Source organism: Carassius auratus, chromosome 30 (genome assembly GCF_003368295.1).
Source record: "Carassius auratus strain Wakin chromosome 30, ASM336829v1, whole genome shotgun sequence".
NCBI classification, from domain to species: Eukaryota; Metazoa; Chordata; class Actinopteri; order Cypriniformes; family Cyprinidae; genus Carassius; species Carassius auratus.
This window is the reverse complement of record NC_039272.1, coordinates 4,822,445-4,966,623: the sequence shown is the minus strand read 5'-3', so window position 1 is coordinate 4,966,623 and position 144,179 is coordinate 4,822,445. Positions and strand designations below refer to the sequence as shown.

Genomic DNA, 144,179 nt, shown 5'->3' with positions numbered 1-144,179 from the left:
TACACACTCTTTTCGGAAAAGAGACAGTAGGCAGCATCTAGTGCACACTATGCAGTAAGCAGTACACAAGTGTTTAATTCTGAATAAAAAACCAGCTACAATAATAATTACTGGGGAGTATAGACCTACACTATGATTATCATATCTATAATTGATGGAAACAGACAAACCCATCTTGCACTATTAATCTTACAGTGCACAAACTGAAACAAATGAAACAGGAAACAATTAAAGTAACACCAAATCTTGAGTACGTATTTTCCGGAATATAAGTCGCACTTTTTTTCATAGTTTGGCTTGTCCTGCGACTTATAGTCAGGTGCGACTTATTTATCAAAATTAATTTGACATGAACCAAGAGAAATGAACCAAGAGAAAACATTACCGTCTCCAGCCACGAGAGGGCGCTCTATACTGCTCAGTGCTCCTGTAGTCTACACTGAAGACATAGAGCGCCCTCTTGTGGCTGTAGACGGTAATGTTTTCTCTTGGTTCTAAATAAATGCGACTAATAGTCCAGTGCGACTTATATATGTTTTTTTCCTCATCATTATGTATTTTTGGACTGATGCGACTTATACTCAGGTGCGACTTATAGTCTGAAAAATACGGTATTAATAATAATAAGATGATATTGTTTTGAAACAACATGAGGATGATAAAAAATGTAATTAATGACTTTAGAATAGAAGGTAATTTTCCCCATAGAAGAAGAAGAAGAAAATGATGAAGAAGAAGAACAATTTATAAATACAACATAAAAGTTATTATCTACAAATCATGATTATGGGTTAAAAAGTTGATTTTATGTCATAATTTATCTGATAAAGATTTATCATCATAAATCATAATCATAAAAAAATTAATGCCTATTATAACTAATTTAATTTTTATTTAAACTTTAGTTAGACTTTGCTGTAATTTTACAGTAAATTACCACAAAAAGCCCAGTAAACTACCATATATATGTTTTATGGTTAACTTTTGTAATATCCACTGCATTATGGGTATTTTATTTTATACTGTAAAAGTAATTTACAGTAGGGATATTAGGATATAGTACTGTAAAATGACATTGTGGTAAGGATATTTTACTGTAAAATTAAATTGCGGTAAGGCCATCATACTCTCTCAAATTTTTAAATAATTTTATTTATTTAGATTCAATTTTAGTTTAGTGTCTGTATAACTTCTGCTATTTTTTTTTTTTCTTTTGGAGCTTTAAAATGTTTTTTCATACTTGGTTACTTTTGAGCCATTAACCCACGACATGAAACATTTTAGTAAACATTTTAACTGGAACAGTACAGAAACGATGCAGATGAACAGTTCTCAGTCCATGAAGCAAGTTTGCATGTACGTGTGTAAAGAATAAGTCCTTCAAATACACCTAATGAATCCAATGAATGGAAAAGTCATAGTAGTATTGTCTATGGTGCAATAAGGCAACAAACAGTTCAGTGCATTACTCAGTGTCGCGGTATGCACTGATATGAGGTAAATGGGCTTCCATACATGACAGACATAATTTTGGGTGAAATATTCCTGTAAGATGCTTTCCAGGCGGCCTGCGTTGTTTTTGTCATTAAAAAGACATGCAAAAAACAGTAACAGTAGTATAGTATTGCAAATTAGCTCAAAGGGGAAATATGAATAATCAATCATATCTAGTTATGAGTAATTATAAATATTTAGAGCATGCATTTATGAATTCAGAGATGGTCTTTAAATGTGATAATTACAAGCTCAGGTAGTGATACTGTCACCTCTGGGTCTGTGGTCTGTTATTTTCCACCAGGAGGTGCTTCGGAGAAAAAAAACACCTTTGACTGTGAAGCTTTAGTGAATCGAGTGAACAAACACTTCAGCTCCAGTTAATGAACAGAAGAGCACAAACACAGGGCAGTTAGGTGCATGACACAAACCAGGCGAAACTCACAAACAACCCTCACAAGAAATGCATATTCAACGACATGCAACCACGGTGACTTTCACAGCGTGTGTAGCCCAGTGACGATGCAGACACATTTCTAGACACGGTTTCTCTCGAGGCCTGTCTGGGGTTATATAGTTGTTGTTGTTGTTGTTTTTTGAGGCAGACGGAGCAAATGGCTGAGACACAAAGACCCTGCACTGTCAGCTATTTCACAAACAGAGCCAGCTCATCCTGCACAAACACAACTACAGCACACTCACAATCAGCAAGACCACACCAATAATCATTTATTTATATATTTTTTTATTCACATTGCTTTTTCTCTCATTAAAATGCTTAGTTTTGCATTGGATGCAGTCCAGCGTGGAGGACATTGATTTGCTAAGTGTAGATATTTTACTCCTAAAAAAATATATTTTGAATAATGTTGGTAACCAAATGGTTTTCAGGCCCCACAGACAAAAATAAATTAATAATAATAATAAAATAAAATGAAAACGCCAGTAAGTCAATTGGACCCAAAACATTAAAAATAAAAAAATATATATCTTTATTTTTTTTTTCTAAAAACATTTTTTTTTTAGGTTTGGAAGGACATGAGGGTGAATAAATCATGACTTTTTTTTATTTATTTTTTTTGGGTGGACTGTCCCTTTAAGGGCTTTGCAACAGCAGGCAAAATATGCATTTTCCTTGTAAGAATAATTTATTATTAGGGAATTTACAATTGCTATATTTACTTTTTACAGGTGTTTTACCTATATTTAGACTTTTATACTGCATTGTGTTGTTTTAGAGTTCACAAAAATGTCTGTAAAACTAATGGGTGATCTCCTGTTTTTCAGTTCTTTTACAGATTTATTTCTTATTTCTTTCTTTTTTCCAAATACAGTTTAGCGCTCGGCAAAAGAAGTGTTCTTCTAAGAGATTAATCCATTGCCAGTATTTAAAGCACATGCAAATGCTGATAATCTCATGCCCAGATAAAACATAAGAAAGTCATCCACTACCCGACCGTCTGATATGAGAGAACTTCATGGCTGTGTCACTTTTGAAGTTTCACAACCGGTTACACAATCAGACGTGAAATGTGCACGGTACACGGTATGTGTTATGATACACACCATCGTTCATTAATCTTTTTTAAATTAATACTTTTGTTCAGCATTAAATGAAATGCATTAAATTCATTAAAAAGTGACAGGGAAGAACTTTATTATATTACAAAAGCTTAATAAATGCTATTCTTTTGAACTTTATAATTATCAGAAAGATGCATTACGGTTTCCAAAAAATATTGAATGTTTTCAACATGGATAAATATCTGAAATGAACAGCAAATAAGCATATTATTCTGATTTCTGAAGGATCATGTGACACTGATGCTTTGCCATCACAGGAATAAACTACATTTTAAAACACATTAAAATACAAAAAAAAGCATAAAAAAATTGTACAGTGTTACTGTTTTTTTTACTGTATTTTGACTGTTCCTAAACTTTTAAACAGTATGGCAAATGTAAGAGGGTGTTTGCACAGCAAAGTCACAAACTTTAATGGGACAAATGCTCAAGAAATATTTAAAGAAAGCATAAATTCAAGTTTGCCAGTATTCTTTTCATGAAATGGATGGGAAAGCAGCAGGCGGGTTGCATACACACAGGGGATAGAGATCTGGGATTGGGTAAACATCCTACAAACCTTGAGAGTAAACCACCTGTGTGTGTGTGTGTGTGTGTGTGTGTGTGTGTGTGTGTGTGTGTGTGAACGGGTGTGACGCTTCAACGCCCCATTATCCCTACAACACACACACCAAAAGGAAAAACGCCGGAGTGTCACTGTGGGTTCTGCAGAAGTCAACAAGTGATCATGCAAGAAAACATCAGCCAAAAACACTGTAAATCATGCACACCATCATAACAATCTGACCCCTTAATCCTTAGACTTGATTCAGTAAATCCTGTGCAAAAACAACCCAGAAAAATTTCAATTCATGTTGAATCGCTTTACTGTTTGTTCCGTAAAAGCTTGACAAATAAAGCAATCTCTCTCATGTTGCAATGGGAACCATTGTTCTGGTGAATAGCTCTATTACATAACTCTATAGTGCTATTTAAGTACGTTTTTGTTAATATTTTATATTAAATTAGTTACTTTTTTATTGTTCTAGTTCTAAGCTTTATTGAATTGAAGTGAATTATCATTATTACTTTGTTGTTGCTGTTTGGTACGTCAGCTTTATCTTCTAAACTGAAAATGAGAAATGTAAGTTTCATTGGTACGTTTTTAATGACTATTTAGTTTAGGGATGGAGCTCCATCCTTTTTCTAAAAATACTTAAAATACATTTTATTGAGATACGTTTTCTCATGAGATCTGCCGTCTTGAGTCAAGTCGTATTTTTAGACTTTAAACTGCAGACATGAACACAACTAGGATGTTAATAATGCCAATTATATTAGCACCACTGATTCTACATTGCACTCTTTAACGGTCAGTTTAACCCCCGGTATATCTGAACGGTCAGTTTAACCTACAGTGTGTTGGCAAACTTTGTAGCACAATGTCACAACAACTTTGTCAAGAGTGACTTATAACGGGAATTGCTGGTAAGTTTCATCATCCTCCAGTCAGTTTGGCAACACACATATTTTTTTCCTCATTCAAAAACATGCTCTGCATGTTCCAACATAGTTCCTGTTTCACAGGAAGTAGACCCAAACTAATACTAACACATAAGTGCAGTGAGAAAGAAAACCAGGTGCAATTTAAGCACTCCCTTTGAGATTTCAGGAGAAATGCACAGTGACTTAATGTGACATTTTTGTTCACTTAGTACTTTTTTGAAGATGTCCCTGCGAAAGAGCAGCTAGAGGAACAGAGAATGGGGGATGTACCTACTGTGTTTCTACAAAAAGGGAAGGAATGTTGATTAAAAATTACTATTCCACGTTCCAGTGCTGTGTGTATATTCTTCATCTAAGTTGACGATGTTGATTGAACGGCTATAGTGTGTAAAGCAAACAGCCGCTGTTTGTTCTCCACACACAGAAGTTGAGGTGATAGACTTCTCATTCAATGGGCTCACAGCTACACCTTTTATATACAATCCCTGCACTGTTACAGGATGCTTACAGAGGACCTCCCGTAGATCATACGATATTTAATCCTTTTGCAAATTTATTTTCAAATTCCTAATAATCTGTGGTAATGGAAAACAAAACATACAGTCTTTACTACGAGGGTTTCCATTTTCAGAATCGCATGCAGATTTAATGCAAAAGTATTTTCTAAACATCGAGTCCATGCAAATGAATGCTGTCTGAACAGGGAAACCCACTTTGCATACTCTTTTACTCTCAGGAGGGTTTTTTTAGGACATGAAAGTCCCCTTAGAAGTTTCTCCTTTGCTCAGCTGTTCATTTGATAAACCTGCATCTTCACTCAAGTCAGAGTTTCCTAATGAGCTTGTGTTCAATATGCACATGCATTTGAATGGGTCTTAACCTCTTGATCTTGTTTCCTAAATAAATGAGAGGATAAAAAAAAAAGATTTTCTGATGCAATTGCATGCAATAGTTAAAATGCAAAATGCAAAAAAAAAAATGAAGCATTGAATTGAAGCTTTTTAAAACAAGGTTCAAAGTGTCCCTGACCATTTTATGTAATTTCTCAATTAATGGAAATGCAATCCTCTTCAAAAGTCAAAGACGGTCAATACTGACATGATGCACATGTAGTTTCAGAAACATAAAAACTTAAAACATAACAGTACATTTCATTAGTTGAATAAGCTTTTCTTGTCAGTGAGCAAAATAAATTCACAATTCAAATGGGAAAAGAAGAAAATGGCAAAAGAAAAATCTAATGCATGATATTAAATCATGAGTCATTTAAGTTTCACATAGAGAATAAACCCCCACATGATGCTTTATTTATTCATAAAAATAATAACGTCATTATCTCCAAATTTCCTGTGGAATTTACTCATAATTATATCTAATCATGGCTAAGAGAAGAATTTCTGAAAAAGTTTCCATATCAGTAAAGTCATAAGTGTGAACGAATGCGACAATTACATCAGCTATTTAAACCCAAGGGAAGTCTGACGTACACATACGTCATTGATCGCGGCAGCCAATCACAGCGCACCACGAAGCTAGAAAAAGAACGCGAGCGTCTCCACGCCTTCAATTTCAAGACATCGAAGGGGAAAGATATAACTTACAGGGAATTAAGACGATTTTCGGACGTTTTCCCACCCCTAAACAAATACCGAAAAGGGTCTTCACGCAGACCCTAAACCAGAAAACATGGTCGTAGTCACAGCAGGGACCGGAGGAGCCCATAAAGTGCTCCTAATATCAGGGAAACATGTGATGATCCCGAGCCACGCATCGTCAGACTCGGACTCCACCGTCTCCGGAGCTCCGATGCGAAAGAGACAGAGACTCACACACCTGAGTCCGGAGGAGAAAGCGCTCCGAAGGTGAGAAGAGCTGCGATTTAACCTTCATCTCATCGGCTTTTTTATCCGCTCGGTCGAGATAATTCACGAGGGGTGCTGTGTTTGGTTTTAGATATGTTATATGTCGACGTTATGGTATGTAAACGTGAAAAATTGAAGAATTTGAATCTGAGCCAGGATGAGTGGGTTTTGCCGGTCAGTCCCTCCCCCTCTGAAGCAACAAGCTGCCTGCGTGGCAGGAACTCGACTGCGCATGCGCCGCTTCCTCAAACCCGTCTGACCTTCCGAAATGGTTTTGCCTTATAATGGAAATGATTTAGAAGTTCATTTCCAAAAGCAGATTTTTTTTTTTCATTGTGCATTACAATGAATCTCTATCAAACTGCATTTGGGTTATTTTGCTTGGGTTAAAAACAACAACAACAAAAAAAACTAAAGTACAGTTAACATCATTAAATAACAAACAAACCAAAAAAACATGGTTTAAAAAAGTTTTTACAAATATAAAAATGTTAACTGTTTTTGCACACACACACGTCTATATAAGGAAATAATTTTATAAACGCAAAAAAAGTTTCCCACTTTTTTGTTTGTTTAGAAAATTATAAACAATATAAGTATATTGGATTTATGCTTATTTATTTATTTTAGCCAAAACATTCATGTTTAATGGTGATGATTTAATTTTTAAGGAAACTGAAGAACAGAGTTGCTGCACAGACGGCAAGAGACAGAAAAAAGGCCAAAATGGGTGAATTGGAGCAGCAAGTCTTGGAGCTGGAGCTCGAGGTACTTGTTTCTCTCCTCTATTTTTTCTCTCTATCTCTCGGTTTAGAGGAAAAACCTTAATTTCAGCATGTTTTCCACAGAATCAGAAACTTCACTTTGAAAACCGGCTTTTGCGAGACAAGACGAGCGATCTGCTTGTCGAGAACGAGGAACTAAGACAGAGACTGGGGTTGGATACTTTGGAAGAGAAAGAAAGGGTAACACAAAAAAATTGGTTGTGACCCGTGCTCATGTTATTTAAACAGGGTATTAGTTTTCTAATGCCTCTTGTTCTCTCTTAGGTCCAGGTTCTGGAGTCCGTGGTGAGCGATTTGGGTTTGGTGACCGGGTCTTCTGAGTCCGCAGCACTCAGGCTACGTGTGCCTCCGCAGCAGGTGCAGACCCAGCAGTCCCCAAATCTGAAGACTTCTCCATGGATTCTCACAGCCCTGGTGCTTCAGACTCTGAGGTGAACATCCTGAAGTTTTGGGGTTTCAAGATCATAACATATGTGACCCTGGAGCACAAAACCAGTCATAAGGGGCGATGTTTGGAAAATGTGGTTTATTCATTGCTTTCCATTGATGTATGGTTTGTTCTGACCATATTTGGCTGAGATGCAACTATTAGAAAACCTGGAATCTGGAATCAAAATATTGAGAAAACCGCCTTTTAAAGTTGTCTGAATGATGTTCTTTGCAATGCATCTTACTAATCAGAAATGACGTTTAAATATCTTCATGGAACATCATCTTTGCCTAATATCCCAATTTTTGCATGAAAGAAAAATATGTAATTTTGACCCATGCAATGTATGATTGGCTATTGCTACTAGTAAACCTGTGGTGCTTGCAAATGGTTTTGTGCTCCTCGTTCACACATCACATTGACCATTTGGTCTTGTGTTTGCATGACAAGATCTCACTCTCAATCATCTTTTCGCAGTCTGATCTCTTGCTTGGTATTCTGGACATCCTTGACCCAGAGCTCTTCCTCAAGCCCGAGCTCCCAGAAGCACAGGAGCCCCAGCCAGAGCTTGTTCTGGATGAAGATGCAGGAGAGCAAGTACCTTCCTCCCCACCTGCATCTTTGGGGCCCGCACCAGTTAAGCTGGAGGCCCTTAATGAACTGATCCACTTTGACCACATCTACACCAAACCCGCCGAGGGGGCGAGCGAGGAGAGCGTCTGCGAAGTCAAAAGCGAGGATTCCGTCGCCTTCTACGACGTCGATGAGGAAATGCAAACCGTGCCGGTCAAAGACGAACCGGAGGAAGTGTTTGTCCCTGCGGACGACGCGGTTGATGACTTCCTCTCTGACGCCTCTTCCTTCAGCGACTACGAGAAGGCTTCGAATCTGACGGATGCGTACAGTGACTCTGGATACGAGAGATCTCCTTCCCCATTCAGTAACATTTCATCCCCCCTCTGCTCCGAGGGCTCTTGGGAAGACATGTTTGCGACTGAACTCTTCCCCCAATTGATCAGTGTCTGAAGGTTGCGTATATTTGGCCTGCCTTTGCTCTTTTATTGTAAGCGATTGATTGCCATGCCTTTATTAGTGATCGTACATCAGTAGCATGTAACTCTTGCGGTTTAGACCAAAGGCATTGCTTTAAGGACTCAAGTGCAACTCAGTATTTTTGTAGGGGAAGGGGTTGGGGGGGGGATTGTTTTAGAAGTCAAATCTATTTATTTGTGTATATCTCTCTTTTCCAGAGTATTCTGTAATGTAATCCGTCTGCTTTGATGAACTTTAATTTTATTGTAAATGCTCTCCTTAATCATATTGCATTAAAAAAAATCTGCATTGCATCACATGCGTTGAAGTCTGACTTTTGGTGTGAAAATACAAAATACTACAGATGGCCGACAGAAGCAATCCAAGCAAATTTGGAACAACAGAATGATTTTTTTTTTTTTGCATGTTCAATAGATTCAGAAGGACCACGATCAAGACCCAAAATTAGTAGTGGAATAGGTGTAATCTAATCTGGATAACTGAACCATTAACTTGAACACACCACATGCTTTGCATGTAGAATGCTTGTGCATACGGCGAGAACCACAATCTAGTATTTTTAGTTCCAGTAGCATGTCAAATTGCCCTTGGGACTTTGCCATCTGCTTTCTGTACTTTTCTAAATCAAGAGCTGATAAGATATGCTTTTAGAGTAAATGATTGCACAACTGCCATGGTGTCAACCCCATTACTCAGAGGAATGTCAATGCGTAAGATTGCAACAGAGTTTCCGTTCTTTTTGCAAGGAGTCTAAATAAACCTGTTGAAACGTTACCCGAGTTTCAGTCAAGAATGTGGGCAGACCGGGGTTTAATGTGGTGTATTATGACTGTGTAGGATGGTTTACACCTTTTTATCTTCAGGCTAATTCAATCAGCCTGGTTTCCAAATCTCCAAAACCCCCCGGGGGCTTAAATTCCAGAGGAGGCCTCTTTATTAAAACTACTTTTTGACGACCTGATTTTCCTTTTTTGCAAGGCCAACATTTTGACTGATGTAGATCATCACAATACGTGACCCTGGACCACAAAACCAGTCACAAGGGTTATTTTTTTCTGAAAGCTAAATCATCTTTTCCATCCATGTCTGGTTTGTTAGGAGGACAATATTTGGCCGAGATACAACTATTTGAAAATCTGGAATCTGAGGGTGATAAATAAAAAATAAAATCTACATATTGAGAAAATCACCTTTAAAGTTGTTCTTAGCAATGCATATTACTAATTAAAAATTAAGTTTTGATATATTTACAGTAGGAAATTTACAAAATATCTTCATGCAACATGACCTTTAGTTAATATCCTAATGATTTTTGGCATAAAAGAAAAATCTATAATTTTGACCCATACAATGTATTATTGGCTATTGATAAATACACCCCAGAGTCTTAAAACTGCTTTTTGTGATCCATGGACACTTATTTAATATCATCATTCTTCGATTCTGTGAAGAGTTCGAAACCGAAATCTTTTGCATCTTAATAAATGTCACTTTTAATACATTTAATGCATCCTCACTGAAGAAAAAGCATTGGTTTCTGTAACGGTTTCTTACTAAGCACAACTTATTGCGTTAACGTTAAATACAACGTTTTAAAAAATGTAAGTCAGGTCGCTATATAGTTTTTTCTTAAAACACAACATTTCACCAGTCTTCCTTCTTTGCGAGAGGAAATCTCCCATCATGCACTTGGCCATTTTTGTAACAGCACATTGTGGTACATCGGGTCTCAACACATCGGGTGAAGTTCCTGCTTAGTGTAGATTGTGGGTTTTTGTTTCATCTAACATAGATATTTTAGAAACATAGATGAACACAGATTATAGGCGTATACTGTATAAATGTCATGCACATGATGCCATCTGTAATTTAAAAAAACATGTATTTATAGACCTGTATATTTTGCTAAGTGCTAAAACACAGGCTCAAATTAGAAGGTCTTTAAATGACACTATCCTCACACTGGGTGACTGAGATAAATCCTACACTAACTCTCATCTTACAGACACGGTTACAGCCGTTATGGAGACCAGCAGGGAAATACCCCACTAGTCTCATTATTAGGGACTATCCGCCATCTGACTTAAAGAACATGGAAAATAACAGACTACCTCATTATATTTCTCTGTCGTTTTGCTTGTATTTTGGAAAACACCACCAGGATGGGCGCTGAGAGCGATTGTTAATGTGTTTTTAGCTCATTGATATGCATTGCTTCTATTGTCCATATCTTGGGAAAGTAATTAATCGTCAACACAAACAACATTTTATTTCTCAGCCCTGAAACATGCATCAGATCGGAAGGAGAATGCACGCTGAGATCAAAGTCGGCTGTGGAAAAGCTGTTTCTCAGCTCAAGAGAAAGATGAAAAAGACATGTGATGTGTAAAGCAACAGCTTTCACAGGCATTAACGTCTTTACTATGAGTTTGTGAGTGTTTTCACGGTTAAAAATGCTATTATATTTACCGAAACACACCAAACTTTAACAAACAGCATTACAAGTATTAACTTGATACCTAATCTCACACTAGGATTTATTATTTATTTTTTAACCAATGCACAATTAGAATAAATTAAGTTAATTTTCTCAATCCTAAGTGAATAACTCGAAACACATGATGCTTTAGTTCCTGCCAAACGAAACATGTAAGCCGCAGAAGAGAATAAGCACCAGTCTTTCCTGAACAGGTGTGTGAATAGTGCCTGCTTTCAAACTGACCGTGTCAACATAACAAGAAATACAAGCTTACAATGACATTTACAAAACAAGAAAAGGTTGGGTTTTCCTTATCCTAAAGATTCATGAAGTCTAGAGAGTTACATTCATCGTCTAGAAGTTTACTATTTTCATGTTTCCGGTCTTTAATACCCCTCGCTTTACTGCTCTAATGTACACATGTGCCCATCCATCTCTTAAACAGTCCTGGTGTAAATTTAGCATGTGTGTGTGTGTGTGTGTGTGTGTGTGTGAGTAAGTGTGAATGAGGGGGAGGGTGTTAACACCGTCCACGACAGCAAGTTCAACAAGATGACCAAAACGGGAAGCATAACCGAGACAAGAGAGCTTTGTCTGACTCTCCATTCACTGGAAATCTACACTCATTTCCTATATTTCTTAACTCATGCTTTGTGTGCTCAGAAACAAAGATTATAATAGAAATATATTTTCAGAGTGTCTTAGTAAAGTTTTGCAACAATGCAAAACGAAGAGCAACCATACCTACACTGCTATTTAGCTAATACTCATTTAGGAGACACTTAAAAAACAGCAACACAGTCTATGGTTAGGCCCACAGAGATATAAGAGCTACTCGTTAACATCTCCATTCATCTGCTTGACCGGCACACGAAACCTTCTGCCATCCTGCATTCAAGTGCCTTCTTAGTTTTTTTTTTTTTTTTTTTTTTTTTTTTTTTTTTTTTTTTAATGCAGAACACAAAAGAGCATACAAAAGTATAAACATACATCACATAATATCAACCATAAAAAATAATAAATAAAAAACACAGTAAAGAATAAAATAGAACTAAAGAAGAAAAAAAAAAAAAAAAAAAAAAAGAAAGATAAAGAGGGCCAAAATGTAAACAAAATTACACAAGGAGATCAAAAGTAGAGCAAATTCTAACAGTCCTTATAGCTTTCTTATTAGGTGATACTGAGATTAAATTCAGATAGTTTTCCATTTCTTTTAGGAAAACAGAGAAGACAGGTTTACATTTGGAGAATTTGCATTTATGAATGTGAAATTTGGTAAGGAAAAAAATTAAATTGATAACAAAACTGACATTTTCGTTTGTGGGGTTGGAGTCATAATACCCAAATATAATGTTTTTAATATGTAATGAGAAACCTGGAAAAATCTTACGCTTGATAAACACACTGATATCAACCCACAGTTTCTGAGTGTAATGACATGACCAAAATAAGTGTACCATAGTTTCTTCATAACACAAACAAAAAGAGCATGTAAGTTCAATGTCAAATTTAAATCTTTGTAAAAACTTCTTTACAGGGTAGAACCTGTGTATGAGCTTAAAAGAAATTTCTTTCAATTTGTTAGTGAGAAAGAATTTTTGTGGTAGAGACCAGATTTTCTTCCAATTAAGGTTACCATACAAATTATTCCAAAAGGAGATCACAGGTGGAATAGAAATCAGATTCTTAAGAAATAGAGACCGTATTTTATAATTTTTGGCTTTCGACTCAGAGAAACAAATTTGACCAACAGGAGTATCACAAGGTTTGGGCAAGGATGCAGTAGATACTGAGGAACCATTACAGTTTTTAAAAAGCATGCATAAACCAGAGGGGATGGCTCCCAAAACTGTAGCAAATTCTTTTGGGGTTACTGGTATTTGGTATTTGGAAAGAAATTCAGAGTACCTGAACAAAAGACCTTGCTCATTAAACAATTGCTCCACCAAAATTAAACCGTTACTGAACCAACTATCATAAAACAAAGACTTATTCTTGAATAAAATGTTCTTATTGTTCCAAATAAAACATCTTTGTGGTGAAAAGTTATGCTTATAAATTAGTGCCCAAGCTAAGAGAACCTGTCGATGAAAGTTGGAAAGTTTGATCGGGAGTTTGGATACATCATAATCACACATTAAGAGAAAATTAAGGCCACCAAGTTGTGAAAACACTAATTGAGAAAAAACATTCCAAATAGAAGATGGTTGGGCTAGATATTGGTTAAGCCAATTAATTTTGAAAGTATTGTTGAGAGAATCAAAATCAATAAAGTTCAGACCACCATTATTATATCCATTTAATATGACTGATTTTCTCAAGTAATGAGATTTATTTTTCCATAGGAATTTTATTAGAACCTCATTAATTACTTTAGATGTGGACTTATCCACAAAAAGAGATTGAGCTGCATAGGCCAAACGAGACAAACCTTCTGCCTTAGCGAGCAGTGTTCTTCCTTTTAGTGACAGATCCCTTTGTAACCAACAATTAAATTTTTTTTGTGTTTTAGTAATAATAGGTTTGAAATTTGCTGAGCACCTACATTCATCTTTAGTAATTAATATACCAAGATATGTTACCCTATTTTTGACAGCAATATCCTCAATAGAAGTAAGAGAGCAATCTTTAATTGGAAGCAAGTCGCATTTATTAAGGTTTAAAGTTAATCCCGAAGCTTTAGAAAAAGTCTGAAGAATACTCAAAGCCAATTTAATTTCTGATGAATCATTCAAGAATAAAGCTGTATCATCTGCTAATTGACTAATTTTAATTTTAGTGTTACCAAATGTGATACCCTTTAATTGACTATTGTTTATATGTGTGCTAAGGAACTGTGTTGCAATAAGAAACAGGTAAGGGGACACTGGACATCCTTGCCGAACTCCACGTTTTAAAAAAAATCTAGGTGAAGTACCATTACTAAGTTTGATAGAACTGTTTCCGTTTATGTAAAGCATTTGGACCATCCTGCAAAAAGCATCACCAAAGCCAATTTTTTGTAGAGCCTGAAATAAAAATTCATGTTCCAATGTGTCAAAAGCTTTGTAATAATCTAAAAAGAAAATGAAACCATCACTGTCTATTAAATCTGAATAATCTAACACATCTAAAACTAACCGTATATTATTAGAAATGTGCCTTTTCTGCATAAATCCCGATTGTGTTTCGTCAATTATGGAGTGCAAAACAGATTTCAATCTTTTTGCTAAAACTAAAGCTATAATTTTATAATCATTATTTAATAATGTAATTGGACGCCAGTTATCTATTAATAGAGGATCTTTATTTAATTTTGGGATAAGTGTTATTAAACCTTGACATAATGTGGCTGGAAGCAGTGTTTTCTCTATGCTTTCCTCATAAACCTTTAATAAGAATGGTGCTATACTACAACTAAACAGCTTGTAAAATTCTGAGCTGAGACCATCTGTTCCGGGAGATTTGTTAGCTTTTAAAGTATTAATAGCTTCCTCTATCTCTTTCAGTGTAATAGAGGCATCACAAATTTTTTTATCTAAGTCACTTAGCTGGTTTATATTAGGTATAGATTTAAAGAAGTCATTCATATGTTGTTGGGATAATTTAGAAGTATACAAATCACTATAAAATTTGGCACAAAACTTTGCAATATTTTTTGGGTCATCACTAATATTACCATTAATCATTAATTTTTGAATTTGATTGTTTTTAGCTTGCTGCCTTTCCAGTCTGAAAAAGTATGCAGAGTTCTGTTCACCCTCTTCAATCCATTTTCTACGCGATCTAATAAATGCCCCTTCTGCTTTCTGTTTATATATGTTGTCTAATTTGCACTGTAATTCAGCCAAAGTGCCTTCTTAGTTCTGGAAACATTTTTGTGCCAATTACCCGAGCCATGCGTGTCACGTGTCTGGTCTTTCTACAATATTTAGAGTTTATTTTACAAAATAAAAGCATGTGACACATAAAATTTAAAATGAATGTTCTGATTTTGTGATTTTTGGCGGTCAGAGTTATTTTAGTAAAGTTTTTGTTCATATTTTGAATTAATTTTTGTCTTCATTTTAGTCAAAAAAAAAAAATTATATATATATATATATATATATATATATATATATATATATATATATATATATATATATATATATATATATATATATATTAAACATACCTTTTAGGGATTTTTCTTTCAGTAATATTTCTTTTATTATATCAATTTAAACTTAAAAAAATGTCAAGAGTTAGCTTATTTATTATTATTATTTTATTTATTTTTTTCCATTTATATAGTTTTATTTTCAGTTGACTGTAATAATCCTGAATAAAAAAAATAAAAACAAAATTGCTTACAAAATAGAATTTTGGTATTTCTGAGAAAAGCCACTGAGAAAGTACTATAGAGTACAAAAATAAAAAATAAAATAAAATCAAAAATAGTACTATGGATCTCATTGGCGGTTTGGTTACAAACATTCTTCAAAGTATCTTCTTTTGTGTTCAAAAGAAGGACGACAGGTTTGGAACAACTTCAGGGTGAGTAAAAGATTACAATCTATTTATTTATTTATTTAGGGTGAACTGTCCCTTTAAGACACTTACCTGCGAACTCCTGCACTTACAGAATTGCTTTAAAATACTACAGACTTCCACAGAATTCAAAAACATGTCATTTCTGTACAAATCCCAACACAGTCCCTGTGTTTCACATCTTTGTTTGCTAAGAGTAAAGCTCTGTAAAAAGCTGCCCTACAATCAACACATAAAATGCAGTTTAAAATGCAATTTATTCCGCCCAATAGTGTACAAAGGACTGAACTGAGAGGATTTGAACTGAGAGAGGAAGACAGACTGATCTGCTCTTGCCATCGTTTCACTTCCTGAACATGTTTCAGCTGATATCATCAGATCACACATTTATGGAACAATCAACCACTACATCCCTGTAGAAAGTACACGAGATTGCATCATGCTGAGACAACAATGGCAAGTTTTGCTAATGTCATTAATCAGATAGATGTGTAGTATCTTCACCATTAAAACCCTTGAGAGGAGGTCAAAGTTCACTCTTTATCAAGCTGTAGTGCTCACTAGACAATGAGCAAGGGTTGCCAAGTCCATGGATTTTCCTCCTGAATTCAGCTGCTTTTAAACTGATTTTGTTTCATGGTTGAACTTGAGGACACTTTTTGACATGTTTATGTCAGCAGATGTGGTTATGATAACAGTACAGTGAAATTGCATGTGAATTATCTGTCATGTCATGTTAGATCTAAAGTGACAGTAAAGACTTTCACTTTGTTTGCAAGAAAAGTATTTGAAGTACAGTAAATGTGTAAATCATTAGATACTTTTCTTTCAAAAACACAAAAATATGCCTTGTTGAAACATTAACAAGGTGTCTGATATTTGCATTTCATTTGAAGGAAAAGTTTAATGCTGCTATTCGTGAAAGAGACTGTAAATGTTTTATTGGTCATAACTATTTTTTATGACCTGGCAACCTTTGACACCACGTTGAAATCAGATTCAGTTTGCTCTCTTTTTTACTGATCTCATTTGTTGAAAGAACAGACTCGATGCAGTTGTTTATTCAGCTGAAGATTAAATGAACTTTAGTGAAGGTTACTGCAACACTAGAGAACTGAAGGAAGCAGGAAGAATTATTACACAACTTTTCCTGTAAAGATTAAAAACCAGGTTTTCTAGTTGGGGCATGAGTGAATGAACTTTCCTAAACTATCAGGAACAACTGTTTGAAATGAACTCGAAATGTAAAATCAAATCAGTTTTAGTGCGCTCGTGTTCATACTGAAACAAAACACATTGCATCTTGTGTGGACTTGAAATGGACTTTGAAATCACATGCTAACACCTGATGGCCATAAAAAGGCCATTAAAAATGTGATATAATTTGTTAATGTAAGCTATATATATATATGCAGTCACTTATTACATTTAATAAGCAAACACAATGTACACAGAACACACTCATGCAGTGTAATAACGATTTTTGCAGGAATGTTGCCTGACAGGCTTTTCCAATAACGTATATGGATTTATAAAACTTTTTTGTTTGTGTATATATATATATATATATATATATATATATATATATATATATATATATATATATATATATATATATATATATATATATATATATATATATATATATATATACATACACATATATACAAATGAGTCGTTAAAATGAATAAACAAATGATAAATGGTACTATGTTTATATATATATATATATATATATATATATATATATATATATATATATATATATATATATATATATATATATATATATATATATATATATTCATATACACCGTATATATGCACACATACACACCCATATCATTAACTAAAATTACAATATATAGTTATTTCAAATAACATAAATAAAAGTAAATATAAAAATATCTTAAACTTTTATGATGATAGCAAAGTCATTTCTCATTTTTGCATAGCTTTAGGTTGAAGAACTAAATTAATTGTTTTCATTAAGTCTCTTGTACTCACAAATACTGCATTTATTTAATCAAAATAAAGTAAAAATATAATAAATAATATTTTAATATATGTAAAATAGCCATTTTCTATTTTAACATATTCTAAAATGTAATTTATTCCTGTGATGACAAAGCTGAATTTCAATTTATGCTGATTTGGAAACATGTTTTACTATTAGAATTTTCTGATGAAAACTCAAAAGCATTTATTTGAAATAGTTCAGAAATCATATATAATGAGAACATGTTTCTTTATAGATTAAGATTTGCTTTTTAAATAAACAAAGTTCTCTAACGTTCATTATGTCATTTGACTGAAGATAATGTCAGGTCAACTTTCCATCCGGTGTATCTCTGTCTGCTGGGAACTGAAGAGTAAATATTGAGCTTTCCTTCAAAAGAAACAAGACTGTGGTGAAGTGCAAGGACACACACACACACACACACACACACACACACACACACACACACACACAAATGCTCTCCTTGTTCCTAGAAAAAAATCCCACTTGGCACAACAGATAAATGAAGTTTTAACTCTTCTGCGTTTTCCTCAAAGATGCCTTCTTCTCACCCAACACGACTTCCTTCTTCTGGAGGAGTTGGACAGTGGCAGAGCTTCTGGCAGGGAACTAGTAAAACACAAGAGAGCTATGAAAAGAAACACATTAATCATTTCTTTCCACACACAACAAAGCTGCCTTTACATGAGCAGTAGACATGTGAGGGACGGAGAGCATGCACTGAACACTGAACCAAGCTGTTTCCTTCCCACAAGCTGTCTGTAATCTATAGCTTACTGTGTTCGGTGGACTTTATGATGAAAGTAAAGGTCAATGCAGAAGGCCTACAGCTCAACTAGTGCTTGACATGTGAATGCGACAAAAATTAACCAGTAAAACTAGTTCCTTAAAGAGAACAACTTGTTGCGGTGTAATGCATTTTTCTGTATTGTTACCTGTATTAGCATATCAGTAAAGTGAACACCTTTCTTCAGCAACGCTGCAATCAGTCGATCAAAAGTGAGAGTAGAGACAAATATTTATTTCTAATGTCAACATATTAGTATGATGTGACACTGAAAACTGCTGAACATTCAGCTTTGCCATCACAGGAATAACTAAAACTACAGTACATTCAACTGTAAAAAGATTTTACAGCACTCGTTTCCTTGCTTTTTAACCAATTAATGACCTAAAATGGTCATTACAGTAATTGATATCATGGGATTTCATGGGAAACAATTCATTTTGTACTTTATTATGCAGAAGGTACACTTTAGCTGTCTTGTATTTAAATCCTAATCATTACGGACATTAAAACACATTTTAGGCTTAACATTAAGAAATGTGCATTATATTTAAAAAGCACTCAAAAATAAATAAATAAATACATACATACATGCATTAATAAATAAATAACACACACACACACACACATATACATTTTTTTTTTTACATTTTATAAATATTAACTGTTAAAAAATTGTGAGAACATTGTTAGTACAGTCTTCTATATTAATAATAATAATAATAATAATAATAATAATAATAATATAATTATTTTTTTTGTCTCTTGTGCTTTTACCTGTCTGAAGCGGTTGTGAGTTGTTTATTACAATTACAGCAGGTTTTAAAAACACTCTGGAAAACTTCTTGAAGGAACTTCTGGAGACCTGAAAGATATCAACAGATATAGAAGCCGCGTGCACGTGTAAATGATCCGCGCGCGCCCTCTGCTGGATGAACACTATTTCTACACACAGTACAAACTCGCACATCTACATAAACAGAAGATGACAGCAGAAATTACCATTCAGCCCGTATATTCATCCAATAACTATTCAAACAGATTTATCACCATGAAAATACCATCTCCCTCAAATACAACACTTGATTAACTGAGACAAAACACATGCATCTGGAGTAAAAATGAAGTTTTCATTACAGAAAATAAACCGTTGGAGACAGATGCAAAAGGAAGACATAACTCTTAAATAAATTGGTTGGCTTCATGCCTCATAAACACAAACTATAGCAATGTCATTTTCAGATTTATTATCTATTAATAATATATAGACTTAATAAATTGGGAGACTATTCATGTCTATAAGATGGCATAATAAATAATGAATGTTCACGGCTGATTCTTCCCATCAGTGATTATTCTCAAATACATTCTCATGCTGCAGGTTTTCTCCCAAACCTAATTAAACCGGCAACAATAAAACTGAGTAAAGAGGGATATCTTCAGAGTCCAGCTCTTGGGTTTCACCCTTAAATCGTTTGGATTAGTCCCTCGCTCGATTAGTCAGAAAAGGCTTTATTAAGCCTTTTGATTTCTCTTATAGGAAATGAAATAGACGGTAAAGACTGAGTGAAAACAAAGGAGGCATTGCCAAGCTCCCAAGCTTTCATCTCTGGTCTGATCTGTGGGGTCTAGAGAATTTCAGTGAATTATCTTCAGGCAAAAATGCAGGATACCTATAGTGTGCATTAGGCCCCTGTCACACGAAGGGCCCTAGCCGCCACAGAAAACAGCAGAGCATCCGTGCATTTAAAACCCAGGGAGGGATTCTTCAAAGATTCACCGAGAGGAAAGATTTGCACCAAAACGCTTTCCTGAAAGTGATGCTTATTTTAGTCTTTCTTTGTCCTGAGAGGCAAACAGCACAGCGCTGAAGTGCATGATGATGATGGGATGCACTGTTGCCATGACGATGTGCTACATGGCAGTGAGACGGGAAACACATAACACTCGTTTTGTGCTCCATCCATCAAGAAACGAGTGTGTCTCTCTGAGTCAGTTTCACAGCAGCCGTGCTGTGTTGTAAACTGCCACAGAATATATTCTTGACTTGTTGCTCAGTTAGTGAAAAAGCAAAACCAAGTAAAAAAAAAAAAAAAAAAAAGGAAACAAGTGTGTAGATGTTGTTTAATCAAAAATGTTGCATTGTGAAAATGATTAGATTTTAAACCATCGGAAATCTTATTTATTCCTGTGATGCAAAGCTGCATACTCTTCAGAAATCATTCTAATAAGTGTCCAGAAATATTTCCGATCATCAGTTAAAAACAGTCCTGCTTAATATTTTCGTGTTAAACAGTGCCACTTCATTTTTTCCTGACTCTTTGGTAAATATAAAGGTCATTTAAAGACCTGATTTGAAACGGAAATCCTTTGTAACATTATAAATGTCTTTACTCTCACTATTTCATGAGTTCTCGCTGAATAAACATATTCACGAACCTTTGATTTCTGTGTAGTGTATAAAAAGCCTAATTGGAATTTTGACCCGTAATTATCCATTGAATTAATTATAAATAGACTATATGAGAGTGTAATGTATTAAATGAACTGTTTGAGTGTGTGGTTTGTGATTCACATCCATGTTTGAGTTTTCATTATAGGCTTCTAAACTGATGCACGAGTTGAAATCATCAGTGGCAATCAACATTTCACCACAGACTGCAATCCTAGAGATCATCTTGAACCCGTCTCAAATATTATTCTCATCTTCTCACATGCCTAACACACTTATAAAATCAGAGAGCTTTAAAGAGCTCATGTAAATCATACAGAAGCATGATTGAAGCTGAAGGTTAACCGGTGTAACCTATACTGTGATGATGAAGGGTGATCTGGAGCCAGAGATGACCCGGTTATTCTCTTATTCTCCCTGAAGAAACACCTGATGGCCTGGATGTGAGATGCTGCGTCTGTTAGAGAGGAAAAACAGTGTTGAGGTTATATTGCAACCCAAAATAAAGAGAAGAAAGTGAAGCCACTTCAGGATCATTCTAATTATTTTTGCATTATGACATTATTTTCAAGGCAATTCAAAATCATTCTAAAGAAACACACCAGATCCTCTTTACTAATTAGTATATTTAAGATTTTAAATAATACTATACATATTAAACACACACACACACACACACACACATATAGTTTATATGTGTGAGTGTATGTGTCAAAAATAACATATTTAATTTCTTAGTCCTTTCTTTTAATTTTAAAGCAGAAACTGACCTGGATATTTCAATACATTCATTAAAAAAAAACAAAAAAAAAAACAAGACCTACATTATACCGGAAGAAACATTTGAAAGAATATATATGAAAAAGCATATAACTAAAAAATGTATTCATAGTACCTCCCAAATCATACATTTTATAAGACGAGACAAATAAATAAGACAAATTTACACAATTACAATCAGATTACAAAGGAAAAATAACTATTTTTATTTCATAGATAAAAATGTGGCACTTTGAACTTGTCCTAAATAAAGGGAGAATCAGTGTGCAGATTCATTTTTGTATTATATGATGCATTTATTTCTTTTTTGATCTGGCACATGGCCAAGATGCTTTATACGTGCGTACTTTGACTTTATTTATTGAGATGAATGTTTGAATGAATGATAATGAATGTGTGAATGCAATCACAAACACTATATGTGCACTACAGAGTATCTAGCGTGCAGTACTCTAGTATTGCATTGCAAACACCCGAAATGTTTTGGGATCGATGCCACAGTGGTGATGATCAGTCGGTTACCAGCTCAGATGTTTGGCCATCAAGCCACCTCTCATGTGCAAGTTTCCTCCTACAGACGGAGTAATTAGCTTTTTGCTCATTAACTGTGTCTTCCAGAAAGCGTCTAAACCCAGTGGCGTGCTTAAAGAGAACACATCGCTTCACAGAGCCACAGCAACACAAACATTACAGCGTGAAAGAGCCGATTTGGAGGAGCAAACCTTCGGCGGGCGATAAACTGCTCCCACTTGGCCTCTATTGCCTTTTTCTCATTCAGCCTCTTTATCGTGGTTCTGCTCGTTCCAGGGTCCCTGAGAGATACAGAGAGAGAAGGACAGACGCAGACTGATAAAGAGACATACCGAAATTTCTTGACATATTAATTATTCGTGTGATCTCTCTATAATGCGCTGAATATTATCAAACCTGTAAAAGTCACCTTGAGAGGACAGGAGGAGGAAAACAAGCGCACACATCTCTCTCTCTCTCTCCTCCTGGCTTGGGTCTTAACGGCGGCTGATAAAGTTTCATTATTTTTTTGTAATATCTGCTCTCTGCCGTGCTGTACCGGTTTCCCATAAAGCTTCACTTTACTGGAAATTGGATTCGGGGATGGCAGAAGCCCCTCCAGACTCTTCTGGAAGACACTTCTTACAATCTCTCCTCCTCTTTTCCCATTTGTTTTGGCCTCGCTCTCTCCGTCCGTCACCTGTAGCTCCAGGAGATGAAGGATTGTATTCTCCTCTCGCTCTTTTTCCTCTTGTATCTCTCTATTTAACACCACCTAAATTTCACGGTTTCATCATTTCTCCATTAACTCTGATCCGTGTTGTTCTAGTTCACTGTTGTTCCTGTAGGAACTCATTAGTGCTGATGGCTAAGACAAGCATTGCTTTTAGTGATTTGAACAAAGCCCTGAACCCAAGCATTAAACTTTGGCACAGAGATGAATAATACCTCATTTTTAGGTAAACTAATTTTTTATGCATGAAAAGATGTGTTAGCAATCACTACATGTGCATGAAACCAATTAAACTGAACCAGCAGGGACTTGTGAAAGAGGTTATACCTTCTTTAAATACAGAGGAAAAGTGCTAATAAGTGAAACACAGAAAGAGTAAAAGCCTGTTCAAAATTGTATTATTGCACTACTCTGCACAAAATACTACCATCCAAAAGTTTGGGATCGGTAAGGTTTTTAAAATATTTTTGAAAGAAATCTCCTATGCTCATCAATTTAATCAAATATGCATTTATTTTATAAAAGAGAAAACTAGTTAAAAACAGTTACACTTTACTTAAAGCCTTTATATACAGTATAATGCATTATAAAAGTAGTTTTGATGCATTATTTAATTATGCCTTGCAATGCACCTTATAATATAATCTCATAAATAATTGTATGCATTAAACCACTCATCAATTCACTGTCACACTATGCATTTCAGATTTGGTTATAATTATTTACAACAAAATATAATGTATTATGAATAATTTCAATGCATCATATTGTTTAATATCCCTTTATAATGCATTATGCATGATAACTCACTACTTAATATTTTATTACTCTTTTCTATTTGAATACATTATATCATATGATAGAATTTATTTATTTGATCAAAGCATCATTACTCCAGTCTTCAGTGTCACTTAATTCTTCAGAAATGATTCTAAAATTCTGATTTGCATCTCAGAAAACATTTCTGATTATTATATATGTTTGAAACAATTGTGCAGCTTCATATTTCCTTTTTTTTTGATGAATGGAACATAAAAAAAAATTGCATTTTTAAGAATTGAAAATCCTTTGTAGCATTATTTCACTTTTGATCATTGCATCGCAATGCATCTTTTTCTAAATGTCTGTTTTAACTTTAAAAAGGTGACAAAAAAAGGACAATTGACCAACAAAACCAGATTCTGCAATGCTGTAGATCCTAAGCGACATGGTCTATAATGTATGGGAATGTCTCAACACACAAAAATCCTCTGAACCACTGGTGGCCTAGTAAAGAATGCTCCGGGCTCGTCAATTAAGGATTACAGGTTCAAACTCTGGAACATCCAGTTCAAGCACAAGAACACAGTTGTGCCCTTGAGCAAGGCAGTTAACTTTAGGTTATTCCAATGGGGATGCTCAATGCAGAAAGGATTCTGGAAGATGTGCGGCTGCTAAATGACAGACCAATCCACTAAAACAGATTGACTGAACAGATCAGTTCTCATCCACAGTCCAAAACATTTAGTGTCCACAAGCTGCTTTTTCATGCAAATCACATCAGCTTCCTGTCAGGCCATGTGAAAAGTGAGAAGTGATCTAAACATGTTCTTTGTTAAGATTGTTGGGTCATGGTTTTTTATTCTTCACTGAAAGCACAACTTGCAAAAGGCTTATGGTTTTGGTCAAAACAGTACTGGAATTTAATAAGGATTAGTACTTGCTATAAATAACACAAAGTTAATAATTAATTTTTGAATCTCAAAATCTCTAATTTTGAACCCAAGGCACAAGTCCTTACTCAAAGACCCATGTTTCTTTTTCACTGAAATGAACTGAAATGCTGCATGTTATTCAGTGACTAAAAAAACATTTAGAGAGAATTTGTATTAATTATAATGGCAAGAAAAACATGTTTGAGGTCCATGTTGATGATATAAAACAGATAATTTATACTTTTATTTGGTAATGATACATGCAATGTTCAAAAGTAGCAGTAAATGCATTTAAAATGTTACAAAATAATTCTATTTCAAATGAAAGCTGTTCTTTTGAACGTATTCATCAAAGGAACCTCAAAATGTTTCACTATTTTAAGGAAGGAAGGAAGGAAGAAAGGAAGAAAGGAAGGAAGGAAGGATGGATAGATGGAGGTAGAGAGATAGATTTATATTAACTATATATTAAAACAAACAACAACAACCAAAAAACACCCATAAATATGCCAATGCAATTTTCTTGCAGGGCGCAACGTGCAACCTTGAGTCAGCAACAACGCACAGCTTTGAAATCCTGTGTAATTGCTTAGTTTTTATAAGATGATGCACAACAGAAAGCCTAAAACTAGAGCCTGACAGCTTGCTTTTCATAATTATAAAAAAAAAACACGATGTACGAATCACATCAGATGCAGAATCAAAAGCTTTGTAAAGCTTGAAAGCCCCCTTGACGGCAAAACAGAAACAGAACTTTGCTATTGAGGCTGTCTAGCAATAATTATATATCTAAATCTATATATATATATATATATATATATATATATGAGCCATGAGTAAAAAAATAAAAAGCATTGTGCTTCTGTAAGAGACAGTTCCTTTTAGTTAGACACTTGGATTTTATTTGTGTCTTCACAACTATAGTAACACTTTGGGGGCATTGTCTGCAAAAACTGTGAGAATCAAATCTATTGTTAATAGATTCAGTGTTTAATCTCCTGTTTAAAGATGAAAGAAAACTCTAATGGAAAAAAGGAACAGATTGAGAAAGAGAGAGAGAGAGTTACCCTGACTGTGCTTTGGCTCATTTGTTACAAGCTAACATCTCAAGGCCATCTCCGTGTCTAAATTAATTCCTCTCACTTTCTTTTCAGCATGGAGTAGAGTCATCACTTTGCTCTCTGCTTTCTGTTCAAACATCAAGGTTAAGATGTTCAATCAGGCCTTCAACCAAAGACATCCACCGACTCACTGTTGGCAGACAACAAGCTTCTTGACATCACGCCACATACACAGGATAGTTAGCCACAGTGTGAAACGTGGGTTAAATATCCGGCTCAAAAGACACAAAGGTGATGGAACAGGACTCCTATAAATGCCACATTCAAGCGGAGGCGACCAGACACTCAGGGAAACTGTTAATCATAAGATCTTCATTCAAAAGACCCTAAACGGTAATTTTATTATCATAGCTATTGGCTAAATAAGAGAACATATTATAATGATACTGAGATGCAGATGTGGTGTAAGATGTCATTATTTTTTAACTATTTAATCAAAAATTATTTTTATTTCTCAAAAGTTTTTTACTGAGACAACTTGCCCCATTTAGAATATATTTTTGTAAAATTAATTTTGAATGGATTTAAAAGATCCAGTCACATTGTAACTTGTAGTTAATACATTAGTTGAATTATAAGGAGCCTTTAAAAGACTCAAAATTTCCGGGTGATTACGATTTGTAATGTTTCTGAAAGAAGTTTCTAAGGCTACAATAAAATATAGAAATAGTAATGTTATTATAAAATTAAAATGCTGCTGAATACTCAAGTCTTCAGTTTCACATGATCCTTCAGAAAATATTTTAATAATTTTATGGAAAGCTTGATTTATTTATTTGTTTATTTGGATTCCATAATGAACGGAAAGTATAGAAAAGCATTTATTTATTACGGCCTCTTTCATTATTGTTCTCAGTGATTTTTATAAAGCTAATCTCACCCGTGAACTGTCTAAATATAGACAGAACACCACATGCCCCACCAGAGACAGCAATATAATGGACCACTGCTACACTGTTTTAAAAAATGCATACCACTTTGTCCCCAGAGCAACTCCGGCTCTCTCTGATCACTGTTTGGTTCCTTCTACCATCCTACAGGCAGAAACTAAAATCTGCTAAACCTGTAGTTAAAACTGTAAAGATATGGACCACTGAAGCAGAGTAAGATTTACAAACCTGCATTGAACTGACTGACTGGAGTGTTTTTTTAGGCTGCAGCATCTGATCTCGAGGAGCTTACTGACACTGTGACATCCTACATCAGTTTCTGTAAAGACACGTATTTTCCCACCAGGACTTATTTATCTTTTAACAATAGCATGGTTCAGTGCTACACTCAGGCCCCGTCCACACGGAGAAGGAGCTTACCCCAATCCAATCTTTTTTTTCATCGTCTCAAGAAATTTCCGCGTCCACACGAAGCCGCAAAACGATGTAGTATACATGCCAGACCAGTATGTGGCGCTGTTATTCTGCCACAGAGATACACTAAAAACAGAGAAGAAGACTTGGAATATGCTCAAAAACCTTGCGCGTGGTACACAAACGAACATGGAACAATACATTTATTAATCAGTGTTAATGTTAGTTAATAAAAAGACAATTGTTCAGTGTTTGTTTATGTTTTTTTTGGTGTTACGTGAAGTAGAGGTGTCTGACTAGGGGGGAGACGTGGGCTGATGATGTCATCGTTTCAGAAAATATACGGATTAGCCGTCCAGACGAAAACGCAAAAGGCGGCGTTTTCAAATTTATCCACTCTGGGACCCGGTTTAAAAAAATAGCGGTTTCAACTTACAAAAACGCCGGATGCGTGTGGACGAAACGCCTATCCGATAAAAAATTTGTGCGTATTCACAGAAACGCGTCTCCGTGTGGACGGGGCCTCAGTCTGTACTCAAGGTCTTCGATGAGGATGTGTGCAAAGTCTTCAGAAGCAGAAGATACGGAAATCAAAATGCCCAGATGGGTTCTCTAAGCCTGTGGTGTCCAGCTATCACCCATCTTCACATTGATCTTCAACAGATCCCCCCCTGCTTCAAATGCTCAGCCATCAGTCACTTACCCAAGAAACCAAAAATGACAAGACTTAATGATTACAGACCTGTTGCTTTAACATCTGTGGTCATGAAGTCATTCGAGAGACTGGTGCTGGGCTACTTGATGAGTTAGTCAACATGAGATTGCACTATATCCTCCAAACCAGGGACTTATGCAAGAATCTTGTTTGTGGACTCTGCTTTCAACACAATCATCGCGGACACCTTTCAGAATAAACTCACACAGCTCTCTGTGCCCACCTCTATCTGTCAGTACATCACCAGCTTTCTGACAGAAAGGCAGCAGCTAGTGAGGATGGATAAACTCACATCCAACACCTGCAAAATCAGCACCGGAGTTCCTCAGGGCTACGTTCTCTCCCCGCTGCACTTCTCCCTGTACACCAACGACTGCACCTCTAAGCACCCTTCTGTCAAACTCCTAAAGTTTGCAGATGACACCACAGTCATCAGCCTCATCCAGGATGGAGACAAAATATCCTTCCTGAGAAATACCTCCATATGCAATGCATCACTGTAGATACAGGTCAGGAGTGTGTATGTGTACAGTGCCCTCCAAAACGTATTTGTGCACTTTTATATACATGTAAAGAATATCAAAGCAAGTGCATTGGATAACAAAATATCAAACCTATAAGCCTACAGGCCACCAGAGGTAACTATAGTATAATCCACATCAGAACCAAAAATTTATTTCAAGTGCTGGCAGAAAATGCAAATAGGTCATCAAAGGAGTAATGGTGCATCGAAGATGTACTTTGACTCCAGCATGACGTTACATTCCATCAAGAGACACTGTAAATGAGCCATGTTTATTTTTTCTTTTCATTTTGCTGCATTAGATCCTTCTAGTCAGAGGGTAATCGCTCTATCCTGCTGGGTGAGACTGATGGTTGAATGGATTTTGTTTTTCTGGAAGCTGAGACCCTCACGGTGAAAACTCGCACAGATTGCTGTGGCTCATTCCAGCAGAGAAAGGCATTATTTTCTTGTTTTTCGATTTGGTTTAATGCATTTTCATGTCTGTGTGAACTAAATGTTAATGTCAGGAAAAACATGAGAGTTTATCTGATGTGATTTGTCAGTATCCTAACCATCCGTGTGAAAATGTGACACTCAGGAACTCTTTAACCACATGTACAAATCATTGAATTATGACTTAGAAAACTGAAGTTAATTCAAAGGGAAAACATATTCATATACTGTACATCAATGACAGATTTGTTCTCGTTTTAAATGTAAACTCACTTTAGTTTTAATTGACCAGAAAACAAGACTTTAACTACTGTATCTCAATTTTGCATCTTAAGTAAATGCATCTTGATTCAATTATGTTAATAATATATTTATATTACAAAACAAGATGAGGAATGAGGAAGATATTAATTTTCCGAATGCATGCAGCATTTAATGCAATGACTTTATAAATGATTTTAAGGCTTTAATGCGAGGAATGACAAAATAAGACCTTTTTTTAATATCGGCAGAAACACTGGCAAGTGATATCATGATTAAAAAAACCTTCAACTGATATCTATGGCAATAGTTATTGGCAATTAGAGTAAATTCATGTAAATACGTTTTTTATTCATCTCAGTGGAAAGAAGCTGCACAATTTCCTTTTTGCATTCATTTAATTGTTGTGAAGAAATTATAACCATACCAGATCAAATTTAATAAAAAAGTATGTTTCAAGTACATGATGCCCAGAGATTTAATCAATGATTTTGACCAAGCATGAAGTAATTGAGAAAAATTGTAGAAAAAGCAAAGACTGATACAGAGTAAACATATATAACTTGAATGCAATGTTAATTGCTTTGTATTAAAGTGTCTGCCAAATGCTTAAATGTAAATCCACTCTCCTGAAGCCCCGATTTACAAAAATTCACTCACCCTTAAGTTGCTCCAAACCTGTTTTCTGCTGTTGAACACAAAAAAAAAAAAAAAAAAAAAAATCACAAACTTCTACTGATTGTATTTAGGCATCACAATTCATAAAGATTTAGTTCAGTTGTGAAGATTATGAACATGCAAGAATCGTAAGCATTTGTTGGTCACAAAGCTAATTTTCTGCAATAATAATCTTTGTGGGTTTTTGTCGAGGGAACCAGTATTATTCTCACTTCCAGGTTGGACTACAAAAATATGTTATTTGTGCATCATGGCATTTTTTTATTACTAGTACATCAGCTACATATTTCATTAAGGCCAAAAGTAAAATTAACTAAATAACTGAAGCAATATTGAACAAAAAACTCTTATATGCACAAGAATGGAGACCTTATCCTTTCTGTGTTTCATTGAAAGCAGCCACAACAATTGCATTTTTCCCTTCAACAATGCCAGTCTTCATGAGAATGAGTATGAATATTTCAGCACGCTTGGCTACGGTTGTGTCTGTCATAAATGTCAACCATTTTGCGATGCGCAGAAAGAGAAGCAGAGGAAGAGGGTGACAGAGGGACACAGCGCTCTTGCCTGTCGTGAGAATGTGTTAAAATCCCTCACAAACAAAATGCCATCGGTGATGCCTGCCAGGTTGAAAGCATAGCCGCTGGGCAGGGGCGATTCTAAGATTTTGATTTTAGGGGGGCTCAGCCCCCAATAAGGGTATGATTAAAAAATATTATTTTACTATTAGGGTAGGGTTGTATACTACTAACCTTATTGCAATCCACTATTCCATTGTATTCCCTGTATTTCATATATGGGAGTAGGAGTACTGACTGAGCCATATATAACACTGTAAAAAAAAACTAATACAGTTTTTTTTACATGTGACCAGTCACTGGAAAATTTTGAATTGGGAATGTAGATTTTTTTATTTATTTTTTTTTTTTTTTTTACAATAAAGACTTCCTGATTCAGTATTAGGACATTCATGTTTATCCTTTGATGATACCACTGCTTTTTCTTATGAAATGTACGTGGAAATTGGCAGAAAATTAAAACAACATAAGGGTTCAATGACTGCAATGAATCTTGGGAACACAGTGGTATTGTGTGTGTGTGTGTGAGGCTGTCTGTTCTATTCTCACCTGACTGTTGCTCATTTGCAGACCTACTCCCGCACAACAAAAAAAATGTTGTATATCCATCTACAATGAAATATAAATTATTATATTTTATTTTTATTATTATTATTATTATTATTATTAATTTTTAGCTTTTTAGCCTTTATAATCAACAATACGGTTGGTTATACATCAAGTCAGCCCCTGAACATTTATTTCATTTCAAATCATTTAACTAACCGGCTAATATTCATTAAGAATATAGACAAAACATGTATTAATGTAATTGTCTATTGGCAATATGTTTAATCTGTTCTATATTTATTTATATTTATTAAAAATAACATCATTATCAATTTGCCACTTCTATAAATCAATTACTTAAAAAAAAAAAAAAATCACAGATCCCTTTAGCCTACTCTTACTCTAATATATGTATCATGATACACTAATGATTAATTATTACTTAATACAAAATTATGTTTAATAATAGAAAACAAAATAACTCCACATGATGTTTCTCTCTCTGTGCCATTTAGTACTTTCAGACAATGATGTGTGTCGTTAATTTATTTTGCATGGCTGCATAATGTAATGCCGAAATACACAATAATATGTTTTCAATTTCAAAAAGTAAATTAAAATAAATCATGATCGTTTTCTAAAGTATGTTTTCATGGGTGTTAATCGCTTCATTTTTGTTGGAAGAAAAAAAAAATCTGTCACACTGTGATAAAGGCTGAAAGTGAACGCAGCGAAGACGTACTGGTATTGGATGCGAGAACACACGCACCACACGCACACACGCACGCGCACACACACACACACACACCTTGTACTCTCTGATGTTCGCTCTGCTCGGCGCCCCTGTGGATTGAAAAACGCGCTGAATCCATGCAGACTCAGATAAGGGGAGGAGCCGGAACTTGATGCAGCTTGCCACCGTCTCAAATGAGATTTTAAAGGGGACTGAAGCGATCACTAATTAATTAATCAAATAATTTTTAGGGGGGCTGGGCATAAGTTTAGGGGGGCTGAAGCCCCCCTAAAAAGGGCCTAGCGACGCCCCTGCCGCTGGGCAAGACACAGTGGGGTGAAGAGGAGGAACAGATAATAATAGGTCTTGATGCTAGAACACACAGTTTATCATTTAAATTACTGGCTACATATGAATTTCTTATTGTGCTTTAAACTTAATCAGAGCTGTTCTGGTGTCTACTGGGGGCAGAAAACAGAAAACATTATGCTAAAATGTCAGTACTTCTCAATATGATTTAAAGGGATACTCCACCCCAAAATGAAAATTTTGTCATTAATCATTTGATAACAAGGATGTGTTGTTTCTAGCTTTGATTTGAAAGAAAACAGTGCATCCTTGTATGTGGCGGACACAGAAGAGCATAGACAGCATATGTTGACTGTTGACAAAGAAAATATTTTTTTTTTTTCACACAAAAAGTGTTCCCGTTGCTTCATATAACCCAGATTACATGTCTGATGGCAGATGGAGCATTCTTTCATAAGTTTTCTGGACCTTGACACTGTTATTTATTTTTCATTAAAAGATCTTAAATTGTGTTCCGAAGATGAACAAAGCTTTTACGGGTTTGGAACGACATGGGGGTAAGTGATTAATGACACAATGTTCATTTTGGGGTGGAGTATCCCTTTAAGAATTTCATTATCTGAAGACTTTTGTGTTCTCTTGTGCATGTCTTCTTTTTAACTCTTCCCTCATTATGATTTAATTAACTGATCAATGCAGTAGAGGTGTGACAACTAGCCCCGGCATGATTGTTCTGTCATGTTATTCTAAATCTGTATGACTTTCCTTAATCTGTGAAACCTGAAAAAAAAAAAAAAAAAAAACATGAGGGTGATCATGTTATTTATGAATTTTATTTTATTTTTTACCTATTTTTTTTTTTTTTACTGCATTCTGTTTAATACAGTTATTTGTAAATTAAATTCTACTTATATAACTTCATGACAGCCATCAATAAATATATACACTTTTGCTATATATTTTTTACCTTGGTGACATATTCAATAAGCAAAAGTGCAAAACTGGCATCAATTATTTCCTACATTTTAAAATTCATAATCTTCTGATGTTCTGTGCATATAAATGCATGTAAATGATCATCACATAATTTTTAATGACAACACAGCAATGTTGGAATAGTGTGTAGAGTTATAATCATAGGGAAAGTGTTAGAGCATTGCAGTTAAAGCCTCAAACCTAGTTTTCCTGTGAAGAATGTGGTTTTGTGAACGAGATCTTCATCAACTTCAGAGATCTTCTCATTTGGTGCCAAGTAGAAGAACACAAGGCATTTCAGGAAGATTTTACTGGCAGCACAGAATTAAAGTACAGCCCACAGAATCCAGAGAAGATGTGACATTACATCATAAAAGAAGTTAATTACAGACAAAGTGCTTAAAGTTTTTCTCCACTTGTGATAATGAATTTCAAAAAAGAATTCTGGCTTCATCAAAGATGTTTCACAGCAGCTAGCTCATTACATATACTGTTTTATTTTCTCATATATTTTCTCATTTAAAAAAAAGCAAAGTAAATAAATTGCTACTCATTCTGTTCTAAACCTCATGGCCCTAACTGAGACTTGGATCACATCCGCGGACACTGACAGTCCTCTCCACTAGTTTAAGTTTTTCCCACACCCCTCACGTGATTGGGATGGGTGGAGGTGCTGGTCTACTTATATTAAATGAATGGAAATTTGATCTTCTACCATCTATTACAGGCAACAGTTTATTTAAATCACATGCAATTACTATTACTCACCTGGTATAATCCACTTTGTAGTTGTTTATCATCCTCCAGGTCAACTGGGTAACTTCTTGGAGGAGTTGGATGTGTTACTATCCAACTTTTCTTAGGACGGTTTCTCATCTGGTACTGCTTGGTGACTTCAACATCCTCCTAGAAAAACCCCAGGCTGCTGACTTCAACACATTTGATCTCAAGCGAGTGTTTACTACGGCTACTCACAAATCATGTAACCAACTGGATCTTATCTACACACTCACAGATTAGCAACTCCACTGCACACCTCAGACCACTTCTTTATCACTTCTAACCTCACATAGAGCACACACTTCTATGCAGGTAACATTTCGATGTAACCTACACTCACTCTCTTCCTCTCGCCCATCCTCTATAATCGCATCCTCACTTCCTTCACCCTCTCATTTTCAGCACTGGACATGAACAGTACTACTGACACTCCTGTCACTCCACTCTTCCTTCTCTGCAAATGTCTCCACTGCTAAACACTACCACAACAAAATCATCAACTCTTGCAAACTTTACAAAACTTTCTCTCCTCTGTCCTCCTTCCCCTCCCCTTCATCAACTCTTATGGCTGATGATATTTGCAACATTCTTCATAAATAAAACAAGAAACATCAATGAGCAATTCTCCACACCACAAACAGGTGATAACTTCATAATGACAAATACACACTCTCCTCCTTTCTCTCCGCTCTCGGAGATGGACGTTTCCTAACTTATCCTTTCCAATCATCCTACTACCTGTCCACTTGATCCTATCCCCACTCACATACTTCAGGTAATTTCTTCAGTCATACCTGAACTTACTCACATGATCAACACCTCACTTCACACTGGTACATTTCTAATTGCATTTAAGCAGGCTCTGCTAAGCCCACATCTTAAAAAACCCTCTCAGGTATGTCTTTCAGGGTGTCACAACTTCTTGCTACTGGGGTTCCTCAAGGCTCGGTGCTTGGACCTCTACTCTTCTTCATCTACATGATGTTATTAGCATCTGTCATTCCCACTGGATCATGCCACAGTAGCTGTTAACATTGCAGCTTGTCTGAGAGACATTTCTAGCTGGATGATGGACCATCACATTCAATTCAACCTTGCTAAGACAGAACTGCTCGCAGTCTCAGCCAACCCAGCATTTCATCACAACAGCTGGGTTCGTCAACCATAACTCCTTCCAGGACAGCCAGAAACCTTGGAGTTATAATCGATGATCAGTTAAACTTCACAGACCATTTTGCTACAATGGCCCGGTCCTGCAGATTTGCCTTATAAAACATTAGGAAGACAACACACTTCCTATCAGAGCAACTTCTTGGCCAAGCTCTTGTTCTCTCCAGACTGGACTATTGTAATGCTCTCCTGGCGGTCCATCCTGCATGTACTATCAAGCCTCTGCAGCTGAAACAGAATGTAGCAGTGAGTGAGAGTGGTCTTCTACGAGCTGAAAATGCTCATGTTACACCTCTCTTCATCAGTTTACACTGGGTAACAGTTGCCAATCACATCAAATTCAAGGTACTGATGTTTGCCTACAAGACAACAACTGGCGCTGTACCAATATACCTAAACTCGCTAGTTCAAACTTCTGCGCACCCCAGAAGCCTGGGTTCTGTAAGTGAATGATGCCTTGTGGTGGACCTGGACTGTGCCCAGCTGGTGGAAGGAGTCTTTTGCCATGTTTTTTTTATCTGCACCTGATGAACTAATACTTGCACTTACCTATTCTATTCTATTCTGATTCTATTCCATTCTATAAAAAAAGTCCTAGCTATGTGTGATTTGCATGACTAACTGAGACTTGTCATTGTCAGTGTGTGTGTGTCAGTGTGTGTGTGTGTGTGTGTATATATATATATATATATTACTGCTGTCAGTAAATTAAAAAATAAAAAAGTAAACATTTATATTTAATTAATCACAATTAATTGCACTGAAATTTTTTGTTTGTAATAAAATCTATATTTTCCACCTTAAATCCTCAAATAATGTAAAAACTCATAAAGACAGCTTATTTAAAATATTGGATGAATAACTTATTTTTAGTTAATAAGAATTAAAGTCAGTATCACTTGTACCAATACTAATACTGATGCCTGTTAAATAGATGATTTAATCAATTTCTCAGGATAACTGTAGAGCTTCTGTCACTAAAACAAAGTCCTTGTACGTGTAAACATATCTTGTAATAAAGCTCATTCTGATTATGATTATGACCAAAGAAGTACATATAGCCATTCAAAATGAAAGTAAAATTTGTACCATAATTTTAAACATTCAATAGGCCTAAACTTTTACAAAACATTGAAGAAAATAACTTTTAATTTAAATTAAACAAAAACAATTTTCCCATAAAACCATTATAATAAATGTCACATTTAGCTGTGCCTTTAATATAGCGTGTTATATATAGTGATGTTCAACAAAATATATAAAGCAGAAATTTTCATTATGCATTATTTTCAATTTCTGTTATTCTTTCAAAAAAAAAAAAAAGGTAAATGCCCGGGATAAAATCAAAAACAGTGCTTCGGTTCACTGTAAAAGTGCATGCATCTCTGAATGCCAGCTCCCTCCTCTATGAAATACCACAGGTCAGATGCATCTCATAATTCTGGAAAAGATGTAGAAAAAGAGACAGAGGCTGAAAGAATGTGTCCTTTCTTGGGCAGAGGTCTCTGCTCCGGCCGCTCCCTCACTCATGTCCTCCATGCCCTTGTCCACATCTTTGCTCTCCCCTGCTGATAGATGATCTCATTTGCAGTAAATCTGCTTGTGTCTGAGCCAGACCTGCCAGAAAGCTCTGCCTCCACTGCTCTACCCCTGCTGGGCCTAAAGCCACAACATATGAGCCGCATTTAAACACAGTTTAAAGAACCGTTACCTTAAAGAGTGCATCGACTTCACACTGACCATGCTTGGTTACTAAAAATGGCATATTATGTTCAACAGGACCATAATCAGTGAGGTTTATGGATTATGTTGACGCGATTACAGCCATTCAGAATGCATTTGATTTTTAATGCATAGCTTAATGGAGCAGGATTTTGAACCAGTGAAACCGAACTGTGAGCAGCGCTTTAGATGTGATCAAAATAATGTAGAAAAAGCTTTTTATGGCTTTTATTTATCATTTTATAATTAGAAGTTGAATTTTTCCAACAACACTTAATTTGTCCTTCCACAATGAAAGCCAAGGAGCTGTCAAATTTTTACATATTTTATATTTAATATACAACAGAGGTGGGTTGCAGGTTTTATAGGTTTAACTTCTAAAAGAGAGGTTGGATCAAGGAAAGATTGTAGACCACGGGACCAGAGCTGATAAACTTGATTTAGTTGAATCAGTGTGTTTTTATAAATTAGTGATTAATCGATCAAATAAATGAGACTCTACAATGTGACTGTGATAAAAAAAAAAAAAAATGGACGGAGTTTAAAATATATTTGGAAGCTCACAAATAGTTGTATAACACAAGAATCAAAGTAAAAACTAAAAATCCTAAATTAATCTACATCGGGTTACAATTTTGCATTTATGTCACATTTTATGTAATGTAGTTTCGCAAATGTGATATTGGCTTTATGCTTTAATATCAAGTGACACACATTTTAGGCACAGTGTGGTCACTCTTTAATAATTTAACCACTAATTAAAGTGTCTTTTTTTAAAGTTTTTTAAACATTTAATTATTTTTTTATTCAAGATCTTATAATTAAAACATTAATTATATAACATAGAAGAAGATTATATAACATTATGCATTATATCATTGTACAATTTTTGTGTGTATGTAAGATTGCATACATTAAAAGAATCGAAAAATACCCGTAAAAACGTTTAAATAAATAAATAAAAACAAAAACAAATTTGAAGGAGGCAAAAGCTCCTCATTTTTTTTCATTTTGCAAAATAAGTAAGTGCACGGCTTTGGATTTATAGATTGATTCATTAACTAATATAATTTGTAAATAGTTTTATAGCTATAGTTGTTTTGAGCCAGATAAACATTTTTCAGATTGATAAATTTGGCAATATCTGAAAGCTAAACAATAAAGATAGTGCCTCATTATCTCTACTATTTGCAAACTACTTTCAAGAGGGCAGCTTTACTTAATTACTTTTAATTATGAGTATCCTATTATAACTAAAGCAGCTTCCCTCACACCACACTATTAAAGTAATACTTTAAAAGGTTCATGCTTTAAACAACAACAACAACAGAATACATCGAAATCCTCCTTAGGCAAATACAAACGTGCATATGTTCGCTTCATTGCTTCAGAGAAGTGAGCACACAGGTGGCAAATAAAAGCACACCGCAGGAGCACAAAGGACATTTGTTTAGTCTATCCTTGGAGAAGCCTCACGCTATCCTGTTTCGACGCAAAAGGAATGTGTACAACAACCGATAATGCGACTAGAATGTTAAACAGACCATCTGGGAGAATAGTTTTAAGAGCACTGAAATAGTTTCAAAAAGCATGGTGTAAATATCAAATCGTACTTACAATTGCATAACAGCATTCCTTACGTTACTGTTGGCATGCTACCTAATAACAATTCTCTCCCTGTCACTTTAAACACTGAGAACACATAAAAGCCACCTGCCCGTGCATGCCTGAACATATAATGATAATAAATGGAAAGCTCATAGCTCTGGCACTCATTTAATATTGTAAATTCGCATTGAGCGCTAGGTTCTCATTCATTCTGTTCTCAGAATGTTAGCTCAAAGACTTAATGTATATGTTTTGTTGGACGTTACCTTCAGAAAACATTCCCATTATATTCTCTAAATGATAAAATAGAACGTCCTCTTAATTTTTTCTCCAATGTTCACATACGCAATAATAATTAGATGTTTTAATCATCACTTTTTTACATTGCATTATATGTTTTGCCCTACACATGCAACACAACTACTACAGATATCTCATCATAAAACTAAGCATTTAAATATTAAATATTGTATATAGAGTAACAACTGTTATCTATATGCACTTTCTGTAATTAGTCTGCTATTCTGTAATTAAGATCTTACGGATTGACATTTAAAAAAAAATATCTGACTTTCAAATGGAATATTTTTGCTTAGTTTGGACTACTGAAGAAAACATATGAACGAGAAAAAAAAAATAATAATAATATATATATATATATATATATATATATATATATATATATATATATATATATATATATATATAAGGTTAGTATGATTAAAAAAAAAAAGAAAGAAATTATGTGCATTACATTTATCTAAAGTGACAGTAAAGACATCCGTCATTTCACAAATAAATAAATACATTTATTTCAAATTAATGCTATTAATGTTTTAAAAATTAAAATGCTATTAAGGCTTTTAAACGTTCTATTTATCAATGCAAAAATGCATTAATCGAATATATGTAGCCTTTGTGAGCTTCACAAATATTAATAAAATCGTACCAACCTCAAACCGTTTAACAGCAGTTCAGAAATATTCAGGCCTATAAAAGCAGCAGCAGTCTCACAGTGCAAACTCAGCCTAATGTTAGCCGCTTGTTCTCTCTGGTCGTAACAAGATGATTAAAAAACAGTCTGAACCTGTCCAGCCCACGGTTTTTGAAGCCATGCTGGATGGATTATTAGCACAGTTGTGCATCAGATATTACACGTTTAAAATAACAAGCATCTTTATAGCAACACTAAGTGAAATAATATTCAGTGACATAGATTTTTAATCAAACTGCACACCAGGTACAGACTCCTGAAATACAGCATATTAAATAAAACCTGAACACAACAATAAAGTGTTGAGCAAACACAATAGTGCAGCAGCTGAGATTAATAATGTTGAGTTGGGTGCACTAGTCCCATTAAAGAAACTCCCCTCCGCACTCTTTCATTTCTTATTCCAGGAAATAAAGTTAACAAGCACTTAGACGCCTTCACAACCTCTATATAGACACCTGAGCACTTTAATAGTTTCTACATGACCATTAACGATCAGTTCAATACAAATCTTGTTGCCTGTCAAAGGCTTAGCAGGATTTCACTCAGGCTGTTCGTTCTCATCAAATAGCCATTTGTTGCTTCCCTTTTAGATCTATAAATATCCTTAATTAGCATCTCCCACAGAGCCCCTCCACCCTTCCAGCAGCAGACTGAACCTAGCCATCACTTCGTTCCTACATTCTCCTCTGGAAACATCATGGTTAGTGCTTAGTAAGTGTTAAAACACAAGGACGCTATATAAACAGCGATATTAGAATTTAAATAAATAAATAAATAAATAAATAAATAAATAAATAAATATCTCTCGACTCTCACGTCCACAGTGTCTTAGTAAGTTACGCGTTGTCATTCACACCCTACGAAAACCGCCCACTGATTCTAGTGCTTATGACTGACATGTAAACTGGCCAACCATCGATGAGCGTCTGTACGATCCAGCCAATGAAATTAGATCTTTTTGAGGCAGGCGGTTTGTTGGCATGTAGTATTTTACTAGATTTATTTGAAAATTAAAATGGATATTGCAAAATTCATCTTCTTCTTCTTCAAAAAAGGAAGTAAAACCCCCCCAGCCAAAACACTTGAACGCCAAGATACAACAGCTTCAAATATCTGTAACTTTTAATCTTAGTATTAGGCTATATTTCTTTTTCGGTTTTAAATTGTGTCTGATTTAACCTTACATTGGGTACATCTAACAGTTAACGGTTGCGCAGCACAGTCTTTAGGACACTCACACACACACACACACACACACACACCGCTCTGAACTGACTCTGCTCCCGAACTGACTCAAATGATTCGCGATCCCGCTACGAACTCCCGAACTGCTTCAAATGATTCGCGATCCCCAAATTGACTCAAATGATTCGCGATTCCGCTACGAACTCCCGAACTGCTTCAAATGATTCGCGATCCCCAAATTGACTCAAATGATTCGCGATCCCGCTACGAACTCCCGAACTGATTCAAATGATTCACGATCCTCAAACAGACTCAAATGATTCGCGATCCCGCTATGAACTCCCGAACTGCTTCAAATGATTCACGATCCTCAAACAGACTCAAATGATTCGCGATCCCTCTCCAACTCCCAAACTGGAGTCAGATGACTCAAATGATTCGCGATCCCGCTACGAACTCCAGAACTGCCTTAAATGATTTGCGATCCCCAAACTTACTCAAGTGATTCGCGATCCCGCTACGAACTCCCGAACTCACTCAAATGATTCGCGATCCCGCTACGAAATCCCAAACTGATTCAAATGATTCACGATCCTCAAACAGACTCAAATGATTCGCGATCCCGCTCCAACTCCCAAACTGGAGTCAGATGACTCAAATGATTCGCGATCCCGCTACGAACTCCCGAACTGCTTCAAATGATTTGTGATCCCCAAACTTACTCAAGTGATTCGCGATCCCGCTACGAACTCCCGAACTCACTCAAATGATTCGCGATCCCGCTACGAACTCCCAAACTGACTCAAATGATTCGCGATCCCCAAATTGACTCAAATGATTCGCGAACCCGCTACGAACTCCCGAACTGACTCAAATGATTTGCGATCCCAATACACATAATGCTATAAAAGTGTGCACATCGAGAGAAATAAACAGCAGATGTTCATGTTAACAACTTTTTAAACTTGAGCAAATGCTTCTAATACATATACATTTGTTAATAAAGTAAATAAAACGAAAACATGAATGTTTTAATGCTACTGAATAAAAATATATGATCCACTCGAAAGTCTCTGCTCATCATGACAGGACCTGGATCAGTGAGCTGCGTCTAGGGACGATGACGTCACTTCCATGGAGGGATGTTGTACACGCCCCCGTCCATTGACTCCGCCCCCACGTCAAAACAGTGCCACAAAGAGAGACGTGCAGAAAAGTGAAGCGCAAAGGAAAAATGGCATCGCAAGCTCAAACTAGACTGACACGCAAAATAAAAGCAGCGTTGCAAATAAATTAATAAATATGACCATGGAAAATATGTATTGCAAAATCATTGCTTTGGGCTGTTTCATTTGTTTTGCAATTCTTAATTTTTGTTCGCATAAAGCAAATGTATTTTCCTCAATACTTTAAATAAAATGTTTTAAATTTGTTTTTGTTTTTATTTTTTTTGTATATTTTAAACAAGGTAAATCTTTCTGATTTATTAAAATAAAAAAGTCACATACATAGATTTTTCTGGGCAAAGCCCCAGATCTCCACTCACCCTAGAACCACCCCTGGTGATAAATACTACATAAGATGATTACATTGATGTTTTGTTTGTAAGGAGGACAATATTTGTCTGAGATGCAACTATTTGAAAATCTGGAATCTGAGGGTGCAAAAAATCGAAATATTGAGAAAATATTCATGAAAAATGAAGTTCTTAGCAATGCATGTTCCTAATCAAAAATTAAGTTTTGATATATTTATGGAAGGAAATTTACAAAATATCTAACAAAATCTTTACTTAATATCTTAATGATTTTTGGCATAAAAAAGAAAAATCGATAATTGCGACCCATGCAATGTTTTTTTTTTTTTTTTTGGCTATTGATAAAAATATACCTGTGCTACTTATAACTGTTTTTGTGCTCCAGGAACATATATAAATTGATCTAAATTGATCACTTTTTATCAGGTTCCTATGTTTAGTTTCAGTGATTTTACTAATAGGTTCATTTCTATGTAATTAAAGTGAAAGAACTGAACCTAATTATAGGAGCCTGATAAAAATGCTCATTTCAAATGGCCCTTAGAGGCTTTTGCATCTGAACTCTTCATATGTAATTTTGTATTTAATATCAGCTACCAAATGACACCATTTATTTATTGAAAGTTCCATTGTTGATATTTTTAAAAATCTCAAAAATATAAAATGCTCTTCTTTGAGCTAAAGTTATTAATCGCTCAATTTTTGATCTATAGGTAAGCATGACGAAAGACGAGATGAACATGGCTTCATTGCTAGATGTTTCATAAGTGTGTTCTTGTTGAATAAAAGTAATAATTTATGTTTTAAAAATCCTTTGAATGGTAGACTAAATGCCTATTTTATTCTGTTTAGCACAGTGTGTGTGAAATTTTCACAAAGCTGTTCATCATGAAAAAAAAATTAACAGATTTTTTATTTATTTATTTTTTTTACCTAAGACTTCCAGGTGGTGTTGAAGCTGAAAGTCATCTGATGTCAATATCCCCATCCAGGTATTGATTAGTTCTGACAGCTGTTTAATCTGTAATCATACAGTCTGAACATTTTCATTTATTGAAGCTCAAATCAGGCACTGAGTGTTCTGGGTGGCATGCATTGCACTTGTTTATAATACATCCTCAGTGGTGCTTTCTGTCATTCACTGTGAAATGGCCCCATTATTATCATTACTGAAAACTTTTCTTGGTAAATCCAAGGGGAAAACACTACCCATCCATCCACTGGTGCCTAATTGGATTTGTATAAAAGCTAGACATCGCAGGTAAGTAACTGTCTACCAGAAGCTAAAATATTGGCAAAAAGCTGACAGCAATTTAAGTTTCCAGGAGAAACTATAGTGTAATGACTTGAGTGACTTCTCAAAACCTATTATTTAAATTATTTTGTTGTTATATTATTGCATAGGATCTGGCCACTCAAATGAACTTCTCTTGCTTTAGAAATGCCAGATATTGTTTACCCGTTGCATGTATTTTTCAGCCAATTTATTAAGGCATTCAAAACAAAATGTTTTTTTATTTTTTATTTTTTGCATCAAAGCCAAAAGGATTTCAGAAATAATTAGAGGTATACGATTCTACAATGCCCCATAAACGTCAAATGCCAAATTTAAAGTCAGTTCATAAATTAATTACCCAGCAATTCCAATTACCAGGCTCATCACTGTTCTAATAACCAACAAAGAGATTCAATGCAAGCTTATTTTCCCGCAGGGGACATATGGCCTTTCTTCACAACCCAGAAAATTAATCATTTTTGTGTACACCGACCCTGGCATTTTAGGGTCTTGATGTGGCATTTAAGCTCTTGACTTCATTTAAAGACTGTTTTGCGTTTGGCACAGGTGGAGGAAACCATTGGAGGAAAACAAAAAGTTGAGTCTCAGACCTGCGTTGAAGCCAAAGCCAAACCAGAAACATTTGAAGGAGAAACTCTTGTCCCAAACTGAGCATCCTGAAGGTGTACAGCTCACCGAACCCGTATCTGATGTAAATCCATCTAGAGACATACAAACCCAGTCCAACTCAGAAGCTGCGATGGTTACCATTGAGTCCGGAAGAGAGCGGGTCGGTGATCCCACAGAGGAGGACAAAGAAGCTGCTTTTCAAGAGGCAACAGTGGACACCAAATGAGACAGAGAGGAGTCTGCAGACAAGCCTCAGGCTCCAGAGACTCCAGACAACATCACCTCCGAACAAAGAGAGCAGGCAGAGGTCACGCCACATCGAAAACTGGAGGGTGAAGAGGAATATACAGACCCTGCTGTGACAGAAGATAAGCAATCAACTTTCAGGGCAAACCTTCAGCATGTGCTCCAAAAGAAGATGGATGTAGACTACATCAACATCCCAACTCTTTCCTTAGCCTTCAAATTTACTCTAACATGCATCTTCTTTGTGTAACCCCTCTCTCCCTGGTCCTCTCTGACGCTCCTCGCACTCGCTCCAAGTGGGGCTTGAACCCGGGTCTTCGGCATGGGAGGCGGACGCACTAACAAGGAGGCTAAATGGCTACAGCCACTAGCATCTGTCGCTAGTGCGTCTCTTGAGATCAGGGAGTGAGGTTTACCTGCACAGCACTACTCGCTGGCCTCCGTTACACTCATCCCCCTAAACCTCACTCCCATCCGGGTCACGGCACCAATGTAACCCCTCTCTCCCGGATACTCTCTGACGCTCCTCTCACTTGCTTCAAGCGGGGCTCGAACCCGGGTCTCCGGCGTGGGAGGCGGACGCACTAACAAGGAGGCTAAATGTGAGGTTTTACCTGCACAGCACTACTCGCTGGACTCCGTTACATTTGCACTAATAAAGACCTGAGCAAGAATGTGTGAAGCTTCTTGTTGGGCTTTACAATAGCACGAGTAATTAATCAGTAAAAGCTGAGAAATGTTTCTAAATGAATGTGACAGATTGTGGCACCTAGTTGAGCTTGTACAGAATTGTATATGAATTTTTTTATGCAGTGAATAATGTTGCACATTACATCCCTCGAGTTCTAGGAAATATTGTGTAATCCTCATCTAACTCTGATGGTTGTGATGCCAGCGCCTCATGAGCATGGTTATATTTGTGATTCATTAACCCCAATCCCTGAAAATTATACAGTGCGAGGAAGCAGATCGATTTGAGGGAGAAAAATCCAATGGGCAGAGACGTCAGTTAATCAGCAGTGGAGTACCGTTTTCTTCAATATTTTCTCTTGTCGAGGAGATTGAAAGCGAGCCAAAGCGTTCGGAATAATCTCCACACTAATCTGTCACCCAATTACAGCCACCGTGCAAAGACAGCTCCCATGGAGTCGCTCCCATAAGCACAATCTGCCGAGCCAACACCCAGATGTGATGAGGATTGTGAGACAGAGAGAAACCAAGGAAAGCGTGATGCTTGATGTATTACTCGATGGCATAAGGAGGTTATATAAGTGGGATAAGCAAACAGGTGTAAAACTGTAGGAGAAATAACATCCGTAATGCAGCTCATTTATTAACTTTAGAGATTTGCAGAGAGGAGTAATAAATAAAAGACTTGCTTTCGTAAATGTCATTTATTATAAAAATGCATGGCATACATCCCTACACAAAAAGATAAAAACAACACACACATACACACACACACACACACACACATAAGAAAAGAAGAAGAGAACATACCAGAACATACTCTACACAATCTGTAGCTCCACAAGCTTGATTTTGCGTCTCATAGTAGTTTATGTAGAGTAACATTTGATTTATGGACTAGTCACTAGCAGATTAAGGACTTTTGATTTAAGTACATTTCTGAAACTGATAAAACTAGATTTTGGCACTGGCTTGGAACAAACACCAAGGGCTTGTCAGCTTTTGTGTTCACTCCCTGGACGCATAGACTTCGGCTGAAGCCATGCTGGGTTCCTGAGGTCTGGCCTCGTGTTCTTCCATGGGTTCTGTGGGCATTTCGTTGCTGTAGAGGTAGTACGGAGGGGTCTGCCGCGCTTCAATGATGAGAACCCCTTCTGGAGACAGAGAGGCGAACACAGTGATTGGGTCCACATCGGATGGGATTCTGTGAAAGAAGAAAGAGGGTTTTCACATCAATGCCATAAACCACTGTAAAAGGACCACTGTGGGTTCCTCAGAGATCTTTCAGTAAGCAGTTCTTAAAAGAACATTTATCTTAGGGTGAAGAACCTTTAAATAATCTATAGAACCTTTGTGGAATTAAATGCTTCAATGGATGTTAAAGTTTCTACACATAACCATCGATGCCAATGAAGATGCACCACTGAACCAGAGGCCATTATAAATTGTCATTGGACTGAAAGCTAATATGCCCACAAAAGCAATAGGAAACAAATACACTGTATGGGTCAAAATTATATTTATTTTTCTTTTATGCAAAAAATCATTAGGATATTAAGATCATGTTCCGTTAACATATTTTGTAAATTTCCTCCCGTAAATATATCAAAATTAAATTTTCTGATTAGTAATATGCATTGCTAAGAACTTAATTTGGACAACTTTAAAGGCGAATATATTTATATATTTTTTTTTATTTTTTTTTGCACCCTCAGTTTCCAGATTTTCAAATAGTTGTATCTCAGTCAAATATAAAAATATATTTATTCAGCTTTTATATTACTTAAAAGAATCTGACCTTTATGACTGGTTTTGTGGTCCAAATCTACTGTAATTGCATACCATAATTTTTCACATTAAAAAGCACTTTTGTTTTACACTCTGCAGTTGCACTAAAGCTTTAAATCAAATGTTACTATCTGACAAAGATAGGTTAAATATTAACAACTACCCAGTATTGCCTGAACATAACAAACCAAGACTATTCGAGTTTTAACTCGAGTCTAATGTTGATATTAACCCAGAAATTGAGCAAGTTGCTCAAACTATCCCCAATGTGTACTCAGTGTATTCTCATTTTGGTTTAATTTCCAACAAACTTCATTTTCTTGTGTGGCAGCTTGTGGCTAGAAGATAATTCCCAGTGCATTTCGTGGTTTTCATTTAAATGTTCTGCCTGCCATCACTTGCAATGAGAGAAAGAGAGAGAGAAAGTGAGCGAGTCCTGCTCCCTCCAGGTGCTGGGCTCAGAAATAGAGTCTGTTGCCAATTATTACAAATCGCCTCCTGATGCAAAGTTTATCAGCAGAAATTTCCATCTACACACTTGTCTAATCATCCGGCAGGCAGACTGACTGCAGCGGTTTTAATGAGAGGAGTTCTTACTGTCTGTTTGCATTGTGATGCCTTTAAGCCTGGATTGCCATAAATTCATATCTGCTCTACAGAGAAAGGGTGGAACTTGTTTTGAACATGAATGGGTGGTGATGTCATATAAAGTCACTTCCTGCTGGTGGGGGAACTTTTAGGGCCACTTTAGAGATTTAAGGGGCGGATGCAGGGTTTGGGTAATGCTAGATAAAATAATTGTACTTAATGCAATGTATGGAAATAAATGCATTTCCATGGTAAGCAATACATTACTAAATGCACAGCAAAAGTCAACTTCCAAACCTTCCTTGTAATGCTTTGCATAGGCAGAATTAGTTATAGAGTTTGAAAAAAATGAAGTTTCAAAACTGATGATGAGATGCAATACTCTTAACAAGCATAAAAATATACAAAGCACACAAAACCGGACCATTTTTAAGTAGATTGACTTTTTCAACATATACTTTCAATATATTATCATTGTCAAAAAACTGTTTTCACTGAATACCGTCGTTCAAAGGTTTGGTGTCTAAGAATTTTAATTTTAGTGCAAATAATTTTTTGTGCACCAAAGATTTATTTGCACCAAGAAAATATAAAATATTTTTTATAAATGTAATTTATTCCAGTGATGGTACAGCTAATTTTTCAGCATCATTACTCCAGTTCTCAATGTCTCATGATCCTTCAGAAATCATTGTAATAGGCTGATTAGCTTACAAAAAAAACAAAAAAAAAAACACAATTGCTGCTTAATATTTTTGAGCAAACCACAATACATTTTTTCTTTTCAGAATTTCTTGATGAATTTAGAAAAAAACAAACATTTATTTGAAAATTCAATCTTTTGATCAATTGTTTGTGTCCTTACTGAATAAAAGTATTAATCCCAAAATATTTTGCATTACACCTATTCTGCCTAGTTAGTGCTCACTAGAGTTTAGTTTAGAACAGAGCTACTGTCATGTTTCATTGTTGTTTCTTAATCTCTGCCTTTAGAAAGATACAGAGACAAAGCGAGAGAGACAGAGAGACTCTGAGCTGTGTCTGTCATCATGACCAAATAAGGATGGAAGGTTCCATGCTTGTTGCCAAGCTTCTGTGGAGTTTATATAAACCTTATCATGAAGCTGCCTTCAGTGACCTGACTCTGTGCAATGCTACAGCCATCCTGCGCTGTGACTCCAACACAAAGACTGAAATAGTTCTCAATACTGACAGCTATCAGTTAAAATGATTTATTATTCTACCCAATACTTATGCATAACTGTATCTTCTATCAGAGTCTTGTGTTCTTAGCTCAGCAGAATACTAACGTTAAAACACTGTTTCTAACATTTAGCATCACTAACATGGTCTGTCAACATCAGATAAAACAATCAGTTTAGACTGTATTTAGACTTGATAAAAAAAACAGTAAAAACAGTTATATTGTGAAATATTATTACAATGTAAAATAACTGTTTTTTAATTTTAATATGTTTTAAAATGTAATTTATTCCTGCGATGCAAAGCAGATTTTTCTGCATCATTACTCCAGTCTTCAGTATCACATGATCACATTTTTCTAAAGCGGATCACATTTCCATTTATTATTTTTATATTTTTGTGTAGCTGTGATATATTTAAGATTCTTGGTAAACAGAAATACAGAGATGAACATCTTCTGAAACAGAAATCTTTCAAAGCATTAAAAATATCTTTACTGTCACTTTTGATCAATTTAATGCATCCAAGTCAAACTTGAACAAAGTGAATAAAACAAACTTTCTGTTCCCCAAACTTTTGAATGACAGTGTGTTAGAATCCTAGAATAGTGCTGCATTTGTTCATTATTTTAATTCTTTTTCTTTCTTAGAGTCTCGTTCTTGGTCTCTGACAGAGAAACAGCATGGTGACAAAAAAGAACAACGTCAAATCGCTGTGTCGCTTAATTACCGCAGACATCAGAGCCACATGATATGTTGTCTGACTCTAACAAGAGTTTTCCCTTTTCTATTTTATCTCCTAACTTTGATTCTTTTCCTCTGTCTCTACCATCCAATTCGACTCTGAAGAGCGAGAAGAAAGCAGAGAGGTTGATTTGGCTGGAGGAGTGGGAATGCTCTGTGTTGCTTTAATAACTCAGAGTGACGCTTCATCGTTCTAGAAGATTCCAAATCAGAAGCCTCCGGAAACTTTTGATACAATCATGATGATACTTACTGAATCTTCTTTGTGAAGTTTTTGGTAACAATCCCGCCCTCGTCTTGCTTTTCCTCATGCTTCCCTGGTGAAAAGACATAAGGGCATGTGTTAAAGCAGCGAGAGGATCACTTATGACATTCTGCAGTGTTTAAATAAGAGGTGTAGAGAACTGCTTTTGCTTTAAATACAACATCAACACACACAGGTATCTTGAAGTCGATCCCAGCACTGGTTGCTCATGAAAAGCTATAATGTTTGGCACAGAAGTGTAACCTTTACCACACTGACATTAAATTAGACTCAGACAGTTTTGTCCATATGAGGATGTTTTTGTGTTGCTGTTGAAGTCTCTTCCCGTTTTACAGTCATTGTGAAGGCAACACTATATTTTGTGCTTCTTCTAATCGAGACGGTCTGTTTAAAAGCCTCTTGGCCTCATTCTCTGCAGCTGTCGGTCACTAAATGCCAGTCATGCCACACTGTGTCTCGCCACGGCCTACATATCTACAATAACTGGCTCTTTAGAGAACACTATGAGCACAAACATGTTTGATTGATTGTCCTCCTGTCAATGTGCTCATGCTCTGTAGCTAACATCATTTTAGCTAACAGTTTAACATGTGTATGTCTGAAAAGCTACATTTCTCAATGTAAATATATATATATTTTTCAATTCTCATAATTGCAAGTTTATATATTATATATGCAAGTTGTCACAATTCAGACTTTTTCCCTCATAATTCTGATTTCACATTTCACAGTTTTTAAATCTTTTACAAAATTCCGAGTTTAAATCGCAGTTCTGACTTTTTTTCTCACAATTGTGACTTTCTTCTTGGAATTCTATCTTACATCTTACTCTGGATTTTAGAGTTTATCTCATAATTCCGACTTTTTTTCCTCAAAAAATGTGTTTATATTTTAGAACTGCAAGTTATAAACTCGTAATTGCAAGTTGCCGCAATTCTGTCTTAATTCTGTTGACATCTAACAGTTGTGTTAGAAGATTCTGGAAGAAACAAAATCAGATTTGCAAGATGTAAACTATGTTTCAATTATGAAAAATAAGCTCTGAATTGCTGGTTTATAAATTGCAATCGCAATTTTGAATAATAATAATAATAATAATAATCTGAACTATGGGATGTAAACTCCCAACTGTAAGAATAAAACTCAATTGTGAAATAAAAATGTTTCACGAAAAGATGTTTCAACATGTCTGTGGGATTTGTTTGACAATGCTTTCCTTCAGGATAAAGTTGATCATCAGAATCTGAGTCTGTGAAAAGGCCTTAGGCAAAACAGAGCATATGTTAGTTCACTTTGATATCTGTGTGTGACGCTTTTAGATTGAGGTTGTGTGACGTTGAGTCGTCCTCACACTGTGACTGAGAGACCCAGCTGGAATACCAGTTTATACAAATCCGGCTCTCTCCTGAACTCTGTACTTCTGTCCTGCCGTCACAGTCAACAAATATATAGTATTTCCCCAAAGAGAAATACAAGGTATGCCAAAGGACTTCCATTCTCAAACCGTGATGTATGGAATAAACATATGGAGCCCAAAAGGGCATTTCTGAAAACCTGGTGGGGTTTTCTTTTTCTTTTTATATTTGATTAATGGTCGGGGAAAGAAAAAGAAAAGTTGCATATAAAAATGAAGTCAAATAAAATGTCATTTTATTGTTATATTTAATTGTTGTGTTGATGAAATCATTTAAAGTGATAATTTGTATTAAATTAGAAAAACAAATCAGAAAAGTAAAACTCGTACTAAAGGAGTTGTGTGCTCTGTGCAAACAAACAAATGAGGAAATAAATACTTTTCTAAATTACGGAAAAAAAACTCATACTAAACGAGTCGTATGCTTTGCAAATAAATAAATAAACAAAAATCTAAGAGAACATAGAAAAATAAATAAAAAACATACTAAAGGAGTTATGCTATGCTTTATGCAAATAAATAAATAAATACCTGGCCAAATGTATTTATTTGTTTTGTTTGGTGAAAAGAGGTATGTAGATAATATTTGTGGCAATAAACGTTTCAAATCATCTCATAATCTGCTTTTTTGGTTGTACATATTGTATATAACATTCCATGATTTATTATTTTAGGCTGTAAAATATGTGACCCTTCACCACAAAACCAGTCACAAGGGTCAAACTGAGACATCTTATCCTTTCCATTTCCATTAAATGGCTTTCCATTGATGTGTGGTTTGTTAGGAGGACAATATTAGGCCGAGATACAGCTATTTGAAAATCTGAAGGTGCAATAAATAAATAAATAAAACATTTAAACTATTGAAAGAACTGCCTTTAAAGTTGTCCAAATTAAGTTCTTAGCCATGCATGCCACTGATAAAATTTAGCAGTAAAGATAACTTAATAACTTTGACCCATAGATTGTATTGTTGGCTAATGCAACCAATAAACTCATGGTACTAATGACTGCTTTTGTGCTCCAGGGTCACATTTATTCTCAATTCCCCATCCTTGCGTTTTCTCACCTGACACCTCTACAAAACCGTCTTTAGTTTTGACATTGAGCTCCTCGGGTCTGAAGCTGTGCACGTTCACGCACACTTTCCACGGCTGGTCAGGGTCGGTCAGAGGAGCGCTGGATCTGCGTGGACCCTCGCTGTATCTGGTGCTGAAGCCACGCGGGAAGCTCGAGCTCACCGGGCCCGTCCACGGCGCGTCGAGGCGCGCGCTCAGTCGAGGTCGTGCCCAGCCGGGCCAGTCCATAGATAACTCGTCGTGAAACGGTGGCAGTCCAAAGTCATCGTCCATAAACCGAGATGCGAGCGACTGTTCACCAAACGGATCCCTAGGAATCCTCTGTCGATTGCCCATAGTGTAGTAATCCCCTTCTGCCATGGTGAAACTCGGAAAAAGTGACTTTAAAGAACTTTTTTTTTTTTTTTGGTTAAAAAAAAAAAACGCGTTCCTGTGAGAAATCCGGAATTAATCAATTATCAAAAAGAGCGTAGTTTGGAAAAAGTCTCCAGGCGCGTAATGACGCAGCAAAGTTAACGCGTAACACTGCGCTCACGCACGAGTTCTAGAACTTTACTGACGATGTTAGCACTTTCCACTGGTTTATATGTGATTTACCAGTCAACAAAGTCCAGAAAGTGCACACGACAGCTGACCGAAGACCCTCCCCTTCCAAGTTTAGACCCCAGGCTGTGACTGGCTCCACCGGACAGAGACTGCTCCAATCTCATCCTCCCCCAGATGACTCATTCACTTCATAATAGAAAACTACTCACTGCTCAAGGCCGGAGAGCAATCACACACTCGTATGAAGAACGCTAATAATGTTCTAAACACGAGATGTGACGAAATGCATCAGAGGCATGCGGTATCTGCTTCTCCTTCTTCAGATGAGTCATTGCATATGAAGAGTAAAGCTGAAAGATGAGCAAGAAAAACATGCAACAAGATATAGCTATTTCAGGATGTATGAAGTGTGCACTGGCCAAAAACTTGATACTTGATAATAAATGCTCGGAATCTTGAATCTTAAATAGCACAATTATTTTATCCACTCTGGGGTGCGTTTCCCAAAACCATAGTTGCTAGCTAAGTTAGCAACTTTGTTGGTTGCAATGCAATTTCCCATTGCCAACTAACAGGTTAGCAACTATGGTTTTGGGAAACGCAACCCTGGCTGACTCATCTTACCCCAATCTGCCTTTTTTTTTCACTAAACCAATCACGAATACAACTTCAGTGTGAATAAAGAAGCAAAACACTGGGAGAAATTATAAGATGAATAATTTATTTAGAAATCTTTGAATATCATTACATAATCAGACCACAGAGAACTAGTCATTAATTTACTTTAGCGAGGGAGACACTGATATTCTTGTGCACATAGACAACAGTGTATATACATTGGGGAATAATTGAAATTTGGGAATGTTCTTGACACAGTCATCCAGCCCTAGCATCCTGCATTGAGAAATTTGCGCTAAAACACAGACTTGCTCGTTTATTTTTTATTCTGTGCAAAAATAAATAAATAACTCATATTACAGGGGTTTGCAATATTTTTTGCAGTCACAGAAGCCAGATTTGGTGAAATCGGTTGGATTCATGGCAACATTTCAGCATGTTTTTTTGGGGGGGGAACGCAAATTTAGTAAATTAGAAAGCCAGCCTTGTCGACAGTCAGCATCGCTACTCCATCTCAATAAATAAAGCCCATGCCTAATATTGCCGCACTAAACGTTGGCATATTTACACAACGGATTTACATAATCATTTACTAAACTCATTTACGGTTTGAGAACAAGATGAATTCAGGAACATAAAACATTTGCAATACACTTTCACGTTTTTCATCTTTCGTCTACGACTTATTATCTGTACAAGAGTCAGAATTCACAACAGTCAGACATCTAATAATGTACAGTGCATAGAGATCACCATGCCTTCGTTAGACTTTATGACACAGAAACAAAGAAGCTGCCATCATCTGTCATGATGAAGGTGATGATTTTTACACGCCGCTTCATCAAGCGTTATGGCACAGCAAATATATATATATCTTTGATCCTTCGAGAAAAGTCCTTGATCTAGTCACTCGGACTGATTTCTTATGACAGCCATTTTCATTTTCCCGGTCTGTAATCGTTTCAACCAATATGCAACCAATAAATATGCTTTATAAATCATTCATATTTATAAACATCATTGTGTGTGCTTTAATTAATGCAGGACTGGATCTTTAAACAGAGGAAAACAAACGGAAACAAGTCAGAAATGATACGATACGATACGATAAATGATACGAACAAAACACTTTTTCTATGTGAATATTAAAGGTCTCACCTTATAAATAATTCAAGCGGTCTAAATAATAAATATCCGAACTGCACTAAGAAATTATCTTGGATTAAAAAATAATAATATTATTTGAAAATAACATACAATTTAACACATCTCAAGTGTAGTGCATCTCGAAATTGACATAATAATAATCCTAATTATTGATTATAGCAGTGCTTTGTACCTCATAAACTACAGGACATTGAACATGTACCTTTTCTAGGTTCGTTCAGACGCAGCCTTGAATCCTACGGATAAAAATATGTCTGTGAGATTAATATGTATGTTTATGCATTTGGTAAAAACCCGGAAAACGTTTCCCGCCAGTGGAGCACATCCGCTGCATTTTGATTGTCCACCATCTCCATCACAGACAATGACATTTGAATTGTTTTCCAGTTCAACAGAAGATAAATAAAGCTGGCATTTGAGCCGATGGGGCGTGCGTTTGCCAATGGGGCCGATTCGGATGGCACATATTTCAAAGCGAAGGTGTGGGCAACACAGAAGCAGCTGTTATGGAAGCAATAAATCTGTCTCCTCAAGCGCTTCTGACATCTCCTATGAAACAAATACATTAGATTCATACATGGGCTTTTACGGTGACCCTGCACTTCCTTTGATAAACGACTAGCAGTATTCTCACACCTATGAGCAAAACTAGGTATGGCAGAACTCACAGATTGAATTTCCCGGTCCGGTCTTTTCTACAACAGCAGGCTTTGTGATTGATAGACAAGTTTTCCTTTGAGCGGGATGGATGAAAGCACACAGTTTAGTACACAACAATATGGAAAGCTTCAGTCTTATCTGACACTGAACAGATGATCCTGTCACTGCCTGGTGTTCCACATCTAAGCACAGCATGTTCTTCTCAGCGCCGCTCCATTTCACTTCCAGTTACAGTGAGATGTGGTCCTGGGATTGTGCTGTAGCTCAGTTCTTCTGTGAATTAGCGCCGGGCTCTGCTGTAGCTCACTATTGACTCATAGCTTCTGCTCCGACTGCGACTGCGTCTGCTGTACATAGAGTTCCACGACGAGCTGCGACTGTAGCTCCTGTACGACGAGTAAGTGTGACTGCGACTCCGTGAACGGCTGCGACTGAGAGAAAACAGACGCCAGGACAAGATGCTGGAGGATCGGCTGCTGACGGAGGGACTGGGACGGTAATATGGGATCGGACGCTTTCTGGCACTGTGCAGGAAAGAGATACAAACAATGGCATGTTCATACATCATTCCGAATGGGGAATAAAAGTCACAAAGAAGCTGGAGTGGTCCACACATTGAGAACATATAATCAGACCAACTATCTTAGGACTATTGAAAATATATTTTATTTTCCATGTGCAAAAGTGCAAAGTATTTTAGTCAGTAAAAACCAGTCATAAGTGTCCATTTTTCAAAATTGAGATTAATGCATCATCTGAAAACCGAATATATAAACATTTCATTGATGTAAGGTTTGTTAGGAGGACAATATTTGGCTGAGATATGACTATTTGAAAATCTGGAATCAGGTGCAAAAATTCTAAATGTTAAGAGTTTAAAGCCTTTTTTTTCTAATCAAAAATTTAGTTTTAATATATTTATGTTAGGAAATTTACCAAATATCTCCATGGGACATGATATTTACTTATTTAACCTAATGATTTTTGGCATAAAAGAAAAATGAAAAATTTTGACACATGCAAGGTTATTTTTTATTTTATTTTTTTGGCTATTGCTACAAATATATTCCAGATACTTACAGTAAGACTGTGCTCCAGGGTCACATATTTCATGGGCACTGAAGAAAGCATGGGCTGAAATGTCTTGTCTTTGGCCTGTTTTTAAGATACTTTGCACTTTTGTCGCTTTTTTACTTTTGCATTTGGAAAATGTATATATATATATATTTTAATATACCTTATTTGGTCAGTGTGATTCTCCACTCCAGCTACTCGAGTGACTAAACTTATTTTTTTGTTTAGACATTATTAATAATAATGATGATAATACAGAAATTACATAAGGGATATAAAATACCAACTTAAATACCTAATATTGTTCTCCTTTAGCAAAATAATAATTAGATATAAAATTAGTTAATTAGATTTTTTTGAAGCAATGAATACATATGTTCAAAAAAGATGCATAAAATGTATCAAAAGTGAAAGAAAGGACTATTTTATGAAAGATAAAAAATTCTAAGATTTCTATATCTATTATTTGTAATAATATTAAGAAATATCACTCGATTTTACTATTGTAATGACATTTTCCCTCTTTTTTTTTGCGACTTTGTTGTATAGTTGTATTTCGTTATATTTTGTAATGTTTTTTATTCCTTTCCAATGCATGCTAATGTTTTTTTTGTCTAATAAAAAATGTTATCACTAAAAAGAGAAATGTTTCTTGAGCAGCAAATCAGCACATTAGAAAGATTTCTGAAGGATCATGTGACACTGAAGACTGGAGCAATTACTGATATACTGATATATACTGTATACGTACATTAATTTGAAGAATTAATTTGTTTCTCTTGAGGATGCAAGCAGAAAGAATTGGAATGCTGACATTCCTGCAACTTGCATTTTAATTTGTTAAATATTTTTGCTTGTTTGATGATGCCTTCAGCTTCCAATCAGAATTCTACCAGTATATTATTAGCTCAGTTTAAACATTTAAATCCATTCTGCAGTTTTCCCGCTCAATCAGTAAACCCATCTCCAAAGAAAGATCAGCAGAGCAGTTTTCATTTGTGATTCATACAGTAGGTTGTTAGCTTGCATTGTAACACCAGTAGCTCTGTAAGAACAGACCTTGTAATTCGCCGGGCTTCCAGGTGACTGGGGGAATCTCTTCTTCTCTTTCTCATTGGAGAGCGAGGTCTTCTTCTGCTGTGCTTTCTACTCTTGCAGGAACTGCAGTCTCTTTTCCGCTCTCGAAACCTTTTCATCCACACATGAAAGAGATGTGAGCATGTATGTGTTAATTAATGTCGCGGTCATCGCCAAACCATTATTTTAGATAAAACACTTCTTCTTTTAGCTGAAATTCACCTGTCTAGCGTGCACCGTGAGTGATTTAAACTGCGCAGACTGCTCGCACTAGACTGACTGTCTCTCCTAGAATCCAGGGAATAACTTGATGAACGGGAATATGATCTATAAATGAGCCGAGGGAGATGATATTGTAAGATTGTCAGTTTGCAACTAAATCGAAATCGTCAAACCAAAGAGTTGTGTTTTCTATAATGAATAATAAATGTGTGACCCACCTCCTCCCGAGAGACAGGGATCGGCTTCTGGAATAGCGTCCTGAGTATCTGCTTTGGGATGATATGCTTCTGCTGCGAGACCTCGCTCGATCCTGATATCTATCATAAGTCGGACTCCGATTCCTATCAGTGACGACACCCAGGGGCTGTGTCTTCTCCAAATCAGAGCACCGGCCCGCTTCTTCACTGCAATTATAAGAGGGAATTATTAATTACACTGGAAAGATATCGTTAATGTTTATGGCATATTTTAATGGTATTTTAGACAGTAGGTGCATTTAAATGGACACTTTTTGCTTCCATCGAAATTAATTAATTCTGATTGACGAATCCGAACGTAGTGTTTACATGAACGATAAATAAAGTGAATAGAAATAAAGCTTCTGATCGGATTTACTCTTTTGACATGCGCACACTGCATGAATATACAGAGTTTCTGCTGCTGTTTTAAAAAGCACACGTTATATTTATCTACTTCAGGTCCTAATTAGGCCACGGCCAGCACAAGAACTGTTGTGCTGCTTAACTTTACTTTAGCAAAAAAAAAAAGTAGTAAGAGTGCCTCTTCCAGCACTCAAAACTAGTCATCTGTTGACTAGAGAGTCTAATAAATTAATATTACCAAAATAATTGATAATTTATCCACCTCAGAAATAATGACAGACCTAGTATCGTATCGTATTGGTATCGGTATCGGCGATACTGACCCTATATGTATTTGGTATTGGATCGATACCAAATTTTGCAGTATCGCCCACCTCTAAGATTTATAATTACAGGACACTTATTTATGACACTTTATTCACCAGGAAGAACAGCTCGTTCCGCGCGTCATACGTCATTACGCTATTTCTAAGTCACAGCGCATGCGCAGTACTTTCCAGTTTCGGTTTTAATTCCGATTGTGTTTACATGTCCTCTTGCTCGGATAACAAAAGGGATAAAACACCCCTTACAATCCGATCGAAATTTTAGTCGGATCGAGCCAATTCAAACTGATTGACGTGTTTATATATGACATTTTTATTCTGATTGTGCTTCTAGTCCTATTACGATCGGATTAGAAGGGTCCATGTAAACGCAGCTAGTGATACATATATGACCATGGAGCACAAAATCAGTCTTAAGTCTCTGGGGTATATTTGTAGAAACAGCCAACAACACATTGTGTGGGTTAAAATGATTGATTTTTCTTTTATCCCCCAAATCATTAGGACATCAAGAAAAGATCATGTTCCATGAACATATTTATTCAATTGTCTACTGTAAATATATAAAAACCTATTTTTTGATTAGTAATATGCATTTCTAAGAACTTTAAAGGTGATTTACTCAATATTTAGATTTTTTTTGCAATCCAGATTTTCAAATAGTTGTGTCTCAGCCAAATATTGTCCTAACAAGCCATACATCAATGGAAATCTTGTTTATTCAGATTTCAGATCTATTGAAAAATTTACCCTTATGTCCAGGGACACATATATTCTGTTTACTTACTCTTACTGTAACTGTAATAGAATGAATTCAGACAGATGTAAAGCTGATGTAAAATGCATTTGAAGCAGTCTCACCCTTTGAACTTGTTGAAGACGGAGCTGTGAAGTGTGTTTTCTTTAAGCACTGGTTTACCCAAAGAGTCATAGCTGGTTAGAGAGTTGCCTGAATCTGAAGCATTGTCCCCGTCGTTCAGCCTAAGCTTCTCAGGAGATGTCAGATCCTGACATCTGAACTTTCCGTTAATGGACACCTTTGACTTTGGGATGCCCGTTTTACTTGACAATGGAGAGGACGTGTCATTTCCTGAATCGTAATCTGCATGTCCTTTTCCCTTATTGGACATCGAGTCCTGGACGATCACCATTTTGTGTAAACCCTCAACCCCAGGACGCGATGGCGAGACCTGTGAGCAGACAAAGCAAAGTTGTTGTTATTTTTCCAAAGAAAATCAAGGCAGCGTTAATAATCTGCAACCTGCATGATGCAGTTTGAGTACGTCCCTACATACGTCCCTACAGAGCACAGAGAGGATGAATCAAGTTTGTTTTCAGGGGGGACAGAAACTAAAAGATTAAAAACGCCATGCAGATCTGTCACATGCGAGAAATTTGAAAAGAAAGGAGAAGAACAAAGCAAGAACTCTTACAAAAGAAACTAATGAAATAGAGACTGAAGAGAGAAAATAAACAATGAACCGATGCTAATGAGAGAGACGGATCAGAAAAGAGAGAAAATAACCTACAAGAAGAAACTTCAAGCTACTTTTATGTTAGAAGAAAGAGAGTTAAAGGAAAAAAAAAAAGAAAAACAGAAATCCCCAATTTGAAAGCACTTTTCCTTTAAGGAACACTGAACAGACATCACAGAATGGGCTTAAGTAAAAAATAATATATGTAATTATATGAAAAGGGTTGCAGACAAAAGAAATATCTCCATCAGTCTAACTAGGTTAAATCCTTGAGAAAAACAAAAGAACATGGTTCTGCTTTAGTCCCCTGTCGGAAGAGATTTTACAGTCCACCAGCGGCCTACAATAAGTCCCTAAATCTGCGGATAGCATCGACTTACCAATCAAGACTTCCTCCTTAAGTAGGTAAGGTGTAAGAAAAAGGGAAGAGCGGGTGACATAAGTGCATCATTAGAGTGATAAAGTGCAAGAAAAAGACAATAACCCTCTCTTCTTTAAATCCAACTCCGCTCTGCCACATACCGGGGCATGAGCCTTTTCTTTACTTTTGTTGTGCACCTGTTTTTTTGTGTTACATGAGTTCTCATTTTCTGTTGTGGGACTGATGGAACAAATTCAAACAGACTCTGCATCCTTCGTGGAAAATGGAAAGAAGCTGCTAAACTTCAATCAAGTTTGCTACAGTGACGCAAAAAGCAATCAAACTCTGGTTTGTGGTAGAATTTGCACGACTCTGACAGAGCCCTGTGGTTGTTTGTAAGGATCTAGCTGTGAAGTGAGACTGAAACAATTATGTGCAGGTTATGTATAGATCATCAGCTTTTTACAAGCTTCAATATATGAAACAAACCGCACCAGAGCAAAGCATGCTTTATACAAACAGAAAAAGGCCACTGCTAACCAACAGTGCAATAAAATGCATCAAGACAAAAAACATTAGCAGTGATTAAAATATTATAGAATGCATTAAGTGTAACTATAATGATCATGTCAGGAAAAGTGATTTATCTTCTGTGCATACTGACCATCACCATGGGCTGCAAAGCTATGATACGAAAGCTTATCTAAAACCTTAATGCAATTAATGCACAATACAGGTTTACGTTAATTATTAACATTAAATAAGGACATTATATGACTACTCCCCTGGACCATGTTCGTTAGTGACAGTGAAATTTTCTTTATTGAATGATTTTAGATGTTTGTCTAGGAGTGGATGCAGTTAGAGTGTAGCAGTAGGTTGCATGTCGCTTTTTAAAAAGTGTAATTACTGAGAGCGGAAAACACTCGAAAAGCACTCTCATTCAAAAGTTAATTAACTGAAGTTTAAATTGTGTGTCAAGCATGTGTGCAATATGCAAATCTCACGTTGGTTAAAAATTACACCCACAAAAATAACCTCACTCAAAGGCATTGCTACAATAGTGATTACTGTTCCCATTAAAAAAGGAAATGGCAATGCAATATTTGCTAATTTTCAAAACAAAAAGGACTGTAGAAAAACTTCATCAGTGAGAATTAAAAATGCTATACTTTTAGCTAGCTTCAATCCAAATCCTACCCACTTTTATTGTAAAAGAACTAAAAAACATGCATAAATCACAAAAAATAAAATACTTTTCCATTGACACCTTGACACCTATTAAGCAAAAAGAATCAATGGTTTCACGAGTGCCTTAAACGGAGCAAGAGTTTGTCGCTGAAAGTGCATCAGGTATAGCCATCAGAAACACTTACGGTGCTTTCAGAAAAGTGGCAGCAGCACTTAGAGGAGATTTTACTGGTCAGCTTGATTGCCGACCTGCATGAGTTGCCTCCACGGACAGCTGATGAATGGCCACCGTCTTGCAAACCAGATTTTCCACAATCTTCATATCTACACAAACAATGCAATTGATATCATTGTTAATGGCCCCTTCACGTCAAGGAGGAATTTAAATGTTCATATTCACATTAAATATACATAATACTGGAAGTAGAACCATTTCACCATTTCATAAAGTGGGACAGCGAAGGTATAACAGTCATTCATCAGTTTCTACAGTATCTGGGCAGAGAGGTGGAAAGGTGAATCCTCCACAGGTTAACATATGGAAAATATCATTGCAAAGAAAATGTCAAAAAGTATAAAAAAGGAAGCACTTTGTCAAAGGAATCCATTATGCAAACCAATATTATATTTCTGCTGAAATAGCAATTGAAGAGAGATCCAGCTAATGTCCATTTACTTAAACAATTGGTGACATGCAGACTTCTATTTCATTGTCTTTCATGATCGGCTAGTTCCTCTGATCTGCACGCGCTTAAGGTGGAATAAAATGGTTTCCTATGAAAGGACGTGCCAATTATACCAGCTCAGGACATAGATTATCTGTAATAGGTCTTTGTGAAGTGAATGAGGATTCACCGGAATGGGAACTGACGGCCATTGTTCCTGTTGTGTGGCGTGAGTGGGCTCTCTGTGCCTTTTCAACTCCTGAAACCATGTAAAGCTTCACTGTGCTCGCTTTCTATAATGATTTCGTCTTTTGAATATCCCTACGAAATTCAAAATAATGGAGAGATCAGTTAGGGATTTAAAAGCAATCATCTCCAGCTCAAGATTATTTCAATTTTGAAAGCTGAGCGCGTTTTTCTCTGGTCTTGAAAATGGCAGATATTCTGTGATGAATGAATGAAAGCAGCTTTTGTATGAAGGACTGATGAAGTAATCAGAGGGGTGACACCTGGGAGAGATTTTGAAGCCAATTTAATGCATGAAAAACTGTGTCTGTGATTACTCTGATGCGTTCATCTAATTCAAAAAGTGTTTTAAAAAAAATACACCTTTGACCCAGTACAGAATGGTCTTATTTTACATCTAATAAACTACTCTAGTTAGTGCAATAATGAAGCATGTACTTCAACATCCTAACTTGTTTGAGCATTTAACATAATCTCTGTACATGGGCAATGAGCGAGATTGACATTTATATGCTTTACTGATCTTCACTGACACCTTCTATCAAAGGAAACAGATTTAAACTTGAAACTTTATTTCAACACTATTCCCTGTAGTGCTTCATCTCTACAGTACCTGAACCCCATCACCCCACAACCCACTCCAAAGAGGTGCAACCGTCCATGGGGGTGAGATCTCAAATTTCATTCCCTTTCCCGTTTCGATTGATCTACACGCCAAATGTTGGACATCAACTGTGAGAGGCAGATAAAAGAGTTTCCTCTGTGTCACCTCTACCTTTATCAGTCATCGCCACAGTGCCACTGGATGCTCACTGATAAGATAAAAACCTGACTGGCCAGCGTTAAGCTTAAATATCTCTGGCCGCCCAAAAAACCCTGAAAAAGTTTTAAAATGTTTGGAACGTTCATTTAAAATGTTCTGAATATGAAAGTTCTAATCTGTATGAATGTGGGCATGTGCAGGTGAATGAGTGTGCTTAGAAACTTCTATTCTATTCTATTCTATTCTTACTTGAATTTGACTTAGATCATTAAATGTGATATTATAATGCAACTTATAGACTGGAAAACAAAGCAGCTAACTTCGGTTTTAGAATCTATTCTATTCTGCTCTATTCTATTCTATTCTATTCTATTCTATTCTATTCTATTCTATTCTTACTTAAATCTGTTTTAAATCATTAAATGTGATGTTATGATGCCACTGATAGACAGGACAACATAGCAGTTGTCCTCAGTTTAAGACACTCTATTCTATTCTATTCTATTCTATTCTATTCTATTCTATTCTATTCTATTCTATTCTTACTTAAATTTGTTTTAAATCATTAAATGTGATGTTATAATGCCACTGATAGACTGGACAACATAGCAGCTAACTTAAGTTTTAGACTCTTTATTCTATTCTGCTCTCTATTATATTCTATACTATTCTTACTAGAATTTTTTACACAATTAAATGTGATGTTATAATGCCACTGATAGACTGGACAGCATAGCAGCTGCTTTCAGTTTTAGACTTTCTGTTCTATTCTATTCTTACTTGAACTTGTTTTAGATCATTAAATGTGATATTATAGACAGGACACTGATAGACAGGACAACACAGCAGTTGTCCTCAGATTTAGACTCTCTATTCTATTCTATTCTACTCTATTTTATTCTTACTTAAATTTGTTTAAATTCATTAAATTTGATGTTATAACGCCACTGATAGACTGGACAACATACCAACTAACTTCAGTTAACTTCTATTCTATTCTATTCTATTCTATTCTATTCTATTCTATTCTATTCTATTCTATTCTTACTTAAATATGTTTTAGGTTGTTAAATGTGATGTTATAATGCCACTGATAGACTGGACAACATTGCAGATGTCCTCAGATTTAGACTCTCTATTCTATTCAATTCTATTCTACTCTACTCTACTCTACTCTATTCTATTCTTACTTAAATTTGTTTTAAATCATTAAATGTGATGTTATAATGCCACTGATAGACTGGACAACATAGCAGATGTCCTCAGTTTTAGACTATTCTATTCTCTTCTTTTCTATTCTATTCTATTCTATTCTATTCTATTCTATTCTATTCTATTCTTACTTAAATTTGTTTTAAATCATTAAATGTGATGTTATAATGCCACTGATAGACTCGACAACATAGCAGCTGCCTTCAGTTTTAGTTTTAGACTCTCTATTCTATTCTATTCTATTGTAACTTGAATTTGTTTAAGATCATTAAATGTGATATTATAATGTCACTGATAGACAGGACAACGTAGCAGCTGCTTTTGTTTTAAACTGTCGTAAGATCACCACTGTACCTGTTTTCCTTGCAGGAAGAACTCCTAATTTCAGCTTTCCGGCGCCGGTGTCTGCGATGAGAGTGGCTCCTTGCCCTGAAGGGTAACCAACAGAGACATGCATGCAGGGAATTAACTATCTTACCCACATATTCTACTATTTCGTACAGGGAAAGCAACATCAAGACTCAAATTTACATTACATTCCCATTACACCTCTTATCGTATTATTGCAGTGATAGAGAGAGGAAAAGAGAGAGCAATCAGTGAGTGTAAGATTAATTAAAATGCCAACAGACAATAAAAAAACGACACATGAATTCTCTAAAGTGATATAATTTAATGTAGCACACGTAAAACAGTGTTAATTGAGTCTGAAATTGAGACAGTTTAGTCGCACATTCAGTAGTTGAGTGCAGAATGACACGAGATTGCTGAGTGATTTCAATTAAAGTTTTAAATTGAATTCAGCTGCCCAACAAACTTTACATTATGAAAGAGCAGAACGTGTTTAATAGATTGATGTAAAATGATTACACATTAAACAGCAGATTTTACAGCTAATATATTCGATTAAGAGATAAACATTAAGGTGTTGTTTTGAGTACTCTATTTTAAATATATATTTATATGGTCATCCTGAATTAATGTTATTACTTATTCTATGTTTTGAGGACAGAGATAAGGATCTTAATATGCAGCTTTCACAACTTTCTGGGTTATCTCTTTTTTTACGTTAAAGTCAATCAAAGGGCTATTTTTTCTATCGGTCGGGTTACCAAATTTATCACCACCCTATATCTTAATTACAGGGTTCCCACAGGGCCTTAAAAAGTCTTAAATTTAGTGCAATTAAATTAATTCCATATAAGACTTAGATACGGTAAATTGTATAAGAAATTTTTAATTATAATTTCAAGAGGTCTTACATTTGATACTGTAGACAAGAATTGAAATACAGCTTAATGTGATGAATAAAATTCAAAAGGCTCGGATTTCATTGAGTATAATGTGGTCTAAAAGTCAAAATGCGGTATGGGTCGTTTTATATCAATGAATCTCTGAGGAGTTTTGATGGCATTTCTTTCCGGCATTTATTTAATCTTTCTTATAATAGCTGATAAACCAGCATTTATGAGCATAAAACTGCATTGTGTGCTGGCATTTATTTATTATTTTTTTTATTGTGGAAACCACTATATTTCTGTCATTCCAAAAGTGCCACCTGCTGGCAGAGAATGAATGTGCATCATTGATAATTATACAGATCAGTGATTTGCATTGTCAGTAAGCCTATCTGCAATTTACGTTCAGGCTAGTTAAATTAATTTCCGGCTATCAAAATCTGAAGAGTGCCTGGACGAAGGGCTACCAGAGATTCAGAAATTTAGCGAGCCCTGATTTCTTAGTGTATAAGGATACTTTATGAAAAAAAAAACATTAATAAACATAATATTTTCTTCTGGGGTGGAATATGAATATCAAATGGAATAAATCCATTTGTGCAGAAAAGATTCTCATGCCCTGACTATTTCCTAAATCATCCTCAGCATCAGAAAATCAAAAAATGTCACATAAATCAAGAAAACACATAAATGAATATACCTGAAAATGAATGAAATAAACAGTTTCCGTACATGTGCAATTCAGTTGCAAAGGACAAAGAATTTAGAGTCCTGGGTCGTAAAGCAAAACCACTTGAGATCCACTGATTTAACTCACTCGTTTTGAGCATCAGAAGCCCAGCGAGGCACTTCTTCTCTTGCTGTGTGTGCAGCAGACTAGCGCCGTGAAATTGGTTCATGTTTCTGTCTCTGTGACTGCACTGGTCTCCTTCAGTTTGAGAGCCAGTAACAGCAGTCTCTGAGAGGAGCTGAGGTGCACTACAGTGCGGCTGTCAATACATCGTAATCTAATCTAGAGTATGTGATTCTCCTGCATTAGAGCTCATGCAGGTGCCTTATTCTCTGGAATGCATTAAGCTTTTGACACTAAATGATAAACCACAGAGGAACTTGAATATAACTCAATGAACGGTCAGTGCTTGAATACATTCAACAGAAGTGCGAGCTAATGGATTTTAAATTATTAATTTTAAATTCACCAACCTCTTTTTATGCTTTTTGTCCTCCTTTCTTTTACCTCTGGGACTCGAGCCACTGTAAAATGGGAGAAAAACTATTGATTAGGTTTACATTAAAGATCCCACAGGAGAGAAAGCGAACAAATGAGATCTCTTTGCGGTTTCTGCTAGAAAACATTAAAATTAAATGGATTCTGTTTGTACAGATCCCTATAGTCTTACAGTGTGTGAGTAATTGCACCTTTTTTATCTCTTAAAGAATTTTAGGAGAAACATCTGGATACTTAAATGATACATTATTTCAATCTCCTGAGCTATGAAAGAGGAACTCTGAGCAATAAAATCTTCCTCCGGGGAGCCATAAACTACTTAAGGGCACAATAATCACAATAATCATCAGGTATTATCTGTACTCTGTGAAAATCACTGTGCCCTTTATTCTAGGAACGAACACTAAAAAACTAACATTAAATAAATATAAAATTTACCTGTGACGTCCCTTCCTTGAGGCAGACCTGGAGGCAGAGAGGAGCTGACTTTAAAGGCAGTCGTGACAAACACACACACACACACACACACACACACACACTCAAAGCAAACCTCTAAACATGATCTGATCTGAAAATCAATCACTACCTATGTCGCTTCCTTTTCTTTGAGCTCTTCTTTTTCTTCTTCTTCCTCACAGGTGATGGACTGCAGGAGGGAGATCTGGAAGATCAAATATGGTCACATGTAGCAAAAACACATATAGCATTCTGTTTTTATAGTAACGCTTAAGGGAATATTTAGCCCATATATGAAAATCTTGGAATGTGGCTTTTATATAACTGAATATACTTTAAAATAATTTTACATATAATTCAAAAGATGAGTAAATTTTTGTTGTTGTTGTTGTTTCAAATAAATTATTTTCAAATAGAAACAATGTACACAACTTTAACGGATTACAACTGTTTTCAACATTTATAAAAAAAGAAAAAAAAAAGAAAAAAAAAAAAAGAAAAATCCTGAAGGACCAAGTGGATAAGGCTGCCAGAATTTCAGCTTTGTCACCATAGGAATATAAATCACATTTGAATATGCATTAAAATAGAAAGCTATTAAAATTTTTTACAATATTATTTCACTGTATTTTTGATCAATTAAATAAGCTTTGGATAAATCCTCTTAACTGACACTCATGTTTTCCAACACGGACTTTATAGAGCACGATTCAAACTTAATTTTTTATAATTTATGACTGAAAACATTTTGTAACATGATATTGATGTGCCATTTACATGGTAATGCAGTGTCTGATTTTAAAATGGGCTTTAAAGGATGAATTTTGAGATTTTAAGTTTGCAGTTGATATATAATTTCTGATGATTTCTAAAATGTGATAGAGAAAAAGGCAACAAAGAAGTCTTTTTTTTTTAAACAAAGGTCAAAACTCCTGTTATGATGTAGATTTTTGAGGGTGCACTCTTGTTATAAATTAATCTATTACTTTTCCTACATGATTTTTAACAAAAAACATTGGTAAAATATATATTTCGGAGTCTTAGACCTTTCCAGCGATATATAGTTTGACAAGATTAGATTAGATTTGATTGTAATATAGTGAAGTAGGTGTCCTGTATACTGGACGGGGTGACAGTTAAAGGGTTAAAATAATAGACCTAAACTTCTTAACAGTAATGATATATGATACAGTTACAGTAGCATGTGATAAGGAAGTAAATAATAAGGAATTGAAGACAAATGCTTTGAAGATATACAGTATGTTTTGCTTTGGATATTGATTAAATACAGCATGAAATTGCTCTGTCTGTCTGAACTGTATCACGTTGTCAGTTTTGTTGATTGCTATATAAAAGATTATTGTTGTCATATGATTTCATTCTTTCTTTCTTTTGGCTGACCTGTGTCTCCTCCTCTTTCTCTGTGACTTCTTCTTCTTTTTCTTTGCTTTAGGCACCGGCCGAGGTGAAAGATCAGAATCAAAAGAGACACTGGAAAAGCAAAAACACAAGAGAGAACACATTTTTCACAATCTGTTTCTGCTATTTTATTTTATACAGTAGGTCATGCAAAGACAATTATTCAATAGTAAGAGTTTGATGAATGACCGGTCAACCACTCTAAGAGAAGGTCAGGGTTAAGTTAATCAAAATCTGATTCATTTCTAACCACTATAAAAGACAGAACATTTCTGAAATGGAAGAATCCAATGCTTTAGCAAAACAAGCTTATTGAAAAAAAAAAGCATTGCTTTTTACACACTTTTCTTCCAAACCTAAGTGATACAGATGTTAACTAAGCAAATGCAAACCTCAAAATGCATTTGTTTACAAATCATGCACTATTGGAAAAAAGTGTTCTACTGTCATAACATAGTATTGTGCAAGGAATTGCATCTTTATTAATCAATAATTAGTGTTTTAGTGCCACTAGTGTTCATTTCAGCATCTAACTGCAGTGAATTTATGGGAGTTTTACAAAAATGTTGGTAGAGGCACATTTTTTTCAATCAACCTATATGCTGGCAATCCATTACCCAAAACTTCTAAATTCTTAAGAGCAGAAAAAGCTCTTGTTAAAATAGAGGTTAAATAGGAAGGAGGCGTCAAAGGAGAGATAGAAATAGAAAGCTGCATGCCCGGACAGGTAGCTTTTAAAATCAAATTACTTTAAGCAGCAACACTTCTGCAACAACAAAGCAGAAGATCAGAGACAACGGACGGCGAGTCCTGATTGAGCGGGACATGTGTGCCGTTTCAAAAGCACCGAGGTGTCACCTCAAAAGCATCTTTTAAAGGCAATAACATCGAGTGCACGGAAGGATTTGAAGCTTAACAGAGAGATGCCACACTGCATCTTCTACTGAGAGTCTCGATTCCTCGGGAAAGCAATTCAAGTGCAATCATCAACAGAGAGACTTTTCACAGACGGCAGACATTTATATCACACGTTTGCAATGTTTACTAAAGCACGGGGCGCAACTGTTATTATTTTGATTGCAGCGATTGCACACCACTCTCATTCCATCAGGAACGGCAGAAGATTCAATCAAAGGTGGGCGTGAAACGCTTTACCCAAACCACCAATAATGCAGATTCAAACCCAAGCTGAATGAGTTACACACATTTTTCACGCTAATTGCAAAGGTTACATTTCCGACTCCCGAAACAAAGGGGATTTATCAAATACAAAAACCAGAATTCTGGAATGAGCAAACTCTATTCCCACTGCCCTTATCTTATTCAGCCACATCAAATAATGTCCTTCCATTTCTTTTAATCCTTTTGAAAAAAATAAAAAATCCATTAGAAGCTCAAAAATCCCCAATCTGTAGCATTCAAACACTGATAAGGCCCATGAAACGGAAAAGCTGACCTCTATAATATTTTCAAAGGCTGATTTTCTGATACTGACCCTATTTATATCAAAGAGATTCATTTTAGCTCGTTATTTTTATCTTAAAAATGCTCTGTGACCGAAAGAGCTTGTCTCGCTAGAATTAGCAGTGTGGAGGTAGGAGGGATTGAACACTGAAAATGTAATGCTTTTTCCTCTATGGAGGTATGTGTGCACTAAATAGCTCTTTATACTATACACATACATATCAAAACATCACAATGACATGCATCTGACAGGCAGCTATGAACATATAAAGCGTGGGAGAAGGTATACAGGATATCCATGACAAATACACATGACTCGGTGCAGGTTACAGGAACGGTGGCAGCAGCAATGAGATTTCCTTCTCGCGGCACATCGCTACAGCAGGATAATGATATTTCATAGACACAGGGGAGTGCTGTCTGTGACAGTCGATGAATTACAGACAGACTGCTTTGCCCAGCCAGTCAGTGATTCAATATGAGCACTGAGAGGAAACCATTTAGATGCATCAAAACACAGACGGAGAGCCAGTGATGTGCTTGCGGGGGATCGGGCTGCTGAAAGGTGGTTTGGTCTGATATAGGAATAGTTCATCCAGCCGTTGTTGCATAAGCAAGTCTGAAATGCATTAAAAGCTGATAAAAGCAAGTGGCATTTCTGCTAAATTAGAAACCTTTGTCTCACATTACACCGTCGACACAAAGGCACACACTCACTCACAAACACACAAACACTGCAATAGTTCAGGATTTGTGCGGTTAGTTTTTGGTCCTGCCCTTTTTCTGACAGAATAAATGAGATTTGGTTAGTTGCAAAATATAGAAAAGTAGCTTAATCTACACTACAGTAATCACATCATTGAAATACACTATTCATTTTTTAGTCATTGTTTTGGTCCTGCTTTACATTAATTATATATATATATATATATATATATATATATATATATATATATATATATATATATATATACTGCTGCTGAGGTGGGATAAGCAATGTAAAAACATTTAGATTCATTTAAATGTAAGTACATAGTAGTTATGACCACTTAATATTATATTTTTTATATATATAAAATTTATAAAAATTTATAAAATTGTATTTGGGTTTTAGTTTGCTATAGTTCAAACTGATTAAAAACCAAATACATATTTTAGTATTGTATTTTATTAATAAAGTTTGTTTTATTTCAAATAACAAAGTATAATAAATCACAATGGATAGAGATATTTTTTTTAACAATATTTGGCTCACTCACATATCAAACAGACTTATGGGTGGGGTGATGTTGGATGGGGGATCTGGTTAACAGGTTAAACATAAATTCGACCGATCTAATTTTTTTTTACCCATTTTGTTATAGTTATGGGTCTAATATCGTTTTCGTAAACTCTTTTGGTCATGATAATCTTGATATCATGATAGCCCTAGTTCCAATCAGCTCTGAAATCGACCACACAACCTTTTCTGCAACTCTGTTTCATCCACTGCCTAATGTTTTTAATGCTATGCTTTTTATTCAGCTTGTTGGTTTTCTCTCCAGCTTTTAAAGTCTTTCCGTCAGTTTCAGTTGACCTTGAATGCGCACAGGTAACGAACACACCCCTAATGGCCACCATCACTTCAGCTGTCAGAAGGAACGGCGCGGAGAGGGTCGTCTTGTGAGTTAGACCGAACACTGACACACTCAGGAGAATAGACAAGGTTAGAGAGCTAAAAGGCTGTCAACATTGATAACTGACATTTTACTGAGGGTTTCAGCACTGTTTACATTGCCAGCACTGCTGTACGTACCTTTCTGCTTTGGCAAAAAAACACAAACATTACTCTCAAAACTAAAATACAGAGGATTAAGCTTGTTGCCAATGCAATGAAAGGAAAAGTGTGCAAGCATTAGACAGCACAGAGAGCTTTTGACTACTGACACACTCCAAAGGATGTCAAACCTGCAATGCCAAAGCACTGTCAGAACTAGTAAAAGACATTAAACAGAAGGGTCTTCGCAGAAGGACAGAGGGCTTCTATTTAAATGCAATTTTACTGACACTAAAATTGACACTACACAATAAGACTTTCCACATTTGAGATGTTTCTTTTATTTGCATAAGAAAACAACGGTTTATGTACAGCGGTTTAGGATTCTTCAGGTGTTGTGATGAAGGAAAGAAAGCTGTTTGTGGATTTCGGAGCTTTAGATTGATCTGACTTAATCGCTCTTTGATCTCGCATTGTTGCATGCTTGATTATAAAATCTCAATAAAAATAAAAACACCTTTGCATCTGCCGTTCTCTGGCAGAAAACACAGCATGAACTCTCCTAGAGATTAGCATGTTTAAGATAGCGTCCTCCCTGTTTTACATACTGATGCATTGCTTGTGCTCTGCGTTATCACCAACACTTTGAAGGTATCAGAGGAATTACGGCGTTAAGAATCAAATGCTGAATCGATTTCATTCACCAGCTGAGTTTGAATTTTGGTGGATGGGAAGTAAGAGGACGCCATAAAAGACACCCGTGTTAAAATTTCCAGCAACACCTGAGTGCTTACACTGTGGCGAGGAGATAAGAGTGTTTGTGCCTGCCTCGCTTTAAAGTTTGGGGTTTCTAATTCATGCTTATAGAGTGTGGATGTGGCTTCGAAGTGGATTCGGTGCTTCATATTTTCACGTGTTTGATCTTCTCTGGGGTCAGAAATGAAAATAAAATTCACATTTGAATAGATTTATCTATACAAAGGTTCTGTGGTTGAATTGTACATTTTTAAATGCACATGCTGTTTTCAAGTGCTTCAAAAGCAGCGGAGAGCAGCTATTTCACCTTCAGAGACTCTACAAATAGGTTCTTTTCTAGAACGGCGAATGCATTCTTTACATTGAAGTGTTCACTCCTAAGCACCGAGACATCTTTGATGAAGATGTGTGTATGAGGCACAGCTTTAGAAGATACAGACCTGCGAGCTCGACGGTGACTGTGCCGTTTACGTCCTCTGCGCTTCACGTGTCCACTTTTCTCATGAGTTTTTGCAACTGCTTCTTTCGTTTTGGCTTTCTCCTCATCGTCTTTAGGTGCTAGGCTGACTGCTGTCTCCAATCTGGAAGAACAGAATGACATGAATTAGTCAACAGGTTGTTAAATAATATGTGTCAGGACCACAAAAGCAGTCTGAAATCGCTGGGGTTTATTTGTAGCAATAGTCAAAATTATATATTTTTTTCTTTTATGCCAATAATCATTAGGATATTAAGTAAAGATGACGTTTCATGGAGATATTTTGTGAATTTCCTGCTGTATATATATATATATATGGTTTAATAATATGCATTGCTAAGAACTTCAAGCTAAGACAACATTAAAGGCAATTTCTCAATATTTAGATAATTTAATTTAATTTTAATTTTAATTTTAATTTTAATTTTAATTTTAATTTTAAATTTAATTTTAAATTTAATTTTAAATTTAATTTTAAATTTAATTTTAAATTTAATTTTAAATTTAATTTAATTTAATTTAATTTAATTTAATTTAATTTAATTTAATTTAATTTAATTTTATTTTATTTTATTTTATTTTATTTTTGCACCCTCAGATTCCAGATCATTAACCTCTATAGGTAAATAACAACAATAACATTGTGCAATAAGCGGTAAAGCTGATGCACAACAAACAAGTACAAGACAATACATTAAAACAATATGGTAAGAGACATCAATTTTTGCACAGCTGGATGCAGATGAGACCAGAAGCTAGACCCATAGAGTTTACAAATGGCCGTGCCCATTTTTATGAAAAAAAAAATGTGGATAAATGCATTAATGTTTGAGGAAGCAGTTCTCTTCTGAGAGACATTGAGCATATTCATGTTTCTCTCCTAGACCTTCATAAATGCAGAGGTCATCTGCTCAGCATTCAAATGAGGTGTCAACAGAGAAGCCTTTATTTACATGCCTCAGTTGAACCGACATTTCTGAAATTATTTGTGCGTATCCCAAGGTTGTAAGGCGAATAGCTTGAAAACTCAAGACTCGCATGTGCATGTCTTTTTGTCCATGGGGGAGAGTAAAAAGAGTGATATGAGTATCCCTCATGATCTGATATTAAAATTTCACACTAAATTCACAGAAAAATATACTTTTCATGCTGTCTAATAACCAGTCAGGCTGTAAAATGTAACAATTGGTTATCATTTGGTTTGTGTTAGCTATATAGCATAGAACTTACTTACTTTTCTTTTAAATTCATAGGTGTTTCATGTGAAGTGTACATATTTTTCATATACATATTTCATATTTCGAAATCGTATCCGGTTGAGTCTTGTGCACAGATAGACCCTGGTGATTCAGCAAAGACGTGACACTTGAGCCAATCTTTTCCTGTAATTGCCAGGTTTTCTTACAAACAGTTTGGAAATAAATGCATAAATAAAACTGATTGCTAGAGCTGTGTAAGTAGGCCTGACTTGATCTCCGTGGCATAATTACAGATCCACCTCTGGAGTGTGAGAGAAGTGTGTGTTGCATGCGGCCCTGTGTGTTTGTACATGAGTTTGTGAGTCTGAGTGCCTGCATGGTGTGTGTGTGTCTGATTGTAATGAGAAGTTAATCAGTCTTGCAGATTAAATGCTGATTGCCTCTCTCTCTCAGCAGCAGGAGGAGGCCTGCCCTCTGCCACCTCTGGATAAGAGAGGGCAAAGCACAATCACATTATTAATGTCAACCTTCCGGCATCGCAGCCTTACACGGCCCTCCAGTGCGCCAGGACGTGATTGGAAAATACAATAGGGGAGAGGATTACAGACGGTGAAACACTGAAAACATGTTGGTGTGAGGGCAGCTGAATGACCCAGACGTCAAAGTTCAAGGGAAAATCTGTCATTTAGAATTAATATTTGATTTGATTTATTTTTATTTTTTATGGATTATTGCCAGAAGCAATGGTTTATATTTATAATGCATGAAATGAACATGCAGATTTTCACATTTCAAGATGTTAAGGATTAGAGATGCGTGGACTGCTTGTGGATTAGTTTGGACTCTCATTCTGACGGCACCCATTCACTGCAGAGTGGTATAGCAAGTGATGCAATACTCCATTTCTCCAAATATTTTGAAAATGAAAAAAAAAAATACATTTTTATTTTTGGGTGAACCATTACGTTAAAATAATGGTGACCAAAAAGAAGAAACCAACTCTAGCTCAGGAGGCAGCGATCATTACATCCTTCCGCTGTAATAGAATATTTCTCCTCATTTTCCACAGACTTCTTTAAACCCAGACTCATTCTTACTGGCCGTCAGCTAGAGATGAGAGCTTTAAATGAAATTGATTTCCCCATCACTGAATGACTTTTCTCTGATCGGCTTCAGAATTTATGGAAGATCTTCTCCATAGGGAGTCAGATTTATGGCTCGCTGTTTATATCGGTCTCAAAGACACGCATACACACGCACACTTGCTTCGGTTTGGGTTTGCTAACTTTCAAAGCTGTCTTGAGTGCTTGTAATCCATTACTTTGGAAAGTACAGACCATTTGAAGGGTCTAAATGGAACTATTCAAAGTTCACAGCAGGGAAAAGATTTCTAGCAAATAATAAGCTGCAGATTTTAGCTGCTGAACATTTACCGTAGAATTGTTCAGACACGTCAGCCTTTCTGTTTGTTAGCAGCTAGGGAATGGAGACTTCTTTGGTTTAGCTTGATTACAAAAATAACTAGCATTGGGGAAATATGTTTTCATACATACATTTTCAGGTTACAATGTTGCTTTTTGGTTCAAATGAAAAGAGCACACAAAACATATATACGAGTTGTTATAATTTATAATGTTTGCTGTATATTACTGATACAAACACTCTTTGACAATCCAAGCAATTTTAGGTATCAATCATGCCAATCAAATTACAGTAAGCAGTATAAGAAATTATTTGTGAACCTGGAGCACAAAATCAGTCTTAAGTCTCTGGGGTATATTTGTAGCAATAGCCGAAAAAACACTGTATGGGTCAAAATTATAGATTTTTCTTTTATGCCAAAAATCATAAGGATATTAAGTAAAGATCATGTTCCATGAAGATATTTTGTAAATTTCCTACCGTAAATATATCAAACTTGCATCACGGCCAAATATTGTCCTCCTAACAAACCATACATCCTTTGAAAGCTTATTAGACTTTCTGTTGAATAAAGCTGTACAGTTTGCAGTATTAATCGTGTTTGTAGCACAAACAGTGTGGGATGAAAAAAATCTAGTATAGATAACTAAAGTAGAAAAAAACTAAAGTATAGACTTGAAAACGAACTTTGCACACTTTGGATTTCAAGCAAAAACTGTTCACTGCTTCATAGCACTTTCAAGGACAGATGATCAGGCATGTGAAATATCACATCATGTTTTTTTATTAATTCATTGTTTTCAATAATTTATCTTTAGCAGTTTTCATTTTTCTAACACTAAAACTGCAGATTAAACAAATGCTCAAATTTTAAGTATTAAAAACGTACGTAAGAAATCACCAATAAAAAAAAAAATGTGTTTGACAACTATAACTTAGGTCCTATAAAAACACATTGTTCATATTAATAAACAGGTAATGCACAAGGCAATATTAATTGGCAAGCAGGGCCTATTAAGTGTTGAAAATGTCCTATGCATGGAGTGCTGCTTGTGCTGTTATGTGGGTCTCACTCGGTGGCAGTCTAATGGCAGCTCTCCAGGTTGTGTTGATGTGTTTCTGTTGTTGTGAATGAGTCACGGCTCCTAGCTTGGGTCTCCTCACTGCCACTGTCATAAGACACTGATACCGGTGTGATGGGAGAGAAAAGCAGGGGGTGGAAGGGAAGAGAAAGGAGCGTGATCCAGAAGGAGAAGGCAGATGGCTCAGGACGCACACAAACACAAAGGTGGGTGGGAGAAATATCTCTTCTTTGCAAAGATGACAGAACACAGGGCTGCTTCAGAAGTTCGAAGACATGAACACACACACACATGCGCGCACACACACATACACACATTACACTTAGAGGAATCAGACTTCAAGCTAATGCCTCAATTAAACCATGTGATATTTCAAATGGGTTGAAAGAGGTGGCATTGACCTGAAATAATCTGATCAACTGGAAAAATCAAGCATGTAAACACTTGAATCCAACTATTTTCTAAGTTGACTCAAAAATTTCTTCATGTTTCTATAATGTAGAATCTAATGCAGCCCTTTGGGAAATTTCCTAAAAAGCATAAACACTCAGTGTTGGGGAAGCTGCTTTGAAACTGTAGTTTTACCAGCTACAAGCTACTCGTAAATTAAAGTAGTTACGCTACAGTCAAGCTACCCTTCTGAAAAGTAGCTACTGACTGTGAATGGAGTAGCTTTAGGATGTCAGTCAACAGCTGTGCATGTGAATACTGCACTTTGTGTGCAATCCTGCCACAACCATCCTTTGTCAAATGATACTACTATATCACAATTTTATTTTCTGTTCGATTAGTGTTTATTACAAATCTGTGGGGGGACAGGTTACGTAATTGTAAAATATACATTTGATATGGAGTGAAATAAAGCAGGAAAGTTAATCAGTTTAAAAAGGCTATTATTCACCTCCTGTACATGCTTTAAGTCTTCGACGTAGACTGCATTTGAATCTTTGTTATGCATAAAGTGCAGCTGAAATATCCACTCTTGTGCATCCTTTGCAAAATCATCAGACGATCTCATGTTGGTGGACATACTGTAAAACCATAGGATGCATGATACTGTATAAATCAGATGGCAATAATGAACAAATTTGTGTGATTTAGTCAGAAGAAAACACTGTGCTGTTTCAATGCATTACAGGCTCGTGACTCGTCAGAAATTAAAACGAAATGTAGCTTAGAAATGTCCCGCAACATCGCTACTTGCTGGAAAAAAGTAGTTAGCCACTGGGAAGGCTACACTGTTTTAATTTTGTTTGATTGGCCCAATACAGCAAGATTTGTGAGATTGGGACGGGGTCTGTGCGTTCACCCAATAGAGATCTGCTGGGAAAACAGTTATTATTTTTGAAATTCTGTCAGGTGACAGAAACTTCAGCTTTAATTACCACTCAGGAAATACACGGCTGTCCTTCAGTATATAGCACCAATTAGAATGGAACCCTTGTGCATTGTTCTATTTATTCTCAATTTTTTTTGCATAAATCTGTTAATCAACTCTCTCTCTCTCTCTCTCTCTCTCTCTCTCTCACACACACACTATCATTTGCTGTTATACTCCATTATAAAAGCCAGAAACTAAGCCTTTTTTTTCACAGGCCTATCTAAAGGGTTAACAGTCCCACCTAGTGATCAACTGTAAAAATAACAAATTTTACCTCTTCTCAAAAGGGAAAACCTCAAACAATCAAGAATGCATGATTATATGGTGTCATGGCTTTGCAATCAAAAAATGTCGTTATAATGAAAGTCAATGGGGCAAAAACAACCACCAACAACAAATGAGGGAGAAAAAAATAAAATCTAATGCTGCACTAAAACTAACAATGCATCAAAGCCAATCTTGTAACTAATCTTTGACATGCCCAAGACTATGATAAAAGGTAAAAAAAAAAAAAAAAAAAAATACATTCCACAATCACTTTTAAATTGAAAATATGTAATTTTGTGTGTTTTTTTTATAATTTATGAACTTGGTAATTAAAGAGTTAAAATCTTGGATTTTTTTTTTTACATTTGGTAGTTTTGATCAGGACTGAGGTTGATTAATAGATTTATCTATCAGCAGTTTAATTTAGTGGATGTTTTCATCCATGAACATAACGAAAGGGTAGTGAATTTGCCCAGAGTGTACCGTTGAGTTTCTGAAACATTTCAAAGCATTTTCCCAAAATATGGGTCAAAATAAGATTTGTCACGAAAAATAATTCCATTAGCTCAAACACAGAGAAAGTTGAGGCCAAAATAAGTCTCAACTTTTCCCCTAGTGGACGAAAACGTCCCCAACAACACATAAGGGTTAAACATAACCCTTAACCTTCTTATCATAATCTAGTTTGCCTGGATGCACACACAGTTTATGTATGTGAAAGAATATAATTTAAATAATCTCTCGAGTTCTGAACAAATTGCTCATTGTTTCACTTTTCATTATATTGCTCTTAAATCCTAAGGACACTCTGATTCATCAGGGGAAGAAGTATTATTTGAGAGTGCTGCTAGTTACCATGGCAGCCAAATATGAACATGTTTCATGCTAGCTAACGCATGACCCATGATTACATGCTTTAACACTTGGACTAATTAGTGCCATTAACACTCAACAAGAAGACCTGTCAGAGACTGCGACAGAAACGTAAAACATTATTATTCACATGGATACAGACGGAGGATTCTTTTTTAGATCATTTTGACACACACACAAAAAAAGAAGTTTCAGAGCTATGTTTTAGTACTACTAAAAACCTTCAATACTAGTCAATGGGCTCTGGGTCTGCAAAAGGACAACAGACATAAAACGAGACACCGTCCTCCCGCTGCGGACACATCTGATATACGAGGTCCATCATGCAGTTCACTGAGGCTATCCAGTTCTATTAGGCCTGTCATATCCACAGACAAACAACTGATAATCGCTTTCATGAAAAAGGCGGGCGGCAGATCATTTTGAGAGAGAGACATGATTGAGCATGTTAATTAAGGGTGGATACAGATTAACTGACTCCAGAGCTCCATCTATCAAAATGGAAAGCGATTATATTGTTTGTGTAACATTCGGGATAAAAGACAACCTCTTTTCATCGTGATATTGATACTAATGATGGGTATGCTTAGACAGGACATGGCAATTAAACTTGTTTAGGCAAATGGACATGTCTATCAGAATCAAGACTTGATATTAAACATTTTAAAATTGACAGAAATTAGAAGATCCTCTGCATGAAATATAATCTGACCAATGACCAGAAAGCTAAGCACACTGTATTATCTTAAAAAAATATATCCTCTCTAAACCCCTCTATAGCTGACAGCAAGCTAAATCTGTTTACCACTTAACGCTAAAATTATATGGGCATACAAACTTGAGAAACTATATATAAAAAATAAAACATCACCAGCTGCTAAAGAGACACACAGAGCAAGAGACACATGCGTTTTTTTAAAGCACTGTGCATTATAACCAATCACATACGATTCTGTTGAGTTTATGAATGCAAGGACCAATCAGAGGCGTTCAGATGAGTCACAGCTTTTGTCACTGTGCATTAAATCTCTGTGCATTAATTCTCTCATCAGAAACAAGAAAAGTGAATATCTAAAAATGTAAGTAAGACATTCATTTCACAGTGTAAACAGCTTATTATGGGAGTTTTTCCAGAGTGCTTGAACTTACTGGACTGAAGTGAAAATTTTCTTTGATAATGTGTTGGCAATGAAAGTGTTACATGCTAATGAGTAATTTACAATGTTTGTATTAAATTCACATTAAATGCAAAGTCAGCCGTATTAAAAATATTTTGTAGTATGACACCCATATCTGGTACTTAAAGGGTTAGTTGAACCCAAAAATGAAAATAAGGCCTTAAATGACTCACCCTGAAGTCATCCTACAGGAGTTTATGACTTTCTTCTTTCAGGGTAATTCAGCTGGAGTTATTTTAAAAATGGTCTTTGATCTTTCAAACTGTTTGATGTCACTCAGTGAGTGTTGCACTGCATCAGTCCATGAGAAGTTTAATAAAAAGCACATCCATAAAAATAAAACAAAGTCTCACATGGCTCTGGAGTGGTGAACAAAAGCTTTCTGTAGTGAATCGATGTGTTTTTGTAAGAAAATATCCATATTCAAAATGTAAGAATCACTTAATTAACTTGCACTCACAGTTGTGAGAAGCAGCTTCCGGGGAATGACGTATGAGGTCAGCTAATTTTCATTTTTTTGGGTGAACTAACCCTTAAAGTTAAGTTAATAGATTGCTACTTTGCCCATCGCCCATTATAGATCAACTAACATTATCTATAAAAGTGCAAATACTTACACATATTTGAGGATCAAGATATTTCATGATATATTTTGTGAATATTTTGACTAAAAGAAAATATTATATTTATATAATATATTATATTTATATAAATATATTATATTTATAAAATCTGTAATGGTTTTACTGGTAATAATGGCACTTGTATTGTTTTTTACTGGAAACTGTAATGGACCCTGTTGGTCTTTACTGGTAATTGATTCGTCTTCTATTGGTGGCTTGTTTAAACCACTAAATCCTACTGGAATATGTCCCAAAAGGGAATACAGGAAACCATTTTTGATGGTTTTAATGGTTAAAAGTTGATGGTTTGTAATGGTTATTTATAGTGGAAACATTACAATTTTCTGTGATGGTTTTTATTGTTTTGTTTAGTTTTTCCAGTAGGGACATAAGCCTATATCAGGTTTACAGTGGTACTGTTGCTGCTGTGTGTCACATGACACGGATGAGAGAGAACCCCCCCCCCCCTTCACTTGTGCCCCCTCAAAAATAATGAGTGCATGATGTCCCTTACACTACAATACAAAATTATTTGTCAAATACATTAAACATGACGAAACATTCATTTTTAGTTAGAATTGTTATAGATTACTTCTAGAGACCGCACTGATACATGACATGGTGAAAAATGACTGAATGGATAATAATTAAAGTAGGTAAAGATGTACCCCCAAACTCTCCCCCACTCCACTTAACATCTACTCAGTGTAAGGCTGAGCTGTCGCTTCTTATTTGACAATAATACCAGCTTAAATTTCTGCAACATGAGGCCTGCTGCCTCCACTGAGAAAATAACCTGTGTGGCATCATGGGAGAAAGACAATCACAGCACCAGACCTCATTATCTCCCACAGACAATGTCCTCGCTAAATCCCAAACGAGCCAGGGAAGGTAATTGATTTGTAGAGACACTTTTAGAGCGAAGGGGAAAAGGAAAGCGAGTGAGGCAAATAGGGTGGGTGCAGCCAGAAAAAAGAAAATCCACAAACAGCTGAAGCGAATGGAGAATTGGCTGCCCTATTTCCAACTCTGCATGAAGGCTCCGCTGAGCGATACAAGTGGACATGAAGGATTTAAGAACAATCAGACTGATTTAGCAGCTTATTCCAGCCCTCCCATCTCTCCCACATTTGTTCTGCTCAGCGGGAGGTACTCAGGAACGACATAACAACAGAAAGTTACAACCTCGCAGGATTTCTTACTTCGGCTACAGGGTATTTTTTTCACACAGTCTCATGTGATGCTTCTGTAGAACAGATGTAGAGTTAGGTATGACGGCGAACAGAAGGGTTGGCAGATGGAATGATAAAAAGGAACGATTTCAGAATAATTTTCTTGTTTATATAATAAGCAACCAGAAAATCCTTCACCATCCAAACAGATGCAATGTAATATTTCTAACCTTCCGTGCAAAATACAGCCGGCACACGTAGTGAGGAAAGTCATTCGGAAGACAAGTGAAGTTAGTTTATTCAATTATTGCTACCTGATGATAAAACGGAGCAACATAATGGTTTGATTAATTTCCTTATCACACCAGGCACAAAGAGTAATTATGGCCCGGTCCACTACTCTACGAGCCACCAATCAATCAATTTAAGCACTCTTCACTCCCTACCGTCCCCTCTGCTCAAACAAAACAAATTACCCCTCTCTCTCGCTCTCAGTCTCTGGAAGACTTTTGCCCCGGGCCGTGGAAATAATGCCAGGCAAACTCTAGATTTTCACACACACACGCACACACTCAGGCCAAAGTCTCTATACAACAGCCAAACAATTATTCTGCGGAGACGCAGTGTGAGAAAAAGAGCACTGTTCACAATGAGCAATCAACAGCTTGCCTCTTCAACTTCACCGAGAGCAATGGTGGGGAAAACATGTTGAAGCATATGTAAATGACTTAACAGATGCGTTTGGAGCGTGCCTTCATAGTTTTCATATTTTCTCTTGCCTGATCGGCTTCATTTATCCATATATGTCCTTAACTGAGAGGCTTATCTGAGGTCATCAAATATAACCGGGGCGAAACGAGAGTCCTGTGATTTTTGTTCTCATTTTCATATTCGTCGTCTCCACCATGCAATTAGTTTTAAAATGCTGCCTTCAAGTCATGTAGGAATGGTCATATTTATGAGAAGAGGGTACAGCCAATGTTGTCTCATAATTAACAGTGGGGTTTTCTTTGAACTGTGAGGAGTTTCTTACTGTGTCAATTAAAGTAAGGTGTATTTATCATAAGATATATTTATGAATGTCTCACATGAGAAGGCACACATTCTGCATTTGATGTCTCTATCAAACACTGTAATAGAAAATATTACAACACTCTCAGAATAGAAATGGTTTTAGGAATAGCCAAGAGAGAGTGAAACAAGACATTTATGTCATACATACTGCATACCTAATCTAGCATTTAACACAATAGTGATAAACATGTTATACATGATATGATATCAATATTTGAGGAAGGTTGTATAAATGAGCACCTTACTGTCTGGACACCTTTGGCTCTGCTCTATATCACTGCTGCCATGTTTCACAGCCCTCGGGACACAAACCTACACCAATCTCCACCCCATTTCCACATTCCCACTGACACTCTTCAAATTCCATTACCTTTACAGCCTCCCATGCATTACAAGCCAATTTATTTCATTTCATTAACTTCTATCAAAAACCTTTCATGATTGCTGGGAGACAGAAAGAGGAGAATGCATTGTTGGACAATTTGTTTCATCTCCGGGATGAAAATAAAGACGCTAATGGAAGGTATTTTTTTCTTATTACCTAAGGCAAAGCAATATGTCGCAGGTTTGTTTAGGAGTATTATTGCCAGTATAACGAAGAGTGAATATCAAAAAAAAAAAAAAAGAAAAAAAAAGACAAACCATCTGGGTCATATATTACTCCAACTGTCATGGTCTTGTCATGATCCTGTCTCTATCTCTCTCTTCTTCTCCCTCTGTCTCCCCCTGCTGGTTTTTCCCCTCCTGTCTCCCTCGCTCTTCGCTTATGTGTCACAGCTGTCTTCACTTCTCATTAAGATAATTCCCCCTCCACCTGGTTCTCATCTTGCCTTGTTATTTGGGCTACTTCTACCCTCTCGTTCCCGTGTCTCATTGTCAGATTGTTACTTCCGAATGAAGCCGTTGCCTTTGGCGTCCGTGTTAGCAGTTTGTCTTGGTCCTGTCCTGTCCTGTCTAGTCGGGGTGAAGTTAGTTGTCTACTATCGCTACCTGTACCTCTCTGTGCTCACCCTTTATACCCCACAGAACCTTACCTGCTGTTCTACGCCGCTACCGCCCCGCACTGCGAGCACCGATCCCCGGCTCTCCCCTGAGCCCAATCAAAGCCTCCACCTCGCCAGCCTTCTGGTAGTTCCAGCCACGGAGGTTTCCTGTGTTAGTTTAACCCAGCCTTCGGGTCTTCCTTAGTTTTCATCTTTGTACTCCTTTGTTGGATTTTCCTGTGGCTTTCCTTTGTTGGATTAAAGACTGTCATTTTGCCCTCGCATTTGAGTCCCCTCTCTTCAATACCCATCACAGAACAATCTGACCACGATGGACTCAGCGAGTGGCAGTCCGTTCCAGACCGCCGTTGAGCACCAGGGCGTCCTCCTCGGGAGGCATGAGGAAGACATCTCCGCTACCCGACACGCCGTCGGTTCTTTGGCTGCCCAAATGTCCGAGCTGTCCAGCCAGGTCCACAACCTGCGTCTCCAGCCTTCCGCCTCTTATTCTCCTCCGGGTCAGACGGAGCCTCGGATAAACAATCCTCCGGTCTATTCGGGTGAGCCAACTCAGTGCCGCGCTTTCCTTACCCAGTGTGAGGTGGTATTCTCGCTCCAGCCCGTTACATATGCTAAGGAGAGGGCCAAGGTGGCTTTCGTTCTTTCACTCCTCCACGGGCGGGCTCGCGAATGGGGAACGGCCAACTGGGAGACGGAGGCAGAGTGTACCTCAACCTTTGAGCGCTTCAAGGAGGAGATGATCCGGGTCTTCGACCGTTCCGCCTACGGAGAGGAGGCGTCCCGTCGACTTTCCACACTCCGGCAGGGAAGACGATCCGTGCCGGATTTCTCCGTTGAGTTCCGGACCCTCGCTACCACCTGTGGGTGGAACCAGCCCGCACTGACTGCTCGCTTCCTGGAGGGCTTGTCTCCAGAGGTGCGGGACGAGGTCCTCGTCCGTGAAATCCCCGCCCGGCTCGACGACCTTATCGACCTGGCCATCCGGGTGGAGAGACGGTTTGATCAGCGCCGTCGTGCTCATCGCCTAGAGGAGAGTCTCTTCTCGCCGCCTCGAGTCAGCCCCTCCCACTCAGAACCGGAACCCATGCAGCTGGGTGGTCTGCGTATTTCGCCTAAGGAGCGTCAGAGGAGGATCTCTAACCGCCTCTGCATGTACTGTGCTAGTGCCTCTCACTTTGTGTTTTCGTGTCCGGTAAAAGCCAACGCTCGCCAGTAGGAGGAGGGTTACTGGCGAGCGCTACCACTAAGTCCATCCCTTCCACTTCCTGCACGATACTTCCAGCGCATCTCCAGTGGGCGGGGTCGTCAGCCTCCTGTGCGGCCTTGATCGACTCTGGGGCCGAGGGAAACTTTTTGGATGAGAAGTGGGCGCTTCAACAAGGTATTCCGCTCACACCGCTAAGAGACTCCACCTCTTTATTTGCCCTTGATGGCAGCGCCCTACCTAGGGTACAGAAACAGACTATCCCTTTAACTCTAACCATTTCTGGCAACCATAAAGAGACAGTTTCCTTTTTAATTTTTCAATCTCCTTTTACCCCTTTAGTACTGGGGCACCCTTGGTTAGAACTTCACAATCCACACATTGACTGGGCTAGGGGGTCTGTTTTGTCTTGGAAGTTGTCGTGTCATGTTAAGTGTTTAGCCTCGGCTGTTCCCCCCGTGTCTTCTGTTTCTGTGTTGCAGGAGGAGACGGGAGATCTGACTGGGGTTCCGGAGGAGTATCACGATTTGCGAGGGGTGTTCAGCCGTTCTCGAGCCATGTCTCTTCCGCCCCACCGTCCGTATGACTGCGCTATTGATCTCCGCCCGGGGACCACGCCCCCTCGGGGTAGGCTCTATTCTCTTTCTGCTCCCGAACGGGAGGCTTTAGAGAATTATTTATCTGAGTCTCTCAGCGCCGGCACAATCGTTCCGTCCTCGTCGCCTGCCGGCGCCGGATTCTTTTTTGTTAAGAAGAAAGACGGTTCTTTACGCCCATGCATTGATTATCGGGGGCTGAACGACATCACGATTAAGAACCGTTACCCCTTGCCACTGATGTCCTCAGCCTTCGATATCCTGCAGGGGGCAAAAGTCTTTACCAAGCTCGACCTACGTAACGCCTACCATCTCGTACGCATTCGGGAGGGGGACGAGTGGAAGACCGCCTTTAACACGCCCCTCGGCCACTTCGAGTATAGGGTCCTCCCCTTCGGATTGGTTAACGCCCCCGCTGTCTTTCAGGCTCTGATCAATGACGTCCTTCGGGATATGCTCAATTTATTCGTTTTTGTCTATCTCGATGACATTTTGATTTTTTCGCCCTCTCTACAGGTTCATGTGCAGCACGTTCGCCGCGTTCTCCAACGTTTGCTTGAGAATCGACTCTTTGTTAAGGCCGAGAAGTGCTCCTTTCATGCTTCGTCTATAACGTTTTTAGGCTCCGTTATCTCGGCAGAGGGGATCAAGATGGACCCTACCAAGGTCCAGGCCGTGCTCGATTGGCCCGTCCCTGAGTCTCGTGTCTCGCTACAGCGCTTTCTCGGTTTTGCTAATTTTTATCGCCGCTTTATACGCAACTTCAGTCAGGTGGCCGCGCCACTCACTGCCCTCACTTCGGTTAAGTCTCGTTTCAGTTGGTCCGGTTCTGCGCAGGAGGCGTTTGACCGGCTAAAGACCCTTTTTACGTCCGCACCCATCCTCCGCACCCCAGATAGCTCTAGACAGTTTATCGTTGAGGTCGATGCCTCCGAGGTGGGGGTGGGAGCCGTTCTTTCCCAACGGTCAGCGTCGGATAATAAGATACACCCTTGCGCGTACTTCTCCCACCGCCTTTCCCCCGCTGAACGTAATTATGATGTCGGGAATCGAGAGCTCCTCGCCATCCGCCTGGCGTTGGGTGAGTGGCGGCAGTGGTTAGAGGGATCCTCTGTCCCTTTTATTGTTTTAACGGATCATCGCAATTTAGAATACATTCGCTCCGCCAAGAGATTGAACTCGCGTCAGGCTCGCTGGGCCCTTTTCTTTACGCGTTTTGATTTTGTCATTTCATACCGTCCGGGCTCTAAGAACGGTAAACCAGATGCGTTGTCTCGACTCTTCGATCCCTCGGTCGGCCGCACCCCCCGAGAGGAAATTATCCCTTCCGGTCGGGTGGTGGGGGCTACGGTCTGGGGAATCGAGAGACAGGTTAAACGCGCTCTCTCTCACGTCGCTACTCCCCGTAACTGCCCTAGGGGCAGCCTTTTTGTCCCCATTCCCACACGATTAGCGGTTCTTCAATGGGCCCATTCTTCTAGACTAGCGGTTCATCCCGGTGCTCGAGGCACTGTCGCATTTATCCGCCAGCGTTTCTGGTGGCCCTCTTTAGAACGTGATGCGCGCCGCTTTATCGCTGCCTGCTCTGTCTGTGCCCAAACCAAAGCAGGCAACTCTCCGCCTGCTGGTCTTCTCCGACCGCTACCTGTTCCCTCTCGCCCGTGGTCCCATATAGCTCTCGACTTTATCACCGGTCTTCCGCCCTCAGCCGGCAAGACTGTCATCCTGACGGTAGTCGATCGCTTCTCAAAATCGGCGCACTTCATTCCTCTTATCAAACTTCCCTCTGCGAAGGAAACGGCCCAGATTATGATTGATAATGTGTTTAAGTATCACGGGTTGCCCACCGATGTCGTGTCCGATAGGGGTCCGCAATTCGCCTCGCAGTTCTGGAAAGAATTTTGCCGTCTCATAGGGGCCACTGCTAGCCTTTCCTCGGGTTTTCACCCACAGACTAACGGCCAGGCCGAGCGAGCCAATCAGATTGTTGCCCGCATGCTCCGCAGTCTAGCCTTTCGCAATCCCTCATCTTGGGTCGAACAGCTTTCCTGGGCTGAGTATGCTCATAATTCCCTCCCCTCCTCAGCCTCTGGTATCTCTCCCTTTCAATGTTGCCTCGGCTATCAACCGCCCTTATTTTCGTCCCAAGAGACCGATTCTCACTGCCCGTCCGTTCAGACCTTTATCAGTCGCTGTAAACGAACCTGGAAGAGGGTGAGATCCGCACTTTGTCGTTCTAAGAGACGCATGTGCGTGGCTGCCAATAAATCGCGTGTCAAGAGTCCTCGCTATGCCGCGGGTCAGAGGGTTTGGCTTTCTACATCTAATTTACCCCTCCAGTCTGACTCCCGTAAACTGGCTCCCCGCTTCATCGGGCCGTTCCGCATTATCAAGATCGTTAACCCTGTCGCCGTCAAACTCCGGTTGCCGCATAATCTTCGTCGTGTTCACCCGGTGTTTCACGTCTCCTGCATTAAACCGACCTCTCGCTCCCCCCCTCCCACGTCCTTCTCTGCCGTTCGTATCGAAGACTCCCCGGTCTACACCGTCCGCAGGATCATAGATAGGCGGCGTCGGGGTCGTGGTTACCAATACTTAGTCGATTGGCAGGGGTATGGTCCTGAGGAGAGGAGTTGGGTCTCCCCTAAGGATATCCTGGACCCCTCGCTCATTGATGATTTCCTCCGGTCTCGCCAGCATTTCCCCGCTGGAGCGCCTGGAGGCGCTCTTTGAGGAGAGGGTACTGTCATGGTCTTGTCATGATCCTGTCTCTATCTCTCTCTTCTTCTCCCTCTGTCTCCCCCTGCTGGTTTTTCCCCTCCTGTCTCCCTCGCTCTTCGCTTATGTGTCACAGCTGTCTTCACTTCTCATTAAGATAATTCCCCCTCCACCTGGTTCTCATCTTGCCTTGTTATTTGGGCTACTTCTACCCTCTCGTTCCCGTGTCTCATTGTCAGATTGTTACTTCCGAATGAAGCCGTTGCCTTTGGCGTCCGTGTTAGCAGTTTGTCTTGGTCCTGTCCTGTCCTGTCTAGTCGGGGTGAAGTTAGTTGTCTACTATCGCTACCTGTACCTCTCTGTGCTCACCCTTTATACCCCACAGAACCTTACCTGCTGTTCTACGCCGCTACCGCCCCGCACTGCGAGCACCGATCCCCGGCTCTCCCCTGAGCCCAATCAAAGCCTCCACCTCGCCAGCCTTCTGGTAGTTCCAGCCACGGAGGTTTCCTGTGTTAGTTTAACCCAGCCTTCGGGTCTTCCTTAGTTTTCATCTTTGTACTCCTTTGTTGGATTTTCCTGTGGCTTTCCTTTGTTGGATTAAAGACTGTCATTTTGCCCTCGCATTTGAGTCCCCTCTCTTCAATACCCATCACACCAACCAACAATAAAAAAATAAAATAAGCAAAAAAATAAAATAAAATAAATACATAAAAAAAAAAAAATATATATATAATAATAATAATAATATATATATATATATATATATATATATATATATATATATATATATATATTGACTTATTGTAATTTACAAAAAAAATATAAAATAAAAAGTACTGTTCCATAGTGCAAAAAAATACTAGTTTAATTGTTTATTTATTTTTAATTATTATTATATTATTATTTCAATAGCAAAGCAATACTCTCTCCATCTGTCTCTCTCTCTCTCTCTCTCTCTCTCTTTCTCACTTTCACTTTCACTTCCGGTGCGAGCGTGAGTGTGCAGAGCGTGTGGGTGAGAGCTCTTCGGTGAGTCTGAGTAAATCTAATTTTTTTTCTTTCTGGCTTTTTTTCTGATCTTTCGTTTGATTGTTTTTTTTTTGTGCGATTTGGGGTTTTTTTTTTGTAGTTGTTTTGGGCCGCGTGCCACCTTACCGGGAGCATGACGGCCCCACACACACGGTGTTGTTTGGGTTCATTGACCCGGCGTCATGGCGTGAAAGTGGCGTCCGCGGTTAGTGTAGAGAAGTGCTGTCTTGCAGTAGGAGAGGTAGTTGGACATGAAAACATTATGTCTGCCTCCAGGATGAATAATGCCACTGTGGTATTTCTCAGTACTGTTGAAAAGGCTAATGAATTAGTTGAGGCAGGAATAGTTATTGATGATCTGTTTAATGCTGTACTTCCGCTGTCAACACCTTCAAAGAAAGTCACGCTATCTAATGTACCGCCGTTTTTAAGTGATGAGATACTAGGTAAGGCTTTGTCTCGCTATGGAAAACTTGTCTCTCCCATTAAAAAGATCCCTATCGGTGGTGGATCGCCTTTATTGAAGCATGTCGTTTCATTTAGGCGGTTTGTCTACATGGTAGTGAATGATGATGCTGATATGGATCTGTCTTTGCACTTTCGGGCGGATGACTATGATTACATCATTTACGTGACATCGGGAAACATGAGATGTTTTAGTTGTGGACAAACTAATCATTTAATTCGTGATTGTCCCGGGAAAAATTCAACCAATGTGTCAGGTGGTGGTGACGTCAGAAGCGATGTCCTTAGTGCTGAAACGGAGCCAGTTGACGAGACTCCGGGTGAGTCAGCGACAGGGTTACAAATCTCAGAGGATAGAAGTGATGGTGTTCCTGCGATCGCTGTAACTGAAGAACCTGCGCCTGAAAGCACAGTTACTGATGTTACATTAGTTGTGTCTAATGTTCAGGAGGGGGGAGCCGTTATTGAGACAGAGAAGCATTTAAACGATGCTCTCGATGTTGAGCTGCAGCCTGCTGTGGAGAGCGTAGGTGACGTCATTCCAGTGGAAACAGTGCAGGCAGATTTTAAAGTCCCGTTAAAGAGGAGGAAGCCTGGTAGAACTGGGATTGATAGACACGCAAAAAAATCAGATAAAAGTGAGTTGTATGAAGATACGGAAAGTGATAGTACATCATCTGATTCAAGTGTTTGTCTTTCTCAGAGTGATTTTTCTGGTCATTACGAGGTTGATGATATTAAACTGTTTCTTAGAGCTACTAAGAATAAGAGGGGTGTGTGCATTGATGAATTTTTTCCTAATACAGAGCAGTTTGTTGAGAATACTAAGGCTTTCATGATGGAGGGATCCTTTACAAATAAAGAGGTCTACAGGTTAAAAAAAATAGTGAGGAAACTTAACTCTGAGCGTAGTAATGAGGATAGGGGGGAAACCTAATTCCATGGCTTTTAGTGGGGTTTTTTTGTGGACATTGTTTTTCTTTTTTTTCTTTTCTTTAAGCATGTGTCACGTTAATGTTGCTACTCTGAATGTGAATGGTGCCAGAGATATGTATAAAAGAGCAGCATTATTTGAAATAATTCATCAGAAAAAAATTGATGTTATGCTGTTACAAGAGACACATACTGATGTTATTAATGCTGCTGATTGGGCAGTGGAATGGAATGGGGTTGCTGTTCTAAGTCACAATACCACAATTAGTGGTGGAGTCGCTGTTCTCTTCGCTAAGGGTTTCAGCCCACACTCTTATCAGGTTGAAGAGGTTATTAAAGGTAGACTTTTAAAAGTAAGAGCCTCTTTTGAAAATGTTGTCTTTGTTTTTATTTGTGTGTATATACCAACTTCAGCTGTTGAGAGAATGCTTTTTTTAAGTACTTTGTCTTCTATCTTACAAAATGTTGCTGATGACGAGTATTTAATTTTGGGTGGTGATTTTAATTGCACAGAGTCTAATCTGGACAGAAATCATGTGGAACCTCATGTACCCTCACGTCAGCGTCTTGTTCAGTTAAAAAAAACACATGAATTAATTGATATTTGGAGGCAGCTTAATGGAGAGCAAAGGCAATACACTTGGTCTCATGTTCGTGGTAACACAATTTCTTTAGCAAGACTGGATAAGTTTTATGTTTTTAAACATCATGGGAGTATTGTTGAGAGCTGTTTTATTATTCCATCGGGTCTTTCAGATCATAGTATGGTGCAGTGTGGTATCTGTTTAAATTCCATCAAGCCAAAGAGTGCCTATTGGCACTTAAATACCACTTTATTGGATGACAAGTGTTTTAGGGAAAGTTTTAAATATTTTTGGAGCATGTTTAAAACTACAAAGAATTCTTTTAGAACACTGCAGCAATGGTGGGACTTTGGGAAAGTCCAGATAAAGCAACTATGTCAACAGTACTCTCAGAACGTCACTAGAGAGGTAACCCTGAGTTTGAGCTCCTTAGAGACTGATATTTTAAAATTGCAAGAATTGGCTCACTTGCCTGAGGTGGAGTCTCTTATAAAAAATAAGACGACTCAGCTATCTGACCTTTTAGGGCTTAAAACGCAGGGTGCTCTGGTCAGGTCACGTTTTCTAAGCATAAATGAAATGGATGTACCATCAAGGTTTTTCTTTAGCTTGGAAAAGAAAAATGGGCAGAATAGAGTTATTCATGCCTTACGGTCTGAATCTGGAGCATTGTTAACTGACCCTAAGGATATCCGTAAGAGAGCAGCTAATTTTTATGAGTCTTTATATAAAAATGAACTGAGTCCAGATTATAGGTGTGACAGTGCTTTTTTTAAAAATCTTCCTCAAGTGGCGGAGGAAGTCAACGCAAAGATCTCAGGTGCTGTGACCATGGAGGAACTGGTTAAAGCCCTCCAAGGTATGGCGCTGGGAAAAGCACCAGGGATTGATGGTCTGCCTGTTGACTTTTATAAGTCCCTTTGGTCAGAGATTGGAGAGGACTTGCTAGAGGTACTGAATGACAGTTTAGCCGGAGGGTTTCTGCCATTGAGTTGCCGCAGAGCGGTCCTGACTCTCCTACCCAAGAAGGGTGATCTGACGGACATCAGGTGCTGGCGACCGGTCTCCCTCCTGTGTGGCGACTACAAGCTGCTCTCTAAGGTCTTAGCAAATCGATTGGCAGAGGTTATGGACCAGGTAATTCATCCTGATCAGACATACTGCGTCCCCGGGAGGTCAATTTTTGATAATGTTTTTCTGATTCGTGACCTTCTTGATGTCTCTAAGAGGCTAAATCTAGATTATGGCCTTATATCATTAGATCAAGAGAAAGCCTTTGATCGCGTTGAGCACACTTATTTATGGAGAGTTCTGGAAGCCTTTGGTTTTTGCAAAACCTTTATAGATCAGGTGAAAGTTCTCTATAGTGACGTTCAGAGCATTCTCAAGGTTAACGGTGGTTTGTGTGCTCCTTTTAAAGCCTGCAGAGGTATTAGACAGGGGTGCTCCCTTTCTGGTATGCTCTATTCTTTGGCCATAGAGCCTTTATTACAACAAATTAGGTTGAAACTAGAGGGTATTTCTTTGCCATCGTGTAATTGCAACTTTTCATTATCAGCGTATGCTGATGATTTAGTAGTAATGATTAGTAAGCAAAGTGATGTGCAGGTTTTATTCGAATTGCTTGGAGATTTTAAAACCTTGTCTTCCGCTAATGTAAACTGGAATAAGAGTGAAGCCCTTCTGATAGGAAGCTGGGAAGGTGGAAAACCCCAACTCCCTTCTGGTTTACAGTGGGGAAAAGAAGGATTTAGATATTTGGGGGTTTTTCTGGGTGAGGAGACAGTAGTACAGAAAAACTGGGAAGGTTTAATTGAAAAAGTCAAAGGACGCCTAGACAAGTGGAAGCATTTGTCTCCAAAATTATCATATAGAGGACGCGTTTTAATTGTTAACAACTTGGTGGCGTCTTCCTTATGGCATAGGTTTGCCTGTGTAGATCCTCCTTTGCAATTACTTTTAAAAATTCAGACTCTCATGGTGAACTTTTTTTGGGATAGGTTACACTGGGTTTCACAAAATGTATTGTTTTTGCCTAAGGAGGAGGGTGGACAAGGACTAATGCATCTTCAAAGCAGGATTGCAGCCTTTCGGTTGCAGTTTGTGCAAAGACTGCTGGATGGACCTTCAGACTGTAACTGGCGCGCTGTTTCATGCCTGATTCTACGGAGCTTTGCAGGTTTGGGACTTGACAAAGCACTTTTCCTAATGGATCCCCTAAAACTGGACACCTCTAAGTTGCCAATTTTTTATAAGAATACTTTTAAAGTTTGGAGTCTCTTTTTTGTCCAGCGTTCAGATAGCTCACCTTCTCTTTTCTGGTTACTGGAAGAGCCTTTAATCCATGGCGCCCGGTTGGATTTAATGGACAGTTCCTGTTTTCCTGGACTCAGTAGGGTGTTGGTGGGACATGACGTTCTCACTCTGAGTCAGCTACTGAGCATTGTGGGGCCAGATTTCAAGGATGAAGTAGCTCTAGCTCAACACTTGGGAATCAGGTCTATTCGTCTTGTTAACCAGTTGCTCATGAAATGGAAAGCTGCTCTTGAAACAACTGAAATGGAATTGTTAACGGAATATTGTGTAGGTTCTTGTGTTGCAAATCCCAAAGACTCCTTTCCTCGTTTATCTTTGGCTATAAATGTTGAAGGGATTATTTCCCCCTTTTTTAAAAATTCTGCATCTCTGTGTAAAGACTTTTTTTAAGTGCTGGTAAATCTTTGTACAGGTCTTGTGTTTTAGTGTTTAGCAAAAATGTCTTAAGTGCAAGAGTTGATACTCCCTGGCGTGATGTTTTTAAACTGGACGAAGGCGTAAAGCCTGAGTGGAGTTCTTTGTATAAACCACCGTTAACCAAGAGAACAGGTGATTTACAGTGGAAGATCATTCATGGTGCTGTTGCGGTTAACGCTTTTGTGTCAGTTTTAAACCCTGAAGTTGACTCTGGATGTCCTTTTTGCTCTACTAGAGAAACCATTTTTCATGTGTTCATGAATTGTTGTAGACTACAACCTTTGTTTGAAGTTGTAAGCGATGTTTTTATGAGGTGCAATGAGACCTTTTCTCTGGAGACATTTATTTTGGGGTACAAGTATGTGAGAAAAAAAAGTGTTGTCTGTCAGCTTCTGAATTTTGTTCTAGGCCAAGCCAAGCTGGCCATTTATTTAAGTAGGAAAAAGAAAATAGAACAGAATCTTAATCAGAATATGGTTGCCTTGTTTTCTAACCTGGTGAAGTCAAGAGTTATGGTAGATTTTTTATATTATAAGTCCATTGATGATTTTGTTACATTTGAATGTATTTGGTGCTACAAGGAGGCTCTGTGCTCTGTTTTTGAAGGCGAATTGATTTTTGTGCTGTGATTTTTTTCATTTTTATTTTGTACATTTATACTTTGGTGTAAAAGTCTGGTATGATAAATACTAGGTAATGTCTTGTACACTGTGTTGTAATAAAAGTTTTGTTAAAATCAAAATCTCTCTCTCTCTCTCTCTCTCTCTCTCTATATATATATATATATATATATATATATATATATATATATATATATATATATATATATATATATAAAAAATGGTAAAATATATTAAACCTGTTAAAGATATTAAATAATAAACACAATAATTATTAGTAGTAGTATTTAAAATAGGATATGTGAGAGATTTACCCCTTTAAACTTGCAGTGCTCCAGTGCACTGAGTGAGAGAATTTTAATGCCTCTCTAAGGTCATATTTAACAATGCTAATCTCACCCTCATCAAGAACAGATATGCTTTCATTTGTTAACAAGCAAAGAATGTGTATTAGATCACAATCACTCACAGAGCCCATCAGCTAGTCAGCAAATTACTCTGCAAAATGAAATTCAAGAAAATGAGGCATTCTTTGTGGTGCAATGATGGAGGCGAAATATTTCAGCACTTAGAATTTCGTGATAAGCCCAATCTCTACAACACTCTTCCTGTCTGCCTCCTGGGGAAAGAGAGGACGCAGTACACAGCTAATAGACAAAGAGACTAAGGGGTCCAATCAGTGGGCACACAGTAGCTAATTACAGTGAAAGGGATGCGAGGAGGACGTAAGAACAAGTGTCAGCTGGGGTTGTTGATTGGAGTGTGGCATTTCAGAGGGAGCAAAGGATCCACCATTAACACATCAGGCATGGATCACTGCAACAGATTTAGCTTCTTAGCACAGAGAAACTCCATTGAGCACCAGGCTTAGATGTGGGCCAGTTGCCACTCAGAAGCAGCGGACCGGAGAATTCGATTGAAAAGATGAGAGGGCTGGTCCAAACCCACGGGCTTGATTTAATACACAAAAGAAGACAGATGGCTCGGCTTGATATGAGAAACTTCTAAATGTGTACTTCTTTTGATTTGGGAAGCTTTTTTCCACGTTAAGGAGAAGGACAGGAACTTAGCAGGAAGTCTATACGAAGGAGGCCAATTAATTTCAAGCGTGCTGATTCTAGATGGATGAGGAGATGAGCAAAAGACCAAATACAAATTCAAGCTAATTGCTTTTCCGCTGAGACTGTATTACATTCTATGAACTCAAGTGTTGTGGTTTTCATGTACTAGAAAAGTTGAAAATAACGTTTGTGGTTAACAAACGCCACAAACCTGAAGAATCAAATACTGAAACTGTTAAATAATGTAAACTGTGTTTAAAACATGTTAAGGATGAATTCCCATTAATTTCTTATTTTTATTAAGGATCGCTAAGTACACCTTTTAAGGAAAACATAAAATATTAAATGAAATCGTTTTCAAAAATCACTGAAAGAAGAGTCCAACTTGAAGCGAATTAGCTGAGGTGAGTTAGAAGACAAACAGAGAAAGCCGTACAGTCTGTGCTGTCTGATAGGGCTGGCAAATGCAAATAGAGCTTATTATCTTTAAATTACACATGGCTAAAAATAGATTCACAAGCAACGGACCCTCGAAGTTCCCTCCTTATGTGGCACTGGCAGAAACTCCAGACACAGATCACGAATTCAGAAAACGAGAACTGAAATGTGTAATTTGTTATTATTGAAAAGGGCCATTTAAAAAGTTGGTTGAGGGTCAAAACCTGTAGAGTTTTTCAACAGATGATGTCTTTATATTTGGGATTGTCTGGAAGAACTACTCTGCTAATGCCAGTGCTGTGCCAATAAATGGAAACTCAACTCAACTCCTGCAAAATCTGCTGAAGCTGTACTGTAGTAATGAAGAGAAAAACCTATAAACCTGTCACACTATGGTGAGATAAATGCACAAAGAAGATAAATGCAAATATACCAGGACAGTACAGGTAAGAGACATAGTCAACCGGACGGTGAACAGAACACAATTAATATAGTGGAGCAGATGATGATAATTAACCAGACACACCTGAAATAAATGACACAATCAAACATGAGGGAAAACTGAGTCACAAAACACATGAGGGATGAAGACAAAAAAAACAACAACAACAACCTTATAGCCAAATTATAAAAGTACAAAGCCCCGCACATGGCATGCAGGAAAATAAACAATTATAAGCTAAACCGTGCACACGATTTATTATTTCGTTCCCTCGATTTATAAATATTATGTAACATTTTCAAAGTAATTTCCTCGATTTGCTAAAACGTGCACACGATAACTATTTTGTTCCCTCAATTTACAAATTGTGCATACGATTTACTAATTTGGTTCCTCGACTTGCTAAATCATGCACACGATTTATAAATCAGGAGAATGAATTAGTAAATTGTGCGAATGATTTAGCAAATCGAGGAAACAAATTAGTAAATCGTACAAACAATTTTTTACTTTAGGGAAGACAATAATAATTGTCTGCACGTTTTAGCAAATCGAGGAAGCAAATTAGTAAATCGTAAGCACAATATTTTTACTTTAGGGAAGAAAATAGTAATTGTGTGCATGTTTTGGCTAATCGAGGAGATGAATTAGTAAATCGTAAGCACAATTTATAAATCGAAGGAACTAAATAGTAATCGTGTGCACGTTTTAGCAAATAAAGGAAACAAATTAGTAAGTCGTAAGCACAATTTTTAACTTTAGGGAAGAAAATAGCAATTGTATGCATGTTTTAGCAAATCAAGGAAACAAATTATTAAATTGTAAGCACAATTTTTTACTTTAGGGAAGAAAATAGTAATTGTGTACATGCTTTAGCAAATCGAGGAAATGAATTAGTAAATTGTAAGCACATTTTATAAATCGAGGGAACGAAATAGTAATCGTGTGCATGTTTTAGCAAATTAAGGAAACAAATTAGTAAATCGTAAGCACAATTTTTTACTTTAGGGAAGAAAATAGTAATTGTTTGCATGTTTTGGCAAATCGAGGAGATGAATTAGTAAATCGTAAGCACAATTTATAAATTGAGGGAACGAAATAGTAATCGTGTGCATGTTTTAGCAAATTAAGGAAACAAATTAGTAAATCGTAAGCACAATTTTTTACTTTAGGGAAGAAAATAGTAATTGTGTACATGCTTTAGCAAATCGAGGAAATTAATTAGTAAATCGTAAGCACATTTTATAAATCGAGGGAACGAAATAGTAATTGTGTGCATGTTTTAGCAAATTAAGGAAACAAATTAGTAAATCGTAAGCACAATTTTTTACTTTAGGGAAGAAAATAGTAATTGTTTGCATGTTTTGGCAAATCGAGGAGATGAATTAGTAAATCGTAAGCACAATTTATAAATCGAAGGAACGAAATAGTAATCGTGTGTATGTTTTAGCAAATTAAGGAAACAAATTAGTAAATCGTTAGCACAATTTTTTACTTTAGGGAAGAAAATAGCAATTGTGTGCACGTTTTAGCAAATCGAGGAAATGAATTAGTAAATCGTAAGCTAAATTTTTATATAGAGGGAACGAAATAGTAATCGTATGCATGTTTTAGCAATTCGAGGAAACAAATTAGTAAATCATGTGCACTTTTTAGTACATCGAAGGAATAAACTAGAAAAACGTGTGCACAATTTTTTTTTCTTGCATGTCATGTGCGAGGCTCCATATAAAAGTAACTCAAGTTGTCTTTTTTTGTATTTTAATTAAAGAAGATTTGCTGTGAGGTTTCACATTTCTCTTGCATCGTTTTTGGCTGTGCACCAGTCTGTATTGTTGAAGATATCAATTTTCTTCTTGTATAGATAACCTATAAGTATGCAAAGTGAGTGTGTGGCAGTGTCTCATAGACTGAAAGGAAGGGGGATTGTGACAGCGACGAACCGAACGGCTAACATTCTGTGCAGTGGAGCAGGACTAAGCAGCTTCACACTGAGACTCAAAATGGAAACCACAAATCATTGATTATTTCAGTCCTGACTGAGTCCCTCTCTCTGAGGAGGATGCCATTTGTGGAGAATAGAGCCAGCGTCGTTAAACCAAACCCCACCAGAGCAGCCCTAATTATTCCAGGCTATCAACAATACACCATTTGTGAGTGGGGAGGTTCATTTTGTTATAGCCCTGGGAGTACAGTAGCCGAAATAAACATAGAGTAAAGCCTAAAGCAACCATGGCGTTTGTGTAAGACTCCTCCTGATTATGTTGGCATGAATAATTAAGTGAAAAACGGACAGATGTGTCCGTCTTGAGGTGAAGTAATTGACTGTATCATTTCCGAGTGTATCCTGCACAGCTACAGGTGTGCGATATTTACATAAAGTGATTCAAATTTATGCTAAATCTCAAGAGAAGGGGTATTGCTATCATTTATAATAGCATTCCCAAAGCTCCTCACAGATAACCTGGCAATCAAGTCCTCGTTTCCATCAAACATGTGTCCCACTTTTTATTCATTTCAGTCACGTCAGTATGGATCAAATCCAATGATCTGATGGTCATTAATATGACAGATGAGTGTATAAATAAATGAATGTTCTCCTAAAAGTTCTTTTCTGAATGCCATAATAATTTGTAGCTTTAATCGCGTCAATCCCTTACTGAAAAACAAAGACAGATATCCTTTTCTTTCCACTGACAAACTGTCCGCATGCGGCTGTGACTCGAGAGGAACTGTGGCCCCGACGAGAGCCAGATACGGTAATTAATGTGATGAGAAGCTGAGACAAGGAAGCAACACTGTGTCATTCCTCAACTCGAGCTTCACCAGACTCCACAACCCCCTCCTCTCTGCTGGCCTTTGCTATGCAAAACAGCTCACTGAATAATTCACAAAGCGCAGTCTTTACGAGCGTCCGACGTACTTCACACAGCACTCCTTATGAAATAATGAAACTGAATAAAATATAGATTGTTTTGTGTGGAGAGGAGAGACAGAACTTCTGTAGCAAATTTACAGTTCCTCATAATAGCCTTCATTACCTTTCTAGGAGGAATTTCACCTAAACTACTCAAACTAAAGAGTAAATCAGTGTTCTTTGTTAATATTCTATGAAATTTGGGCATCCTAAAGTGTTTTTCCAGTTTAATGAATGCATAGTATTCCCATTACTGAACACCTAGGGATGCAGTATCATCTATTATCTATGCAATATCAACACTGCACTGGCTCCCTATCAAACATCGTATAGATTTTAAAAGCTTGTTTATTACTTATAAAGCCCTGAATGGTTTAGCACCTCAGTATTTGAATGAGCTCCTTTTACATTATACTCCTCTACGTCTGCTACGTTCTCAAAACTCAGGCAAATTGATAATACCTAGAATATCAAAATCAACTGCGGGCGGCAGATCCTTTTCCTATTTGGCGCCTAAACTCTGGAATAACCTACCTAACATTGTTCGGGAGGCAGACACAGTCTTGCAGTTTAAATCTAGATTAAAGACCCATCTCTTTAACCTGGCTTACACATAACACACTAATATGCTTCTAATATCCAAATCCGTTACAAGATTTTTAGGCTGCATTAATTAGGTAAACCAGAACCGGGAACACTTCACATAACACCCGATGTACTTTCTACATCATTAGAAGAATGGCATCTACGCTAATATTAGTCTGTTTCTCTCTTATTCAGAGGTCACCGTGGCCACCAAATCCAGTCTGTATCCAGATCAGAGGGTCACTGCAGTCGCCCGAATCCAGTACGTATCAAGACATGATGGTGGATCAGCACCTAGAAAGGACCTCTACATCCCTGAAAGACAGCGGAGACCAGGACAACTAGAGCCCCAGATACAGATCCCCTGTAAAGACCTTGTCTCAGAGGAGCACCAGGACAAGACCACAGGAAACAGATGTTCTTCTGCACAATCTGACTTTGCTGCAGCCTGGAATTGAACTACTGATTTCGTCTGGTCAGAGGAGAACTGACCCCCAACTGAGCCTGGTTTCTCCCAAGGTTTTTTTCTCCATTCTGTCACCGATGGAGTTTCGGTTCCTTGCCGCCGTCACCTCTGGTTTGCTTAGTTGGGGTCACAGACACTATTTAAACTGAACTGAGATGATGACATCACTGAATTCAACGGTTGAAACGCCTTTAACGGTCATTTTGAATCATTGACACACTGTTTTCCTGATTAATGTTGTTCAGATACAATTTTTTACAAACGAGACCTGTAGAATTCTCCTTTACACTGAAAAAAAAATGTAATAAATTATTGATTTAATTTACAAAAAAAAAAAAAAAAAAAAAAAATTGTAAGGTAAATTTAAAGAAACGTGCACACCAAATAAAACACTAACAAAACAAAATTCTAACATTTAAATAAGTGAAATATATTAACAAAAACTATAATACTAAAATATCTCTGCTCCAAACACACACCCACACACATGCACTCCCTGGACCTGCTCATTAATTGCATGCACAAAGGATCAGATCTGTCCTCCCCACCTGTGCTCTGTTACATGGGCAGATGGAGAGAGGGCTCCACTCTGAGCAGGACTCATCCGTCTACTCTGTGAGGTACAGTACCCAGCCCCTCTCTGCTCTGCCAGACACTGAAACCAACCGGGCAAACACTGCAAGAGGAGCTATTTTGGAGTTGGATGCTACTGACAGTGGCCTGTGTAATGGTTGCCCGCTGACACTGTTCCGCTTGAAAGGATGGGAGACTGCTGGGACATGCACAGAAAGCATACACGCGGAGACAGACCACCAACCAAGTCCTTTGGTCTTTTATCAATAATTAATTATTGATTTACACTTTTTTTTAAATGCTTACACATTTTCAAAACTTTACACACAAATCCAAGAATTGCACACAGAAAATGTAAAATGCCTCACATCGCTTGCAAAATGATTTGCAATGCACTGCATTCAGAATATCACATATCGCAAACATTTGTATTACGTTGCAAACACCTTTGCCATAATATTGTATTTTGGGATATATTACACGCACATAGTTATTTAAAACCTTAGCTTCTTGCTCTTCGTGTGAGGCACCAATGAATAAGTGTGGGATTTTTTGTTGTGCAAAAACTGTTTCATGAAATTGAAAAAACTGAGTCAAAGGCCAATAATTAGTGTATGGTTTTGCAGATTTGGTGAATTTTTTTATTTATTTGTAATTGCATACAATGTTCCATTTAGAAAATCAAATGCATGCTTCCAAACTTTGACAGGGAGATAAAAAAAAAATGCAAGGAAAATCCCTCACTTGGCGGGAACTGCCCGCTGTAAATGTTGGTAATCTGTAAGTCCTCATTAAAGGGACTGTGACCCCCTCCTAACAAGCAGGTGTAGGAAGGCCATTATATTGACGCTCAGTAAAAATGCTGCCATCATTTCCACTAGCCTTCTATATTATTTAGTACCCCATCAGAAAGAGGCTATTTCTATTTTATGCGAGGGAGGTTCATTCACTTCGCTCAGTCTCCTCAAGAATGCTCCCTTTCAAGGGCAAGTGGATTATTCTGTTATCCATAATGTGTCACATGAAGTGCACTCAAGGACCTACAATTTACAAAACACAGTGACATTCTGTATGTTTGATGGCGCATGTCCTAAAAAAAGAGGTTATTCATAATATGGTACACAGAATACATTCATTGCCTGTTGAAACTGAATTTCATTACGCACAAGTCAAACAGGGACTTGCTAATAATGCATTCTGGAATTGCCACCAAAAATAATTTATTTTCAAGTCAGTCTTGCAATAATACTGTTGATCTACTAATGTCTAATTGATTCATTTTGTTGCCGTTATTATCCAGTTTGTAAGCTTAAACCCCTGGTGAGGCAATAAAATGAAGTAAATATCATAAACTTGCATGAGCTTAATTAAACTCTGTCCATTCAGTTTTCAGGCAGCTCAAGGAAATGACCGAATATTGCAACACATGCTTCTCTATGCTTTAATTACATTAAGTGGAAGCTAATGAGAAAAACGAGTGCATTAGTATAAGGATTTAATTGCAAATTCTAAGAAGCTAATGAGTAATTGCCTGAATTAACATATTTTATGTTGTTTTTTGTGCAAGTTTAAGGCAGATTTAAAAAGCAGAGGACGTCATCGTCACGTCACGAAAGAAAGTCTGGAACAATTACAATTTAGTGCATTCTGTATGTTTAATTTGAAGTCCAGAAAATCGTAATAACCATAAAACATAGAAGGGAGCACCAGTTTAAAACTACACTCAACTCCAAGCTTGTGGCATTACTTTGCCCTGTTCTTGTCAGCTTCGATATACTACAGTAAGTCATTCAGAAGTGTCAGTCAAATTTGTGCCGTCCTTCTCCCACTCATATACCTTTATTCTTATGACCCTGACACTTTAAAGTAGAAATGGAGAGAGGATGAAAGCATAATAACTGATTAGTCACACAATTTCCCTATAGATTTTGACACAAAGAGAAAATTTCATATCAAAGGAAAATAACTTTTAGCATATACCGCATAGATCAAGAGAACGGGTCTCTTAAGAATAAATCCACAAGCCACTGTTTTCCATATAATACGATCAGAAAAGCATCGCCACAGAATTAAAAGGCAAAAAGTGCAATACTGTATATCGAGGGCGTTTAAATAATTAAATAGCATCTGATTCAAAAGTCTCATTATAATGTGCATGGGAACACGAGCACCTTGTAAAAGGCCTGATTTACTGTTGTCAACTTCTTTACAAAATCCTAGCTCACAGTAAGGTGTTTTTCTAAATTCTACAAAGCCTTTTTAATTAAAAACTTGAAATAGTCACGTCATTGCTCACCTATCTACATGCCTTTCTTGTTTTGCACATGCACTATTTGAAACACATATGTGAAAGTATTAATTTCTGATAACAGTGTGTTTGAAGATAGCCTCTGAAAAACGTTCTTCAAAGCCTGTGAAGATACAATCTTTTAATAGCTTAATCTTCACTTGGGAAGAATTTAACTGTTTGTGGAAATTATTATTTTTTTTTTTTTTCAGAGACGTTCGATATCACTTGTGAGTTCTTGCCTTTAATATGTATAGCTTTCGGAGCAGATATGACTGAATATTAATGATCAGAAGTACAATTTTACGTAAACCTCCCATGCAATACGCAGTGATACAGAATACAGGGAAGCATTATTATAATTCTACGTCATTAAACTTCACTGTTCGGCCTCGATAGAAACATACACATTACAAAGAAGAGCCTAAAACAATAAAGAGAACATGTTGATGCCAACATTTTAAAAAGCCCATCCTGGATGTTGAATAAATCACTCCGTGGCTTACTATCAGAGCAGTGCAGACAGTTGAAGCCCGAACATCTGCTCAGCCTGAGGGTGAAGGAAAGGAAATGTCAACTTAAGGAACACTTGTCCTTGACTGCAAGATTGATCCCTAAATTGAGAGGTGGGAGAGCTCCATTCGCTCGTTATTGCACAATGGCGAGGCAGTGACATCGCCACAGAAGCAGTCCCAGCCCAAATGAAGCATCAGTTATGCAAATGGAAGCAATTTTGCGTGAGTGGCAGATCGTCTTCCTGAAATGAGGATGGGCAAGGGATGGAAATGAAAAATGACGGGGAGGCAGAGAAGAGGAGAGCCAGCCGAGCTTGAAATGATTCAATTTAGGCGATGAAGGTTTGACTTTGATAAGTTTGCATTTTAATAATGGCCTTTGATCACTCCTGGAGTCCAGTGGTGAGGAAAATAGCAGTAAAGCACGTGTGCATCAGGAGTCGGCGAGCTGAGAGATATACGTGAGACACAGCTTGTAGTAAGATGTGCCTGCTACTCGTCTCATGTTCGGTTTGACACAACCTGCTCGACTGAGTCTCAGAAGATTGTGTGTGTGTTGAGCGACAGTGTTCAGCATCATCGGTGCAGCAGCACGAGTAAATAAGGCACAAACAAATTACAAAAAGCATGTAAGTTGGACATATGGGATATTAATTAGCTGGAGTATATCATCAAGTTTCTCAAAGTCGTGTAGATTTACCTTCAAACCGCTTTCTGAATGTCACGAACATCAACAGGCACTGTATGCGCCAAACTTTTTGATGGGAAAGCTATTTTTCATACAGTGCAGTGTTGCACTTCAATTAATGTTTTATTTATTTATTTATTTATTTGTTAAACTATGCATCATGTAAACAAGATGTGCTGATTTTCTAAATATCAACGTTGTGTCAATCCTGGTGCTGTAGGAAATCATCACACCAAATCTGCATCAGACCAGTATAATATTTGATTACTGAAAATTATTTTTGAATATTTTTTACATAGTTGCATCTCAATAAATTAGAATTTCGTGGAAAGGTTCATTTATTTCAGTAATTCAACTCAAATTCTGAAACTCGTGTATGAAATCAATTCAATGCACACAGACTGAAGTAGTTTAAGTCTTTGGTTCTTTTAATTGTGTTAACAATTTTTGAGATTTTTGTTGTTGTGTGTTTTGGCATTTAAAAAACGTTTTAATTATTTTAGGTCTTTAACTTAAAATGAACGTGAGAAATGATGCCTTGAGAACTAGCTATTTTCATATTTTTATTTTTTACGATTTTTGTCTAACTTACACGAAAGAAAAAAATGTATTGTGTGTTTTTGCTGCATCTGGAAATATTTCCCTATAAATCTGTTCATACAGACTTCTTGGCATAGCATTCTATTCATACTACTTCTAATGAGATAAACAGATATAATAGAGTAATGGAACTGTGATGTCACAGTTTGTGTCGGCAAAAACCCGGAAGTGAGTTTGAAAGCAAGAGTTTTCTGAATGGGAGTTTGGTTAAATCCCCTAAAATAAGGTCCGTGGTACACACAAACTCAAGATACTTTCATGTTTTATTCTACGACATAAAACACACCAGTCACACCCCACTCTTGACTTTATTAAACAATTACTTTTCTTTAAAAAGACAGTTGTTAACAAGTTGCTAAATGGGACATTTTATATTGTTGTTCGACTATATATATTTTTTTTTTTTTGCTTCGTCTCGAAATGCAACATAAGTCTTCAAATGGAAGATGATAATTTTATCGCTTTACTTAAAGTAAACTCATATTACGATTATTACATGTAAACACCACATTTACTGGCTTAGTCACGGTGAAAGGGAAACTTTAGTGATGCATAGTGCTTAAATCCACAGTAATATTAATGTTTACGGCCACATGAAGCTTTTTTACGAAGCATATAGATTGAGTATTTTCTAGAAGCAAGGATAAAATAAAATTTTGTGCACCCACCATAACAAAATGATAGCTAAATGTGGTACTTTATTCACTAAACTAAGTTTAATCTTTCCAAATCCAAAAAATCGCTCACTTTGCTGTTATTTAATAGAACAGTATATGGAGACACGTTTTAAAATATAATTAAAATATTCATATTAATCAAGGACTTTTAATGCACCTTATTTCAACATGTTTTCATATGTCCTTTATTTATGATTATTTCATTTATATACTATACTATTTATTACTAATGTCTCAGTCTCATAGTCTTAGTTTGGCTCTAGTTTTGTATTTATTCCAGTTATTATGAAAAGGTTCATGTACAGTAGCATGGATTAAAATCAACATATGAAGCTGAAGATAGTTCATTTATAGCCTAAGTTTAGCATTTATTTACTCTATAGAACCTGTTTGAGTAGCATTCTACTACACAGACCGACAGAGACTGTGTCTCATTTTGAAGGTTGCATTTGTCATATTTCAGAAAAGTACCCATTATATTGCCAAAGTAAGAAAGAAATTACAGTCATTTACTCCACACAGGAATTAGAGTCTGCATTCTAATGGTTGTTTTCTGAAATTAGATGACATTATGTGGCTGCCGAATGCTTTCTCTGAAAGGTGCAGGCTTCAGAATAAGACACATGCAGCCTGTCGTGACTGTCTTGGGTAATACACACATCAAAATTAGTTTAGCAGACTTGAAGTAAACCAGTTTAGTACACTATAAGTAAAACTGCAAGGCATTTTATTGATGCATAAAAATTAAAATGTATTTGTAGTATACTTAGCATGAAATAAATGTATTTCAAATGCATTTGAGTATATTTATATTTCACTAGAGGTGTGAAAGCAGGAGATTTGTATTCACTTCTTATAGTTGTTACACATGCTTTTTGGCAGTGCTATATTTTTTTTTTTTACCTTTGACATTAATGTTAGTTTGGCTTTTGGCTAAAAGAACTGCTAGAAAACATCTTCCGTGGGATAACAGCCTGTTTTGATTCTATTTGCATATAGAAAAAGTTAAATATAACTTGCTTATTCACGTACGCATTGCTGTAAATCCCGTGCACAATAAATAATGCAGGAAAAGTAATAAAATAATAGCAAATGTAACCTCTCAAAAAGTTCAACCCAGCAAACAAACGAACACTTTCTAAATGCTATTGCAAAATATAAACAGGATGAAATCCTTGGGAAAAATGTGTAATATGACCGCACCTCTCCTGGAAACTTTAACTTATAGCTTTTATTGTGTATTATGAGTCCAGATAGCTTTACATACATCACAGCTGAAATTCTCCCGAACCACTCAATTTGCTGAAAAAGAGCTACTGTTAAAACTTTATTCAGCTGAAATAAAGTCTGTAAATTATCAAGGCATGGAAAAAAGTGCATAAGTGGATTTATACTCATTAAATATGGCTGTTAATATTTAATGGAATCAGTATTACTTCCATAAATGTATGCAGTCCTGTGCCAGCACTTTATGGATTATTCATCCTGGTGATATTACTCCAGAATAACCCCAGGTTGTGCCTCGTTTTCCTTAATCTCACCAGCGATGTTCTACAGTTCCTCTGAACATAGTAAAGGTTTGTGGGCTCCACAAGAAAAGGGTAAGATGGGGGTGAAGCATACATTTAGTGTAACATTCCTCCGGGGGAAATGTGATTTAATGTGGAGTTCACTGTGATTAAAATCCAATCTACAAAAGAAAGATTCGACGCTGTGCAGAATAACCTTGAAATAGCCCAGAGAGCTTTAATACATTTCTAAAGTGAATGGCAGCACATATTTACATGCACACACAGTTCATACTCTCACATGAATGGTGTTAGACGCGCTATATAATGACGATTAAGACTTTATTTTGACTTTCTCAGAACAGACATGAAATATTCCATCACTCGAGTATCAGATCGCCAGCATACAGTAAGTCCTCCATATCAAGTCCATATACTGCATCTCCCTGGTGTTTCACAGCTGTGCTTTTCATCTTGTTATTGACTGAATGTTGGACTCTCTTCCGGCTAAATAAAATGTGTCTTCTGCCTCTGCTGGAATGAAACGGTGGCTACATTTAAAAGGAATTATAGCTGAACCCTGCAGGCCTGGCAACCATATCAGTATTTCTCCAGCTGTCTGTGAGACAGAGACCCCACCCACCCAGAAGAACAAGAGAAATTGTGCAAAACGGCCTTACAAAAAACTAAATAAGTGTCTAAATAAGATTCCTTGGAATGGCATAACTCTATTTGCGACCAAGCTGATGTAAATCGAATTAATTGGAACTAAACGGAAGTGAGAGTTCTGACTTGGCTTCTACATATGTTAGGCCTTGACAAACACAACCTTTGAACAATCCCGCTTCCTTCTGCTTTCAGAGAAAAAACTAAAGAAAGACTGGATGTACTAGACCTCGCCAATGAAGAGCACTGAAATCATTGTCCTTCTGTTCGTTTTATAGCTCCAGCAGTAGCTTGGGTTTGTGGTGACTACTCAATTAAAAACAAAAAATAGAGGCTTGCACCAAGCTTTATAGATGTTACATAAAACACAGTATTTTATATAATGATTTGCAGGTCAATAGCAGTTTAATACATCGGAATTTAGCTTTTGCACAAGAGAATGGCTGTGGAAAATCTTACACGAGCTTGATTGGGTTATGATAATGAACGACAGGGTAACCGCAGTCTTCAATTCATTCAGCTTCATCCAGTCCAATCAATAGCAGACCAACAATCAATCTACGAAACAAGCAATTCGGTAAACTCAATTCCTTCTCAAAGCAAACATGTCTTGAAGAAAAATAAACCTTCCCTGGAAATTTGTGTAAAAAGAAAAGACCAAGTAAATACGCTTGAATGTTAGCAGCAGGGTTTTAAAAGCAATTTAAAAGCAAGTTTAAAGATGATATGACAAGTACCAGTCAATTATTCGCATAGGGGCAAAATTGCATTTTTGAGAGAAAAACAATGGATGTAAGTGTACGAGTCAGATTTTACTATTATAGTCAGCAGTAAACTGAATAAAACATTTATTTAGACTCTATAAATATGTATTTTAGCTCCCTGTACACCCCCCCCCCCAAAAAAAAAAAAAAAAAAAAAAAAAAAAAAAAAAAATATATATATATATATATATATATATATATATATATATATATATATATATATATATATATATATATATATATATATATATATATATATATTACAACATCTTTTATAAACACCATAGTTGAACAAATTGGGAATGCATTATACAATTAATTCTAGGCTCATGTGTGTGTATACAGTATATATTTATAGGATTTGTATTGTTTACTATATGCTGTAATATAGTGATTTCTCTTCTTTTAGATTCGGGAGCAGTCCCATTCCCAGGTCTGTTACCCTAATCTTTTTATTCTCCTAGTTAAACTAACATCTGCTAGGGGATGGGGTTGTCCCCCTTACTCTTTCTCCCACGGGCCATCTGCTTCCTAACCCACACAAACACACTTAGACTGAGTCCAGCTGAAACCCTCTGCATTTTTAATGAGGTTTGCCACTGAGAAGAACAGATTGTGTGGCTACAGTGACCCTCTTACTGCACGGGGGTGAACTCATCTCTCTAGTCTTGCCAGAAAACACTAGGTCTACAGACGAGGATCAGCAACACCCTTTGTAATCGCCCTGCGCTGTGGGACTCTTGAAAGCTCAGTGACACCACGAGAAAGGAGGAGGAAAATTAAACACAGCCGATTAAGTAGAGAAGAAAAAAAAATCATGCATAGGTGACCAGCATTTTTCAGCTGAATAACCAATAATGATGTTTCTCCAGTCATGCAGCTGATACTACAAGCTGATGGGCCGTATGCTCTGTGATTTATTACTGCAAACAGAAAGACATCATTTTATTTCTCAACCATTTTAACATCTTAAAATCTCGTAATGGCTTGTGCAATCTCTGCCTGTGGTAAAAACAACCAAGATGACCCCGAATGCTGAATTTGCACTGGTTAAATCAGTGATATTGATTTGGCTGTTAATGTTGCTGTCATTACCAACCCTGTACACATCAACATCAACGTCAGGTGCACCCTGAAGGGCGAGCAGACTTATGAATATGTAAATATTCACAGTGAGATAAACAGGTAGAGAGGAAGAGACTAATGAAAGAGCGAGAAGAGGCTACTGGAAGCAAAATTAACAATGTGAATTTTTAATCTTAACGTTCTCTCTGACGATAACAACAACAACAATATAAAAAGCCTCTTTTTTAAAGAGACAATACACTTTATAAAGGATTTTTTCATCCAAAAATTTTAATCCTGTCATCATTTACGCATCATTTTCACTTGACAGTTTTCTAAAAATATATATTTTTGTGTTTGGAGCAACATTAAAGTAAGTAATAGTTTCAGAATTTTCATTTTTGTTTGAAAATTTAAAGAATGTTTTGTCAAGAATCCTAAATTCTAAACAACTAGTTTAACTCTTAAGGTCAATTATATTATTTAAACAACTTCAAATGACGATTTCTCTTTCAAGTCAGGAACAACATTTCCTTAAAGCAATGCTACATTTGCTGTCTTTACAGAATACTGAGACACAGTAAGCAGCAGGTTTGCGGTGCATTTCGACTATGAAGCAGTTATGTGCTAACAGACTACGATAAAACCTTAGTGCTTCTACACTGCAAATCCAATCTCCATGAGACTGTAAGATGGGTTACACAGTGCATGGAAAGGTACATGCATAAGAGTGAATCACAAATCAGTTCTGCACTCCTTACCGGCGTAATGAGCGAGGAGTAAGGCTTGATCCTGATTAACAGGAACTGAAGGAAAGGGAAGCAAAGCCCTGGTTTTTCTATCGCTATTTCGCCTTTTCTCTCTATTCGCCATGCCTCCTAATTCATGGGTGAAGGAGAAGGCGCTGAGATCATCTTCATGTACTAACCTAAGGGCATGATGAAGGGCTCCACTCTGACTTGATTCATTAGGACTCTATGTAGCCTCTCGCTCTGCTGTGCACTTATGTGTGCACAAGTGAAACTGACTGGCCTCCAGTGAAGGACGGACGATGATGAATGTAGAGCACAGGAGAGCACAGCGTTTGTGTGATATAGAAATGGGAGAAAAAGTTGCATGAACACAAGCAAGGGCAACCAAATGAGAAATCTGAGAGAGCTAGCTCTTAAAAATAAAGGTTCTTCACGATTCAATAGAAGAACCATATTTGGTTCCAATAAAGAACCTTTAACGTCTGAAGAACCTTCATGATTTTGTGGCGAAAAGAAGGTTGTTCAGATTATAAAAAGATAAGAAATTGATGTTTCTTTAAATTCTTCATAAATTTTCTTCTATGGCATTGCTTTGAAGGACCTTTCAAGCACCTTTATTTTTAAGCGTGTACTGAGATCCCAATACACAACAGATGGTAGACAAAACAAAAACAAGACACATTTCAGGAATAAATAATGCATTTTGCTATCTTACACTTTATTTTAATTTGTATTTGGTACAGTATAATTATGCATGAGAGTAATACCAATTAGAGTTAGGATTAGGGTTACTTGCATGTTATTATGTATCATTTTTGGTATTATAATAGTAAGCACATGTAACGTGTAACAAGGACACCTTAAAAAAAAAGTGTTAGCATGTTGTTGTTTTTTTTATATATATATATCTGGCACTCCAAAAGGAATGCTATTAAATGGTATTATAAAACCAAACGACTGCTAATCATCATTTTAGAAAGGGCATAAGAAGCCCCAGGCTGCAGGACTCACTTTGTCACGGCTCTGCGCGCGGTGATGCTGGCGACGATGATGCTCTCGGGTCTCGGCATCGCCACGGCTTTGAACGTGCCCTGCCAGAACTTCTCAAAAAGCTGCTTCTCTCCCTGAAGCACACTTGCCATGGCGTCACGATGTTTTAGGGGTGAATACCGAGTCGGTTGTGTGCCGTAGTTCCGCTGAATCCTCTCACGGTGGATGTGTGTAGGCGGCTGAACGAGGGAGCTGTCCAAGTTCTGAAACCAGCGAGTGTTATGGCTCCTTTCTCCGGTGTTTGTGTTTGTCTTACGTTTTAAGTTCTCTCCAGAGTCCGTTTTTACGTTTCCCCCATCAGTTTCATGACGACTGCGGCCAGCTTCTATTTATTGCATCTGCGTCCCTCTTCGTGCATCCCGTCTTCAAGTCATTTTAAGAGTCTGAAGCCACCTGCTGAATCGCTTTTTTACAATATGCATTGCACTCCCTTCAGTTAGAAATTACATTAACGAGCGTGCATTTAGTTAGATATTAGATTAACGAGCGTGCATTCAGTTAGAATTAGATTAACGAGCGTGCATGAGTCCAGTGCCAGCGTATGTGAACGGAAGAGTTGTGTCAGCCTCAGCTCGCTCGCGTCGCGATGTGAGAAACTCAGCCGATGCTGGCTCGCTTTTGTTGCGCGCGCCTTGTGACGTTGAAGAAGAGAAGAGTAAAGGTCACGGGGAGCGTGACCATCCCTCCGTGCTCGTTCTCTTTCTCTCTCGCGTCCTCTGACTCGAACAAAAGACGGTGCCTGTTGCCTTAATCAGCATAACAAAAGAGGCAGGGGTCGGCGCAGAGGCAGCAGACGGAGCATGTGTCAGGCACAATACTTCCGAGGCACAGCATTTCCCCCATCAGCCCTCGAGGGCCCACAGTAAACCCCCCTCCCTCTCCCAAACACCACCTGTCACTGAAACCCCACCTGCAGAGTGCACAGGTGATAGCACTACAAACAAAAGGAACACGCCTCCACATTTTGTGCCTTTGTATATATGTACACTCTTCATATGCAAGTCATTCTTTCAGTTTGAAAAGCATCACTGAGGCTAAAGTATGCACATAGGTTCATTCTTCAGAATTACTATTGTGCACATTTTAGAATAACTGTCAAAAGCCATTAAAGCAGTAGAATGTTAAAACTTTGTATTGGTCAAACATTTGTTTGGCAACACTTTGCAATAGGTTTCACTAGTTGACACTAGATTGGTTTCCATGAACCACAAATGAACAATACTTCTACAGCATTTCTTAATGCATTATTAAAATCACAAGTTGTGTTTGTTAACATTAGTTAATGCACTGAGATCTAACAAGAGCAAACAGTTTTTAACTAGCGTTAACAAAAATGATTATAATATGATATATTAAATGTATTGTTCATTGTTAATACTTTAACTAATGTTAACACATAAAGCCTTTTTTTAGCCTATTAAAAGCTTCTAGGCATTTCCTTTAATTAATTAGGATCCTAAGAACTATACAATCATGTGTCTGCTAAAGGTATTGTGAAATAAACAACTTATAAAACACTAAAATAGTAACACTTTTGGCATCCTTCATCAATAACAAAACAACCATAACTTAACCCTTAAATCCTGGCGGTATCAAATTTACATTGTAAAGCGACTACTGTAGTGACTTAAGTATAACATTTTGGATTAAATTTACCATTTTGATCCAAAAGTAACATGGGTGCATGCTGTGAGAAGGCTCTCTGAAAGTGATAAAATGTTGTTACTTTCATAGGATACACAAACTGTAGATTTAATAAAATTGCAAATGGTTTGGATGAAGCCTTGAATTATATTTTTGCGTTTGAATTGATGTGTTAAAATGTATCTGTTATTTATTTATACGTGTTAATGACTTGATGATAGCAAACATAAAGTGTTACAAAAGTATCAGTTTGACACATCTGACGAATGTATCAAAAGGTGATAATAGATGACATGAAGGTGTTATGCTGAAAAACTAATATGCTGAAAGCAATATGATGGATTTAAATATCTGACCCATGAGTGAAGCAGCTGAGCTTTTATCATAAGCATACATACTAAGTGTAAATAAGTGATAGCTGCCATTCATTAGTCCTGCTTATTGCTAACATGCTAACACGCTAACATGAAACTCCATGTGCAATGCCACAATCCACTTCATTATAAAGGAGAACCACACTGCAGTGATATGAATGAGGATTAAGTCTTGGCACGCTTCAGTTGAACCAAATTCAAAGATTACTTCATCTTAACATCCCATATGTTATGTTTATACAGCTTTTCTTTAAGATGACTATGTGCACAATCAAATATCAAAAACATTTTTTTCTCTATGTATCAAAATACTGTTTTTTCTTTTTTTGCACTAGCTAATTTTTGAATCAAATATGAATATTTATACATTTATATCTCTACTTTTTTAACACCCAGTGAACATCTTTTGAGCAACCCTTCACTACATAAGAAACAAACACAAGATGCTAATGTGCAAAAGCTTTAAAAGAGATGTGGAGTTCATTTTTCTTTTACTGTTGTTCAATGCAAAACATTAATCCACTCTTAATCCACTTTTTGATTATGGAACTGGCAGGTAGTTCTTAAATCATATAACCTTAAAATCAGCCTGCATGTAGAATAATGTTTTAAACACATACAGTATTTAACACAAGAAATTGCACCATGGCAAAAGGAAATGTAATGCAGGGTTATTATGGTTAATTAAAACCAGAAGCCGTAGCTTAAAATAATTTATTTATTTATTTATTTATTTATTTAATTATTTATTTATTTATTTATGCATATATATGCCCCAGTCTTTGTCAATTATGAGCGATCTTTAAAAAAAATGCTGTTGTTTTTATATGAAATTACTCACTCATGTATTCTAATATTAAAATGCATTGAGTGTTGGCTGTCATAGCGTCTCTTTTTTCTTCCTTCTATCACGTCCATTACCACAGAAGCCTGGCTCTATTCCTGTCACCACATGAAACAGAATTGTGGGTAACTGCTCAATCCTGTCAGCTTTTGTTTAATTCCAGTAGTCAACATGTCAAGAGATGGGATGCTCCGTACACAGCATAAGGACGGGGGGGGGGGGGGGGGGGGAGCCACATAAATCACTGACAGAAATAAACTAGCATGAAACATCATTCTAGATACAAACTGCCAGGGCAAGATGTTGATTCATATTTAATTTCCTTGGAGTGCATTCCTGCATGAAAAGTCATCGAAATGCAAATATATTTTGATAACTTTATATTGACGACTGAGAGAATGGACAGACATCATGTGATTTAATCCCTGTGAAGGAGATATTTTGTTACTCATTACTAATTGCATGTTGTAAAGAGGCATATTCATTAGACTTCATGTATTGCCAATTTTTTAAATGTAGTAGTGTAGGTGTCACACTTATGTTCTTTTGTTGTGTTTTCATTCCTCGTGTTCTGTGACCTAGTTTTCCCTCGTGTTTGCTGCTATCGTTATGTTCAGGTGTGTCTTGTCAGTTATCCTCATTTGCCTTCATATTTAAATTGTGGTCAGTTCACTGTATTGTTGTTGTTTTGCAGCGAGTTCCTTTTGCATCTATGGATTATCATCTGATTGGATTCTAATTGAACTCTTTTGTGTATTAAATGCATCGTCGTGTGCCTTCCCTCTACACGAGTGTGACAGTAGATTTGTTGAGGGCATAAAATGCATAAATTAGAAGAAACAATATCTCACTGATTCTGGCCTTCACACAGACATCGCATTTCAATATGCAAATACAAAATATCATATACTCAAAAATGGCATCACTAGTTTACTGTGAAACAGACTTGATTGTGTGAATTACCAACAAAAATAGCCAAACCAGCTGCGATGTCCTGAGTATTCTTCAATTAGCACATTTCACTGTGATTCACACCCAGTCTGCTCTACAAGGACAAATCAGCTGGAATCAATAGCCCTTATCCCCCGTCTACCAGTGATCTTTATCATAGTGAACAAATTAAACTGAAGCTAAAGGCAATCAGTTAATGAACCAGCAGTCTTGAAGCTCATTCCATATCTTTGTCTGTGTGAATGCCTCTGGATGACTTTGCACTGGATTATTCTGGAAGAGCATTATTCTGGAAATACACACAGTGGAGTATGGGATCTTCTTTTTTTATTTGGAAGTAAATAGATTTTTTTTTTTTTCATCATTTTAACGACATGCTTTCAGTAAAGCAAAATATTTTAAATTATACCCCATTCAGATGTTTGGGGTCAGATGTTTTTTATGCTTTTGAAAGTCTCTTGCACTGTATGTTCATCAAGAGTGCATGCTGTATTTATTTGATCAAAGTACACAAAATCTGCAATATTATGAAATATTGTTACACTTTAACATTTCATTTATTCCTTTTGAAAACTGAAGTAATGTTGGAAATTCAACTTATATATATATATGATATAATATGATATATGTAAAAATTGATAGCCTGAATGCACTGTAAGTCGCTTTGGATAAAAACATCTGCTAAATGCATAAATTACATTAAAATTATATATATATATATATACAGTACAGACCAAAAGTTTGGAAACATTACTATTTTTAATGTTTTTGAAATAAGTTTCTTCTGCTCATCAAGCCTGCATTTATTTGATCAAAAATACAGAAAAAAAAACAGTAATATAGTGACATATTATTAAAACTTAAAATAACAGTTTTCTATTTGAATATACTTAAGAAAAATAATTTATTCCAGTGATGCAAAGCTTAATTTTCAGCATCATTACAGCATGGAAACAGTTCTGCTGTCTAATATATTTGATCAATAAAAGGTTAAAAAGAACTGTATTTATTCAAAATAAAAATACAAAATCTAATAATATATTTTCTTTACTATCACTTTTTATCAATTTAACACATCCTTGCTGAATAAAAGTATTGATTTTATTAAAAAAAGAAAGAAAAGAAATTACTGACCCCAAATAACTGACCAGTAGTGTATATTGTTATTACAAAATATTTATATTTTAAAAACATAGCTTATTCTTATTTTTTTTTATTCATCAAAGTATCCTAAAAAAGTATCACATGTTCTGAAACAATATTAAGCAGCAGAACTGTTTCCAGCTTTGATAATGAATCATCATATTAGAATGATTTCTAAAGGATCATGTGATAATGATCCTAAAAATTCAGCTTTGCTTCACAGAAATAAATTATAATTTAAAGTATAATAAATTTAAAAACAATTATTTTAAATTGTAATAATATATCACAATAGTAGATTTTTTTCTGTATTTTTGATCAAATAAATGCAGGCTTGATGAGCAGAAGAAACTTCTTTCAAAAACATTAAAAATAGTAATGTTTCCAAACTTTTGGTGTGTACTGTATATATATATATATATATATATATATATATATATATATATATATATATATATATATATATATATATATATATATATATATATATATATATATATATATATATATGCACCAAAGATACCCCACATTTACATTTGAAGATTGCAGTTGTTGATACAAAACTTAAATGCTCACTGAAAATCAATGATTGCTCATCTACTGTAAATTGTATATAAATCTAATTTGCTGATTTCTTCTCCCCAAATGTAAGAATCAACTGTTACTTAAATTGTGGCCTTGCATACTGTAAATGCTTGTTACAGCAGTTCTTTTACCCAACTGACCAGCTCCATAGAGGGTCACAGTTCTCTCATCAAGTGCAAAGCCAGCATTATAGCCCCCGAAAAGTTATTAAATCATAAGAGGAGGCAATGAAGCAGAACTCACCCAGTACGGTTCAGCACAACTGACAGTGTCAGCTTCTGGCCATATTTGCAGACATCTAGGTTTTGCCATCAGAAACAGCATTTACTGCCGTTTTTGCATTTATCCAATTACAAACAGTTGGTATTCGTATAGCCTGTGTCCGTAGAAAAGTAAAAGATTCAATTAGCTAAGTGCTGAATGTGATGTTAGATAATAGTTTTCCTAATGGATTGTGCTGTATAGAGCATATGATGATAACTAAAGTTGTGCGGAGGCAAAAAAAGAAGAAGTTCTGATAAGGATCATTAGGTTTTTGTTGGGAAATATAAACGCCAGTCATTTTTTGTTGATGATCAAGTCATGTCTTTCCTCTCAGGCTGCGACTGAATCCAGCATATCACAAACTAGCGTTTAATGAACCCTACAGTTCATGTTTTTAAAGGTTAACTTCAAGTTAAATAATGCTCTAGTTTTCACTTTGCATTTTAATAACAGCTGGTTCATTTTAAAGGAGTAGTTTACAAAAAAAAAGATGTAGATGAGTTTGCGTCTTCACCAGATTTGGAGAAATGTTTTGAAATGTCTTGAAATCACTTGCACAGGAATGGATGCTCTGCAGTGAATGGGTGCCGTCAGAATGAGAGTCAGAACAGCTGATGAAAACATCACAATAATCCACAAGTAATCCATCAATTCAGGTTTTGTGAAGTGAAAAGCTGTGAGTTTGGTGCTTTCAATCCAGTATGCTTTCACCAGTGAAACTTTCTTCCGTAAACTGATGGATTTGTGGATTATTGTGATGTTTTTATCATCTGTTTGCACTTTCATTTTGACGGCACCCATTTACTTAATTAGCAAGTGATGTACATTTCTCCAAATCTGATGAAGAAACAAACTCTTCTACATCTTGGATAGCCTGAGGATGAGTACGATTTCATGTTTTGGTGAACTATTCCTTACATTGTCGCATTATTTGCACTTTAGCAGACGCATTCTCATTCAAAGCATCTTGCAGTACATTTTCACTACAGGGACAAGCATCTAGGAAGAAAAACGAGAGGTTAAGTGCCTTGTTCAAGGGCACAAATGGTTTTAGCGCATGGATGACGCCATCTGAGACCTGAAATTACAACCTTTAGCTTAGCAACTCAAGATCTGTAACCACTCACCCGCTCCATATTTTTTTGTCACAAGCACAACCAAACCTAGCTGAGTGCTGGTTATTTCCTTTAGAGTGAAATTACTGCCACAACCCTTTTTGCCATTGTTGGCGTTCTGCATGCGTGTATACATTTAGAGCGGTCCTTGATGAGTAGATGAAGTAGTTCAGCTACTGTTAGCTCTGCAACGGCATCTAAGAGAGCAGTCAAACATGGCAAGGGTACGAGGGACACATCCATCCCCTCGCATTAACTCGCTGTCATTCTTCCCACACCTCAGGGTAGAAAGAGGAGACCTTTCGAAACAGAGCTGATGAGACACAGCCTAAGGCTAGAGCATAATGTTTATCAATAATGATAGTCGCCATTTCTAGTTAGGTTAATGGAAGCCGTAAATGGTAACTAAAGAGACAGCTTCTCCTCCATAGCAGGGTTAGGGTGCTATTTTGGGCTGTTGTTCAGTCTCTTAGTCACACTCTTGCAGAAGACAGCGCTTTACAGTCGCTGCTATGCTTGTAGCAATGTGTGCTAGTGTTTACGTATTATTCTTGTTTGTTTCTTCCAGTAAATTAGGTTGAGTTCAGCAGAATGCTGTGACTAAACACTGTTGCTTCCATCTGTTTATTTATGCATTAACCGGTTTGTTGTTTATTGGATGGTGTGACACCTCTTTCCGTCACAGTTTGCTCTATCTACAGGCTGCAAGCTGCATTTATGTATTATGCATAGATCACAGAATTACTGCAGTGGCTAAGCTATTTTGCGCAGTTGATGTGCCAAGTGACAGACAAATAGAAAACTATCATAATTCTGCTAGAATTGACAATTAACAGCATTATCTGGTCCTCACAGTCTTTAACAGCCAACAAGGATAGTCAATGTTTGTGTACTTTATAAATACATATGGAATGGATGTTATTGACATTGAAGTTATCATTCAGTTTTGGATTTTTTTTTTCTTCTTTAGTGAATACACCCCAAAGTACAGCCGTTCAGAATTTTATTTCCTGGCAAAAATAAATAAATAAAAATTGGAAAAAAAATAAAAAATGTTAAAAAATTTAAAAATTTAAAAAAAATTAAAAAAATTAAAAAAATTAAAAAAATTAAAAAAATTAAAAAAATTAAAAAAATTAAAAAAATTAAAATATTAAAAAAAATAAAAATAAAAAAATTATATATATATATATATATATATATATATATATATATATATATATATATATATATATATATATATATATATTTTATAATGATGTACATTGAAAAAAAATAATAATAATAATAAAAAACTGTACAACTAAAACTGACTTGACATCCAGGGACCTGGTTTGCAATGAAGAAGAGCTGTTTGCGCAGTAGTTACAAAAAAGTTCTGTTGACACAATATATATCTATCAAACAACAAAATGCATTTATATTTGGGACAAAGACAGAATAAAAACTTATTCTGTCCAGGCAACTATATGGTTTCATTCACACAGCAGCAATTAAAAGTGGCAAATATGCTAATGATCATATACAGTCTGGCATTTAAAAGAGAGACAACTACAATTTATTTATTTATTTTTATTTTTTATTTGACAGAGACTGCTTTTTTTTTATAACTAAAACACCATAAATCATATACCGAGGCATAAAAATGTTATAAGTGCGTTTTGGTTGAAGTGTGCTGAATGAATAGAACATCAGTGCACATAAATGCAACAATGCAACATAAGTGCAGGTTGTTCAGTTGCTGTCAATCACTAATGATAGATCTGTCCACCTCTCTCGGCTGCAAGAAAGTGCAGAAAATAGAGGTATTGTGCAGCAATAAAGCAAATGTTTCAGGTGGGAACACAAAAAGGTGGAGAAATAAGCAATTTTAGAACAATGAAAGCAGGCTTACATAAATGACTCGAGAGCAAGAGAAGAGAATTGTTGTTACCTTTCTATCTATATATCTATGTATATGTGTGTGTCTTTAATTGATTTTTATGTTAGTTTGCTTTAGTAAATGTAGTTCTTCAAACTATTTCAGTTAGTTGCAACGTTGCTTTCACCAAACACTTACTGTACACTTCTACAGAAGGACACACATATGATTGTGGACACAACAAAATACCAAATTGTAATGAAAGATCAGCAAAAATATATTAAAACATTGCTGAACAAATATTTTCTAATAAATATGACCCTTACACTCCTTATAATTTGTATACACACTATTTTTGTTTGTTTATAAACAATGTTTTAGATCAGTATGGCATTTAAATGTAATTTTTTTCGTCAAGGATGCATTACATTTATTAAAAGTGGCAATAAAGCCGCTCGCATTGTTAAAGGAAATTATTCCAAATAAATGCTGATCTATTGAGCTTTCGATTCATAAAATAGTACTGAAAAGAAACATATTGCTGATGGTAAAAGGAAAAGTTTATTTGATATCAAATCAGCATATCGGAATCATTCCTGGAGGATCCTGTAACACTTTTACATTTTAAAATATGCATTTTTTCTGTAGTATTCTTTTTACAATAATGCTATATTTAAAATATTTTGAGCGAATAAATGCAGCATTGGTGAGTTTTTCAAAAACGCTGAAAAAGCTTGCAGATTTCTGGAAAACAGTGCATGCTTTCAGTGAAAAGATTTGGAGGTCAAGGTTCGCCTGGGTTGCATGTCTGCTAGATGTCTGCTTCCATGTTATACTCAAAGTATTTTAGCAGTATAATGTATTGTTTCTCATCTTTTTGTATGTTTTCTTCTTTTTATTTCGGCCTCAGTGACACCTCCCACAACAGAGCATCATTTCACATCAGACTACATACCATCTTCACATTTTTTATTCATTTTTGTGCATTGCTAACTTTTCCTGCCAGCAGTTTACTTTAGACAACTTTGAGTAAGCTTTTACCGTTCCATGATTCTTAGAAAATGTTTCATGCTCTGAACAAGTCAAAAGCAAGAGTACTACTTTAATTAAAGCAGGACAACATGACAATTATCCGTCCTGCTGTGCACAACCCTTCACAGACAAACAGCAAACAGTCCCGAGTCTGCCGTAGATTCACAGCAGCTTCATTGAATTAAAGTGCGATTGATTTCGAGGGCTGGGAGGAGATACTTGTTATTTTTCCATGCACAAAGGCAACACCATTCTGAAAGAGTGCATTAAAGTGAAAAGCGATCAAATAGAGAAGATGTGTCTTATCCAGGTAAGTGACCATCCTCGGCCAATTAAAGCAGCAGATCTGACACACGGCTCATAGGGTGCAAGCACAGTTCACTCAATAAATATTGACTGTTATGTTCTCTCTCTCTCTCTCTCTTTCTCTTTCTTTCACTCTTTTCCCATCAGTCTTCCTGCTGCCTCAGTGTCAACTACACAACTTCGGTCATCTCCAGGGGATAAACCTCACTCCACTCGTGCTTGTTACACAAAGGAAACTGCATTTCTGTCTTGGAGAAAACGTGACTCAAAGCAACAGAAAAGAAGCAAACAATCTGTTTTTGCTCTGTTGAAAAGCAGACGGAAACAGAGAACTCATTGTGTTTTCTATCCCTCGCTTCATTATTTCAAAGAGAGACAGAAATGGCTTTTTATTTTCCATCAATGCAAACAGCATGAGGAAAGCACAAGCTTAAGACAGAATAAAGGAGACAGACAAAAGCCTTTGTTTTTGCTTTCTAAACGGGACGGGAATTAAAAATCGATTTAAGTTTGAAAATGAGTTTGATGTTTTGCTCGTGAGATCTTTTCATTTAAAAGAACAGTTGACCCCAAAATGAAATTATGATTAATATTTATTCACCCTAATGTTGTAGTTAGAGTCCTCTTAAGTCACCTAGTTTACTAGTAGGGTATAATAAATAAATAAATATGTTGCCTGGCTCTTCTGGATGAACCAGTTACTTCAGTTCAGTTCAGAGAAATTTAGCATTACATCACTTTCTCACCTCTGCAGTGAATGGGTGCCGTCAGAATTTGCTTCTTACAAACACATGTTCTTTTTCAAAGGAGGTTAATTGATGGACTGGAGTTATATTATTACTTGTTAATTATTTTGTAATTTTTATTATCAGCTGTTTGGACTCTCATTCTGACGGCACCCATTCACTGCAGAGGTCCATTGGTGAACATGTGACGGAAGTGCGAAGATGAAGTAAACTCTTTTCGAACGATACAGTCACAATGCTTAATTAATATTATTAATAAATGAATACGTGTAGAAGTTTGGAAAACATAAAGGGGTAAATATTGAATTTTCTTTTTTTGGTGAACTATTTATTTAATTAATCTGTCACATGCATTATGGGTTGCCAGATAACTGAAAAGGTACTGTATTAACTGCTGGTTCATGCACGAAGAAATATAATAAGTGCAAAACACACTTTTCAACTAGGCATTTGCTTTTTATTTATTTATGCAATAAAACAGTTCGCGCTTCAATGCAGGAAAATAAGACAAATATATGCGCAAAAACCTGTGGAAAACGAATTAAAACTAAATTCAGTGTGCTGGATCTTCACAGTGAGGGCAGCACACTTATCTGTGCATCTTAATTAACACTTCTGTCATTGTGAACATCTTCGCACAGTGGAAACTGGCCATACGAAGTGAAAAGTCCTGGTGGTATCTGTGCAGCAATTTAATTAAATGCTTCTGTCTTTTATTAATATATCATACATTTATTGTAAGCGTGGTGACCCACGGAGGTTAAAACAATGAGTTCCACCCAAACGTCTGCCTTTTACAATGGAGCAATTTTATTCTACATCTGAAAAATGTGAAGATCATGAAAAATGCTTGATTTCTACAGACAGAGTCTATTATTTGATTTCCAGGAGGATGATTTATGATGAATGACGCTTTATGGTTTCCAGAAGGAATAAGACCACAACACTCCTCTTTTCTCTCAGGAGGACATTCTGGAGAAGGACACTGACAACAGAGCTGGCAAAGATAAGAATCAATCAATACTGCAGTATGAAATTATATTCCCCTCCCTGAATAATCCTCCAGGAGACAACAACTCAACCAGGACTGCTGCTGATAAAAAAAATATATATATATATATATATATATATATATATATACTAAAAAAACACCATTCAGACATTTAACAGGCTATTTATAATCTCAGTGTGGTTTACTTTCAGGGTTTAAGTTACTAATTCTGAGGGAATAATGTGACAAATTGAATCTATATATTACATATCTTAATATTAAATCAATGTGAAAAATAAAGAGAAAAGAGAAAATTAAAATAAGAAGCTGTACAGATGAATGCTCATGATTATGAAAAGATGTTTCTGAAAAAAAGTCTTTTTAGTCCAAGACTGCATTTATTTTACCAAAACTACAGCAAAAGCCAGTAATATTACTATAGCTCTGTATTACTAGTTATACAAACTAAGTAATATTATGAAATACTATTTAAAGCTGATTTCTATTTAGATATATTTTAAAATATCATTTGCATGTTCAGCATTATTACCCCAGTCTTCATTGTCACGTGGTTTTACAGAAATAATGTTCTTTGCAAAGAATCGTGACAAAAATGTATCATATTTCTGCAAAAAAAAAAAAAAAAAAAAAACATTAAGCAGCAAAAACAGTTCAACATTGATAATAATAATAACCATTATGAAGAATTGTGTGCAAGTACAGCAAACCAGCATGAAACGTTTTACCATTGTGTATATTTGATTAGTGACCTAGAAATAGTGCAGAATGGTAAATATTTCTTTCGTCATTGCATGATAAATTCATATATGCAGAATCATAACAAAAACAAATCTTTTCGGTTTGGAACACATTGCAAAAAAAAAAAAAAAAAAGGAACTGCATTCATAATTTTTTTTTTTTTTTTTTTGCTATTAGGGTGTGAATAAAATATCTGTTGTCCAACTATAGTGCATCTATGAATTGCTCACTACCATCTGATACGCACAAGGCTGCACCTGGGAGAGAAACCATTCAGAAGTGTTTCAGTCAGTCACTTTTCTGACTCAAATGAAAACCAAGTCATCACAAGACCTGCATAAACACCCCAGCACTCTTCCTCTGCGCCTCTTTCCTTAATACGCAGAGCCACTTTTGTATCAGCGTGGCGTGAACAAACAAAGCCATTGATTTTCCTCCCCAGTCATATTTCCTCTCAAGCAGACAGCAGCGCTCCGTCTTGTTAATGGTTTTGGTATTTGAGTTTATCGGAGTCTGTGCTGGAGTTATGGCAGAAATGTGTTTCTAGCTTACTGATTCATATAGATCATGACTGCTGCAGTCATAACATCCGATCCCATCGGTTGGTCACGCTTTATAACTCCTGATTACTGTGTAGCGATCAAATGAATCGGTGTGCATTAGGACTGATGCAGGAAACAATGAATCCACTTTACAGCAAATGTGTTGATGGGAAATCTGTGAGAAACTGCTTACCGGGTGGCTGCTTTGGAAAGGTAGAAATACAACACATACTGCAACATATTCCTTTAAAGCCTGCAAGTTTTCAGTTTCACGTCCTAGAAAGTCATTATTAGATAACTCGAGTGTTACAGTGTTAAACTCGATGTGTATTTTAGCTGTGGATATTCAAAATTAATTTAAACTCTGCTCTGACAAACTCTCACGTTAAAGATCAAGTTCAGATTTACATGAATCAAAACCCTTCGTTCAGTCAAACCTCAGTGTCTTCAAAATGTGCCATTTGTGGAGAAATGCTTTATTAAGAAAAGGAGGAATTTTGACTATTTTTGCAGTTTTCTTTTTTTATAAACAAACTCAAATTATGACAATTTTATTATCAAATTTAAACGTTAAATGCCATTTTGAAGGTCTTTTCATTCAGTGTCCAAAGCTTGTTAGTTCGCTGAAAAAAAAAACCTTTAGAAAAGACCACATATCTGAAATCATAAATATATTGAATATTAAAATATTCACAGTACATGCATTTATTTCTATTTCATTTGCTTCATCCGATTCTGTCATTAATATGAGAAATGGCTAAAAACACACGTCTTCCATATTTTTTTTAACCCTCTAACTCCAGCACTCTCTATTCTAATTCTATTCTTTTGAAATTTAAAGCCTTGCTCTCCATTTACTTTCCATAAAAAATGCATGAAAAAGGGCATAAAAAATGCATTAAAAAATGCATTAAAAAGTACATAAAAAACCAAACTATTATATATATTTTTTTAAAGTGCTGCATTAAGCTAACTGAGACTTTCATAGCATTTGCACATCGTTGCTCTTTATTTGATTTCGATTCCACTTGCTTTATACGTCGCTTTGGATAAAAGTGTCTGCTAAATGACTAAATGTAATACAATAACATAAATATAATAAATAGTTACATAATAATCCATCAAAAATAGGTTTTTATGACAGTCACCATTTAGATAATTACACCTTGACAATAAAGGATAATAATAAGCAGAGAGCAGAGACTTTTTAACCCAAAATTGATCTCATTAAAACTCCTAATGTGTTTCTGACGGGAAACAACACAAAATGACTGAGCAGGTCACATATATCAAACAAGACCATTGACCCAGGCACAAGACCGGAGGAGAAAACCGACAGGGTGTGAAAACCAAAGACAAATCTGAGGGTGTTTTAGCGCTGGGTGTTGCATGTAACCTTCAGTCTGCTGGGACAGAGCTGCTTTGTGCTAAAACTCCTCCAGCGTTCCTCTGTGATGCACGTGTTTTTATTTTATTTTATTTTTATCTGTCTCAGACATATGTCTCTCATCACTCTGTGTTCTTATCAGTCTTCTCTCAGAGTGAGGTCTTGACCACCCCGAGGGAGGAGACGATCTTTCCACTAAATTCACTCTCTCCACTGTAGGCCCTTGTGATCCGGAGAGCTGTCACTCATCCTGACCCATGTGACCCTTGAAGGAAAGAGGCTGGGGTGCTACGGATAACTTCGGTGTGTGTTGTTAGATGTAAAAGTACTCCACCAGTGTGTGCTGGTGTCTTGCTGTGACAGCTGTCTGTCAAAGATGACTTTTTTTTTTTTTGCATGCAGATTTGCCCACTGTGACCTTACTAAAAATTCAACCTGATATAGTACTTCCCATCAAGAGGAAATCTGTCAACTTAAATGTCATTCCACTTTACCCTCTCAAAAGGTTTTATTCAATAATTTTATTAATTTTTTTACACGCTTTTAACTTCTAAATATGTATATAGTCTATTTGATTTAATATATATTGCATAATTTATAATTTATTGCATTTTTAAAATAATGAGATGAAGACTCAAATAGCGTTAAAATAGCTTTTTCAAAATTAACAGAATTTGCAACCCATTTTACTTTTACTATCTGAAGGATTTCTGAGAAAATTGCAATATTTAAGAAATAAAACTGTAGATTTTATTCGTCGGGAATTGATTGTAAAAGGTATTAAGGAAGTGAATAAGGCCAATTTAGATTTTTATGTCAACTTTAAGATTCACAAAGAACAAGTCCTTTGGAAAACAATGCATGTAGAAAGCAACACACTGAGGAATACTTTTGTAATTTGCAAATATATATATATATATATATATATATATATTCAAGAATGAAGCACGATCATTACTGAACATATGGTAATCAGAAAAGCAGTCACATGCAAAATAAAATGCGGTTATGTTCTTTTATAAGTGTTTAATGGAAGCAGGAGGTTAAACCCCATACTGGTTTCATTCTGTTGAAATTACAACTTAAACAGATTAATTAGTGAACCATGTATAAATACATTTTTGCTGTTCTCGGTTCATTTGCCCCGAAAATAATCTGCAGATTCATTAATAGGGGTAATTACCCAGAGAGCCTCAGAACTACCCGTTTAAAACAATGCTTCATCTACTTTCAATTACATCTAAAGTGCAGAGGAATACTGAACAGATCCAGCTGTTGAGCCATTAACGCTTATATGGTTTGAAATGGTCTGTTTCCAGTATCTATAAGCTTCAAGGACACCTGTCGCACAAGTGTTTCAATTCCATGCACATTTTAATTCATTATGAGACAACATGAAACACATGCACATGAATGGAAACACTGATTCACATTAGAAACAACAGTGAGCTCACTAGATAGATAGATAAGAGCTGTCTACAGGCTTTTATTCAATTATTACATTGTAAGATGCTGTTTCCAACGAAAAACTGTTATAATTCTATAATTCTAAAATTCTATAGAAAACAGAGAGCATTATATGCATGTTATTGTAGAACTATAAATGTATTATAGAACATAGAATGAATGATATAATTTCAGAAAGAATGATAGATAGCATCATATATAAAGAGAGAGACAGAACAAATGAACGGACAACAGACAGATATACAGAGAATGAATGATAGACAGAGCGAATGAAAGACAGACATAATGGGAGAGTTATGTTTGCAAACTACTGTTTGAAATTTCCTTCTAAAATTAGCATTTTTTTTACTAGGTTCCTACATTTATGTTTTGTTTTGATTTATTTATTTTTTTTCATTTTAATTGCAAAATAACCTACAGTATACAGTGCATTGCCATAAGAGTAAAATGCATGAAAATGCTCATTTTAGATGAACATTTCAGATGGCACTTAGAAGCTAATGCATCTGATCTCTTCAATTATAGAACACAAAATGAATGATATACAGAATGAGGGATGGACACACAGACAGATTTAAGAGCCTGCATTCATTAACTCACTGAATAGAATAAGACATCATAACCAGGAACTCGTTTTCTCATGATGTTGTATCACATTCCGCAGAGCTATCAGCTCCGTGTGTGTGTGTGTGTGTGTGTGTGTGTGTTAACAGTCCTGCTCGGCTCGTTGTGTTCTTCAGCAGCGACTGTATTTGGAAAGGCTCCTCCGTCCGCTCTCTATTGATCCCTCTACATCTGTTTGCTCTAAATGAAAAGCAGAGAATGGAGATGGTTGATGAATGTGAAAACGAATGCTGGATGACAGATCGAGTGTACAGTGCCAAGCAGTTTGCTCTGCTCTCAAACGATGGCATTTGATTTAGTCTGGCTTCTGCAAGTGTTGTTACACACAATCAATTTCTCTCTCGTTCTCACGTCGTCTCGTTCTTTTTCGCTTTCCTCGGATGACCAATTTACTCTCGTTCCCTTGCTTTTTCTTTCTTTCTTTCTCTCCCTCTCTTTCATTTCTGGGACACTCTATTCTTCCTCTTTTTCACTCTCGTTTCTTTTCTTGGGTTCTCTTGAGTCACTGCGGCTGCCCTCTTGAAATGTTAAAGTGGCTCATTCTCTGAATGACCGGGAAGCATTGCTACGCACAAGACTCTTGAAATGAACGCAGGTGGAAACCAAAGGAAATCATTTGCTGGCATTCAATGTAAAGGATACTGCAGTAGCCTAGATACTGAATCAATGCAATGCAATGCAAAGAGTCAATGATGCACTGAAGGCTATACTTGAGGCGAATTTAAAAAAAATATATAAAAATAAAAATAATAAATGATATATGCACTCACACGAAACACAGTTCTTGGAGATTGATAAATTCATTGCATTTGCATCTTTTATCTTGGGTCTCTGAGAGCAATGCAACATTTGAGTTTATGGGATATTTTATTCTGAATATCATTTTGAAAATCTGCAGTTTCCAAAATAAGCTGTGCCCATATGAATGTCTACGAGGTGGCAGGTGAGATGATGAGTGTTATTTTAGAATTTTTTTTTTTTTTGGCATGTGAGACAAACTGATTTATGACAGCTCAGGATTCGAAATGCCAAATCTCTCATCCTGATGCCACAGGCAGCCCTCGCTGCTGTCATCTGGGATGTGTGAATCTGCAGAAGGAAGACACTGGTCTACAGTTTAGACACCTCTACTTGAGAGAGAGAGAGAGAGAGAGAGAGGAGAGAGCAAAAAACGAGGAATTAAGCCTCAAAAGGGATATTGACATTTATGATAATGTACAAGATTTAAGGGAGACAAGGTTTAGTTAATATTTTACTACAGTGAATAGAAGACAAAGACAATTTTGTTAAGTCTTCACAAAAAAAAAAAAAAAAAAAAAGCTACTGAAGATTTTGACTGTTGTGATTGAGGGTGGAGGGTCAAATACAGCTTTATTTAACATACACTGGCCTTTTATAACAAGGTCAGTATACGCTGACTCTCCTTCCAAAAAGGAATGGAACACTACCTAAATCAAGTACAACGTGTCTTCCACAATATCTCCTTATGTTTTTTTTTTGTTTTTTTTCATTTTTAATGTATTTTCAAAAAGAAGTTCTGAAAAGAGCCTTTCTTTCTCTTTATTAATACCTTCCCTTTCTAGATTGTACTTATTTGAACAAATGCCTAAGACTTGGTATTATGAGCATTACCTTCTCGTAAAATTTGACTCTTTAAGAAGAATCGCTTCATTTATCCCTCAATTGTAAGTCGCTTTGGGTAAAAGCATCTGTTAAAAATTACTAAATGTAAATATATATTAAATCAATGTTATAGCCATGTAGCCAACAGATGCAATTTTAGAATTCCAGCGTATAAAATATATGTAACAATTTGCCAAAAGCCTTAGACTTTACACAAAAATGTGAAGCATTCTTCAATTACTGAACTGGATTCTTCAACTGTTCAACATTGATAATAATAATAAATGTTTCTTGAGCAGCAAATCAGCGATTTTTTTCTTTGCCACAAAGAAATAAATAAAGTTTCCAAATATATTAAAATAGAAAACCTGCTGTAATTATATTAATTTAGAACATTACTATTTAAAAGGACTATTTAAAATTGTAATCATTTGAGACATTTGACCTCCAGTGTATATAACTTGAATTCTCTCTTTTTTTTTTTAATAGAACATTTACAAGTAATACAACATTTCTAAAAGTTCGAAGAACACCCCTTTTAGTTCAGAATCTCTTCCCATTTTCTGTGTTTTTCCAGGCTTCATTTCTTAGTCCCTTTCTCTCTGTTTGCCAGTCTGTCTTTCAGTCTCGGCTGTGTTCATGAGCCAGCGGTGTTCAGTCTCTGAGCTTCTCTCTGGTTGCCATGTATGATCTCCATCTGTATGGCCTCCGTGGTCCAGCTGAGAGCCAGCCTGAGTGCTGTCACACACTGAAAGAGTAAACACGAGGATCTGGCAACCCACAGATCTCCTCTCTGACATGATGGACCGGCAGAGCTTTCCAGCACTGGGCACAGAAACCATTACAACATGAGTAAGATGCTTGAAAAGACACGGTGGATGAGCAGCAGCTATAAACTAGAACAGATGCAGAATCACTGGCCGTTCAGATTCAAATATGTTGCATAATATGTTGGCACAAGGAACGGGGGCATGTAATTTAAATTTGATTGCTCGATGTCTGTCTCTCAATCTGTACTGACACATGTTAATTGACAGATGTTTGAAAAAATGTGAGCTTAAGCTGTTATATAAATATTACAAACATAGTAAACTGTGTGGTTGAAATAAAAACACTGTGTAAATTTACCCAATTTATTGGGCACAAATAGACATTATTCCTCATAATTTTATACTATAAAAACATGCTCCAGTAGGTCAAGCAGGGGAAAGGCAGTTACAGTATGGTATATATTAAAAATAAAATGTTAGAGGGGTTTAAACAATATAAATAATAAATATAATAATATATTTTTTTCAGTTTTATAGTAGGACTATAATATATTATGCATAACTATATTACCTTAGATAAAAAAAAAAAAACTATTTTTTTTGTTTATTATATTATTTTGATACTTTTAAAAATATGAATAATACTCTTTCTACTACTGCAATAATAAAAATAATAATCTTTAAATTTTAAACCTGTACATCTGTTTTCATATATATATATATATATATATATATATATATATATATATATATATATATATATATATATATATATATATATAATACATTAGTTATATTATTTTTTTTTTTTTAACATTTATAAAAAATACATATTTAAATAAAAAAAGTAATTTATTGTAATATAACTTTTAAACTATTGTGGGATTTTTTGAGCTTATATTATATAATGTATTAATTATAATATATATATATATATATATATATATATATATATATATATATATATATATATATAATATTATATAATTAATACATTAGTTATATTTTATTATTTTTTAACATTTATAAAAAAATCTATATTTAAATAATAATAAAAAAGTAATTTATTGTAAGATAACTTTTAAAATATTGTGGGACAATTATTTTGAACGCCTTGAGTACGTGTGTGCATGAGACAGAATGGAAAATATGAAAATACAATCTTTCAAATACAGGAGGGATCAATGCTGGAAAGAAACCTGAATCCGGAGACCGTGGCATTTTACCCCCTAATGTGCCAGGCATGCCAAAGTAGTTATCTTTTGTAAACATATATGTGTGGAGCTTGCTTATATCAAGACTGAACAAAACAGAAATATTACAGGCCACCGACAGCAGCTAAGTGCACTTCCAGTTTGTGCATGCAAGTATCTGTTGATTTGTGTTCATTGTTGGGTTTCTGTCGACTTGCCCTTTGTCCTTGACAAAACACACAATTCCACATTTCCATATTTGGACAACAGACATGTTTTGGTGTTCACAAGTGGCTTCAGCTGGAATGCCAAGGCTGGCAGTGGATGCACACATCTGTGCTGGAGCTGATAGGGACATGCTAACGCTGCATTGTGTGTGTGTGTGTGTGTGTGTGTGTGTGTGTGTGTGTGTGTGTGTGTGTGTGTGTGTGTGTGTGTGTGTTTGTGGAATGTGCTTTTAATTATTTAATATATTATGCCAGACAGGCGCACGGATGAGTGGCTGGGTTTAGGCAGGTCAAAACTGGATCAAATGCACAATTATTGTCCTTTTGAGATTCTAGAAATCAAAGGCTTTTCTTGGTGTGGTAGATAGTAATTCATAAAGAATGGTTTATATTTTTCTGCTTATTTAACAATTAAAGTCAAATTTAGGTTATTTATTCTTCATCGTTGGTAAGATAATACATCTTGATATTTGCATCACATCATGTATGTTTTTTTTTCTGATTTGGTAAACTTGCTTGGTAGTGCACCTGGTACAACACTGCACTGCCCTAAATCACAATAAAAGCGCTCAAAAACTTTTAGACTCAAAGGTTAAAATGGTATGGTTGCTTCAGCAAATGTGTTTGTATCTTACATTTGCTTTGGGTAACACTTACAGTATAGTTAGGTTTGGGTTCAATGTGGGTTCAATGTAGGTGGTTGATTATTTTTAAATGCATCACTCACTAGGCATTTCATTTCTGAACTACCGCTATATGAAAACCAATGCAATAAAACTTTTCTAGATTTATGTTCATCATCTTCATTTAAAACTTGGAAAACTGCGTTTTAGTGCCGCTTTTTTTTATTTTATTTGAACGTGTCATGAAGTGAGCAAGAATCAATGCAATATTTTGCTTAAATGTTGCTACCATTTTTCCATTGAGGCTAGGATGCACTGCATAATGGGAAGCAATGCATAATGTTGTGAACATTACATGTGAACCTACCAAAAAAAAAAAAAAAATGGTAGGTTTAGGGGCAGGGGTTGGGTAACATGCTCATAAATAGTGTAAAAAATGTCAATAATATAATTGTGAACATATGCAATAATGGCAAAAATTATTACCCAATATAAAATGTAATCACGACTATGATAACCCCATTGCCTTTTGTGTCTGCATATCGATGCCAAAAGTTTCTTATTCAAAGCAATGATGAAACATGATGCAAAAGGGGAACTTAGTAAGTCAAATAGAGTCCTAAGCAAGATTTGGGAGTGAGAATGTGTAGCCATCCGAACCGCTGAAACCATCACACCTTCAAAAAAAAGCACACCTTTTCTGACTTAACCAGCACTTAACCATGCCACAAAATTTGGCATAAAAGCTTCTGCTAAATGCATCAATTTAATTGCATCTGACACACTATATCCTCCTTTCTTATCCTGCCTTCACTGTGTCTACAAAAATAGCAACAAGGCTAAAAATAAAACTGGGTTGAAGTAATTGTACTTGTGTATCTGTTTACGTACGTCCTGGCCTGATTTCTTTTTAATACATCCATTTTTTTATGTGCATCTCTTACTCTCTTTGAGGAAATATTATTCATACTCAGTTGTCGCGCTGCATTAACAGAGAGTCCAGATGGCAACTGATGCAGGGAACAGCATCCCCCCTACAAACTAATGTCATTGTGCTGCGGGAAACCAATGATCCCTGACACGTTTTATGTCATGAAAATGAGCTGAAGTTGGCTATACTTTAACTCCTGCAGAGAGAATTTAGCAACACACATTAATTATCAAATGGCAAATTATTGCAAATGTTAAATCCTTTTTATCTGTTCACACAACTGGCCAAAATATGAGGAAATAAAGCATTTTTTATTTTATTTTATTAATATAATCAAGCTGACATAAACAAATACATGCATGCACATACTCAAAACTAAATTAAAGGTTAAAACTGGACACTAAAACTGTATTTTTTTCACCCCCTCCATATAAAATTTGACATAGTTTAAGAATTTGACCATAAACAAATAAATAGGTAAATAAATAAACAAATAAATGCATATACAAATACTAGGTCACTAGTCACACAATATTTTTTTTGGGGGGGGGGGGGGGGGGAATCAATCAGACCCAGAAAAGGTTGTCATCAAAGGGAAATATAAAATTATTAAATTCACTTCAATATTTTAATTAATTGCATCCATCATGTTATTATGCTGATAATGAAACATAAAAATGTATTTAATAAGAAATATGCCAAATTGAATTTTGTCGCCAGTGGCCTGAGACATTTGGACCTCACGGATACATGTCCCTTAAATCGATAAGTTTGAAGCTAGTCCTCTTCAAAGACTTTCTCTATGATTTTGAATTTCGAAGAAATAAGTATAAAGCATTAAAAAAGCACCGCAACGGATTGAGATTAATGAAAGTCTTGTTAGACTTCAAAGCCACCGCATCTGTAATAAAAATAGAGAGCAAAGACAGCTTCAGGTTCCCTCTGCGGCTGATGTCGTTAAGAGTCGTTTTGGACCCGAGCAGTCACATTCGAAAACAAAATGCTCATAATTAATGCACTGCCTTTCATCACGAATGAACATCAAACAAGACACAACACTGCTGCTCCCAGGATGCTCTCGGTGTGTGAATCTAATTCTCCAGAGTCGACCCTTTAATCCCGCTCAGGATTCAACAACAACACTCTCTACATTCATCGTGATAAATGAAAGCATCTCCCGAAAGCCTGAGTTTTCTTTAGAGTCATCCCTATTATGGTAAGAATGTTACAAAGTGCTGATGCATTGCTGTTGTTACTGATGCATTTGTTAGACTTGTTTACTGTTAAAATGCTGAGCCAACGGAAAGAAAGTTAAAGGTACGTTAAATAAATGAAACCGCTGTCACTACTTACTCTTTTGTCAATTGATCTCATCAATTTCACATTGGAGTAAGATGTGAAAGTTCTAGTATATTCAGTTATATTATTTCCGATTTGCTTTGACGCGGTGCGTAGTTCACGCAACTTACGCAACATTTAATCAAACCGGCAATGATTCTCCGAAACGACAATTTAACAAACAAATATTTGCAATAAAGAAATAGTTTAGCTAACGCTAACCCAAACATTTACCTCTTACCTGGTGAAGGTATTTTAATATACTATGATGCTAAATATAATGCATGTATTAAAATTAATAATCTTTAATTAGATTAACAATATTAATAAAAATTAAGAATATGCCTTTCACCTTTATTTTTAATTTATCTTTTCACACTTGAAATGTGTTTCTATGATTGTCCAAAGCATGCAAATATGAATGGACCCTTTGCACGGAGCTTGATTGACATTCATATACAACTACAGTCATATTTAAAAAAAAAAAAAAAAAAAAAAAAAAAAAATCATATCACAAGTTTTTTTTTACCTTGTGCCTGATTAGTGGTTCTGAAAAAAAACAGGAAACGACTGAAAATGATCAAGAATTCAAATGAAGTCGACAAAATGAAGCCAGATCGCGAATAAAACTTGTTTTGTCCTATATTGGTTAATTAGTTACAGTTTTACTCCTGAAAGCGCACAAATGATGATTAAAGGAGGTAAATTTCCCCCTGGTCTTGAGAGTGGCACAGATTTATCTCAGAAGAGATGTGACGGAGAGTCAGTACTTGTATTAATTTCTCACTCCAGAATGAGAATTATTGATTCAGTTCTCCCTGTGTTCTCTCCCAGGATGCTTTGCAAATGATCACATAAATCATAAAATGTAATTAGATGTGCACCATCTGCTGAAATAATTTTTCGTGAGGGGAAATACATGCTGGTTTTAACATCTGAAAATGAAGCAACAGTTGCATGGAGTCTTTTCAGATATGTAAGGGTCCTGGAAAATCGAACCATTTGACGTCAAGTCGAAATCGTTTTTCACACCTTTACGATTTTGCGTGCTTATACAAAGCAGTGCAATATTTTGACAACTCAAAACTGTATTTGCATCATTTAATTCAATTTGCATGCCTTTAAGACCATGCAGAATGGAAGCCAGTTACTGAACTCTCATATCCTTCATCTGTCTAATAATACTTTTTTGTATTATTTAATTATATATCATATTATGCAAACAGTCTGACTAACATTCCCATAGGGATACATGGAGGATTGCATCATCAACGTTGACCTCTAATTATGAGAACAATGCTCATCAAGAGCGAATGCATTTTTGTTTCTCTCTCTCTTTCGCCTTTAGCTAGACACAGTCATTGCAAAACATGGCTCTCGTTCTAACTAGCCCTTGTGCTTTATTTGGACATTTGTTTGGCTACCACTGAAAGAGACTAGATGAATTTATCAATGGATGCATGTTAAAATGTTTTCATTTATGGCATAAAAACACTGTGATCTAAGATCAGCAGACTTAATTGAGTTGCACTTATCACTCAACTTTATCTCTTATATTTCTCTTAAAGTTTCTGGGGAGAAATACAAACAGACACAAATGAGACACTTGTTGGCTTCCAGTAAGAATATAGAGCTATATAATGTAGATATCTTTACTCAGATACTTTGGACTTGAGAGAAATCTCAGGCTGTCGGTGGCAGACTTTTTCAAAAGAAAGTAAAGCAGCAGATTTGAACTTAAATCTCATTGCTGTGATATAAAAAAAATATATATATTATTTTGTTTTTTTTCTTTCCTATAGGAGGACTCTATTGGAATAATTTGTGAATAGAGACTTGAGTGCTATTTGTGTGACAAACAGTTTGAAAATAACATAGTATCTACACAAAACCTAACCGACAGTGTTAACAGAAGTAAAACTGAAATGAAAAACGCGTTTGCCGAAGCTACGATGCCATTTTAGCTTGCACTTTGAGATTTATTGTGACTTGGGACTCATACAACCCTATACCAGGTATGCTACCGAGCAAGTTTACTGAGATATCATCATTTGTGTGAAAAGGAATATAAGTTGTTGGTGTTTTACTGCCACTAGTGTTCATTTCAGATTTCATTTCAGTGAGTTTGGAGCAAAAATATTTTGTGGTCTTTTGAAATCCAGTGTATCCCTTTCGATGAATGTCACACAGAAGCCTTGATTGTCACAGCTCTCATTACACCCTTACACACACACACACACACACACACTCATCTTATGATTTGATTGCAAAATTATGCAGATTAATCCCAGGCTCCTATTAGTGTCTGCATCAAATTACAGGCCTAAAGCTTCAGGCACAACAATTTGCTTCACATGAGTTAGATTCATTCAGATGGAACCCATTACGTGATTTAACATTTAACAGACGCATCAGAACATACTGATTTCATCTATCTGGGAGTGAATTTCGATGACGTCATTAATATCAGACTTAATGTGCTTGCATGTAACTTTATTGTGCCAGAAATTATTCTGAAGTTTCAAAGCATCTTTTTACAAATGAAGTTGCGTCCGTAATCTGTATTCAGTCTATAAATGCATTATGTTAATAATTAGAAACCAGCACAAGCCCATTGTCTTCAGAAGAACTATTACACAAGCTTACTTCTCCGAAGTCGTTTGCCATTATGCATTACATTCTACACCCCGCTGGATAAAATCAATCTGAAAGAAATATTCCTCACCTAGCATTGTTTCTAAGGTGATTCGCCCTGACAAAAACACGATTGCGAAATCTTTAAAACAGAAGTGTTCTTTGAGAGAAGATAATGAGTGGAATTCTAACAAAGGGAATTGAATCCAGTGTCTCCACCTGCATGAGACACACAGCATCTGTTAGAAAACACAGGCTTTCGGTGTCATCAGGAGCTGCCGAGTGACAATCTGCACTTTCAGACACCAAAGACTGATGGTTAGTTTCGCTGGGTCTGAAAAAAAAAATAGTCTACAGGAAAATTCGAAGTTTACGATTTTTTTTTTTTTTCCGAGCCTCAATGATATTATTTTATAAAATGTAACATCAGCTGGGGCTTAAGGTGAGTGGAATGGTAAAATGACATCACAGTGTGAATAAATTTACAACATGGTTATGCTATGTAGATTACGTTGGAGAGGTAATGGTTTATATTTTAAACAAATGTGTCAACCAGTGCATTTTAAATAAATAAATACATATTTTTTGTTTTGTTTTGACTTTGACTTATGCTGCTCCATGTTTTTGTGTAAGTAACATAAGCCAGTACACACACACACACACACACACAGGGTGGCCTGGCCATAGTTTGTGCCAACCCAATGAATACATTTTAAAGTATTAGATGATATGACAGGTTAGTAGGGTTGGCCTTGACAGACTACATCTGCCTGCACTGCTGCTGCAGAACAAGTACAAGACTTACTGCTAAGAGCATCCACAGATATACATCCCACCAACACAGAAGACAAGCTGCACAAACACAAGACACGCACCCCTTAAAAATACAGATCCATGCTCATCAAGTGCATACCAACTATGTGTGGCAGAACCAATTTGTTTGAATGGTGTACATGCAGCTAATGAACTGACTTACTATGTGTACCTGGAATCGTGTATGTTTTAATACAGACTTACACCTTTCGGGGTGAAAAGCATGATAACATATGTTTGCTGAAACTGTGTGTGTGTGTGTGTGTGTGTGTACTGGTATATACTGTATGCTTTATGAGGACGCAAATGTGTATAATGATTTGGATACTACAATGTAAACATGGTTCATGAGGACACTTCCTGAGTCCCCTTAAAACAAAAGGCTTAAAAACATTCAATTTATGAAATTCATTGCTGAAGGCCAACACCTACATTGGCAAAGAAAGTTTGCCATGTAGGGAGCTCATAGAGAGAGAGAGAGAAAATGAATGAGATTGGACAATTTAAATATTAGAGATAGAGAGAGTTTATGACTGACAGATGACGTGCCAAGGACCAATCAGTTTGCACAATGTAGAGCTTAAAAAAACATCTGTGTGCATGAGCTGTTGAGGTCAGGTTTGATTCTGTGCTGTTGGTTCCACCAGTTATACTGAGAAATGTTATTTCATGGCTTGTTATGACTCTGTCCTTCACCCTTTGGCATCGTAATTACACGTTGCATGTATAAATGCAATGGCATTTTGCATTACTCACACATGAACAAATATCGGCTGAGCGTCTTCAGTGCAGTCAGGTATGAGAAGTTCTTTTATTACACACACAAAGCCATTACCAGCAGGGACACGGACACACACTCACAACAATGATAGCCGAGCTGCGAGACGACAGACACACTCAAAGTCATGAGCACGCACCCTGAAGGACGGCCTCCACACCTGAGAAAAAGAAGGAGCCTTCTCTGAAGTTACCCATTAAGTGTGTGATGAATGAATTCCTGCGCTTGAATCGAACAAATCAGCCTACCCTGAAAAGTTAAGTCAGGCTTAAATCAATAAGACATTCCACTTATTTGCATATCAACTCAGACCCCTAAAATTCTGGGGGAAAAGGCTTCATTCATGTGGGAAATGTGTGGTATGACCCCAAGTTCCACGGTCGTGTGAGGATAAATCTGAAATGAAGCACAGCCTCTTCCCACTTGACTGCTAAGATTCAGTTATTCATTAGCTAATAATATATTTACTATTAACATTTATTTCAACAGAAGGTTAATTAGCCTTTTCTCCTTGGTAATCAACAACGTCACATTGTATACGAATGTTGAAATCTGAAATGTGCTCAGTCACACATAACCAGTGTCTTCAATTTTGCATTTCAGTGTCATTCAAATGAAAAATCACTTATAGAATCGTCAGACTTTCATAAATGTCAGGGCAGCATTATCTGAATGTAACTGCATTGCTAAACGTATATTAGAGATATCTGAGAATGCATGCTATCTGCTTTAAGCACGGGTTCAAATTTGACTGAGACATAGTCAGTCGTCCTCTATACAGAGAGAGACACACATCAGAATGTAATCGTCCACAACGGGTGAGAGCAAAACAGACACAAAGCCTGAGGGCTTCTTGAGAAACTGAAAACTTCATTTCTATCCAGATTGAGAGCAACATAGTGAGGTCAAAGATGTGCAATACCAAAAGAAATAAAAAAAAATTATGTACATGAGTTTTTCCCCCTCATCTGAGAGATTGTAAATGGCCAGCAATGACTTGCGCATAACAAAAATCGAATTCATGTATTTTGTATCTGAGTTTATATACATGCCTGCAGTGTCAAATATGTTAGGAATTTTAATGGGTAATATTTGAGGACGCTACTTTAAACCTTTAAAGTTTCATTTTAAACCAAGGGCATCTGAAGCTTACATTTTGTTAAAATGTATTTTCATGTTAGAATATGGTGCAAAAATATTTAATGTGTGAATTGTACCAATGAGACTCCAATCCAATACGGGAAAATATAGAATTAGCATGAAGAAAGATAGGTCACACTTTATTTTAAGGTCCAATTCTCACCATAAACTACAACTTTTGCCTCAGTAAACTACTAATTTGCTGCTTATTAATAGTTACTAAGGAAGTTTTTAAGATTAGGTATTAGTTAGTTTCACTTTCACTTTCACTTTCACTCACTTTCACTTTCACTTTCACTTTCTTTACTTTCACTTTCACTTTTCACTTTCACTAGTTAGGATTAGGATTGTAGAATATGTCATGCAGAATATGTGCTTTATAAGCACTAATAAACAGCCAATATGTTAATAATAGACATGCTAATAGCAACTAGCTAATAGTGAGGATTGGTCCCATACTAAAGCGTATTAAATTCCCCTAATACATATAGCATAAAAATTCAATTACATCAGTATATTTGTGTTAGTGTTGACAAGTGACTGTCTTCATGAGCGAGCCACTGGATCAAAAAATTCACTCAAACACGCTGATCGATCCTTTAATCAAGCAATCGACTGCCTTTATGACTGGATCACTGATTCATTCAGGAACGGAACAATTTTACGAGTCATTGAATCATTCAGTCGATTTAAAAAACAAAATAAATAAATAAAATTGAATATTTCAGGACTGAATCGCCTGTTCCTCACTGTTGCAGTGGTTCTCCTCCAACTTTGTGAGTTACTATTGTCGTTGGCGAAGATAACACAGCCAATGTTGTGTTTAAATTTAAGCTACTCAATAGCTATTAATTTCCTGTTTATTGAACATCGCAAAATCAAGCACATCAGCCCTTTAAAATGAAGCAGATTGCACAGATGTATGTGCAAAATCTTTTCTTTTACTCCCAGCTGCCTGCCTTTAGTCATTGCTCACAGTACAGTCACCACATGACCTAGAAGACCGTTTCCTTTCTTGCTGTCTTCACTCTATTTTTTATGTTTTTCTCATCTCTGCTCTTTGCCTTGAAGCGATCAGCACGTCAATTTTTTTTCTATCTCAAAAGTGTATTTTATAGTTGCAGAGACCACTCAATACATTGCTTTGTGATTGACGACACGGCTCAACCAATGGTATGGGTGTGGGCGGGGTTATTGTTCTGGTCATCCAATGGCATTCATGTGGGTGGGGCTATCGGTCAGGTCAACCAATGGCATGTATGTGGGTGGGGCTATTGATCTGGTAAACTAATGCGTCAGTGTGGGTGGGGTTATATTTCTGGTGGATCATTTTTTATATATTTGCAGTTGGTGACCATAATAGTTTAGAAATGTCACACCTTTAAAAAAAGTAGTCAGTATGTTTATTTATAGGCCTCTTTTTGGCCATTTTAACATTTTGTAACATAACTTTCATGACAATTATCCACAATTTCCCTCCAAAATCTCATTACAGTCATTAATATAAGGAAAATTAGGTTTATGTAAGTGCAAATATGATAATGCAAGTGTGTAAGTTATTACGTTAATGTAAAATATGCTTGTAATTTTCATGAAAATAATGTCACAGATTGTATAAAAATATGCTTTATGTTAAAAAGGGGATAAAACATGACCTGTACATGTATTTTTTTTTCAATAAGAAATTTGATTTGTTATTTATATAACCAACCATAATAGAGCAATCAAACAAAAATATAATTTTATTTCACATCAGTGGCCACTTGTCTCAGTATCAGCACGCTATTGCCTCATTTCCACCCGATCAATATTAGTCCATTTGAGGATTTTGGATCTCAGGGTTGTAATTAGAGGGTGGATTGTCCTTGAAGCTTTCTTTTGAGTCCCTGAAGGTAGCTGTTGTTAAGACTAATGCAAACTATTTCAATCATATACAAATGCAAGGGTTTTGCAAGCTGATTAAACTTAACAGTTAATAAAATAAAAAAGTATATTAAAATAAGCAAATGGGGCTGCACAATTTAAATTCTGTTTTTGAACCCAATGTCATTTCATTTACATTTGTATAATTGACAACATTTTGTGGACAGAGGTGTATAGCATTTTACCAATATTCTACTAAATAAAAGTTTGACGAGTCGATATGTTTAATGCTCAAGTGTTTAAAAGTGAAGAATTTAAGACATGCTGTAAATATGGGTATTGTAACTTGAAATTATTTATTATATTTATTTGTATTTAATTTTGTGTGTGTATTTGTGGATGTATCAGCAAACAAAATATAATAAAACAACAACAACAACACAAAACAATCAAAACCCAACCAATCAAACCAACAAATAAACGGCTTACTTAAAAAAAAAAAAAAAAAATGATTCAGACGTGATGAACTTTTCACGGGAGAAAGCAAAATTATTGATAGAGGAATTGTACTTTAACCTATTCTGAAGTGTTTTTTTCTAACAAAAAAAAATGCATGTTTTCACTTCATAACATGTTAACAGATGGAGATGGAGTGGTGTGGATCACTTGTGGGTTATTGTGTATAATCCAGCTTTTTTTTGCACCTATGACTTCAGACACGTCTACACTGAGACTATAATTGATGAGTCTGAGAATCTATTGTAGGCTTCTTTGAAATGCTAGCTGTAGTCTGCTCATGAAACACTTTGTTTCGTTTTCTTGTTGTTGTTTCAGAATCCATTCCTTGCACACACAGAGGTCACCTTTCATTCTATTAGACGTTCCTCACAAACTTGCTTGGTAAGCACAGAGGAAGTAACGATTTTTATTCTCATTTAAAGAAGTAAACAAAACAAGCTGGCTCTCTATCAACCTCTGTCCTGATCATGCCATTGATTTTAGCGCCAAAAACACGGTTCTGTCCTACTCAATTACATCACGAGTTACAGTAGCTGAGGGCTGTGAGGAACGAAGAGCATTAGAAAGCACTGACAGATCTATCTCATGTACAAAGAAAAAGAAAAGGTGTGTTCATACAATGCATCTGTATATATATATATATATATATATATATATATATATATATATATATATATATATATATATATATATATATATATATATAAATACAATAAGAAAAAAAAAGTAGAGTAATGGAGAAGGTACTGCCTTAACATACATTATCCATTTTGAATAAACCTGATGCAATCATTAAAAATATACAGGTAATAGTGATATAGTGACATAGTGTTAATATAGATTTAATTCTAAACCCACATGACTTGAAAAAAAAATGCTAGTAAATTCATCGTTATTTATAAAGAAATGTCAAGTAATATTGTATTAAACATTAAACTTTTATGTAAAAGACCCGTAAAAACAGTCTTTTTTAATAAACAGTGTATATTAGAAGTGAATAAAGATCTATAACATTAAAAATGAAATGCATTCACAGAAGATAGGGATTAGAACTGATGACAGAAAATTTATTTTTAAAGGAGCTGTCCCTTTAAAATCCCACGGCTGTTTTGAAAGCCA

The 144,179-nt window shown here is 36.4% G+C and overlaps 2 protein-coding genes and 1 pseudogene across 2 annotated transcripts; 1 reads left to right on the top strand and 2 right to left on the bottom strand.

Moving 5' to 3' along the window:
• The first annotated feature begins 6,109 nt into the window (after positions 1-6,109).
• On the top strand, positions 6,110-8,991 carry LOC113048955 (uncharacterized; annotated as a pseudogene).
• Positions 8,992-45,361: 36,370 nt separating this feature from the next.
• On the bottom strand, positions 45,362-52,364 carry LOC113048954 (heat shock protein beta-8-like). Its single transcript, XM_026210939.1, has 3 exons — positions 51,750-52,364; positions 49,255-49,318; positions 45,362-45,883 (listed from the first exon to the last, which is right to left on the bottom strand). The coding sequence occupies exons 1-3, from the start codon at positions 52,117-52,119 to the stop codon at positions 45,688-45,690; spliced, it is 630 nt and encodes a 209-aa protein (XP_026066724.1). The 5' UTR covers positions 52,120-52,364; the 3' UTR covers positions 45,362-45,687.
• Positions 52,365-53,005: 641 nt separating this feature from the next.
• On the bottom strand, positions 53,006-112,846 carry LOC113048953 (serine/arginine repetitive matrix protein 4-like). The gene is made up of 13 exons (XM_026210938.1): positions 111,935-112,846; positions 72,722-72,862; positions 68,288-68,377; positions 67,017-67,091; positions 66,869-66,895; positions 66,406-66,456; positions 64,319-64,393; positions 61,264-61,402; positions 58,913-59,241; positions 57,342-57,527; positions 57,124-57,228; positions 56,884-57,012; positions 53,006-55,274 (listed from the first exon to the last, which is right to left on the bottom strand). Exons 1-13 carry the CDS (start codon positions 112,063-112,065, stop codon positions 55,031-55,033), a joined length of 1,722 nt encoding a protein of 573 aa, XP_026066723.1. The 5' UTR covers positions 112,066-112,846; the 3' UTR covers positions 53,006-55,030.
• Positions 112,847-144,179: the final 31,333 nt, after the last annotated feature.

Coding starts and splice junctions, on each gene's coding strand:
- LOC113048953 (XM_026210938.1), bottom strand. CDS start 112,065: ATGGCAAGTGTGCTTCAGGGAGAGAAGCAGCTTTTTGAGAAGTTCTGG. Junction 57,229..57,341: donor TCCCTGTCTCTCGGGAGGAG/GTGGGTCACACA, acceptor GCTCATTTATAG/ATCATATTCCCGTTCATCAA. Junction 55,275..56,883: donor GAAGCCCGGCGAATTACAAG/GTCTGTTCTTAC, acceptor TTTCCTGCACAG/TGCCAGAAAGCGTCCGATCC.
- LOC113048954 (XM_026210939.1), bottom strand. CDS start 52,119: ATGGCAGAAGGGGATTACTACACTATGGGCAATCGACAGAGGATTCCT. Junction 49,319..51,749: donor CGGTTTTGTAGAGGTGTCAG/GTGAGAAAACGC, acceptor TCTTTTCACCAG/GGAAGCATGAGGAAAAGCAA. Junction 45,884..49,254: donor AACTTCACAAAGAAGATTCA/GTAAGTATCATC, acceptor CTTCTTTCACAG/AATCCCATCCGATGTGGACC.